Genomic DNA, 144,179 nt, shown 5'->3' with positions numbered 1-144,179 from the left:
AGCAGAATGGAGCGCTCCACGGAACTCATGGACTTCGAACGTTGTCAGGTGATTGGGTGTCACTTGTGTCATACGTCTGTACGCGAATTTTTCACACTCCTAAACATCCCTAGGTCCACTGTTTCCGATGTGATAGTGAAATGGGAACGTGAAGTGACACGTACAGCACAAAAGCGTACAGGCCGACGTCGTCTGTTGGCTGACAGATCGCCGACAGTTGAAGAGGGTCGTAATATGTAGTAGGCAGACTTCTGTCCAGACTGTCACATAAGAATTCCAAACTACATCAGGATCCACTGCAAGTACTATGACGGTTGGGCAGGAGGTGAGAAAACTTGGATTTCACGGTCGAGCGGCGGCTCATAAACCACACATGTTGTTGTTGTGGTCTTCAGTCCTGAGACTGGTTTGATGCAGCTCTCCATGCTACTCTATCCAGTGCAAGCTCCTTCATCTCCCAGTACCTACTGCAACCTACATCCTTCTGAATCTGATTGGTGTATTCATCTCTTGGTCTCCCTCTACGATTTTTACCCTCCACGCTGCCCTCCAAAGCTAAATTTGTGATCCCTTGATGCCTCAAAACATGTCCTACCAACCGATCCCTTCTTCTAGTCAAGTTGTGCCACAAACTTCTCTTCTCCCCAATCCTATTCAATACCTCCTCATTAGTTACGTGATCTACCCACCTTATCTTCAGCATTCTTCTGTAGCACCACATTTCGAAAGTTTCTATTCTCTTCTTGTCCAAACTAGTTATTGTCCATGTTTCACTTCCATACATGGCTACACTCCATACAAATACTTTCAGAAACGACTTCCTGACACTTAAATCTATACTCGATGTTAACAAATTTCTCTTCTTCAGAAACGCTTTCCTTGCCATTGCCAGTCTACATTTTATATCCTCTCTACTTCGACCATCATCAGTTATTTTACTCCCTAAATAGCAAAACTCCTTTACTACTTTAAGTGTCTCATTTCCTAATCTAATTCCCTGAGCATCACCCGATTTAATTTGACTACATTCCATTATCCTCGTTTTGCTTTTGTTGATGTTCATCTTATATCCTCCTTTCAAGACACTGTCCATTCCGTTCAACTGCTCTTCCAAGACCTTTGCTGTCTCTGACAGAATTACAGTGTCATCGGCGGACCTCAAAGTTTTTATCTCTTCTCCATGGATTTTAATACGTACTCCGAATTTTTCTTTTGTTTCCTTTACTGCTTGCTCAATACACAGATTGAATAACATCGGGGAGAGGCTACAACCCTGTCTCACTCCTTTCCCAACCACTGCTTCCCTTTCATGCCCCTCGACTCTTATAACTGCCATCTGGTTTCTGTACAAATTGTAAATAGCCTTTCGCTCCCTGTATTTTACCCCTGCCACCTTCAGAATTTGAAAGAGAGTATTCCAGTTAACATTGTCAAAAGCTTTCTCTAAGTCTACAAATGCTAGAAACGTAGGTTTGCCTTTTCTTAATCTTTCTTCTAAGATAAGTCGTAAGGTTAGTATTGCCTCACGTGTTCCAACATTTCTACGGATTCCAAACTGATCTTCCCCGAGGTCCGCTTCTACCAGTTTTTCCATTCGTCTGTAAAGAATTCGCGTTAGTATTTTGCAGCTGTGACTTATTAAACTGATAGTTCGGTAATTTTTACATCTGTCAACACCTGCTTTCTTTGGGATTGGAATTATTATATTCTTCTTGAAGTCTGAGGGTAGTTCGCCTGTCTCATACATCTTGCTTACCAGATGGTAGAGTTTTGTCATGACTGGCTCTCCCAAGGCCATCAGTAGTTCTAATGGAATGTTGTCTACTCCCGGGGCCTTGTTTTGACTCAGGTCTTTCAGTGCTCTGTCAAACTCTTCACGCAGTATCTTATCTCCCATTTCGTCTTCATCTACATCCTCTTCCATTTCCACAATATTGTCCTCAAGTACATCGCCCTTGTACAAACCCTCTATATACTCCTTCCACCTTTCGGCCTTCCCTTCTTTGCTTAGAACTGGGTTGCCATCTGAGCTCTTGATATTCATACAAGTGGTTCTCTTCTCTCCAAAGGTCTCTTTAATTTTCCTGTAGGCAGTATCTATCTCACCCCTAGTGAGACAAGCCTCTACATCCTTACATTTGTCCTCTAGCCATGCCTGCTTAGCCATTTTGCACTTCCTGTCGATCTCATTTTTGAGACGTATGTATTCCTTTTTGCCTGCTTCATTTACTGCATTTTTATATTTTCTCCTTTCATCAATTAAATTCAATATTTCTTCTGTTACCCAAGGATTTCTATTAGCCCTCGTCTTTTTACCTACTTGATCGTCTGCTGCCTTCACTACTTCATTCCTCAGAGCTACCCATTCTTCTTCTACTGTATTTATTTCCCCCATTTCTGTCAATTGTTCCCTTATGCTCTCTCTGAAACTCTCTACAACCTCTGGTTCTTTCAGTTTATCCAGGTCCCATCTCCTTAAATTCCCACCTTTTTGCAGTTTCTTCAGTTTCAATCTGCAGTTCATAACCAATAGATTGTGGTCAGAATCCACATCTGCCCCTGGAAATGTCTTACAATTTAAAACCTGGTTCCTAAATCTCTGTCTTACCATTATATATGTATCTGATACCTTTTAGTATCTCCAGGATTTTTCCAGGTATATAACCTTCTTTTATGATTCTTGAACCAAGTGTTAGCTATGATTAAGTTATGCTCTGTGCAAAATTCTACCAGACGGCTTCCTCTTTCATTTCTTAGCCCCAATCCATATTCACCTACTATGGTTCCTTCTCTCCCTTTTCCTACTGACGAATTCCAGTCACCCATGACTATTAAATTTTCGTCTCCCTTCACTACCTGAATAATTTCTTTTATCTCGTCATACATTTCATCAATTTCTTCATCATCTGCAGAGCTAGTTGGCATATAAACTTGTACTACTGTAGTAGGCATGGGCTTTGTGTCTATCTTGGCCACAATAATGCGTTCACTATGCTGTTGGTAGTAGCTAACCTGCACTCCTATTTTTTTATTCATTATTAAACCTACTCCTGCATTACCCCTTTTTGATTTTGTATTTATAACCCTGTATTCACCTGACCAAAAGTCTTGTTCCTCCTGCCACCGAACTTCACTAATTCCCACTATATCTAACTTTAACCTATCCATTTCCCTTTTTAAATTTTCTAACCTACCTGCCCGATTAAGGGATCTGACATTCCACGCTCCGATCCGTAGAACGCCAGTTTTCTTTCTCCTGATAACGACGTCCTCTTGAGTTGTCCCCGCCCGGAGATCCGAATGGGGGACTATTTTACCTCCGGAATATTTTACCCAAGAGGACGCCATCATCAATTAATCATACAGTAAAGCTGCATGTCCTCGGGAAAAATTACGGCTGTAGTTTCCCCTTGCTTTCAGCCGTTCGCAGTACCAGCACAGCAAGGCCGTTTTGGTTAATGTTACAAGGCCAGATCAGTCAATCATCCAGACTGTTGCCCCTGCAACTACTGAAAAGGCTGCTGCCTCTCTTCAGGAACCACATGTTTGTCTGGCCTCTCAACAGATACCCCTCCGTTGTGATTGCACCTACGGTACGGCCATCTGTATCGCTGAGGCACGCAAGCCTCCCCACCAACGGCAAGGCCCATGGTTCATGGGGGGAAACCACACATCACGCCGGTAAATGCCAAACGACGCCTCGTTTGGTGTAAGAAGCATAAACATTCGACGATTGAACAGTTGAAAAACGTTATGTGGAGTGACGAATCACGGTACACAATGCGGCGATCCGATGGAAGGGTGTGGGTATGGCGGCTGTAGTGCCGACAGTAACATTCGGAGGCGGTAGTGCTATGGTGTGGTATTGTTTTTCATGGAGGGAGCTTCATCCCTTGTTGTTTTGCGTGCCACTATCACAGCACAGGCCTACATTGTTGTTTTAAGCACCTTCTTGCTTCTCACAGTTGAAGAACAATTCGGGGATGGTGATTGCATCTTTCAACACGATCGAGCACCTGTTCATAATGCCCGGCCTGTGACGGAGTGGTTACACGACAATAACATTCCTGTAATGCACTGGGCCACACAGATTCCTGACCTGAATCCTATAGAACACGTTCGGAATGTTTTGGATCGCCGAATTCGTGCCAGGCATCGCCGACCGACATCGATACCTCTCCTCAGTGCAGCACTCCATGCAGAATGGGCTGGCATTCCCCAAGAAACTTTCCAGTACCTGACTGAACGTATGGCTGTGAGAGTGGAAGCTGTCATCAAGGCTAAGGGTGGGCCAATACCATACTGAATTCTAGAATTGAGGGCGCCTCGAACTTGTAAGTCATTTTCAGCCATGCGTCTGGATACTTTTGATCACATAGTGTAGGGGTGGTCTGCTTCGGAGCTCAATGTTCAACAGTGTACGATGAACAGTGTGTTCCAAAATACTTGTACATGCACCAGCATTGCGCTCTTTTGGCAGAGATGCCACAGATTACTATCTATCCTATTTTACAGAGCAGACAAACTTCCAAGCCCCACGTTCTGTGGACGTCCAACCATTTAGCGCCTGGTGGTTGTTTCACTGTCCTTCTGCATCTCTCTGTAGATGCTCACGAACGTAGCGCGTGAGCATTTGAACAGCTTCACCATTTTCAAGATACTCGTTCACAGGCTCTGCTTAATAATAATCAACATGAATGTGTGCGTCTGATACATCCCGTCTGATTAAATCATGTAAGACGAAATCACTGGAACTGATTACACAAGAATCCTCATACTTACAATGTCTTGCTACCCCCTGAGTTCGGTAATCCACTGTTGCTGCTTGGGACGAAAAAATTTAAACTTTGCAAGTATGACATGAATCTGATTATCGAAATGTTTACCACTCAATTTGCCAAGGTCATCGTACTTGACTGGTTCGGGACTAGTGACTGAACATAGTTTTACACACAGGCGGTTGACATCGGCGCTGACTGTCAATAAAAAGAAATCATTGCACTCCATACCTGTTATGCTGTAGGCAGAAAAATGGGTCTCTAAAAACTGCACCAGATACTTCGACCACTCTGCATCCTGACTATGGTATTTGCGAAATTTAGGTCAACAATACATGGCGGTGCCGCTTGATGAGAAAGTGAGACCTCAGCTGCTGAACACTGAGCAGAAATCGTTCAACCTGCGGCGCCTGAAACTGAGCAAGTTCGCCTAGGGACATTTACTTTGTTGGCTCAGGCTTGATAAAACACTTGGTATGTGACACAAAATTCAAAAACAGAAAGCTAATAGCAACAGGCAGTGAAAGACTGTGCACGTTCGCACATTGTAACCAGTGCCGTAGCGTGAGGGGAGACTTTGAGACTTAGTCTCCCCTGTATTCGTGCGTAAAAAAGATGCAATAGTAGTTCATAACAAAAATATAAACAACTTTCTACTGAGAGCACCAAACGTGCGAAGACACCATCTTTGTACCCCGCGCCCTCGCACCTTGAGCATTGGTGTATCTGCCTGCTTAAGACTACTGCTCTCAGTCTCTGCCTCTCTTCCCTTACCTGGCTGTGTGCGCCTGAGCGTTCTCGGCTCCCCTCCACTTCCCCTCTTCCACGAAGACCGGTGCGCTGCACTTGCTAGCAGGTATCGAGACTAGTCTCTGCCGCTTCTATGCTGGCTTTTAACGCGGAAGTGAAGTCGCGCGGTTTGTGTTCATAATTATTATTGTGTGATTTTAGTGCATATTTTCGTTGTGTCGCCAACATGAGTGAGCCAGCAACTGAACACCTTATATAATTTTTATTAAAAACGCCTTTTTCTACATTAACATACGAAAAAAAGTGAGAATTGAAGGACAAACGACCTACTTCTATACTCAGTGTAGTTTCGAGTGAAGCCAAACAAAAACGCACTTTTCAGACAGCCTTGTACGAAAAGTATGCTTGGCTGTCTGCGAATGCAGTCAATAACATATTATATTGTTATATATGTCTTCTGTTTGGTGGTGAAAAGGAATGATGCAATGAAGGCATTTGCACAATAAAGAACTTTGACAGGAAAGCACAAATTCATCAGATATCAAAACGTCACATGCAGAACAAAGAATCATTTCAGTTATTGGGCAAAGTAGAATTGAGCACGCCCTTTCTGAAGCCACTCGTCTAACAGCAATCAAATACAACAAACAAGTTGCATCCAGCAGGAAAGCATTGGCTCGTCTTATTCAGGCAATTGTATTTCTTCGTAAAGAAGAACTAGCCTTTCGCGGCCATCGAGAAGACGAATCCTCCAGCAACAAAGGTAACTATCCGGAATTGTTGGATTTACTAGCTCAAGGAGAGCAGTTAATCCGAGACCATCTGTCATCATCTTCAACCTTTAAAGGAACTTCTCCAGAAATACAGAATGATGTAATAGAAATGATAACTCTGGCAGTTAATGAGACAATAAAATCTCAAATTCAGAACTGCAATTTCATTTCAATTCAGGCTGATGAAACATTAGACGTTTCATGCAAGAGTCAAATGAGTATAATATTCAGGTACTGTATTGCAGACAAAATTGAGGAAAGATTCGTTGGATTTTACGATGTTTGTAAAGGTTTGTCAGACATTATTCATGCAGTATTGAAAGAATGGAATGTGGAAGGAAAAGTGGTTAGTCAAACATATGATGGCGCTTCAGTAACGGCGGGCAGAGAAAGAGGACTACAACAATTGGTGAAGCAGTTCTGTCCCTATGCGCTGTTTATTCATTGTTACGCACACCAACTGAATTTGGTACTGCTACATTCCTCCAACATCATACGACAAGTACGCATGTTTGTAAGTGATCTTACTGCATTCTATTCGGTTTTCAGCAAATCATCAAAACGAACTGTATTGATAACTGACAAGGGAACCTCCCCATCGCAACCCCCTCAGATTTAGTTATAAGTTGCCACAGTGGATAGGCCTTGATAAACTGAACACAGATCAATTGAGAAAACAGGAAGAAGTTGTGTGGAACTGTGAAAAAATAAGCAAAATATACAAAGTGAGTAGTCCATGCGTCACATAGCCAACATCATGGACAATGAGTACGCCGGAGCGCCGTGGTCTCGTGGTAACGTGAGCAGATGCGGAAAGAAAGGTCCTTGGTTCAGATCTTCCCACGAGTGAAAATTTTACTTTCTTTATTTTTGCATAGTTATTATCTGTCCGTTCGTTCATTGACGTCTCTGTTCACTGTAATAAGTTTAGTGTCTGTGTTTTGCGACCGCATCGCAAAACCGTGCGATTAGTAGACGAAAGGACGTGCCTCTCCAATGGGAACCGAAAACATTTGATCGCAAGGTCATAGGTCAACCGATTCCTCCATAGGAAAACACATCTGATATATTCTATACGACACTGGTGACGGCATGTGCGTCACATGACAGGAATATGTTGTCGACCCACCTAACTTGTACACTTGGCGAATGGGTAAAAAGATTCTTCTACCTTGCCCGATTTAGGTTTTCTTGTGGATGTGATAATCACTCCCAAAAAAGTGATGAAAACATAAGAGTTTGTCACATAAACTGAAAACAAAAATTAACTTTTCACTCGATGGAAGACTTGAACCAAGGACCTTTCGTTCCGGAGCTGCTCACGTTACCACGAGACCACTGCGCTCCTGCGTTCCCAGTGTCCTAGATATTGCATATCTTCCCATGAACTACTCAGTTTGTATATTTTGCTTATTTTTTCACAGTTCCACACAACTTCTTCCTGTTTTCTCAATTGATCTGTGTTCAGTTTTTCAAGGCCTATCCACTGTGCCAACTTATAACTAAATCTGAGGGGGGTGCGATGGGGAGGTTCCCTTGTGAGAAAGGATTTAAATTGTCACATGCGAGCAACACTCGCTGGAACTTTCGTTCCAGGGCAGTTTCAACAACAACTAGTCATTTCTCAGGGCTATATAGTGTTTTTAATTATATATTTGATGATACAGACTCTCAGTGGGACCCAAAATCTTTGAGCTGTGCTCTGGGAATGAAACGACGGATGGATGATCCTACGTTTGTCTACTTACTTTGCTTCTACCGAGGGTGCTTTGTTTATGTTGATCATCTCTTTAATGTTCTTCAGTCAAAATCTCTCAGTATAACTGCTTACCAAGACGAAATAAGAATTGTTTTGAGAAACTTACGACAATTAAGAACAGAAACATTCGTTGATGAATGCATTAAATGCAGCTTGTGTTTGAATGGCAACTTATCATTCTGTGACAGTCAAAAGACATCTCTCAGGACACTAACTTAGGAGATACTGGATTTGCAAATTGTTCAGATGGAAAGAAGGTTTCAAGACTTTCCCCAAATTTAGTTTGTTGAACTTCTGAAAGAAAAGTGTTTCCCGAACTATCAAAAAGAATTCCGAAAGTTGAAACTGCTTCAATTATTAGAACAGTACCCTTTTATCAAACAAGAACAACTTGAAAATGAACTGTGGAACATATACGCTGATGAGAAATAACGCTATCTCCAGGAATCCTCTTAAAGTACATTGTCATCAATGATTTAGACTCCGTTTATGAAGTAACAACGAAGTTCCTGAGTTTGGTTTTGACCCTACCCGCAACTACAGCAAGCAGTGAACGAAGCATGAGTACTCTTAAACGAGTGAAGAATTATTTAAGGACTTCAATGTCCAACATCCGGCTGTCGTGTTTGAGCATGTTAGTAATAGAAAAGACGCTATTTGGAGAGCTATCCATCGATCAGATCTTTGTAGACCGAGTTATAGACTTAGTCGTGGAAAGAAAAGACAGGCGCATTGCACTTGTGTACAAGAAAATGTAAGTGCTTCTTCTCTTGCTGCTGGAGCTCTACAAATTTGTCATCGTTTCTTGAACAAGTTATTATTATTATTAGTGGCGGTGGTAGTGGTAGTAGTAGTAGTTGTTGTTTTATTTGATGCATTTTGTTTAATTTGTTTAAATTATTGTTTATTGCACCATTTTGTCTCCCTATAATCACTGCAGAGTCTCCCCAACCTTTTCAACCACGCTACACCACTGATTGTAACCATGCAGCGGGAGATGCAAGGCTAGTTTACAACCAGCGCCGTCGTCGCCAAGTGTTTCGCCATACGAAAATACATTCGCTTGCATTTCTTTGGTTTGCTTCAGGAGATGTAGTGAAACTATAAAACATAATGTATTAATTAACTTTATGACAAGATAGATATGAAGATTTAGTTAACTTTGTGCAATCCATTTCCACAGGAATGTTCTGAGTATTTGCAACTGTCTCTGAATACTAAAGCATAACAGGATGCAGACAAATTTACAAGACTCTTCACTTGAAGACTAACTGACATAATGTTAACACTAAGGTCTGCCAAAAACATTTAATACGCTGGTGACCTATCTAAGATGAGTAACATAGAAGTAAATAACCTCGGAGTAGTGAAGCAACTTAAATCATTTAATACAAGCAAGTCTTCTGGTCCAGACTGTATACCAATTAGGTTCCTTTCGGAGTAAGCTGGTGCATTAGCTCCATGCTTAACAATCATATAAAACCGCTCGCTCGATGAAACAACCGTACCCAAAGACTGGAAAGTTACACATGTCACACAAATATTCAAGAAAGGTAGTAGGAGTAATCCACTAAATCACAGGCCCATATCGTTAACGTCGATATACAGCAGGATTTCGGAAGATATATTGTGATCAAACAATATGAATTACCTCGAAGAAAACTGTCTATTGACACACAGTCAACATGGGTTTAGAAAACACCCTTCCTGTGAAACACAACTAGCTCTTTATTCACATGAAGTGTTGAGTGCTATTGACAAGGGATTTCAGATCGATTCCGGAAGGCTTTTGACACTGTACCACACAAGTGGCATGTAGTGAAATTGTGTGCTTATGCAATATCGTCTCAGTTATGTGACTGGATTTGTGATTTCCTGTCAGAGAGGTCACAGTTCGTAGTAGTTGACGGAAAGTTCCCCAAGGTAGTTTTATAGGCCCTTTGCTGTTCCTTATCTATATAAACGATTTGGGAGACAATCTGAGAAACCGTCTTTGGTTGTTTGCAGATGACGCTGTCGTTTATCGACTAATAAAGTCATCAGAAGATCAAAACAAATTGCAAAACGATTTAAAAAAGATATCTGAATGGTGCGAAAATTGGCAGTTGTCCCTAAATAACGAAAAGTGTGAGGTCATCCACATGAGTGCTAAAAGGAATTCGTTAAACTTCGGTTACACAATAAATCAGTCTAATCTAAAAGTCGTAAATTCAACTAAATACCTAGGTATTACAATTACGAACAACTTAAATTGGAAGGAACGCATAGAAAATGTTGTGTGGAAGGCTAACCAAAGGCTGCGTTTTATTGGCAGGACATTTAGAAAATGTAACAGATCTACTAAGGAGACTGCCTACACTACGCTTGTCCATCCTCTTTTAGAATACTGCTGCGCGGTATGGGATCCTTACCAGTGAAAGGGTACAGTACCACCCGACGTTGAAAATAGGTACAACATACTTCATTATTTTTGTCAGAACAACACATTTTTTCCTAATAATAACTCAATTTCAATTAATACAGTGAAGCCGGATACCAGTGTGGGAAAGAATGACAATTTATTTATTTAATTGATCACATGTGCACTCCCACAAAATAAATCCCTACATACAGTTTGGTGAGATCTGTGAAATGAATGAATGTATGGTCGTCTGCTAACCGCAGATAGTGAATGTGAATATATGATCATCTTTGAGACGATCCTTTGGCCACCTTTGGTGGAACCAAAGAGATGAAACTTACCGGAGCCTTGAGCGCCTGAAATGTGGCTGACCAATACGGTAGCATGGTCTTCCCCCACCTCGACAGAGGTGCGAGATGACCTGAAGAACGGCCATGTTTCAGCACTCTGCCGCTGGATCTTGTGCTGTTAAGACCTGTCTTAGTTGTGCTCCGTAAAGACAAAAGAGTGGAGACATGGTATGCATGTGGAATATTTAAGAGTAGTTTGAAATAATAATTTCTCTATTTCAGGAACTTTTGTGGGGAGAATTAAATGTCAGGCAGGTAATATTAATGGGATCGTAGTAATCTTCGGAAGTGACCAACGGTCACAATGAAACCACGTGTAGCAATAAGGTGAAATACTTCCGTGTGCTTAAGTTAAGCTGAATTACTAGTGTGTGTACTATAAGTTGAAATATTTAAGAAATAGCGTGTGCAAGACTTGAAATTAGTGGCGAGTACTTCCACGAGGTGAGTACTGTGTGAGTCTCAATCTGTGTATGAGACAAAGGATAAAGAGAAGTACTCGTCCGTGGTATCAGTTGAGGACTCGTGTGTGTGATGAATATGTTCTTAATATTACTTTGCGAGATATGTTTCCGTGTGACGCTTGATTCAAACTATAATACTCTGAGAGAGATACAAGGTGAGTCAGCCGTCTATCCAGCAACGCCACTTGGCTTGCATTGCACAGGAAGATGTGCATATATCTCCAGAGTTCATAGTAGGAAAGTAGAATTACGAAGTGGGGCAGTGTCGTGTGAAACTGGGATAAATATTAATTGAAGTGGGAAAGCTGAAAGTGATAATGTTGTGACTATTGCCTGTGTTGTATTTCATGTTGTAGTGTGGTGTATGTCATGTAATTTAAGTATGTGTGGTTTGCATGGGAGAGTAGCAAGGTAGTTTCAGAGGTAGTGGGTTATGCGTGTTCCTTTTGTACTGCTCGGTCTGGAGGAAAGTTTCGTGATGATGATTGTGAGAGTCGAAGTGTTAGAAATAATAAAAGATCCACCATCCTATCCAGAAAGTGCACTGTAGCGTTAAATAATTACGATTATTAATAATAATAATTAATTCACCAATGTAAAGCCATGCCCACTGGACGGAAGTTCTCATGTGTTATTGTTGTAGGTTATAGAATTTGTGTGTTTAGATTATAGAATTTATCGGAATAAATAAGATAGTGAAAAGAAAAAGATTGGTGGCCTTTTCCTTCGAATTGTATGTTGTCATAAGTTATAATGTGTGCGCCACTCATATTCAGTGCGATGGCCACGTGTTGATAAAAGCCGTTAAAAAAAAAAAAGAAAATGTGGTATTGCCAGTGCGTAGTGAACAGTCAGAGTTCTGTAAATTACTGATAGTCAGATGTGCGTTTCTGTTGCGTATTATTCACACAGGAGGATAATTTGTAACTTAATTGTGAGTACAAGGTTGGTTGGTTGGTTGGTTTGGGGAAGGAGACCAGACAGCGAGGTCATCGGTCTCATCGGATTAGGGAAGGATGGGGAAGGAAGTCGGCCGTGCCGTTTGAAAGGAACCATCCCGGCATTTGCCTGGAGCGATTTAGGGAAATCACGGAAAACCTAAATCAGGATGGCCGGACGCGGGATTGAACCGTCGTCCTCCCGAATGCGAGTCCAGTGTCTAACCACTGCGCCACCTCGCTCGGTGTTGAGTACAAGAGTTCATGTTACTCGATAAATAGGAATGAATCCACTCGCTTGGCAGACCACTCATCTTGCAGGCCTGACTGCTTGATGCCACAGTATGAGCAAGGCATGTGGGTGCCTCTCACCAGATAGGACTGACGAAGTACATCGAAGAAGTTCAAAGAAGGGCAGCAAGTTTTGTATTATCGCGAAATATGGGAGAGAGTGTCACAGAAATGATACAGGATTTGGGTTGGAATTATTAAAATAAAGGTGTTTTTTTGTTGTGACAGAATCTTCTCACGAAATTCCAATCACCAACTTTCTCCCCCGAATGCGAAAATAATTCGTTGACACCGACCTACATAGGAAGAAACGATCACCACGATAAAATAAGAGAAATTAGAGCTCGTACAGAAAGATACAGGTGTTCGTTCTTTCCGCGAGCTGTACGAAATCGGAATAATAGAGAATTGTTAAGGTGGTTCGATGAACCCTCTGCCAGGCACTTATTTGCAGAGTATCCATGTAGATGTAGATGTAGATGATGCTGTCGCCTTAATCGTTGACTGCGAACTAAGAGACGTTCCTCTGCTCAGCCATAAGTAGATGAGCTGTTTCGGTGCCGTAGCAAAGCTCTATGAGGCGTTGCTTTATGAGGCGTAGCAAAGCTCTATGAGCTCTATAGCGGCGTTTCTCGTTTGTTAGTGTGGCGACTGTATGGTTCTGTGGCTTTGTTACAAGGTGCCAATCTCGCTTTGGCACCTTACTCTTTGCACGGCACAACAGATATTATGTGTATAAAGGATTCTGTGGCACCACATAAGCATGCAGTACAGTGTTTCTTTGGTGCTACTTTGATGTGTGAAGTCCATGGGTTATCTGAGGGTCTAACTGTCCCTGTTTTTAGTAGTTCATCGCCAGCTGCTTTCGCCATGCAGAAGTTATTGGATGGAAATTGGCGTACTCTGCCAGAACTGGGAGCACTGGCGTAGTGTACAGTGCCGTTTGTGATGGCACACTGAGCAAAAGGTCTGTGGGTAGCAGTAGGGGGATGCGATGGGTGTGAGATGTGTTTGACCCTGTTGGTATATGCAGGTTGTGTAGACGACGGCGCTTTTCACGAGGCAGGTAGAGGCGTGCCATGGCTGTGCTGTGTCTGCTTGGTTCAGTTGTCATCGAAAGCTGGAGTTGGCTGCAGATTCTGGATATGGTGTCATGCTGTGGCGAGTCTGTCGGACATTTTCAGTATCATCAGACATAGTGCTTCATTATCATGTTGTGGTGGTGAACTGATGACACTTGAAACAAGACGACTTGCATGGTAATCATGGCTCAGTGTGTCTATCACGAACTGCATTAAATATTTTGGGTGGTTGCAAGGCGAATGTCAATTACATGTGGTGTCACCAAACTGTACGTGAGTACGTGATACCAGCAGTAGCACAGGGTGCTGACCATTGGAGCGCGGTTTCCAGTAGTTCGTCTTGTTGTCCCAGTTGCATGCAGGTCATTGTCTGTGCAGAGATTTTGATGTTGCAGTTGGAAGTAGTCGGGTGTAGTCAGACTTGTTTGGCAGGTACAGGGAGAACTACAAAACTGTTTGTGATCTTGTTTCCAAGTTACTGCTATATTAGTGACAATTTGCAACGGTGTCAAGAGAGCCACGGAAATGGAAACACCGCAACATATCACATCGTGACCACCATGCCAGAAGAACAAAGATGACCACAGCATTTACGAAAAGACTATTTAACATTTGTATGACCTTATTGTAAAGTTGTTCTTGTAATGCCATTTAGCCTCGAAACATGTCGCTAAATAAATAAGTAATACAATAGTTGACAAAGTTTGTGATTGGTAGCTGTAATTTAAGAAACCCTTACATATTTCCATATTCAAGGTTATAGTGTAATGTGATACACTGCCCACGCTACAGGGAATTTTTTTTTGGTACATTCTAGGTATGAATGCAACATAAGACCCTGCCCACGCCTCTCAGGCAACTGAGTGACATAAAAATGGCGGGAAAATGGTCACCCATCCACTGTGCCAGTTCTGGCTACAAAATCAAAGCGACCCTCCCATTCCCCAGCTCTCTCTAGGACGACAGGATGACTTACATCAAGTCCTCTCTCTCCCCCTTTTTAGTACTATTCCAGTAATGTGAGTTTTGTCATTTGAGATTACTACACAGTAGTGACAGGATCAGCTGAAATGTTTTTAGTAAATAATAATGAGGATTAATACGATAACAAATTAATTCCCTTTTTATTAAGATTATTTTTTCTTGCTAACAAAGTTCTGCAACAAATTTTATTTTCGTTAACACCCTTTAAATTTTTGGTTTATTAACAATATCTTTCTTTGCTAACAAATTCTAGTTCATCAGTAATTTATTGTTTACTAACAAAGATTTTTACAATAGATTTTATTTTAATTAACTTATTTTGTAGTTCGATGATGACTATATGCTACATTTCCCATAACAATCTTTACAAAAATTTTAATTATTCTTTTCTGTGGAGAAATTATCTAAGCGAACTTGTCAGGTAATCCAGTTTTTTATATTTGTAGTTTTGTGGTTTCCTATTGTTAGAACATTGTGTATGATTGAAGTTTGGTGTAGAAGTTTTATAATGCAGCATATGGTTTTGTCTTATGTTTGAAACAAGCATTGAGGAAAGTGATTGTACACGGGCAAGTTATTAAGAAATATTTTGTTAATTTGTCTAGTTGTGAAAACTCTATGAAAGGGTGTATTGTTGTTATGGCTTAGTGAACAATTCTGGTACAGTTATTGTTTGCAAGAGTAAGATAAAGATCAATAATCTTCAGGTCCAGCATTTTAATTGGAATCATTTTGTTTTACAGCTAGGTAGTATATGTAAATACCATTGAAAATGGATTGCTTTCTCGCAGGCGAATTATTTGATGTATTGACTAGTCTGGATTTGGCATCATGTAGCATGAGCTTCACATACTTCTGTTCAAAATTTAATTTTGACATATTTCTGTATCCCTGCACTGAGACTTACGTATTTTCAGATCAAAATAAGTTTCATACATTTTTTTAGGATACCAACCTGTGGATTACAAAAACGAGTTTAGAAATTTTTTACAATAACGTTTCAAAGTGAACTAATATTTTACGTGTTACTGTTTCCCTCAATCTCATTCTGGAACAAACTGAAGTGTCTACTGTTATCCAGCGAGTGTATTTTCTTGCAGTGCAACAGTATCATTGATAATGACCCAATATCCAATATACAAGACTTTACTCACTGTCTTCTGGGTGTATCTGTATTCAGTGCTCTGGAAAGCAAACAAGCGTATCATGAAATACTGATGTACTGGGAATATATTCAAAACACAGCAGTCATTACCCCAGTCAGCCTGTGGTAGCGTTTTTTGGACAGTATCATATTCAACCTGCCCTTTTGCTACACGTGCAGCTACCATACAGGCCCAAATAACAGAGGCACTAAAAAGGCAAAAGCAGCAATGGCAGACAGGAACTGCAGTGGACCAATGACATGCACAGTGCCTCTGAACATCTAAAACACTGCCTCACCCAGGCAACAACCCTGGCCCATCTGCTCCCTCACGTACAGATTTCAGTAATGCCAGATGTAAGCGATGTTGGAGTCAGCACAGTCCCCCAGCAAAAGATGGCAGGCATCCAACAACCAATCAGATTCGTCTCTGGAAATTCACTGTCTCAAAGCAAATGGTCAGCTTATGAGTGTGAACGCTTGGCTGTCTATGAATCAATTTGCCAGTTTAAGGATGATGTCGAAAGTAGACCACCGATCACCTCGATTCCCAACTGGCCGCCGGCCGCGGTGGTCTTGGGGTTCTAGGCGCCGCAGTCCAGAACCGCGTGACTGCTACGGTCGCAGGTTCGAATCCTGCCTCGGGCATGGATGTGTGTGATGTCCTTAGGTTAGTTGGATTTAAGTAGTTCTAAGTTCAAGGGGACTGATGACCTAAGATGTTAAGTCCCATAGTGCTCAGAGCCAACCCAACTGGCCACTAGCCGATTCAATCTGTAGCCCAAAAAATACTTGTCCAAGACGTTTCTGACACGTGGACTACATTGCATAATTCTTGACTGAGGTATGTCAAATGAAGGTCATGGATAACATCATCACCAATTACTTATCATGCATCGATCTACCTATACAAAAATCAATTACACTGAGTTTGCAGAAGCATAACAGAAACTTAATTTCAAGACCTAATCAATGACACAACTACAAACCTCAAGTTTGAAAATCATCTTCTGCCTGGCACAACAAAACAGATCTTGTGCGACGTCTCAGAAAATCGTACTTACACCTAATACTGTGGCAATTTCGGAAGCTCATTTTCGACCAGTTGCACAGCTTAGCACAACCCAGCATCCAGCCAATGAAAAAACTTTTTACAGCCTGTTTTGAATGGCCACATGTAAAGAAGGACTGCAGAGATTGGACATGCACATGTATACCTTGTCAGAGAAACAAAATGGGATGACATACACAACCACTACTTGAATAATTTGCCATACTAAAATAGTGGTTTCAACGTGTTCACAGTGACTTGGTGGGACTCCTTCCCAAGTCCGAGGTTTACTGGTACATATTGTCAATCATTTATCACGTCAATTGCGCATAAGCTACTACTCTACGTGACATGTTGACAAAATTAATGTCCAGAGCTTTCATCTAAACCTGGACTACTCGCTACAGAATGACCTCTGTTTATTACCAGTGACCAGGGCCAACAGATTGAGTTCGCTCTTTTTTTCTGCATTATGTGCTCTCTTTGGCAGGCACCATTACCCAACTATTGTGTACCACCTACAAAGCAATGGTCTGGTGGATCAGTGGTACAACACGCTCAAGGCTGCTCTAATGTGCCATGGAGATAACTGGACAGAAGTATTGCCGTGGGTGTTTCTAGGCATAACTTCCACACACAAGAAAGAACTCAACACATCCACCACTAAACTCATACATGGAAAACCACTCGCCCTTCCCTCCAATTTGGTGCTTCAGGTGCCACTGACAGACACCATTGAACTTCCCACACTTGTCATGATAATGAAAGAACATACTCTTTACCTGAAAATTCCTTCTCTAGAACTTCAAGGCACCCCTACAATTTTCATCCATAAAGCGCTCTCAGATTCCACCCACATCAAGCTCTGTGGTGATACAATCTGGTCCACTTTGCAGCCTCTGTATATGGGCCCCGTATGATGTGCTGAAACACAACACACACACTTTCAACATAATTCGCAATTGTAAACCCACTACATTGCTGGTAAACCACTTGAACCCGGCATTGACACTTCAGAAAGGTCCATCCACCTTCAATGTATCGACTCCTGCCAATCTCTATGACAATGTGACCGCACTCACCATGCCCCTTGGTGATTTGTTGATAAATATTCACACCAACGACTTCCAACCTGGCGAGCTGAACATTAAACTAACAGAAATTTCCTTGTCGTCAAAGGCAAACACCCTGAATGCAACAGCGAGAATAGGTTCATCAACTGCTGCTTCATCCAGTTTTGTGTACTATCTAATGATGTCGATGTAGCAGCCACCTCATCGCAGCTATCTCCTAACGGTTTTTGTCACCATTATCATCCCTTTAACATTACTACCCACTACAGTAACAATGAAGGAAGATGATGACGACATATTGCAATCCAATCTTGATGCAATGCCTCAGCTGCCAGACGCCCCACAACAATCCTATTATGGTTGTGCACTGCACCCGCCTGCATACCTACAAGATTATGATCTCCACGCATTGCGATGATCACCTCATTACCTTCACTCCAGTATTCTGCACGATTGGGGGTAGTGGGGAGGAGGGCTTCGTGGAAACTTCATGTGATGTACCATTGCTGACAAGTGATTTTAGTTTACAGCGGATGATCTTTGTCTCAGCTGTGTGTTCAAACAAGTGAGCTCAATACTAAACTGGAGAGACTACTAAAAGGCGTCTTTGCCCAGAAAACCATGACGCTTTTTGGTGGAGTCGCCATATTGTAAAGGGGCTGTAGTACTTCTTGTCGTTTTTTTCTTCTTGTGACTTTAAAGCGATTATGTTTGCTTTTTTAACAAATATGGTCAAGAGTTGTATTGTATACAGATGCAGTAATCGATTTACAACGTGAAGTGGTATTCAATTCTACCATTTTACAAAAGACAGCTACATGTTTCGACCAGGAGCTGATAGACAGCTGCTGAAGGAGGACGCTGTACAAAGTTTATTCGGTTTTCCAGGCCATTGCCAAGTGATAATCAATCAGAGAAGGCAACTTGTTCAGAACAAACCATCAGTTTCTGAGGTAAATCCTTGTATTTAATTGTCAACAAAGATACTCACTGCTATTAATGGATCTTTCTGAATTTCTAGTAGCTCATAATTGTTATTAATGGAGTCTTTGAATTTTGTTTCAGGAAATGAATGAGATCCAAACGACTAGTACGTTATGTGAACCCAATGGCAAACATGAGAAGTGTGACACAAGTGTTCAGGCTGATGTTTCTCACAGAATTGTGGCCCTTAGGAAAAAAAGTGTAATGATTGCTGATGAAAGTGAAACGGAGTGAAAAACATGTGGAAACAATGGCAGAATTGATTAGTGTTGAAAAAAATAAAATGTATAAATGACAACCTAGAAAGTGCTCTTCAGGAACATTTTAGTGGCTTTCCTTTAGACTTTATTGTTATCCAATTCAAAAACAGTGGTACAAAGAAGCAGTCCAGTAGATACAGTGTACTAACAAAAGAATTTACACCCACTCTGCATTTCTATTCCCCTTGGGTGTATAGGTTTATATGCTCTATGTTCCTTTTGCCCCACCCTAGTATTCTTCGTGGTTGGGTGTCATCAGTAAATTGTGAACTTGGCTATCTAAAAGAGGTTTTCAAGTGCCTAAAAAACATAATACCAATGGCAAACGATATCTTACAGAATGTGCAGCTATTTTTTATAGTATGTCAATTAGGAAGCAGCTTGTGTGGAACAACAACAAAAAAGTGTATGCAGGCTATTTTGATTTGGGCAACATTGTGAATATACCAATAGATACAGAAGAGCTGCCTACTGAGGCTTTAGTTTTTCAGATACTGTCATATGCTCAAAAGTTAAGTGTCCAATTGCGTACTTCTTTGTGAATTAACTGTTATCAGATGTAATGACTGAAACTGTGAGAGTTTCTATACTGAAACTGTTTCCTGTAGGTCGTCTTGTGAAATCAGTGACATGTGATGCTGTCAACATTCAAACATTCAGACACTGAAGAATTTTGGGTCCTCTCTGAATCTGGAAAATGTTGCCCCTTACTTCAAGCATCCTGCCAATGACCGTAATTTTGTGCAATTCTTGATCCATGCCATATGCTGAAATTAGTTTTTAATACTTAATCTGAAAAGAAAATTATTAACTGCAGAACTGGAGAGGTGAAGTGGGACTTTATTTTGAAATTATATTGTCTGCAAGAATGTGAATCTTTAAAATTTGCCAGTTCACTCTCTGGTTCACTTGTGAATTTCTGTAACAAGAAGATAAATGTCTCTTTAGCACCCCTGACAATGAACTCCAGTGTTGCTGATGACATTGAATTTCTAGTGTTCCCAGCACCCAGATTTTCAAGACATCTCTGCCACTGTAGAATTTATCAAAATTATTGGTAAACTGTTTGATGTGTGCAATTCTAGGAATGATAATGCTAAAAGCTTTAAACAGCTATTGAGAACTGAAAATGTAAATTACTGGGCTGAATTTATTTGTCAAGCAGAAAACTTCCTTGAAAAATTAAGGATTGATGGTGTGTGTGCATCAATACATCCACGAAAAACATTTGTGCTGAGAGTTGTGATGTGCCTACATGGTGTTAGAAGCCTCTCCCGGGAGTGTAGATGACACTGACAAAATGAGCTCTTTCACTGTTCATGAATTCATGTGCCATGGGAAGCAAAGTGATAAGTTCACTGATGATAGTGAAGATACTAGTTACTTTGAGGCTCTTGATTAAAGTTCTCAGTGAATGCAAGGAGAATATTATTTATTACATATAAGGATGTGTTATGAGAAAGATTACACAAATGTTAAGATGTGCTCAGTGCAAAGAACTTATTACTGTTCCCAACATCTGCCCAAATGATCAGCAGTTACTGTAAGATCCCTGTGGCAAATCTTGCTGCTGTTACTATGAAGGTTGACTGAGGTGGTTTGCTTCACCCATCTGTATCAGAGTTTGAAATAGTGCAATATACAGAAAAATGCTTTCATTCTGCTCTAGTCAGACTTACTTTAAACTCAAACCATTTTTATGACAGTCTTATTAATTCTGTTTGTCATGTCTTTGGTGAACAAACCAATTGATTTCTCAAAGCATGTATGCTAGTCTCTGCCATTGACTGTGAAGACATGTATGAATCACAGTTAGTACGATGTATTGCTACTGTGTACCTTCAGATTAGATTAAAGGCACACACAAAAAAGAGCAACAAGTGCTACACAGGGTAGCTATTCTGGCATGAGGCAGAGGTTGAGGAAGCTAATTTCATTTGCCAATGTGTGACATGTGAATATATTTTGAATGACGTAAAACAATAAATAATAACTAAAATTTGATGTTTACCTGTTAATAATTTCACCACCTCCCTCCTTTTCTAAAATTCTTTCCTGTAAATTGTTAACATAACAACATGTAAAGTGATTCATATTAACATGGAATATTTTTTTCTCCTGGTAGGAGCTGAAATTAGCAACAAAGCAATCGTTTAGCACTTTTGTTGCCTATTGATGTGTGCAGAACATTTCACATTAGGTTTAGACAGAAATGCAGTTCACATCAAATGTGTTATTATGTGGAAGTTCGCCACATACCTGATGGGGTAACTACAACAAGAAATTTTTCATGTCATGGTTTTGGTCATTTTGTATCACTATATAGTTTCGTCATTCAGAAAAAATAATGTGAAAAGTGGAAGCAAAAAATATATTTCACAGAGGTAAGATTTTGGAGAAGGATAGTTTGTCATAAGCCTTAGCGGCAGTACGAAAATTATGTATGTAAACACAGCAGAATAATTGCGAAGTTGATGTTGCAGGGAACACCTAGAAGGTAAAAGGCGATAGCTAACAGCGTCATGTAGTGCAGAGAATCAGAATCATAATTTTATTGTCTCATAACATACACGTCAAACCATTGATTTATTGCACAGGAGACTCGTCAAGCTTATAGCTATTATAGGATGTACATGTAATACAACATGTACCCTATATATATTTTTATCCTACTCAAATGATCAGCTCATCATTAAAAAATTCATCTATAGAGGAATAGCACTTTGTACCAGATTGCTATATAATTTTCGTTTTACTGAATTGGTTTCAGTCTTTTGAAAATTTGTCTTTTTGTAACTTATTGTATATTTTCATCTCAATATATTACGGGGTCTGCGCGAAAAGACTGAGTCTATGTGTAGGAATCATGAAACTTTCTTTGTTTCTAGTTTGGTAATTGTATTTTCTCTATGTAGCAGAACAATTTGACACCTTGCCTCAGTTTAACATGGCGACTGTGACGCCACGCTCACGGCTTTGTTTCCTGTAGCTGTCTCTCCAGTTGAGTATTGAGCTCACTGGTACCTTCGACCATAGATACTACATAGATATCTATGGTCGAAGTGACCTGCGTCTAGGGGACGCCAGGGAATCGGGTCTGCTGATTGGTTGAGGCTCATGACGTCATCAGGGAGACAGAACGTGTGACGTGTGTAGCAGTGACACCTGGTGACGAGAACACACAACAGCGAAGTAGTATATCGAGTTCGCCACACAACGTATCGACAGACAAATCGCCTCCTTTAAAGAACAGCGCGTTTCAGAAAGTAGCAACGATCTGGATTGGCTGGTATGGGAGAAGACGTCATCGCACGACGTAGCCAATCAGCAAACCCGATTCCCTGGCGTCCCCTAGACGCAGGTGTCGAAGTGGACGTGCGTCTCGCGGGCCCCGAGGAATCGCTTCATGACGTCATCAAAAAGGCTGAAAGCGTGACAGCGCTGCCTGGTGACTAGACCTGTAAACAACTCTGTTGACGTATGTGACGTCACATGTTGGCTACAGTGTTTATACAGACTTGCCTTCAGCTGTTGTTTTGGAATGTCAAATCAAGCCAGATTGTTTGAATGAAGCTTCCGTTAACAGAATAAAATGTAGAAAGAAGGTTTAAATGCGAATAATCTGTATTAGGGTGACATGATAAATCCGCAGCGTAGTCAAGGTTACATATTAGAGCCGTACGTGATTGATTGAAACCAACTCATTACAAATTATTGGTCGAAAGGCAGAGTGATTTATAGCGTAACACATATTACGCATTGCGGACAATGTGTCTAAATGTTTTTAACGCATTAACTGCTGCTTACTAATGTAGGCTAACTACCACTGAGATGTTTGCAGCACGAATTTGTCTTTGAACCCATACCAGCAGTAGCAAATGCGGAAAAACGAATCAAATATGGTAAAGGATGCGTAGTGGAACGCCCATTGCATTTTTCCAGTTTGTGTACGATATCTGTACGTAATATGCATCAAAACACGTCGGATGCTTGTTCATTTTCTAATATATGTTTTTTGGGGATGACCTAGTAGTTTTATTTTTTTTATTATGAGAAATGCGTTAAATGTGGGAAAGTGCATTTAAATATGCCACAAACAAATATTAGGCAAAGGCACACGTCTGTCTGTTACCACAACCTTTATTTCTCATTCGCTGTGTTCCACAACTGTCAACGAAATTATCGCTTTTCAACCTAATGTAGACATCAGACTATGCTACAAATAAAGTTATTACTCCAGTCAAGGTTTCTGGGGAAAAGGGGGCGAAATCCAGTATAGTGCTCTTGCCCTGTATGTGTTACCGATATGCTTAAATTTTGATCGTTGATTTTCTGTAAACAAACAGCTATATGCCAATCACATCTTCCTGTATGTAGTTTCTCAAAAATCCAGTTTATGTGATCTTAAAATAAAAAGAGCTCAATGAGGGAATATTAATAGATCGAAGCAATACTGACATCTCCAAATTGTAAGACTGCTATAGATGGAAGTCACTGATTGTCAGAGTGTGTCAGTGGGACAAAACATTTGAAGTAAATCACGAAGCTTTAGGTTAGTTCAACTATTACTTCTTAATGTAGTAGGCAGTCACAATTTTCTTCCGTATTTTTATGTATATACATACTACACAAGCAACCAAATGGTACCGTTCCACTGGCAAATAGAGAGAGGGAAGAAAGGCTGTCTATCACCCGAGCCCTGATTTCTCATGCCATCAAAATTTTTTCAATAGTGTTATACAAAATAATACTCGCACATAGTTTGAAACTACTGGTAACCTATATAGCATCCAGCCTCTGAGTTGCTTCAATGTGTTACTTAAATCTGACATGGATCTCAAACTTTGGAGCAGTACTCATGAATGTATCACATAAGTGTTCTATACGGGTGGTCTAAGTGATCTTCCCCTCATTTCCAGTCACAAAACATATTCATCTTCCCAGAGGAAGGAAGTAATGACCCTGAAAGCTAGAAATGGTTTTTTTATTCAAGTGCTGTTTCTCTCATACTTTGTACAAAGCATTTCAGAATTTTACAATGAGTACTGGCAGCCCTACATATAATGGTGACATTAAAACCCTGTTAATTTGAACCTTAGTGTTAACTATCATATGCATCCTTGAGTAGGAACATTACGTTTAATTATAATTATAGAAGGAGAGGCTAATAAAATAATTTTTTTACTTTGTATTTTATTAATAGCTTAAGATTTTCAGTTTTCTGCCTTATGTCTTGCAGCAACCTCTTAAAGACTTTCAATCAGAATGTGAAATTCCATTTCCTTCCAGTATTTTGCAAGTTCATTTCACTGAACAGAGTAAAATTACCCCTATTATGGACAACAAATACTATTAGGGAGTAAATATGTTGACATGTAAGTGAAAGACTCCGAAGGCCCTGAAGAGACTTCTGTAAGAAGTTGCACTATCGATTTTACACAATAATTTTACTCACATGGATCAAAAGTTCTGTTAACTTGCCATATCAGATTTGAATAATATCGCAAGCTTTTCATAACAGCCTCCATCACCGTCACCAGTAATGGTACTGGTAAGTAATAGTATGGTGTACTGTAGCAGCACATTAAAAGTGTTTCAATTGAATTGATTCTGCATTATCTCTCTTCCCCATGTCCTTGACATTAATGCTACCAAGTTATGTTCTTGTACGGTAATTAGTTTCCATGTTATTTTATTTATTTATCGTGTCAGAAGCAAACTAAAAAAAAACAATATTAGATACATTACTACATACATACATACGTTATGGTTTATAAATTAAACTAGTTAAGAATGAAATAAATGATTAGAAACAGATTGTGTTGTCAAACATAAGGTAATTTTAATCTATACAGTGGATGCCCAAAAATTTGCAACGTCCAGTGCACTTTGTGTAGTGTTTACGAGGTCCTGCATGGTGCACACAGTTGGAGGTAATGTGCATTGTAGTAGATGTGTTTATGTCTGCACGGCAGCTCCACAGTCACGCTGGAGAGAGTCCACCTGGAAGCCCCACCCCTCCAGATTACTCTTGGATCTTGTGACAGAAGAATGCAGGCGGTTGAGTGATTTCCAAGTGGACCATTTCTATGTGTGGCCTGGGGGAAATACTTCTTGCGGGATCAGCCACTCCTCCAGATGCTGGCATCTGACCTGCCATCTCTTCTCCCGGTGTTGATGTGGAGTGTCAGCGAGTGGTTCTGTACTGTGAAGGAAGCTCTTTCTAGACACAAGTCTTTGCTGTGCCAGTTGGTGGCCATGTAGTGGGTGGGCTTCGGATGTTAATGCCTTCTTCATTTCACTCCGTGCTGCTGTATCTCTTCGGATGTCCGGGGGGTCTATGCCGGATAAGCAGTACAGTTTTTCCACAGGTGTGGCTCTTAGACAACCCATAGTGATACAACATGTCTCATTCAGAGCAACATCAATTTTCTTTGTATGTGTAGATCTGCACCATACTGGGCAAGCGTACTCAGCTGCAGAGTAGCAGAGGGCTAATGCGGATGTGCGCACTGTGTCTGGCTGTGCTCCCTATGTTGTTCCAGTCAGCTTCCTAACCACATTGTTCCTGGCAGCCACTTTTTGCTTTGTTTTTAAGCAGTGTTCCTTTTATGTAAGAGCACGGTCCAGAGTGACTCCGAGGTATTTTGGAGTCTTGCAGTGTTCTAAAGAGGTTCCTTCCCAATCTATCTGCAAGGTTCTACTAGCCTGTCTGTTTCGGAGGTGGAAAGCACAGGTCTGGGTCTTAGAAGGATTTGGTTTCAATTGATTGTCCCTGTAATAGGCAGTTAATTCTTTCAGAGCATCAGTTAGCTTCCGCTCCACCCTCTCAAAGCTGTGATCTTGTCCTGTGATTGCTCGGTCATTTGCATATATGAAGCTTTGTGTTCCTTCTGGTAACGGCTAGTCATTAGTGTATATATATTGAAGAGGGTGGGTGCCAGTACACTGCCCCGTGGCAACCCATTTTTCTGCTTCTTTGTCCTTGATATTCCACAAAATATCTTCGGTTCTGCAGAAGATTTCTAATTAGACAGGTTAGTTTGTAGTCCTTGGTGAGGTTGTATAGCTTCAACAACAAGAGTCTGTGGTTGACAGTGTCGTAGGCGGCTGAAAGATCTATAAACACCACTCCTGTTATCAGCCACCTTTGGAAGCCGTCCTCTATATGCTGTGTCAAATTCAACACCTGTGCTGTACAGCTCTTCCCTTGTCTGAATCCTGCCTGTTGAGGGATCAGTAATGGTTCTATCATATCTGTAATTCTTTGGAGGATCAACCTTTCCAATACCTTATACAGGTGGCATAGGAGGGAGATTGGCCTATAGCTTTTGGGGTCATCCCGGTCTTTCCCTGGTTTATGTATAGCTATAATTTTTGCTTTCCGCAAAGATTTTGGTATCTTGCCGCTCTTGATACAATTATTCATTAGCTCGAGTAGCCAGCACTTTGCGCCTGGACCAAAGTTCTTGATCTGTTCACTTCTTATGTCATCTACCCCTGCTGCTGTTTTGACTTTGCACTTATTTAGAGCTGAGTCGAGCTCATTCAAACTGAATGGTCGAGACAGAGTGTTTCCCTCTTATTTGGGCTCCTTTTCCAGGGTTCGTTTCCCGATTTTACTGGTATGATCAGGTTTACCATTTTTCAAAAGCTGGTATGCGATCTGGTCTGCCTTCACATTTGTATGCGTATTGGGTTGGGAGGGATCATTGTTAAGGTGTCGTAACAATCTCCAGGCCTTTTGACTACTTCTACTCATCTCACATTCTGTCATCAGTTTAATCCACTGCTCTCTCTTCGCCTCAGAGATATTGTATTTTGTGCAGCCAGATAAGTCTCCTCGCTATAAGGGTTTTCTTCATATAGTCGATAGTATCCGTCCAGCAGAGCAGCTGTGTCAGGTGTCACACCCTGCAGATACATTGTCCTACACCCTCTTGGAATTGATGCCCAGGAGCAATGTTTGACAGTTTGAACAAAGCTGTCATACTCTTCAGGAATAGGTCGCACAGACTTAATCTCCTTGTCCAGCATCTTAGCAAATTTTTTCCAATCAGCTTTCTTGAAATTGTATCTCCGTTTGAAATTCACCTCCTGTGGCCTTATTGCTGTAAGAACTTGACATAGTAGTGGCCTGTGTTGCGTCTTTGGTATGGGCGAGCACACTGATTTGGAGCAAAGCTGTGTGATGTCTTCACTCACAAAGAGGAGGTCAGGGTTAAATCCACGTTGCCACCTGCCACTGTTGAAGGAAGGGGGGTAGCTTGCTGTCCTGTATAAGAGACAACTGGCAGGATTCAGCCCAGGAGAGGACTGCCTCCCCATTTTCGTCATCTTCAGAGTATCCCCACAAATGACTATGGCTGTTAAAGTCACCGATTACTACAGACGTCTTGCTGTTATGGAAGTTCCTGGGTGGTGTGAAGGAAAATGCAGCCAAAGGGGGCTTATACACACAGGTAGCCAAGCAGTTACTCAGCTCCACTGAAATGACTTCGATGTTATTTTCTACGGTGCAGTAAGCACTGATTATCTGAAGTCCTGGTCTTACAAATATAGCACTTCCATACTGAGAGTGCGGTGTTTCTGCAGCTAGTTTCATGCCCGGTAGTTTTGGTCGTCTCTGTTGCTCATCTCTATGCGTCTCTTGTATACATAGGACGTTGCATTTTTTGTCACGGCATAGGTTGGATAACAGATGTTCTTTGGCTGATGATATGCCTTCAATATTTATAGATATGATAGTTAAAGTTGGCTCTGATAAGGACCGTTTATTTCCATGTTATAACATGTTAAATATAGAAAGTTTAACTGTAACCAAGCAGTAGTTTTCTTTGGTGACAATATCAGTTCCAGTGCACAACTGAATTTAAAAATCTGTATTGTGGGGTGAAAATCCGTTACTGCTGCTATCTTGTGCTGACAATGAGATGACTTTCATAGAAATACTGAGTTATTTCATTTGTAATACAGTTTCATAGTTTTTGTAGTTGCTCACGATCCTTACACTTGCATGCAATGGGTGTAGCATCAGCATACAGAACTATCCTTGAATTTGAGGAGCAGTATTTTATCATTTACACAAATCAACAAAAGAAAGTATCCCAGTACAAAGTCCTGGGTACCCTGTATTATCTATCAGTAATGTTAGATCTGTGTGTGCCACTCGCCATCCTTATGAGTGAAAACTGATTTGTGTTAGATAAGGCTTTATTAAACTGTGAACAATTATCAGCATAATTACCAGCCGTTTTCCCTTAGTATTTACTATCTCTCTCTACAAGCAACTGATAGAGATTAGCTAAAACAAATCTGTAATTTCAGATGGAGGTTTGTCTATATCTAAAATTATGTTTCCTTTCCCATCTATAGCTTATCGCAGAAAGTTGAGTAACACCTTCAACACGTAGGAATTACATCTTTGAGATCCAATTATTGCCACTTTTTGCAACATCACCATAAGGTTTGATATCCCTACTGAAAGATGAGCAGAACTTCTTTGTTAATGGGTGCATAATAAGATTCTTTTCTGGTATACCAATGCTCAGTAATAACTGAAACATCTGGTTTATTAAAACATGCTACTATGTCCAAATCATTGTGCTTATTTCCTAGGCTCGTAAAGTTTTGGAGGGTGATCTTGGTTTGCAGGTTGCATTGTATCCACATATTTATTTATTGTAACCATAAATATCCCCATTAAGCAAATCAGATGTGCTTGTCAAACAGGGAAGAGGAAACAAAAAGCCAACACATGAACAAAATAATAATAAAAGGAAAGATTCCAAAAGAGTTCCTGACAGCAAAATGTAAAACTTAAGTGTTTTTGGACATATTACTTCTTATATCCCTCATTCAAAAACTTAAGAAGGCTGTTAGTTTAGTGTCTTCAAGGCATAATGCTGTTTCATTGAGCATCGCAACAATCAAGTCTGAGATAGTAGTGTACTATGATACTACCTATGAAGAAATTGATGCACTGGATGTGAAGTGCACAGTTTAGTCTACCCAGCAGAAGATGGCCCTGCACTGTTCTATACCATCATGAATACACTTATACATTAGTGATATATTCATCACTGACAGAAAATTGAATAATCACATTTTTGCTTCAAGTTTCTGAAATGGCAGTTGATGAGATCAAATCTGAAGAGACAGCTATCAACCCACACTTCCAGCATGAGGTAGGGCTAGCAATTACCAGAATTCTGAAATGTGGATCTTGTAAACCTAGAGTTGCTCTAGGAAAACAAGTAAGATGTGACACGTGTTCCTGATCAAAGATGAGAAAATAAAAGGTTGCTGTATTACTTATAGCACACAAATATGCAGTGAATAAGAAGTGTGAAATGACTGTGTTCGCCGGCTGTGGTGGCCGAGCGGTTCTAGGCGCTACAGCCTGGAACCGCGCTACCACTACGGTCACAGGTTCGAATCCCGACTTGGGCATGGATGTGTGTGATGTCCTTAGGTTAGTTAGGTTTACATAGTTCTAAGTTCTAGGGGACTGATGACCTCAGAAGTTAAATCCCATAGTGCTCAGAGCCATTTGAATCAAACATTTTTGGGCTGTGTTCAAAGCTATGTAGACTTGTTTAATTCCTGGTTTAAGTAATTCACATTATTTCATTGCTGTTTCCTGCTGTCATCCATTAATATCTCAATGTCAACAACTACTTTGTTACTTTAAAACCTTCAACATGTTCACTGTGGCTGACACAAAGGTCAATAAGAGCTACTAACACCATGCTTTTAAGTGTCATCCACAGTGAATCTGCAAAACAAGAACATTTTTGCAATTTAATTGAAAGTCCTAATTCAGCTTCCTTTTTCAGGCATGTTTATTTTTAAATATTAAAACTGATGAGAGTTTCATTACTAGACCACTAATTTTGAAATCTGGATGACATCATCCCAGCACTGTAACAAAATGTGCACCATACACAACAGGTTAAATGCAATCTCTCCTCTCCACAAATTTGCACCTCAGATGTGTTGTATGTCATATAACACTACAGTTAATTTTCCATATATCTGAGCAAAACCAGTTCTTGCGTGTTGAAGTTTATCTCATCTAGGCATTGCACCTTTCCCTTAACTTTAGTGTGCTTTACAATAAAATTTGTATGAAAAGTTTTCTGTATAAATTACCTATTCTACACCTACACCTACAGCTAATGCTTGTGTAACCCAGTGTGCCATTCAGGTGGTTTACTTGTGTGTCAATATAATTGTCAGGTTTGGTATGAAAGGGTTTCTTGAAATATATTCCCACATAAATTTTTTAGTATCTATTCTCAGTTGCAAAATATATTACGCATTGTCAGTGCCATTTCAATGCAAAAATTTTAAATCATGCTGGGGAATATACCAATAAAACAGTTCCATCACACCTCAGAAATTTGATTTTAGTTGCTTCAACCAATGAGAATTACGGACCAAGTCTTGCACTGCCCTGTTTTGTGTATTAACCCGTTGGCTGGCATGAATGTGCCGGTGGTCACAGCAGACTGCTCTGCTGGGGCCATCAGTGATGTGGTAACAACCAGGTAACAGCAATTTTACACTTTTATCTTACTGAGGAAAAATATTTACTTATATTTGATATTCCTTGCCATTTCCAGACTGTTTTTGGGTGTGCAGTATTTTTATTTAAATGCCTTACAAAACCAAACGATTAAATGACTACAAAGTTATTCATGAATTCCTTTTTAAATACATATTTAACTGAGTAAAGGATAATTCCTGAAACAGTAATTAGCATTCTAGCTGTTCTTTTAGCCACAACTGTACAAATGCATATACTTCACATTCAAAGTTCCTAAATGCCTGCTTAACACATTGACTACCATGCTGCTCACAGCAGAGCAGGACACTTAATGCTGTATGCCTAACCTGGTGGTGAAACATCCATTACTAGTCATGTCAGGGTAAAGAAATGCAGAAGATAATCTCTCAGGGAGTACTATAATCTAAAAACGTAAAATTATAACTAAAAAGGTCATTTCCAATTATATCTACCAAGCAAATTATGCTTTCAGTCAGTGATTTCTTTTGCCATAAATGACTAGTGAACGCACATGCCAGAGGATGGTAAATATTCATACTTTGCCTCTGACAAGCAGCAAAGCCATTAGAAACAGCTATGCACATAGTCCAATTTATGTTGAAATTATCGCCTGGGTATTTTAATTAAATTTGGTCTACTATAAGCAACATGATAAAGGAATCAAAAGAAACACACACACACACACACACACACACACACTGAATTAATTTCTTTATTAACAACGCTCGGATCTCCACATCACCATAGAGGTACCAAGCTTGATGCGTTACTCGTTTTTTTACATGGCGAGTTTCCCCAGTAGGCCTATAAACCATGAAACAGACAAAAAGCTACTTCTCGCTGTCTTCTCTTCTTTGGATTTTCACTTCAGAAACTGAAACATCCATTAAAAAAACAGATTACATCACTCACAAATCTGGATTCAGTCATTGCAATTCATACCTATTCTACTGTAAAAAAAATACTGACTATGATGAATGATGTAATTTTGAACATACAAAAGTTTTCAAATGTGCAGGTTACTGACGTTAGAATACAGTTACTACACACTTTTTGATCAAGAAAATGTTACGATGATTGCAACTTAAATACCGAAGCCATTTGTTATGAGAATACGCCATTACCACAAATAATCCACATAGATGCATTGAAAGAAACTTTACTGGGTAACGTAATGCATCAGAATACTATAGGCACAAAGAATGAAATTTCTGTAGATTTACCATACACTTTACTTTACTTGAGCATTATAAGATTACTAACGGAAGTTACTTACCGTCCATTATCTGGAATATAAACTATCCTTTCTCCTCTGCAAACATCTGCTTTTGCAGCAAGTATTATCAATTTTTTTCCGTGATTGAAAAGCTTTAACGCACACAAATCACAAAACCCGCCATTATATACACACACACACAGCACACACCCACAATGCATTAGCATGTCATGTTCAAAGAATATCCGCGTTTCGAAAGCTACCAGCGATATTGGCTAGCGTGAGAGACGACGTCATGTCATGATGTGACGTCATGATTCCTCGGGGCCCGCGAGACGCTTCTGTCGAAGTGGTGCCACGAAATTTACGTCATGACCAGTCTACCAATATCTATGGTCGAAGACTGGTACATGATTTTAGTGGCAGAAATATAACAACCGGAAGTGCCATTGGTTGTAACATGTGAGGTATCTGTCTCTTTATGATCTTTGCATGCACTAGGAAATAAGTAATCAGCGTATTGATTATATATATCTCTTTGTAAGCAGCCAAATATTGGCATTCCGGTCTCCTCTTCAAGCTCCAAACCTTCGCCCTTCCCATTAACTACGTCCGTCTGATCGGCTCCTTTCTCTCCCGCCGTCCTTCCTATGTCACCATCCATAACGCAGATTCCTACACCTTTTTCCCCTCTGCCGGTGTGCCCCAAGGCTCCGTCCTCTCCCCCCTTCTGTACCTCTTGTACACGGCGGACATGCCGCCGCCGCCAGCCCCCGTCCACCTTCTCCAGTTTGCCGATGACACCGCCTTCCTTGCCCTTGCCCCCACCCTGCAGCGCTCCCAACACCTGCTCCAATCCCATCTTGACCGGTTCACTGCTTGGTGCAACCAGTGGTTGCTCAAGGTCAATCCCTCCAAAACCCAGGCGATCATTGTAGGCAACACCACCCCTTCCTTCCGCCTCCTTGATTTCTACATCACCATCTATGGCCGTCCTATCGCCCTCACTCCCACCCTTAAGTACCTTGGCGTCACCCTCGACCGTCGCCTCTCCTGGACTCCCCACCTCCGGACAATCCAAGCCAAGGCACGCTCCCGACTCAGTCTCCTCAAGCTCCTCTCCGGCCGTACGTGGGGTCTGGACCCCTCCACCATCCTCCACACCTATAAATCCCTCATCCGCCCTATCCTTTGTTATGCCCATCCGGCTTGGATCTCCGCCCCCCCTCCCTTTTATAAATCCCTCCAAATCCTTGAACGCCATGCTCTCCGCCTCGCCTATCGCATCCGTCTCCCCTCCCCCACGCGGATCCTGTATGATCTCATCCCCTTCCCCCACCTCCTCCTTTTCCTTGAAAGGATACGTATCCTGTACACCTCCCGTAAACTCGACCCTCCTCACCCGCTCGTCTCCCCGATCCTCTCCCACCCCCGCCCGCTGCCGCGCCTGTATTCCCACGTCCCGCCCGGTCTCCATCTGTCCACCCTCCTTACCCTCTCCCAAGGTGGCTTCCGCCAGCTCCCCCTCCCTGATGATGCCCTCCTCCCCTCCATCTACCCCTCCTACCAACTTTGATTCTCCCGCCCTCCTCCTGTGCCTGCTCCTCTGGGCACCCTCCCTCCCTTCTCTCCCTTTTTCCCCTCCCTCCTCCTTTTCTCTCCTCTCCTCCCCTGGGCCTCCCCTCCCCTGCCCCTCTCCTCCTGCCCCAGTCTCCTCCGCCATTGGCATCCTTTTTCTCCCCTCTCCCCCACCTCACCCCTGTTCCCCTCTTGGCAGGTCCCCGGACTCGCACACGCTAAGTGGACATTCGCGCGCCGGAGATCGCCGCCATCAGTGTTTCGTGTGTGCCGTCATGTTTAGTGTTCCGTGTTCACCGTCGCACTCCCTCGTTCACCAGTGCCATCGTCATCTTCAGTGTTTGTGCGTCGTCTCATCTGTTAGCAGTGTGGATTCTCGACGAGTGTGAACGGCTCCATGTGTGTCTCTGTGTCTCCGTTTTTATTGCCCACCTTTGGTAACTTTTATGTTTTCTCCTGTTTCTACTGCTTGTCTATTCTATGGCTGAAGAGCAGCATAGTGTGCTGCTGACAGCCTGCCTGTTGTACAGGCTTTAAAATAACAATAAAGTAAAAAAAAAAAACAGCCAAATATTTGTATAATGTAAGCTGTCCTCTGAAGTTTCTGCCTATCCACACATTCGGAAATCGCCACAAATTCGGAAACAAACAGCCAAATATTTATTTTACCTTTTGTTTTGTAATCAGATGGAAATATAAATAACATCGAATATTGCATACTTGTATTACATTTGCAACGAATTCTCAGAATGTGTCTACAACACTATGATAAAAAAACCCGCATTGTTCAGCATGCGAACCTACATACTCTTAACTCTGGAATCCACGTCCTTATCCATTACACGAAGCTAATGTTGTGATATTTGCGGCAATGGTCTCGATTATTTGACTTTCTCTCGAATGCTTATATCATTGATGCGTTATTAACTAACTTTTAATGATAAGAATGACGTGTTGGTCATAAATATTCAGTGGTCTGTTCTTTTGAAACGACATATCACACGTTGCGACACAAAACAGCTATATATCCCAATATCAGTGGTGTCTGCTACACCGCGTCAAAAATAGTACACCTGCACGGTGTAATTCTCCCTGGCCCTAAACGGAAGTGATAGCGCCGATAATTCTGCCGTTAACGTATACTCTCAAACTGTGCATTCTGTGCTTCCCTGTAGAACGGTCGTGTTTATCTCACTGAATAATAATCGTCGTACTGTGTCGTATCTTGTGTATACTGTACCGGAGTACATATTTAAAAACTGTATGTTGTTGATGCTTTAATTTTTTATTGCAGCCTCCTACATTTTAATCTCTTTTGGCTAAAGAGTAGTGTATTGTTTCGCTGCTAGGCCCCTCTCGTTTCTCTCGGACGAGGGAATGAAATAACACTAGAGGAAAAAAGTGCCTCATATTTGCGCACTAGGTGATCATCTTTGCTTCGCGTTAGTCGTAGTAAAGTATATCTATGACTCATCTGGTAGTAGCACGTGTTGTGGTGTAAACAGTGACAGAAGCCGAAGATGGGAAATCAGGAAATGGACTTGGATGAACAGGACTCCACAAAAACAACAGAAGATGGAAGCCAAAAGAAAAAGGTTTATTTGCCTGGCAAACCACTTAAAGACGGCCAAGAATTGGTGTGTGACGAGTCAGCCTATATTATGTTGCATCAGGCACAAACAGGTGAATTTATATTTATTTCCCAAAACATTCACAGTGGTTTTTGAATTTGAGTATTAAATAAAATGACAGAGCTCGAGTAATGTGACAGAGGATGTTAAAGTGGAGTAAAAACAGACAGTGGGCTTCACTGTACGCTCTCGAATTGCAAGTTCGCAGTAGCCATTTGAATTGTGGGCATAATGTACATTTAACGAAATTCAAAGATTCATTTGCTCCAAAAAGACTCATATGTAATAATTTGAGGACGGTAAAATTATTTTTATGGTTAGGCCTAATAACTGAAGTATCCTCTGTATATACGTTATTCTTAAGTATGTGGTCATGTTTAGTCCTTACTTTTCGAGGACCTGATAGAGTAGGTCAGTCTTTTCATTCTTTAACAGTGACACAACCGAAGTAAGGGAACTAGGCCTATGTACATGTCATCAAGCAACTTTTGGAGAACCTGATAGGGTAGGTCAGTCTTTGCATTCTTTAACAGTGATACAACCAAACTAAGGGAACTATGTACGGGTCATCAAGGGCAGCTCTGTACTGTTGTGCTCCAGCTATTATCATTGCTATTAGTGTAGTCAGGACTATTCCAAACCACACAAAACGACGATAAAAACTGACAACACAAAACTCCGCGAATTCCACTAAACACAATATCCTCTGGAATCGGACACTTCCCTTGACCTATATAGCTCAACAGCAACTCCCGATGCCGGAACACCCACAACCACAATTGGAATCGAATACTTCCCTTTACCTATGTAGCTCAACAGCAACTCCCGATACCGGAACACCCGCAGCCACAACTACACATTGCAATCGAACACTTCCCTTCACCCACATAAGTCAACAGCGACTCCCAGTACCGAAAAACCCACAGATATGACCACAAATTGGAATCGAAAACTTCCCTTCAACTACATACCTACAAACCAACACACGATACCAAATCACCAATACAACAAACCACACAACTCAGAACCACCCCACCAGCCACAACAACACACAACAAATACACTAAAAAAAAGAAAAACTTACCACGACAAAGTTCTGGCGCTGCAACCTAAGTCAGCCAAAACAAACACACACACACACACACACACACACACACACACACACACACACACACACCAACAGAAAAATACACAACCAAAAGAAAGACCCAAGCTCCCCACTCACCCCAAAATAAAATACCCATAAGCAAAAAAAGACAAACAAAAAATAAACAGATCTCAATCCCACACTACAACTCAACAAAAACTGCAACAAAATAGATCCTCCACAACGAAATCACGAACCAACACACTCCCCCCACCCCTCACAAACACAAAAAAAAAGAAGAAGAAGAAGAAAAAGCCACTGAAGGTTAGAAAAGTGGAAAGTGCTTCTACCCCTCCCAAGAACTGACTTAACGGCCCCCCACATCCCCTCTATGGTATTCGTACAAGCCCACGTCACATAATTTTTAAACTCTAAATTATGGTTCACTACTAAATGATTGTACCACTCTCACCCAACCAACAAGAAAAAGCATCAAAAACTAGAGTAGAACCCGGTTCTATAGACTCAATTAACCCCACTAATTCCATCTTAGACCACCCCTCCACAACCCTAAAAACACATTCCGAACACCCACCCCTCAGTACAACAGCCCCCCCCACACCCAGAGACCAACCACAGAGTTACCCCTCCAATACTTCCTTGTCCTGAACTGCAACTCGTCCACCTCCACCACAACCTCAGGCCCATCTAACTTACCCCTGTACTTAATAAACTCAGAACATACTTCACGACAAAACGAAAACCAGTCAAGCACACTCCTCTCACTCACACAAGTCTCATGCGCGCAAAAACTGTGAGCGGATTTATAACGAAAGTAGTACGTCGACAACACAATCTCACGCATGCCCGACCTAGACTTCTAGAACCAGGAACCGTGACATATGGAGTGCCATAGGTTATCCCTACGGCACCGCCACATATAATCATCCCTGGTCCAAGACACCGGAACTTTTGCCCATTTCATGTCATGCCCACCAACAGCACACTTCACAACCTCCGCCAACAAGCCAAACAGCTGCAGAAATTTAATCAACTCCAACGGACTCACCTGTTAATTTTATCCATCAATCCGTACCTAACAAGAGCAGCAACAAATTAATTTACTCAAATTAACACACAACCTACAGCAAGCAGCACTACAATAACTTTCACACAAAAACACTAAGTCGTTAACTCACTGAAAATAATTCCTCTCCACACACAGCCAAAACAAGAACCACTCAGAACTAGCAGTAACACCGAACTGAACCCAATACACCACACAACACAAAACCCCTGAACACGCCACCAGAGGACACCACGAACAGCAACACGATGACACCTACAAACATGCCACACTCACAAACCAAATTCCGCGTCGTCATGACGTCAAACACCACAACAGCCTTACGTCACGGGTCAAAGCTGATGGGTGGGATTGGACGCTTCTGTCAACCCCAGAGCTGTGAGTAGAATAGGAACAATTTACACTTGAGGACACTGAGTGCATATCTCTATTTGCTGTTTTGGAAGAGAGATCTGTTTCATGCACCAGTCTAAAGTAAATATCGTAAACATCTCAAGATAGTGCTGACAAGTTTTTCCAAGCAGGTGAATTTGAGAGAGTTCTAATGTGATCCTTCAAAACAGATGCACTGCAAGTTATAACTCAAATAAAATAACTTTGACACATGTGGCTGGGATGGTGTTGCTGGCTAGTACCCACGATGTAGTACATTTGTGCAATTGATATAAATCACTGTGCAGTTTGGCTCTTCCCCCTATAACCTGTATAATTTGCTTCTCCTGCATGCACCTGCAGAACAGGTAATACAACAAGCACATTGAGCATGAGAAAAAACTGCAGTTGGCTTACAGTGTACCTCAGCACTCGATTTGCTGTGTTTGCAAAGTTATCATCACAGTACTGATGTGATGTAGGGGAGGGAGCTCTGGCTATACCTTATATCAACGTACCACAACAACAAACATTCCAGAAATAATATAGATGCAAAATAAATGTCATAATAGTTTTGTTCTATCAAATTTGCACATGTGACACCACATCATTATGTAGTGGGTCAAAGATGATGTCTGCTATTGGTAGGTTCAAAGTACCTATCGGATATTGTTTTGTGGCAGCTGTAGTCGTAGCTGGTGAACTTTATAAAGGCACAGGAGGGAGCAATCAGCATCCCAGGAAGAGACGCTGTTATGGCACAAACAATACAGTATTAAATTTGGTCTGTAATTTCTGTTGAAGCCAACATATGAGGCAGCTATGTTAGGTTAGAATTGAAAGAGTTCTAGAAAACTGTATTTTTGGTGAATCATTATGTAAATCAAAATTCGAGTGTGGATGCTATGTTCTCTCTCCATTCTCATCACTGTGTAGTGAAATATGCAGTTGTAAATGTGAAAGATGAAGCATTGTGTTAAACAATGAGAGCAGAGTCTGCGCTGCCATCAGTGAAGTGAAGAAGTGTGGTGTAGACTAAAAGTGCAAAAGCTATGGGTTAATTGAAGCCTTAGGTATTTCTTTGTCAACTCATAACCAAAGTGTCACTATTCAACTTAAGCCAACCTTTGCCTTGGGCTGGGTGCACATCAGTTTGTCACCACAAGTAAGATTTCATATTCATTGGCTTTGCTGACTCACAACAAAACTGTCACTATCAGCTTAGTCTAGATTTCATTGTATGATACCGATCATTCCAGAACCTATATTCCAAAAAATAATATAGACACACAACAAATATTGTATGTTCTGTTTGTGCAGTTGTGATGTCTCCTATCTCAACATTACATAAAAAATGGCTACTTGTACAATTTGTTTTAAAACTTGTCATTAAATTGGAATTTTTAAGTTTGTGTGTGTGTATGTTTTCAAGGGGGATGGGGGGGTATCTGGCATTACATGCCAAGGAATTGCAGTTTGATGTAACTTTTTAAGTCATTGTATGTTTGGACTGGCTGTAAAAGTATGACTAAACATGGCCAAGTATCAATAGGCTCAGTCGATGTAAAGTAGACCATAAGATATCAGTCAAGGACAGGATCAATTTGTGCCATTGACTGCAATGACCATGAACTGGTTTTTGTTGAGGAAACAATGATCTGTTGAAAATAAATCTGGACTATCATCTAGCTCAGTCTGTTTCTGTAATACAGGCACTCTGTCTTCAGGCCACATGTGGCCCATTGGGACCAACCGACTGCCGTGTCATCCTCAGCTGAGAATGCGGATAGGAGGGGCGTGTGGTCAGAACACCAATCTCCCAGTTTTCTGTAATATACGGAAGGTGTTTTCTTCTATCAGTGCAATGCAAAACCATCATTTTAATCAGCAAGGTCTTTGAGATGTTCACCAATTTCTCTTAACAGCACATTCTCCAGATCTCTTCCTCACTGAGTATGTAGGATGGCATGTAGTCATGTCTGCTACTGGTAATGTCCCTTCACCAGTTATGACAGCAGGCAAAAGTTGTAAGGGTGACTACTGTCTCCCAAGATTGTGTGCATGCTTGCAAGGTGACACTGTAGCTAGAGAGGCTACACAAGATTTTGAAATTGTTAGAGAAAATTTACCCATTGTGACAAATTATCACCGCTTAAGATTGTCGTTCCCCCCCCCCCCCCCCCCCATTTCTACCATCTTGCTGAACTTATGAACGCAACAATATGCAGTGTAGCAAGTGGTATAGCTATACAGAATACCCAGTTTCAATCAGACTGTTCTCTTTCCCTCAGACATTACAAAGCTTATTAAAAAATTTTAACTGACTTTGGGTGGCCATCAGATGAGGTTCACTTGAAGTAGTAGCCATGTGTATGTAAATACACGAGTTTCATGCTTTGCAATATTTATCTTTCGAAAGATGGAGTGCCATATAGTTGATGATAATTGATTTGTTCTTTCAGCTACCTACAGCCATCCCCATCTTAGGCTGTTTTAATGCACACAACTCTTTGTCGAGCATTTCCAAAATTTCTCAGTGTGTGAATCAACTGGACCAAGTGTTATTTTATTTTAATATTTGTTTCAATATGCAGGTTTCCCACTCTTTTTAGCTGAGCACAAGGCATCTTATTTGCTATCTGTATATGGCTCCCAGCTTCCTTTTTTTTATGTATTGGAAGATGCATGATTATTTATGTGGCAGTGAGCACTTTGTAATTGTTCTTTCACTGTCAAACTGTAAATTGAATTATTTTTTTTTTTTTTTTTTTTTTTTTTTTTTTTTTTTTTTTTGCAAGCCTTCTGGCATGCACATATACTCATTGTCTCCACCCAGGATTACAGAAGTGTCTTGATTCCACACGACTGCTTTGACCCATGATGTCATCAGGATGGCGGAAACGGCTATTCTAAGCATCTCCAATATGGCGCCTATGATGTCACTACATACACACGGCAACAAACACGAAAATACATACAAATAAGACAAGATCATCTCCCTCCAAAAATACAATCAAACAAATGGGACAACTGGGGGAAATGGGGGCTTTTAGGATGAGGACAAGCTAAATATAATAGGAAAAAAACACCATGATACCAGAACACAAAATTACTAACATTGTTCTACACCAACAAAAATCTGCAGGCATCGGACACGTCCCTTGACCTATATAGGTCAACCACAGGTGATGATACCAAAACACCAATACTTACAACTAAAACACTGCTGCTAAATTATAAACACTGTTGCCAATGACTTCACACATCGAACAGCAAAGCTGAAATAAACCAAATACAACACATTATACTCAGCGAGCATGCGAGCGCGTCCACACACACACACACACACACACACACACACACACACACACACACACACACACACACACACACACACACCAGAGGGCACCATGAAACCACAGGCCGGAGCAGACGGGTGGAATTCGACGCTTCCATTGACCCCTCCTCCCTAGCCCCTTTTCTCTCATCTTTGTCTCTAGTAGCTCTTAATCCCTTTGGAACATGTAATCATTTTATTTGAGTCTTCACTTGTGGAAACAAAGCAATGTTACGGAGTAATATCAGGGATCTATAGACACACAAAGGGTGTCTTTTTTTAGGAGCCATCAGGTGATTTTTCTGTGGTGTTTCAGCAGATATTTGCAATTTTGTTTCTTTCAGTGCATAGTTGAAGTCAGCCCAAACAGATACTGCTCATCACGTCCTTCATACACTGTTCATTGTGGACGCAAAGTGTCAGTTAATTTCCATTGTGAACAAAATGATATTTATGGTGAAACTGTACAGTGCGCCTGCGAAGTCTCTCTACAGTGGTGAGCTCCGCGTGTGTCACTTTGCAGGGCGCATAAGGTTGGCAGCACTTTCATGTCATTGTATAAACTAGAGGCCGAGATTTACTGCTTGGGAATGCAGTTATGCTGGGAGATGGGATTCAACATTATTACAATTGTAAGAATGAAATTAATTAATTGTATTAATTATAGTTGAATGCACTGTACTCCCAATAACACAGTAGGTGCTGGAAATGGTTTCCTATTTCTTGAAGGTGTAGTTCAACAAGTTTACACATAGTTGTGAACACTTTTACCAATGTTTTGTGGGTATTTGAATGCAGATAATGTTATCACTGTCTTCAGTGCATCTATTGTCTTTGGGTTATTTTGATACACAAATGTTTCAGCCACACCCCAGCGGGGTGTTGGGTGGATACAGATCTCGTGAGTGCAGGGACCAGAGCCCTTTTATAACTACTCCATCTCCAAAGATTTCATCTAAAAGTCATAGTACTGTGTGCTGGATGAGCAGTAGCATTTTCTTGTTGGAAGATTGAATGAATGATCTCATTTTCATTCATCAGGGCAATAAATGGATAAATTATCTTGCTACAATAGACAGCAGAAGTGATGTAGTATTGAACAGATCGACCCTATAATTCACACTCGCTTTATGACAACCTACATTCCTGCAATAGCATTTCTCTTAAGGCATGTGGGTTTTCTGATGACCAAAGTTTGGGCATTAATGTAGCCAGATAGGCGAAACTAAACCTTGTAAGTGAAAAAGGTTCGGTCTAAAAGACCAACTCCATGTCTCTTAACAAAATGCTGAAATGCTCACAATACATTATTTGTTTTGCATGGTCCTAAACATGCACAGAAAAAAATCTGACTTATTTATTTGTAGTCCAACATTGCAAAACTTTGCTAGTACTCGCTGCACAAGATTTATCATAATATTTAGCATTTTAATAGAGCCTGTGACAATATACATGCAAGCCTGATGATCACATTCTTAATGTACTGAATTATTTACAGGTTCCCCTTGTTTAAGCTTTGATATAATAAAAGATACATTAGGAGACAACAGAGAGAATTTCCCACTGACTGCTTATGCTGTAGCAGGAACACAGTCACCCAAAGTACATACCAATAGCTTAATAGTGATGAAGGTAAGTTAGAAACCACTTAACAACTTTTCTTGAAATTTGTGCTTTTAACTGCCTACTGCATTGCGTTGCCTTTTTCCCTGTTGCTCTGTGATTCATTTTCCTCCAGTAACCAGTTTCTCTCATCTCTCTATCAGTATTATTAGTTGGCAAGCTGTTTCTTTAATCTCTGTTCTCTCTGCCTTTTCACACCCACTTACATAAATAATAGGAAACATACCGGTATTGTACTCTGGATCTTCAAATGAAATATTTTCAAAAATACTTGTGACATAAGCCAGTGATTTTTTGTTGTAAAGTATTCTATTGTAAATTGTGTACTGTCATTCATTTTCAGCTGTCTAATATGCATCAGATAAAACAAGATGAAGAAGATGATGAGAGCAGCGATAGTGATAGTGATGACGATGATGATAACAGTAAAAAACCTCAGATGAAGTGGTCATTCATACATCACAAAGGTTGTGTAAACAGAGTGCGAGTAAGTAAAACTAGAAGTATGTTAATTGCTGTACTGGTACCAGAGAGAAATTTGAGGTCACAGTTGGAATCACTCAACTTGTACAAATATCTGTGTGTAACAATTTGGGGTGATAAGAAATGACGAGATAAGCTTGGTCATAAATAAAGCAGCTGGCAGACTTTGATTTATTAGTTGGATACTGGGAATATCTGTCAACCCATAAAGGAGATTAATTACAAAACACTAGTGTGTCACATCGTAGAACATTGCTCAATTGTGAGGTACCCATGCTAAGGAGGACTAACAGGGAATATTGAACCTGTACAAAGAAGGCCATTGTTTGGTGCGGCCCTGAGAGTGATATATCATTGCCAGCAGTGTTCTACTAAGGGCGGTGCCACCTCCCTTTCTTGGAGGCTATAAAATAAATAAATAAAAAATAAAATAAAATATTAATGATTAATTATGTATGATAGTGATTGGTTGTAATTAATATTTGCTTATCTGGAACGTGGACGTTTAATTATTTGGTATCAGACGCTTGACAATGGCTTTTTCGTAAATGCAATGTTATTCGTAGTAGACCATGAAATAAGACTCAAATAATCGGACTTCGTATTTAAATCATTTCCAAAGACTGCTGCGGTAGGTGCGGACTCAAAATCTAAATCTCAATATTAGAATAATTTGCCAGCCATGTCAATACGTCATACAGAGGTGACTGTCTACTAAACATAAAAAGTTTACACAGTTAGTTAAATCAGATATATTCAACGAATAAGCCTACAGTTAAATAATTCTAGTAAGATTGCAACTCGCAGTGTTCTTGTATAACATCAAATATGGCAGTGTACCAGTTAATAAAATATACGTGCTTCCCGCACCAGGTATTCTACTCGACCTATTTCTTGTTAATGAAACATAAGAGTGTCATAATTGTATTTTGTTTTATCAGCGGCATAGCGCTGCAGTTCTGCGCCATAGGCTTTATTTATTTGTCAGAGATTAATTATTTAATTAAGATTTCGCGTTTCCAAGGAAACTCGTGCATGGCATGCAAATGTGCTTTTATAAGGCCAGCAACCCATGCGCCGTGTACTGAATGGTGACCTATATAGGACGTCGATTTGCAGCCTGGCGTCAGTTCTCAGCGGGACTCATCAGCAGAAGCAGCATTCTCCTGAAGATGGCGACCAGTTGGAGCGCCAAAATATCGAGTCAAGTTGATTTTGTGATATACCCTTTCAGATGACATCTGGCAAGCGAGAGCAATTTCATGTACTTTCAATCGGCAATCCTCCATGACAATTTTGTGCACTTGATTTCTACAGTAGTTACACAACTTGGCTGACCACTGTACAGATCATCATCTAAGCTCTCCTAATCAAGTTTACATTCATGTGTCCACTTGGCAAGAGTTGAATATGAAGGAGCACAGTACCTCAATGTATTCTGGAAATCGGCATGAATCCCTTTGCTTCCATATCTTTCTTTATGAAGTACTTAATCACTGCTCAAATCTAGATTTTTTTTCCATCTTCTCAAATCACTACATGGGAACAACAACAGAGCCACATCACCACCACCACAGCTCTCTTCCAAGAGCACTGATGTGGCATGTGTTTACAGGCAACAGTCCAATGAATATCATGTGAACAACTTGTTGCACTAGCGCTGACATGTTGTGGTGATTCCGAGAACTTTTCAAATTAGCCTTGTATTTAGTTCATGGCATTTATTGCCATTGTATCTCATCTTCCTGTGCTCAGTCATTACTTAGAGAATGTTTAATAGTCACCACAGCAAATCCAAATGCTGAACAATGTTTTCAATAGACTAGATTCTTCACCCAAGTGCTCTCACACACGGCATTGCCTTGGACGAAGTAAAAGTCATGTCCATAGTGCGAGAGGAGAAGGTGATAGAAGACAGCAGGGAGTACAGTCTTTGCAACTGTTGGAGAACAGTATAGGTCTCAAGTGTATACAATCTAGTCACATTAAGATGACCACAGCCTGTGTTTGACATCAGCATGCAATAACCACTTACAGACAGCAGGCAGCAGCACTAGCAGTGAAGGGTGTAGAAAACATGTCGAGGGGATGCGAAAAACAGTGGAGTCATTGTAATGTGGAAACAGAGTGATTTATCTGAAGTACAAAAGAGTTTGATCATTAGTTTGTGGGCCAGGTGTGGAAGCATTTCCAAAGGATCTAAGTTTGTAAACTGTTTGCATGCCATTGTAATTGTGGTATACTGAGCATGGTAAAATGGCACTATCCCAAATTGTCACCGAGTTTACAGTACTCCCCTGGCTAACAAACTACCAGGATTTTAGCCCAGTTGAGAATTTGTGGAACCACCTTGTTTGGATCCTCTGTAAAGAAAACTAGCACAGCTACCAACAGGGCCACATCTCTATCTATACCTTCCAGAACCTCATTGACTCTTCCTCCGTGTCTCACAGCAGTTCACATACTGAAGTATGTTATTAAAGTGTTCGACAGGTGGGTGTTAATGTGACAGGACAGTGTGTAATTCTAGTAATTTGATGAATGTCTACACTGGAGAGAATAGAGAGAATCTGGTAGAATTGAGTACCATCACAAATGCATACACACAGATGACAGGATAGAGTTTACTTAAATTATTACATAGATTGAATGGTTAATGCATGGCTAAACCAGATAGACTAGAGAGAATCAATGGTGGAGTGTACTTCATGGAAGATGATGGGTAGGTTTAAGGCCAGGCAATGACACTTTGTCAATGGCACTCTCAGTGCTTGAAATGGGATTAGCCAAAATTCAGCACATCAGAAAGCTGCTAGGCTGTTTCTCGGTAGATTTTTTTATGAGTTGAAAAATTTTATAATGCTACCTACTCAGCCCTACGAGGCTAAATGGGGAACTAATTGAGTAATAAATGGTTGCAATGACAAGAAAACTGTTGAAGTGGTGTCAAATCCTAAAGCTGTGCACCAAAGGGAAACCACACTTTTGTTTTTGTACTGCTGTGTTTGTTCCTTTGTTATTGTGATTGAGAAAGTGTATCATTTACTGAAATTATTGTCTGCTAGATGGTAATAGTAATTTGTAATATTTGCGGAATAAATTTGCACTCTGCAGGCGAGTGAAATATGCTGGCAGATTATATGGTGTGCTGGCTGGGACTGAAACCTGGGCCCTTTGCATTTTGCAGACAAGTGCTGTACCAAGTGAGATATGCAAGCACAACTCTTCACTCACCCTCGCAGCTTTACTTCTGCCACTATCTTTGAGTTGTTCTTCGATAGCATAGTCAGTAGAGCCCTTGCACAAGAAAGGCAAATGTCCCATATTTGAGTCTTGGCCTAGCATACAGTTTTAATCTGCCAGGAACTTTCAATGTGTGATGTAATTATGATTTTACCTAGCACTAATATATAATTATTATACAAGAGTGAGATGTTCTGTGATATGCCTGATATTATGATGCATGCAGGTTTTTCATATCACTGTAGATGTGACATAGTTAAGTTGTTTTTACACTTTGTACAAGAAGGAAGGTATTTATTATCTTTTATTTGCAGGTTTCTACATATGAAGACCTTGTGCTGACTGCAGCATGGTCAGAACTAGGAAATGTCAGTGTTTGGAACATAACACCACAGTTACGAGAAGTGGATCAGCCACAAAATGACAGTGGTACACTTCCTGGCCAACCGCTGTATACATTTACAGGACACCAGTCTGAGGGCTTTGGTTTAGATTGGTCTTCTGTGATGCCAGGTTTGCTATATTAATTTATATTTGTCACTATATCAACTATGAGGGTCACTGCAAAAGTCAAGGCAGGTATTTTTTGTCTCACAAATGCTAATGAATTAAAAAGTTCTGAAATATGCATAACGAGTGTTAATCCATATGTAAACATGACATGTAGGGAGATGGATGAACATGCACACCGCCATAAAGATATAGCATGAGAAAAAAGATGGAACAAATTTTGTTCTTTAAAATGTGTGTTACCCTCAATTTCAACAGCACACAATAGCATGGGGCAGGAACACAGACCTGTGACATCTTAGAGACCCTCGAAATGGTGTCCCGAGGTATCTGTCGCACACTGCCAGTGCTGTGGAAGACACCGAATACCCATGGCCTCACCATGAGTGAAATATCAGATCACATGAATCACTTCTGTGGCTATGTCTTCATGTGTTCAAAAGCATGTACTGTGCAACAGCACCTTCAGTTTTGGTATGAGGCCATAATCGCGAGGTGATAAGTCTGGCAAATATGGTGGTAGCTCCAGTCTTTCCCATCCTCATCGCGCAAGCAGATTCTGCACACAGCTGCTGTATGAGCTCTCACATTGTTCTGAAGAATTAATGCATCGTGTAGATGTTCAGGATGTTTCTCCCAAATAGCCCATCATAGGTGTCATTGCAGGAAAGTGCAACATTAGTACAGTGCATGAACAGTTTGCCCCTGTGGGATGAAATGGCACAAAATCACTCCTCTAATGTCATAGGTTATGATGACCATTAACTTGACAGGGGAGGGATTGTGACAAAATTTCTGCCTGTGGGGTGAACCTGGATGACCCCATTCTGTGGACTGGCATTTGAGTTCTGTCTCATAGGCTCTGGCCCAATATTAATCTAATTCGACAATTCTCGCTATCATGTTGTCCCCCTCCTCATCATAACACATTAGATGCACACAAAAGTTTCATAACATGTCCACTTCTCCAATTCACTTAGTGCACGAGACACTCACTTTGCAGCAACTTTATGCATGCGTGCTTGTCGCTTAAAATCCTTTAGGTTGTTGTCTTCTCAATACCAGTATGGTGCTGTAATTCCTGCATCTTCTGTCATTCCCTGCTTTGTGTGATCTTTTTATGAACACAGTCCATACTCACATTAACAGGCCACCCGAATCGGTGCATGTCGGCCATTGCAGCTCTACCACGTCTGAATGCAACTACCCACCGAGCAGCCATTTGGTATGGTGGAGCAGCATTTCCTACTACTTCCATATCCTCCTCATGGTATTGTCATGCATTCCATCCATGGTGAACTACAATCTTTATGTAAGAGTGCTGTCCAAGTCGGGTAACATCCATCCTGAATGGCTGCTCAGCTCACACTGTGATTCCTCTTCACACTTCGTTCTCCTGGAAAGGAGTGCCACCTTGCATCACATCATGTTTGAATTCTTGGGGAGATTGCTGATACCATGGAATGCATTTAGTTTGTAATGTACTGTTACAATTGACAGTAATACACGTTCGCAACAAGAAACATTTTTTGCCTTTTTTCTCATACTGTATCTTCCTGGCGATGTGTGTGTGTGTGTGTGTGTGTGTGTGTGTGTGTGTGTGTGTGTGTGTGTGTGTTCATCCATCTCCCAACATGTAAGGTTTACGTATGAACTAACCTTCCATTTGCATATTTCAGAATTTTGTAATTCATTACACAAAAGTAGTTGCTATGAAGTTTGCAATGATTCTCGTATAAATAAACTTAAATTTTGTGCAGGGGTTGATATATTCCTGGACATAAGTTTCTGATCCTTATGTTGTAAATAAGTCCTACAACTGATGATAATGTGTGTGTGTGTGTGTGTGTGTGTGTGTGTGTGTGTTTTATATGAATTGTGTGTGTCAGGGAGGATAGTGTGGCCAGAATATTTTACTATAAGTTATGATGACTAGGTTCTCTCCAGTCACAGATTAATTGTCCATAGAACTATCAGTAAAACTGTGATGTAACTGTTCACAGTGGCTCCTGAGGAATAATGCTTATGGCATCCATTGAAATTAGTAATGTATGTGGGGCACCTGGGGCATGTAAGTCAGAGGTAAGTTAGCTAGTTTCGACTGGGCTGGACAGTGCTGCAAGCACTGACAATAGCTGTAAGTTCTGGGAATGTTGTATATTACAGTGCACTGTTGGGGATGCTGGTAGTACACTGTGTGTCATAGCAAAAGAGAATTTTTACTGAATACCAAAATCATGAGGATGGTATAAACATTGTGATGGGGAATGGGCTATGAACTTTCTTTTTCAAGATATGATTCACACCAATGGGACGGATGGCTGTCAGCTGAAACAGCCATTGGAGGACATCCTCTAGTACACTTGCTGCACCTCAGTTGTATTACCGTATTTATGTGAACATATGCTGCACTTTTTTTCCAAAATTTTGGCTTGAAAAGTCATGGTGTGGCCTATAATTGAGATCTTTACCCTCGGATCATAACTCCTCAATTTCAAAATGACATGTATATGTATCTTGTGGCTTAAAAACTTAATATAGCAGTTGTCTTAAATAAAGAAAAGTGACTTTGTTTTCCAGAACTGGATCGACTTGTTTGTTCAAACTCTTCACTTTCTAAAGAGCCTCGGTGCAGCAACTGATGTGAGATGGTATTTCAGTATGAATCAAATGGCCTCAGTTGGTTCTGACAGCTGTTTCAGTGCAGCCAACGTAGCCAACTGTGGTTAGCAGATGATAGTGTGTTCTATGTATGTACATGCTCATAAATAGAAGCAGATGTACATAAAACACAGAGTTCCAAATCACAAAATGTTACATGTATTTGAATTTGATATGGTTTAAAATTGATGACGTGTTCAGTGAAGCTAGTCTTTGCTACAAAATACATAGCAGTTACTGCATAAATCAGATTTATTATTAAAGGTATTTTAAAGCTGTTTTACTGCTTCTAAAGATGCATACTGTATTTACCCAAATATAAGAGGCTTTTGAGAAAAATTTACTTTTAACATTATTGTGCCTAATCTAAATTACATACTGACATATAGTATCTGCCTAAAAGATTAACATTATACCTATTCTAAATTTATGCCATTTATTGATCTTCTATATTCTGATAATATAGGGAGAAATAAACTAAACAAAAATAAATGGTTTACATTAATTTGCATACTGTTTTCCACATTTTCAACTTGCTTGCTGTGGTATCACTACTTTTAATCATTATCCCAATAGCACAGCTGTGAAATTTATATCTTCATTGACACAAACTGATTCTTCCAAATATGTTGTGATTTTTGAGGTTGTGGTTACTGGGGGGACTGAGAAAACAGCCGTTTCTATCCAAATACATAACAGATTTCGCTTCTATACTGATGTGAGACTGTTACAATGTCTCTTGCTGCCAAACATATCATGTGCCCACTGCTCTTTCATTGACAGTGTAGAACCAGCAGCTGACATATGTCACAGTGAGTGTCGACTACATTACTGCACGAAACTCCATTGGTGACAATCTAGACTTTTACTGTCTCCTGCAGAAATGAATACTATTGTTGGGTATTTATCCAATTTTAAAGTCAATTCAGTTCCAACTACAGATAGATTCAGGCAAAGTGCAGTTTAAATGTGGTAGATGCTCCTAAAAATGAAAGTATGCGGTATAGATTCCCAAGGTTGGTAGTATGATGTAATTTGCTGCCTGCTCACTACAGTACTCCTCTTCCCACACTTGGTGAGTTCTCAGCCAAGCCAACATCACTGTTCCCCCCCCATCCCTTCCATAGTGCTGTGCTTAAGCAACTGTGAAACATGGACAGCAATGTCTTCTAGGATGCAAGTCATATGTAACAACAGAAACTAATACATAAGTAAAAGATGGTAGTCATGATTTTTTCCAGTCCTTAAACTTGTGCTCATGCCATAATCTACTGATGTCTGTTTGGTACTATCTCCAAGATGGGTCTTGCCACTGCAATCTATTCTTAGGAGGATAATTAGATTAATACGATTCATTTTGTTTGTTAGACATTTCATTATGGATTAATTTTGCTTCTTATTTCTTCTGAAAGCCACCATTTTGTTCTAAAGCTGATTAGAAGATGGTAACATTATTACCCAGCATTCCAATGTGTGAACAGTGACCAAATTTCTCATTTGGAACCTATTTAGTAGGTCATTACAGTTTCTAATTATCAAATAAAATACTGATCTGGAAACCTGTTCTAATGCAACAGGAATTTGTAAGATGATAGAATTCAGTGCTATTTCTTCCTGTTTTTCACAAGACTGTTAAATTGTAAGCAAATTGTAATAGATTGTTATAGTGGCTAGTTCATAGTTTCTCACGTATCGCTTGCACTAGCACCATGAGAGTCCAGTGTCATGTGATTACTCGAGCAATGCCGATACTGCATCGAACGCTTTGTCACATCAGGAAATCTTGCGCCTGTTGAGATGCGAGTATCATTTGCCCGTTCCTGCTCTCCAAAATTCTTCAAACTAAATCTGCACATGCTGTCAGTAGCCAAAGATTCATTTGTAAATGTAAGACGACCACCTATATATCCTCTAATAACAATGTAAAAATGTTAACCTCAGCAAGAATAGTTTAATCTGTGAATATAAGACAACTTTGTATTTTTCGCATGACAAATTTGGAATAACACCTAGCCTTACGATAAGGTAAATACGGAATATTTTACCTTACATATTCTGTTTTAGTTATTGAAAAAATTGTCAGTTGTGGCATTTTAGTCTGGTTTCTGTTTATATGTGGAAATGTTGTTTGCTTCCACATTTTTAATAGTTTCCAAATGTGGATTTTAAATATGTTCAGCAAGTGTAAAGTATTTATGAATGCTGTGGCCACAAAAATGAAGAATTGTAATCAAATCTAGATTAGACTGATGGAGGTAAGAGTTACACAACATGGAATAGATTAACAATAAATTTTTACTGCTTTTGCCAAAAATATATAACTATGAGTATATTAAATCTAAATACACTGGAACATTACACAGTGGAAAGATTTACCCCAGACTATAAGTTTCACCCAAATCGAGCACAATCACTTTCCAGCATCTCCAGCATCTGATTTTCTTCACCCACACTAAATGATCCATAATGCTGCTCAGAGGCACTAACACAGTCATCTTCAGTCTCATCCAGATTATTGGAAATTACTTTTTTTCCTCTTCATGATAAGTTCTTCTGATATTGACTGCCAAGTAGCCTTCTGACAAAAAAGCACATATGCAAATGGCCTCCTGCCATCAGAGTTGCTTTGTTCATTATATAATCTCAATAGAATTGTCTTACACTAGCTTTGGATGGATGACTGATACACACATCCAAAGGCTGCAACACACTTGTCATGCTGCCAGGAATAATCACTAGGACAATGTTTCCTTATTTCAGATTTTCAAACAATGGAAAATCCAGGATGGAATGTAACAATACGAGAGAAGGAAAGTTGCTACTCACCATATAGCGGAGATTCTGAGCCGTGATAGGCACAGTAAAAAGATTCACACAAATATAGCTTTCGGTGATAAAGGCCTTTGTCAGCAGTAGACACACATACACACACGCACACACACACTCTCAGGCAAGCGCAACTTGCGCACACATCTGCAGTCTCAGAGAGCTGAAACTACACTCAGCCCTCTGAGACTGCAGATGTGTGCCCAAGTTGCGCTTGACTCTGTGTGTGTGTGTGTGTGTGTGTGTGTGTGTGTGTGTGTGTGTGTGTGTGTGTGCGCGCGCGCGCGCGCGCCCGCGTGTGCGCGCGCGCGCGCGCGCGCGCGCCCGCGTGTGCGCGCGCGCGCGCGCGCGCGCGCCCGCGTGTGCGCGCGCGCGCGCGCGCCCGCGTGTGCGCGCGCGCGCGCGCGCCCGCGTGTGCGCGCGCCCGCGCGCCCGCGTGTGCGCGCGCCCGCGTGTGCGCGCGCCCGCGCGCCCGCGTGTGTACTGCTGACAAAGGCCTTAATCACCGAAAGCTATGTTTGTGTGAATCTTTTTATTGTGCCGATCACGGCTCAGCATCTCCGCTATATGGTGAGTAGCAACTTTCCTTCTCTTTTATTGTTATTTCAGATTTTGTTTCATTCGATCACTAGTGTGCCTGCAAAAACTATCACACACAAGTGCTGATTTGAAGTCAAGAAGAGCACCTGGCCACTTATTCCACATTGCCAGAATCCATTTAAGACCAGTTCTTCTGTCATCCACTCAATGCCCCAAGCTCTTACAATGATACCAGCCTGGAAGCTTTCTCCCTCAGGGACAGTTTTCTGATTAAAAACCACATATAGTGGCAATTTTTGTCCATCAACCATAATGCTCAGTGTTGCTGTGTCTCACTGCATTTCACCATCATATGTACATAATTGTGCACTATGCTCCCCTATGTTATTTACTGTCTTTAGTACTGCTTGACATATCAGAATAAACTGGCATTTGATCTGCATACCCTATCTGGAAAAGTAAATAACCATTTCTTTCTCACAGTTGGATTACATGAGATATCAAACTGTTTTTCTAATGTGAGGCAGTTTTTGCACAATTGTAGTTTTGCAATGAATAGATAGATTATTTTGCTGCATATATCGCCAAATCCATTCATATTAAACTTTAAATTCTATTGGTAAAGTGTTTCTTTTATGTGCTATTTTGCAGCCTTCAGTTTGAATTATTTCCACCAAAATGACGCATTCATGATTCTTATTTTGAATTACAAAATCAAGCAAGTCTTTTCCCTCATCTCAATATTTGCACTTTTGCCCTCAAAATGCACACCAACTTTTCGAACTATTTAAGAATCTCTCTTCACTTGCTCACCACTGATGAACATTTTTTTTTCAGTATCAACTCTGTGGCCAGCTTCTCACTTTCTGTGTTTCGTTGCATGGGTGATAACTTGAAGTTTAAATTCCACTGTGTAACTAATATGCTCCTTTCCCATCGTCACTCACAAACCAAAAGATCAACTTTTCTATTACCGTCAACTTACACTGCCCCTGAAATTAGACACGCCATTAGACCTCCCAATAAATCTGGTATTTCCACGACACATGTGTACAAGTCATGTGTAGACAGCCTGCCACCTAGTGGCAGAGTGTGTAAAGCTACGATTGTAGCAGAGCCATTCTGTTCTGTCTACGTAACAGCTGCACTGTGGTTATGTGGGAGTTGAAGGGGATGAGGAGGGAGGGGGAGAGCGCGCGCGAGAGAGAGAGAGGGGGGGGGGGGGGTACAACACTAAGTACTGTCTAATTGAACTTCATCATAAATTTAGTATTGCAGCTGATATTTGAGATTTACTTTTTACAGTAATCTTGACATTTGTGTAAATATGGTATGTACTAGTTTAGATACATGGGGCTCTACCTAAGTCAACATATTTTCCCAATTGCTTGTGGTACAAAATAGCCCTGAACATACACACACTGTATGTTCCCAATGGGATAGATGTGCCATCAAGTATCATTTGAGGTGTAGACATTTTATATAAATAAAGGCATGTAATTTATGTAGCAGAATGACATTTTTAGTCTTCTTTCCTTGGTATATCGTCATGGTGCAGTCTCTGGGGTCAGTCTGGTGAGGATGGTGGTGGAGTGTATTTCAGCATTTGGATTCTTTACTACCCTACCAGGGATTGCACAACAGATTTTTTCATTTTACCAGCTAATAAAGTTTCCTTGTTTTTGAGCTTCTTGGCAATTTAAAGAGGTGTGAAGAAGTGGTTTGTCATTACATTTTTTCCTTGATTTGGAGATGGCCACATAAGATGCAGAACAGTGAAATCTCCAGATGCTTGCTTCTGTCTAAGCTTGACCTCTTTTTCCAGAGTGTGGGAAAGCATTACATATACACTTTGTCCTATGTCAGCAGCAATACAGAATTTGAGAACATATTTTTTGGGCTTGGATTGAGTGAATCTGCATCTTGTTTTGCTTTGAAATAGTAGCTTGTCTATGGTTATATTTTCTCCGGGGCAGTAAGAACGGAAATTGTTTTCATGAACTTTGGATGCGAGAGATGTGATGTTGGCTGGCAGGCATTTTCTATCAAAACAGAGAAATCTGTCCCTTGGCATAATGTCCTTGATGAGAGTGGGCGCTCAAGTGTGTCACCAAATATCAGCTGCAGACATTCCTCAAGTGACAAGGTCCAATCATTGTTTTTTAGTACTTTTTGAGCATATGATTTATATATTTCTGTGATATGTAGCATTGCTTCGTCAAAAATAGGGCAGGAAGCGCTGATGAGAGTTATCTACTTGTTGGCAACTGTAAATAATGGACCCTCCTCTCTCCTTTAGAATGGAGCTCTATCCCCAGCGACCATCTTTGCAGCAGGCATTCAGCTGGGTGTGCTGTTATAGATGAGGTGATGATGTGTCAACATATGAATCCTCTGCCACTAATCCCTGCTTGTTGACATCATCTTCACTTGTTTCTGGTAAAAAATCCTCGTCTTTGTCAGTGAAGTCAATTTCTGACAGAATTCTGTAAGAGATGTAACATTTCTTCAACAGGAAGTCCACACTGTTGACACATTTTTCGAAAATATATTTCATTACAAAGAGTTGTACCTGAATGACACGATATAAATTGTGACAGATTGAAATGTGCACACACTAAGATGCAACAGTGAGCAGCATTAACTGTGAGTGATCACTGAGTGGTGCCACTCCATTGTAAGATTGTGTTGTAATTAGAAGATAAATTATAGTAGTGTCAAATTGACCCATTGTGCCTAATAAATCATCATAAAGAGGAGAAAAAATTAGGAGAAATCCTATGATTTCAGGAAAAAAGCAAAAAAAAAAAAAAATTGGGCCTGACATGGAAAAGTATGACGGGATCATTTTGACCCCTTCCACCATGGTAGTGTTAATGGGTGCCGAACATAAAAAGCCCTGAAAGGGGGAAGGAATAACAGATTTGAAAAATATTATGAAGAGACTAGAGGACAAGCTTGAGGAGGGCAACCATTTCCACTGTTTAGGATGTTCATTATACAAAGAATGAAGATGTAACCAAGTGTTCAGCACCACTATTCTCTGTGAACTATTTGGGAAACACAGTGTGGATGTTCCTCTGATGGAAAGGAAAATTAAAGTGGTCAAGATTATGTGACAAATGTATTCTGCTGCGAAACAGAATTCCAGGATCAAATAACAATATGGAAAGTGTAGAGGAGATGTTGAGTCACAGACAGGCCCAGTGATGAAGGTTGGTTGGTTGGTTGGTTGGTGGGTTGGTTTGTGGGAGAGGGACCAGACACCGAGGTCATCAGTCCCATTGGATTAGGGAAGGATGTCGGCCATGCCCTTTCAAAGGAGCCATCCCGGCATATCCCTGAAGCTATTTAGGGAAGTCATTGAAGACCTAAATCAGGATGGCCAGAAGTGGGGTTTGAACCATTGTCCTCCCGAATGCGAGTCCAGTGTGCTAACAACTGCACCATCTCACTCGGTCAGTGATGGAGAATGCTGTAATACTTAAGCTGGAAAAAGTCCTCCTTCCATTGTAGAACACACAACACGCTTGCACATGGCACTACTGTCTCCAGGCACTACGGTCCAACTGCGACTGCTTCTGACGTGAGCAGCAACCTAGCTGTGGTGGGTATTAGGGGTAAGAAAGAGATGTGAGGTGGGGAGACTGGGAGTTACCAGGGTAGGTGTACGGAAAGATGCTTGTTCTACCTATGGGATGGTGCAGAGATATGGTGAGGACACGATAGGGTTGCTAGGTGGAGGATCAAGAGACTGTGTTGGGAGGGGAGGGGGGGGGGGAGAAGAAAGGAGAGAAGAGGAAAGGACTATGTAGGTGCATTGGTTGGCAGGTAGGGGGTGTATGCAATACTGGAGTGTAAGCAGGGACTAGATACGCACATGGATGAAAGGGACTTAACGAAGTCTGAGGCCATGGTAGTTGCGGGAATAAAGGATATGTTGTAGGGAGAGTTCCCATTGCATTGATGGGAGGAATCCAGATAGCACAAGCTATAGCTAAAGTGAAGCACATAGCCTTGGGCAGCATGTTCTCCCTGCTCTCTGCCTCCTCCCCAACACAGCCTCTCAATGCAGCTCCTAGCAGCCTGATCCTATTCCTGCACATGTCTGCACACTCTCAAAGACAGTACTGGCATGTCCCCCACCTGCACTCTGCTCTTCCTACCCCTCCCTACCCTACACTTCTTTCTTATGCCCACCCACTACCCAACCCCGCTACATGACTGCTCCTGCTAGGCACAGGCAAAGTCACAGTCAGGCTGTAGTAGCACCCAGCGACAGTGGCCATCTGTGTGTGAGTTATGCTTGTGGAAGAGAGAGAGAGAGAGAGAGAGAGAGAGAGAGAGAGAGTGTGTTTCTTTTTTCTGAAGAAGGAGTCCGAAAGCTTCAGTATTACTGCATTACACTGGCATAACAAAAGTCATTGTATACCCCTAATATCATGTTGGACCTGCTTTTGCCTGGTGTACTGCAGCAACTTGGTGTGTCATGAACTCAACAAATCACTGGAAGTCCCCTGCAGAGATACTGAGCCATGCTACCCTTATAGTCCATAACTCTGAATATGTTGCCACTGCAGGATTATGTGCATGAACTGACCTCTCAATTATGTCCCATAAAATGTTTGATGGGATTCGTGTTGGGCAGTGTGGGTGGCAACATCATTCATTAGAACTGTTCTTCAAACTGCTGACATGACACATTGTCATCCATCAAAACATGATTGTTCTTTGGATACATGAAGTCCATGAATGGCTGCAAGTGGCCTCCAAGTAGCTGAACATAACCATTTCCAGTCAGTGATTGGTTCAGTTGGACCAGAGGATCCAGTCCATTCTATGCAAACACAGCTAATACCGTTATGCAGCCACCACCAGCTTGCACAGTGCCTTGCTGATAACTTGGCTCCATGGATACAACGCACCACCCTTGAACCCTACCATCAGCTCTTACCAACTGTATTTGGGATTCATTGACCAGGCTATTGATTTCCAGCTGTTTAGAGTCTAACAGGTATGGTAATGTGCCCAGGAGAAGCACTGCAGGCGATGTCGTACTGTTAGGAGAGGCATTCACATCGATCATCAGCTGCCGTAGCCCATTAACACCACATTTTGCCGCACTGCCATAACAGATATGTTTATTGTACATACCACATTGATTTTTGTGGTTATTTCAAACAGTGTTGCTTTTCTGTCAGCACCAACCACTCTACGCAAATGCTGCTGCTCTCGGTTGTTAAGTGAGGGCCATTGGCCCCTGCATTGCCTGTGGTGAGATGTAATGTCTGAAATTTGGTATTCTTGGCACACTATTGACACTGTGGATCTCAGAACATTGAAGTCCCTAATGATTTCCAAAATGTAATGTTCCTTCTGTCTATCTTCAGCTACCAATCCGTGTTCATAGTCTGTTAATTCCTGTCATGTGGCCATAATCACATCGGAAACCTTTTCACATGAATCACCTGAGTACAAATGGCAGCTCTGCCAATGAACTGCAGTTTTATACCTCGGGTACACAATATTACTGCTGTCTGTGCATGTGCATATCGCTAACCTGTGACTTTTATCACCTCAGTGTATTTTTCATTGTGCCTGTCTGCAAGTCAGTACTACTTCTATATGGTGAGTAGCAGCCTATCCTGTGCATGTTGAGATGTGAAGAAGTGGTATTTTGTTCAGAAACATTTATTGTTTATCAGTGGCAAGAAAAAGCAGTAGTGCCTGCAAGTGAGCATACAGTACTGAATTTATAGCCATATAAGTAGTCTTCTTCTCACCATCAACATAGGTTGCAGTTAAGTGTGCACCAGAGATCACAGATTCATCGCTTCAGACAGCCCAAGAACAACCAGTATCTCCAATAACAAAACCAGTCTCCATTGATTGAAGGAGAGGCACTAAAATATAAAACAGAGAAGAAATCATTTGAAGGCACCAGGCCATGTGGCAGAGCTAAATAGTGAATGAGTGATGATCCAAGCACGGATGATATGGCTGTTGAAATTTACTTGATGTTACCACCAGTAAACCACTTTTAACAGCCCCCCCACTCCCCCACCCCCCACCCCGCCCACACATCCACCTACCACCCTCCTACCACCAAATCAGTAGCAGATTTATGTGTGTTGCAGTGTGTTTGGTACATACATTTTAGTTTAGTGACCAGCTGGGCACATCTACCTGTGTAGCATTTTGTTATGTTAGTGACTGTTGTCATTTGTATTAAATTTTTATCAAGAACTTAAAGGACTGATTTAGTTTGTTTTTGTGTGTTTTTATGGAATATTTTGTATTTTCTTTAGAGACCACATTTAACTTTTTATGGTTCTTTATTGTCAATTTTACTCGTTCCTAATAAGGCCCAAATCCAGACTAAATGGGCAAAACTGACTGAAAATGCTGTACCTGTTGGAATAGCTATCAGTGCCTTTCATCTCTAAAATTGCATGTGCAGCTGCTAGCACCACCTGAAGGCCAGTGTGTTTACCACACTATGTTGTAGCTGCACGCACAATGGGAGCTAGTCTGTTGCTTTGTTTGATAAATGAAGTGCAGCTACTAATGGCAGAGAAGGTGGAAGCCAGTTTTCATTGGTGTTGAGCTGTTATTTGGAAAGTTGCTTAAGTAATGAAGAAATAATTGGAGTGCAAGATGGGCCATTTGCATGTTACACAATATCATGATGCAAAAATACTAAGGGCACTCAACAAAAATACATCCTAACACATTGGAGGAAAAGTGACTGAGAGTGATAATGGAGAAGGAACTGTACATTGTTCTGAGATTCCCAAAAGTTCTGAAAAGTCATATCCGGCAACTGAAGGAACTAGAAGTCAAAGTCAGTATGTGGCTTCACCCCCAATAAGTGTTGTGCAGAATATTGATGACTGAACGTTGGATCATATTTATGAGGACATGGTTACAATTCGTATAATTCATTTTAAATTCAGTGATTATTCCTGAAACTGAGAAATACTTAACAGGGATTCTTAGTTGATATGTGAAGGTTAATTGGTGTCAATAAATCATTTGTATTTTCTTTTATAAAAAGTTGACTAAGCATCTTTAATTGTATAGATCAAAATCTTGGACATGATAAATCTGGATTTTCACAGACTCCAGAATTCACTGAAATGGAGTTTGCACTTTACAGTTTTGTATTTTTTCATCATCATTGCCCTTCATTTCAGTTTTCGGTAGTTTGCTGAGGAGCTACGTATAACCCATGTTTTCTTTTGTACAGATCTCAGACTTCTCAATTATGCTAAGTCGTCCCAGTAATATTTGTTCAGTTTTTAGACACCCTTTTCATAAAATTGTAGGCTGCTTCTTTGTTTTCCAACTTCAGGACATATCTTATTCTTTACAGTAATTGGAGACTTCCTATCTAATACATGATGGTCAGGGCACCAAATCTCAAATTTTTATTCAAATAATCTTTAGAAGTGGCATTCCATATTTCTCATCTGTAAATTTCAGTTTGCTTTCTTTGAGGTCAACAGAAACTATTGCAAATAAATCACCATAAAGCATAACCTCAACATATTACACATCAAAATACAAGCAATTCCCAGTTGTCTGTCCTCTGCTAAACAGTACAAGAGATTCCTGTCTAACCTGGGAAGCGTACTTGTGCACAAATGTGCACACATAGTTGCGCTGTTGGAAATATAAGTGTATGGCCGGAGTTGAAAAGAAAAAAGGCATTGTGTAGATACATCTTAGTGTTGCATGTGTTAGTATATGTTTCAAGCAAATGTTTAGCTTTTGGCCAAATAATACATGACACTTGTGCATCTTGTGGTCACAACTGTCTGTCAGGTAGCATTGTTTTTTTCAGTGACTTGTGTTTCTCTGGTCTCTAGGTTAGTTAAACCTACAGACATATATTGTACACAAATGAAGAGTTTTAGATATAAGTGACTTGATGGAAAGTAGAATAGACACACATCCTTCTTTAAAAGTTGTTTTTATTCATATTTAACTGTTTGAGCTGGTTACTTCCCATATAAGTAATTTAGTGTGTGTGATTGTGAAGCAGAAGTCAAGTACTCTAAAATCTTATCATCATCATTCATCGTCATCATCATCATCAGTTTGATTTCTGTTTATTCCAGGAGTGCTAGCATCTGGGGACTGCAAACATGGAATTCATGTATGGAGGCCTCAAGAAAGCTGGACAGGTTGGCATGTTGATCAGAGACCTCTAAGTGGTCACACATCATCAGTGGAAGATCTTCAGTGGTCACCTAATGAACCTAACGTGTTGGCTTCATGTTCTGTGGATAAAAGGTGAGTGAAAAAGAGATGGATAGATGGATGGAGGTAGTGAGAGGGGGAGCTAGGAGATATGGATATATTTATAGGAGGAGACGTGCTTTGTTAGATCTTTAGGTCGCTAACTTCACAACATTAGAAAGTGCAGTACTCGTGGTTTTCATGAGGTATGTTAAATATTTCAAGAGGTGGCAGCATGGAAACTTTAGAATTAAAAGTTCATATAAACAAAAATTTTTTACAGTGAATGTATTTATAACAGTTTCAGTGTTGCACATGAAACAAACCTCATGGTATTGATGATGGCCATGCAAAAAACTCATTGAGCAGATTACTTATGCAGAATAACCAGACTAATCTAAACCAGCTTAAACTAAATTTGAAAAATTTTTGCTACATTACCAGAAGGTCTTCAGAGGATATCTTGGCATTCTCTAGTGGGGGTAACACAGTTCATACTTTTATCAACAGACATGTTCCTTGTATTACTTGCTCTACAGTATTTCAATACCATCCTGTTGGGTAAGTCTTCCTTGACTTCAACTGTATATTTTTAGTTCAGTTATTTGTTTCATAGATATAATTTAAAAATTTTTCTTACCATAGGCAGTCACTTTAAACTACATTCTTGATGGATACAAACATCTGTCATGAACTTCAGGAATCTATTGGAAGACATTATCCTTCAATACATACATGAAAGGGTGATTGAGTACCTAGACTTCATGTGGATACTGTTCTTGGTGCATCAACTAACCACAGGATATGTAGATACTCCTGAGAGTCTTCACATCTTTTGGACTGTTTACGTGCCAGGTACAGAACTCAATGATCATCTAGCTGATTGTCATGTTACAGAGCATCAGGCTTACATCTGCACATCAGAACTGTATGTCTCAAGTTCAGACTTTGCATGTGATGTCACAAGACTGATCTTTGGAGGGCTCACATGTAACTTTACAAGATTTGAACCCCTACTTGATTTCTCTTTATTCAACACATAATTAGCCACTGACACAATGAGCACTACTCTGATGAGATGATCTGACCAATAAACATGCAAGTGGAATGTGCCAAACCAGTGTGGGCTCCATTCATATTGCAAAACTGAAGTACATGAGCAAGTAAAATAACTATGCACTAAGTAAATGACTTGACTGTACGTCCAAACAAATAACAAGGCATTTCTAAAGAGACTAACTTAAAAGTTTTTCCTCCCTTATGCAATCTATTGTGTATGGAGTAACTTGTGTAAGCAGGAGATCCCAGGTTTGAGTCCCATCGGGGCACACGTTTTCAACTGTCCCCATTGATACTTATCAACGGCTGTAAGTGGTTACAAAGATCTGGATTTCACTGTAATTTCATTCTTTGAAAGCTGCAAGATCACCAATGGTGTCTATTCTTTTGGACACCATATTCATATAGATGAGGCTTACCGGTCAATGATCACCTGCAGTTCGGACGCACTCAAATTGCTCAAACTCTTATGGGATTTGGTAGATTGACTGCCGTGAGTAATGAGTACAGTGGGGAGGGGCACTACAAATCTAGTATGTGGACAATAAGTTGGAAATGTGGGTCTCATGGGGAGCTTGCCAGAGATAAGTCCCTGCAGTCACACTACCCTCTGTGTCCTCGATGGCTCAGTTGGATAGAACGTCTGCCACGTAAGCAGGAGATCCCGGGTTCGAGTCCTGGTCAGGGCACACATTTTCAACTGCCCCCATTGATATTTATCAAAGCCTGTAAGCAGCTACAAAGGTTTGGATTTCACTGTGATTTCATTCTTTGAGAGCTGCCAGATCACCAATGGTGTCTGTTCTTTTGGATGCCATATTCATATAACTTGTGTTAGTCTCTTGTAAGACTACAAAAAGACTAAAATATTTCACTATACATTGTCCATTATTGAATATGGTAAAGACTAGTTTTTTTTAGTATCGATGTATTACTGACAGAAATGGCAAGTTCCCAAAAGAGCAAAGATTTGTAGGCAGATGTGGTAGTCAATAGAGAGCTGTCAGTGATTAAGACAGTGTGTTCAATCTTCTGATGTTTCCACAGAATCTACCTGTAACAAGAGCTTTCAGAGACCATGAAAATAATTTCATGTGATCTGTCAGTTTGTCAGATTTGGATGTTCAGATGATGGATGGCCATACTGAAACACAGACTGGCTGGAAGCAAATGGGAAATATTAAATTGAATTCTGTTTTAGTTGGTTTTCAGCATGGAAGTCATGAGAAACGTTAATATTGTTTGTGAAATTATGACATGTCACAAACGTTGAGTAGAACTTCTCCAAATACTAGAATCACACATTTCACTGTTAGTAAGCCAATCATCATAAAGTTACTCATCAGTGTGACAGGATCATTCTCCAGTGGAATTTGTGAAACTAGCTTCTTGTGATAACTATGTAGGAAACTTGTAGTGGAACGTAAATAACTTAGGAGTAAAGCAGACCACTCAGTGAATAAGTATTAAGTTGTCAACTGGTACACACAAAACAGAAAGCGAACTTGCTAGCTCTCGGGATGAATCCTTCAACTTCCTGAGATCTGCATGCAATTGTCATGAGAATTTCTTTTAACCATATTCTATGTATGTATTAAGCAGAAGATAGTGAAAGGGAATTCATAAAAATTTTAAATTTAAAAAAAAAATCATGATTTTTCTGTATTGTCCATTACAATCGACACTGGGCCGTGGTGGTGTATAAGTAAGCATTAGAAAGAAAGAAAGAAAAAAAAAGTTAGAGAAATTACTTTATTAGTAGTTTGATATTAACTAATAAATACACTCTTATTAGGCAGATACCACTCATTTATCAACACTAATTATTAATTTTAAAAAGATATAAACTGTGACACTTTCATTTCTGATGATATTCAGAGAAACAGTTATTCTTTGATGTTAGAGGAAAGCTGAACAACGTGGGCAACATATTTTGATTTTATTTGTGCAGCTAGTGTTCTTATTCTTCGTGCTGTTTTTCAACTCAGTCATTTCCAGAAAATGGGGTACAGTAGGTGGGCATGATTGTGAGGGTGATAGTTTTTGCCCTTTTTGGAGTTGAGTCCTCGTCCTCCCCTTCAGGATATTGTTCCTTTTCACCACTTAATAAATCAAAATGCTGCAGGACACTCTTCTTTGGCTCATCATTCTTAATTCCGTCAATACTGTATTGAATTCAGTTGTTGGCAGTACGAAGTGGAAAATAGTTTTACAGTCCACTTTCTGGTTCTGGTGCTGATCATTATCCTTTCAGTCATGTATGTGCCACCCTTATCTTTATTGTGGCACTGGATTACTGCTGGATGGGGAACCTGATTGTATCTCTCATCTTTCTTCAAACATCTTTTACATTGATCTACGGACTGATTCCCAAAATTGGTAGATGAAGTTATCACTGCCATTTTACAATAGAAATAAATTGGTCTTTCCTCACTGTTCGGTCAGCAGACCTACAGCCTTGATTTGTAAGAACCTTTTTTGCTGTCAGATGGACTTTCCTGGGTATTCTTGACTTCATTATTGTTCCAGTGGCGGGCTAGTTTTTTTCAGCCAGTGATTCTAGTAAGGGCACAGAGGTAAATTATCTATCAAAAAACATGTGTTCCTTTTGGAAGATTCTGGCAAAGTGTGAGGATTGCTGAGGCTCCTATTTGTTATTTTAATTGTTGACCAGTCACCTCAGGAAAGTTCCTTATCTTGATAAATCTCAAAGTGAATGACTTGTCCTGAAGGAGAACCCAACACAAAATTTTTAAGCCCTTCAGGATTTAGCTTTCCTGAAACACTTTTTTTTCTGTACTGTTGAAGTTCTAGGCAAAATCAGACATGCTCTCTTTACACATTCCAAAAGTGGCCTTAGTTTCCACAATTTATCCTGTCTATGTCTATGTCCTTTAAATGACTTCGAATGGTGAAGTATCAGTGTAGAGTCATATTTTAATAAATGCTAATAACTTGAGTTGTTTCATGCCAGTACATCCTGACTCTAGTATATCCCAAACAAGAGATTAGTATTGTTGCCATGGATAAAAATACTAGCAGTTCCTTGGAAGACAGCTTTAAAGGCCTTCCAGTCTGCTGTACGTATATTATTGGTAAACTCAGCCATTTCCTTAAAAAAGGCTGAGATTTGATATGTCTCCATTCAAAAGCAGACTAAAATTTCTTCCAAAATGAGCTTTGATCATATCCTTTAAGAAAATTATTGTGTTAATATAGTGCCCACTTTCCTGACAGATAATAATGATAATAATAATTAATAATAATAATGCATCAGATAACATCATTTAGCGACAGTTACAACAAGAAATGAATTGGAAATAAGCAAAGATACCTGATGTCGAAGAACCAGTGCTCAAATATGTGACACCAAAGTCCACGTATCCATTCCAGTGGACATTAATGTTTTGTAACCATAATTAAAGAAACATGCAGTACTACCAAAGCTTATTACATAGCAAAACCTTGTAAACAACACTTACAAATTTTGTCTACAAAAGGTACATATTTTCATGAAATAGATTTTGAACAATACATAGTAATGAAGGATTACTCACTTCCCATGGTAACAGGTCATAAAAGCTACTACTTGGTTCCAGGTGATTGTAGTGACTGTTTCTCCCACCAGAGGACCGCACCATACTGTCCATTCATATGGATGATAGGTATTGTGATGGAAAATGCGGAATCTCTTCTCAGTTCTTTCCTGTAACATATGTTGATCATTTTAGCAATGGGAAAGGATATGGGCAGTTTTCACCTACATTATGCCTTGTGGAGTAGTGGGCAAGCTACACTCAAATGTATACTGATGGCTCAAAAATGGATACAGAAATGTAGATGTGATGCACCTTTTTCTGCCCTTGAGCTGCTGAAGAAAGGAAGTCTCAACTCCCAGGCAATGCTTCCATATTTCTCACTGAATCATTTGTTGTTCTGCAGGTGGTACAATATGTAAGCTCTCTCCAAATCTGTAAAAATCACTGACTCGCAAAGTGTGCGAAAATCTATCAGCTACTGGAATTGGAACAAAGTAACTTGTAAATATACCTGAGACCTAGTATCATTACTATCAAGCAAAAAAGGCTTTTCACATTATAGAATCCTTTTCCATCAAATCAAATTCTGGCATTTAATGTAATGACAAAGCAGGCCAACTAGCAAGAGATGTGATTAGCGGCGGAAGACTTATGAACATCAGACTTCCATACACAGACTGCCTTTTGAAAATCAAATGAGAAGTAATTGTTTCATGCCAGGAGAAATGAACTGATAGTCAAAAAAAGAGGGGTACCAAGATAACCATAGTTTAAATTCTAAACACCCAAGGAAAATATCATCTATTGTGCGGACACATCTCAATCATGGATCCATCCGTGGCCGCTTAAATCAGATTGGCATATCAGGGACATCTTACTATCAATGTGATGACATCACAATTTGAGAAGCAAATCACATTCTACCTCAGTGCAAGTGTTATGAGACCAGCAGAGTTAACTTTTGACAGGAGCCATTGAGACTTGGTTGCTGCCAGCCACTCTGTACTATTCCAGTTCTTGGAGATACATTCAGGTGTACCTCTGATGCCTTAGCCAAGTTTACAGCTGAAGAGGATGTAAAAATCTGAAAGCAATGATGGCTATCAATCTTACTGCAGGAACTGAATTATCAGGTTTCATACAAACAAGTAGTTTACTTTCACTTGCATCTAGTACTCTCTTCAAATACATGTCACCATTATATTCTAAAATTGTATTTAAGAATGTCTCCTCCGCCCAGTGTATCTGATCAAGTTTAAATGTTACACATGACTCTAATCGACATTTTAATTAAATTATGGTGGCTAAATAGTGCATGCTAAAAAAATTTTAAAAATATGCAGAGTCTTTGATAGCAGGACAGAAAACTCTGACAGGCACACTCAGGAGAGAAAGAAATCGTGCTAGATTTTGGAATAAATCCTTTGACAAGCTAGAGCACACACACACACACACACACACACACACACACACACACACACACACACACACACAGAGGAATGTGGGAGGGAAGAGTGGCAGGTGCATGGGCTAGGCCTGCAATGCATTGTACCAGAGATGGTACAGTGCAATGTACGATGAAGGTGATGCAGGGATGTGGATTGGGAGAGGGATACAGGACAGAGGAAGGGTGAAATATTATGTGGAGGGAGTAAGGACAGTGAGTAAATGGAGATTGAGGCCAGAAGGGTTATAGAAGTAAAGGAGGTGTTTAACTCCCATCTGCGTAATTCAGGAAAGCTGGTGGTGGGGGGAGGGATCCAAATGGTCCAGATTGTGAAGCAACCATTGTAATTGAGGTTAGGGTGTCCTCAGTCGCATGTTGTGCCCCTGTGTTGTCAACTTTGTTCTTGGCCACAGTTTGATGGTCGTCATTCATGCTGATGAACAGCTGGTTGGTTGTCATACTAACATAGAAAAGTGTGCATTGATTGTGGTGGAATTGGCATGTTTCAAGGCTGCTTTTACAGATGGCCCTGCCTATGAAGGTCATGATAAACCTGTGACAAAACTGTAGTAAGAAGTGCTGAATGGGTGAACTGGACATGTCATGCCCCTTGGTCATTCTGTGGGTGTGATCTCTGTGGCAAGGGGTTGAGAGTGGGAGTTGCACAGGGATGGACCAGCATGTTGTGTAGGTTGGGTGCATAATGGAATATCAATTTGGGAGGGGTGGTGATGATCTTGGGTAGGGTGATACTTATTTCTTCTGGGTATGTTGAGAGATGATCAAAGCCCCGGTGAAGGATATGGTTCAGTTGTTTCAATTGAGGATGATATTGGGTGATGATGGGGATGCTCCTATGTAGCTGTTTCTATGAGGTGGTGGAAGGATTTAGGGATGTGTGAGGATATAGCACAGGCACCTTTTTTGCAGGTTAGGTTTGGCCAGTAGTGTCTTTTTGTGAAGACCCTCATGATACTGGGCACGGGAGTACTTGTCACTGCAGATATGCTCTCCATGGATGGCCAGTTTGTAGGGAAGTGCTTTCTTGGTGTGGAAATGACAGCTATCAAAATGAAGGTTCTGTTGGTATTAATTGGGTTTAATATGGACAGAGGTGTAAATGGAGTAATCAGAGAGGTGGAGGTTAACATCCAGGCAGGTGGCACATTGTATTGAGGAAGACTAGGTAAAGTGGGTGGCAGAGTTGTTGGGGTGATGGAAGAATAGAGGATGGGTGTTTTGTCCCTGTGCCCAGGTCATGAAGATATCATCAGTGAACCTGAACCAGAAAAAGGGTTTGGGGTTTTGGGAGGCTAGCAAAGCTTCCTCTAGATAGCCAATAAAAAGGTTGGCATAGGACAGTGCCATATGGGTATCAGTGTCTGTACCATGGATTTGTTTATAAAGCTTCCCCTCAAAGGAGTAGTAGTTGAGTGTCAGGGTGCAGTCGGTAAGGTGTGTAAGGAACGAGGTAATGGGTTTGGAGTCTGACGGATGTTGGGCAATGTTGGGCAAGTTACTGTTTGGCAGTGGCAAGACCTTGGGCATGAGGGACATTGGTGTCTTGGGAGGTGGCATCAGCAGAGATGATTAGGGATCCAGATGGGTGGGGACAGTGGAAAGTCAATGATGGGAGTGGTTTGTATCTTTGATGTGTGAGGCTAGGTTTCAGCCAATTGGTTGAAGGTTTTGGTCAACAAAAGCAGAAATTCTTTCAGTAGGAAGACAATAAGTAGTTGCAATGCGGTGTCCAGGATTGTTCAGTTTGCAGATTTTGGGGAGCATATTGAATGCTTGTGTGCAGAGTGTTGTTGGGTTGAGAAGGGTGGTGGACTTATGGGAGAGGTTCTGAAGCTTAATGGTACAGATTATACAGTTCTTGATTTTTGAAATGGGATTTGTAGACTCTCAATCTGCCATATGATTGAAGTTGTATTTAATAATAATAATAATAGTGGTATAGTGTATCTGTTCATACAGCCCATTAAGTACTGGGATGGTTTAGTCCCACATTTGAAGGCAGATGTTTGTTGTCAACACAGTGTGGTGTTACCATTGTGTGCCTCCATCTGTTAGATGGCATAGGAACAAAGAAACACTAACTAATAGCTAGTTTGGCTTTGACAGTCATTTCTGTAAGTTTTGCTATGTGGTATTTCCTCTACACAGTTTGCCTGATGTAGGTTAAATGTTACACATCGACTTGATCCTTACTTTTGTATGAGAAAATTAGTGCTGAGATAAAGGTGAAACAGGGTGCTGTTTGTAATGGTCAGACATCTGTTTTGATGATTGATCAGGATACCCAGCAAATGTGGTTACTGAAGGGGTCATTGATAGAGTCCATGATGTGATTCTTGCTGACAACCGAATAAAAGTGCCCAAATTACAATGGGCTTAAGTGTTTATATGGGATTGGCAATTAATATTTTACATGATATGTTGATGATGGGGGGGGGGGGGGGGGAACAAAAAAAAAAAAAAAAAAAAATTGGCTTCTGCCACAATTGCTATGCTGGACAGCAGTTGGGTTCTACTTTCAACTCTGAATCTGTTTTCCACACTTGGTGCTCTTTATCTCACACAAAATTTAGGAATTTAATTTTTGATAACTAAAATTCAATGTTGTCTGGACAGGATATATTTTTAAACTTTACTATTCTAAACTGGTATTGAGCTTGCATCCTCATCTTCACTGGTAGTTACAGTGTACCACTGAAGTTGCACATGTGGCCCCATATTGGTCCAGTATAATAGAATTTCAAAATAAATCATATATAGCCAATGACAACTTTATAATTAAAAATAAACTTCCTGAGTATGTTGTTATATTTTGAGAGATTTAAGCAACAGTTTTTGCATAAAATTATCACTGTCTATAAGACCTAGATTCATCATGATGTCCCAGAAACAAAGGAACAATAAAAAAAAAAAATGGGCTGAGACTGATGAATCTGCACCACAGAAGGGCATGGGCTGGCAAAGTTGTGGCACCAATATTTTGTGGCAAAGTTGTGGCACCAATATTTTGGGATTCAAAGGTTGTAGAATTCTTTAGAAAAAGGGAAAACAATTGCTACACTGTGATGCAATGTGATGCTATAAGAAAGTACTTCAGTATGAAACTGAAGGAAATACGCCTTCATTTGCTGAAGAAGAAAATGCTGTTTCATGATGACAACCGTTCTTTCAATAATGAATATCTGTCTCGTGATGTATCCACTGCACGGATGTTCATCTTTGGAGTGAAATCAAAACACATGCCCACTTTAGCTTATCAAAGTTTTATTATATAGCAATTTATTTGCTGGTATTATTGTCTCCTCTCAGAGGTACGGTGATCTTGAGTTCTTGTTGTACAAAGAAATCTGTAATTCTGTAATTTTTCAGGATTTTAAATGGAAAATGTTCACACTTTTAACATCTGCATTCTGAAACATTCACTTGACTAGTTGACAACAATTAACATCAATTCACTCACTTGAGCTATGATCTCTAATTAAATAAAAACATGTTTACTCTTTACAATAACTAAAACCCAACTGCTTTTTACAACAACTAAAACAAGACTGCTTCTTACAGTCTTATTGCCAGTCGCAAGAGAGAGTTCAAGGATTGCATTTGTAGGGTGAAGTGTTACACTAGCTAGATCACTGGCAAAGATATTATATGAATGTTTAACAAAACTCAGTGGAAAACAGAGGTACATATTTTTATGTAGAAGCTTCAAAATTATCTTAATCACACAAAATGTAAACAGCAATGGATGAAGTGTGAAATCTTGGTATAAATAGTTTTGTGTGAGCTGCTTTTCTTACAAATGAAAATATTGATACTCATTAGTATCAGAGTTCATAATGAGTATTAAGGGTGAATTGTACTAGGAATTGCTGCCACAATCCTTGTACTCGCATGACCTGTCTCCTGCTATTTCTTCTTCTTTCTGAAACAAGAAGAAATAGGTATCGGGTAAAAAATTCCACTCAAATTCAGTCATCATGAAGGTAGGGGCATGGTTTAGAGAGCTTGAAAATTCCTCCATTTTGGATGGTTTATAAAACAGGGCAAGACCTTGGGGAAAAGGTATATCCTTGAAAGGCAATTACATTGAAAAGTAAATAATTTATTTTTGGAAAAAAGTAGACTTCTTCATTCCTAACATTTTTTCGTATTGAAGTACCCTTGTACGTCGTGAGATAGTAAATGGCACTGTAGACAGAAATGCAGCTAACTTAAATCAACATATGAACATGTTCTATGCTATGACTGTGTTATGTATATATTTTACTCTTGAATGGTATATAAATTTTCAGTATAAGTTTGATAATAAATGTTCTTTCTCTGTCGCATTTTTAGTTTGAGAATATGGGACACCCGTTCATCACCTCAGGATGCAAATAAATTAACTGTCGAGAATGCTCATGAAAGTGATGTGAATGTCATCAGTTGGAATAAGCATGAACCACTCATTGTTTCAGGAGGAGATGATGGCATTCTCCATATATGGGATTTAAGAATGTTCAAGGTACTGTTCGTAAATCTGCTTTACACAATTTATAGCAAACAAATTACTGAGTGTTTGACATAAACTTGTGACAATAATAATGGTAGTAGAAAGTAAGTTACTTATGAAGGTTTAATGGAAGAATTTTACTCATATTTGGTTCAGTTCTCTGGGTCACATAGACATAATGAGCTAGAAAAATGACTGTCTACTTCAGCAAAAAAAGAAACAAAGAAAAACAAATAGTTTAAACTAGTTAAGAATAATTAGGAATAACCCAAACACTGATAGCTGCATATAACAGCTGGTGGTAGCAGTTTTACTTTGTGCATTCATATTGCCGAGTGGTTAGAGGCATCATGTCATGAATTGTGCGGCCCCTCCCGCCGGAGGTTCGAGTCGTCCCTCATGTGTGTGTGTGTGTGTGTGTGTGTGTGTGTGTGTGTGTGTGTGTGTTCTGAGCATAAGTTAGTTTAAGTAGTGTGTAAGTCTAGGGACCGATGATGTCAGCAGTTTGGTCCCTTAGGCATTCACACATATTTGAACATTTTTGCATTCATATTATGTGATTTACAGTGCACTTTGGTTTGATCATGAGATTACTTCCTTCTACCACTGCCAATCAGTAAAATCAAAGTTTCTTGTGAATAATATCTCTTGTTTGGTCAGCAGCAGCACAGCTCTACATTACAAACTGCCGTGAAAGAAAAAAGGATGTGCTTTTTGACAGGCACCCCCATGAATGGGTTGCACTAAGCATTCTTCCTTTTTTCTGTCACTTTGATAGTTTGGTGAAAATAACAAATGTATTGCTTTTCCTGAAAGCTTCCTTTCATAGCCCTTTCCTTCAGAATTTTGTGGTTTGTGGGTTGGATAACCAAAAGAAGGACCTAAGTCTCTGTTAAGGACCCATTCATCATAATTTCCCCCCACTCACCTCCACAGGATAGAGTTACTTTCAACTCAACACCCGAAATGGATTTAAATCGCGTACCTTTTCATGTGAGAGATAGTCATAAAGTTGCTATGTGCAAAGGTTTAAGTGTGCTGAAATATTAATTTCCCACTAGTATCACTGTTACTATCGTGTCAGAAATCATAACATAGAGAATCGTGATGTACTTTTAAAAAGATTATAACATGCACATATAATTGAATTGTTTCCTTGGGGAGCTGCTCTGCAAAGTGCTGAGCATTTCCTTGCACAATTTTACTCACTGAATGTACCTCTCATATAATATAATGCTATCTGAATGATATGTAGACCAAATACAATTAAAAAAAGAAAGAAAAATGAGAACACTTGTTCAGCTTGTGTGCACAGGTGTATCTCCTCAAACAATTCAGTGAATGTGGCATAGTCTGCACTCTTGTACTGTTCTTGAGGAACATTTAATAGCAAGTACATTATTCTGGGGACTGAGCACAGATTGTTTCTTTTGCGCTTGGGAAGATCAAGAAATCAGGCAGATCAGCTCTGGTCTTTTAGTGTACTCTGGAGAAGAGATGTGTCATGTTAGAACAAGAATTTAACAAATGTCTGCTTCAATTGTTCTCCTGCATTATTTTTCTCCCCTTTTTTAAAAATAAATCCTGTTGCAATGAATGGTGTGTGCACTACTCTTTTGCCACAGTCTTCAATCCTTATCTTACAAGAGTGCTTTGTTCTTTGGGTCTGATTGGTATACCCATATTTTGTGATCTATTAACATGTTGAATATCACTTTTTCTATGTATTATAATTGGAACTATCAAGTATCTGTTGACAAAACTCTAAATTTATAAAAGGTTATTCTCCCTCCTTATCACAGAGGTTGTGATTCAGACAGAAGAAATTGTTATAAATTATAAAGATCACAGATAGAAAGACAATATGTGACAGCTTAAAATGACCTTTGTGATCCAAGCAGTAACCAAAACTTCAAAATTATAAGGATTACAGATCCCAGGATACCTTGTCACAGCTTAAAGAACAATTGCTAAGCCTTCTGTTCCTGGGTTAGTCAATGTAATACCCACCAACTGCAGGTCATCTTCGCATGAAGACTGCCACATGTATCTCAAAAATAACATTTGATCAGGTCTCAAGAGTAAAAAAATATTCTTGTTAGTGCAGCCGATATTTCCTGCAATTACAAATGAATTTTTTTCAGACGGGGTATTTTATGAGTGCCCATACCAGGTTTTATCTTTCACAGAATGTATTTTGTTTGCCTTAATTTTCTCAACAACTGACAGATTGTGACTATGGGACCAGAAGTGAACTCCTGGCATGCATTTCCTAAGTGTATATATTCAGACTCCACCACTGTAAATATTGAACGTTGTTAAAATTTGCAAAAATAAGTAAGAAAGAATGAATAACATTATAATTTGCTGCTGCTGTAAGTGCAACTAAAGAACAGAAAGTAATGATTCCCAAATCTTTTTATATGTGCTTGATATGATTGAATTACATTGAAATTGTTTGTATTGGTATCAATTACATACCACTGTTTCCTTGGAGTGATGACTTCTTGATTAGTCTACGTGCTTGGTCTTAATTTTTCTTTGTGTTGAATAGTCTGAACTGATTATGTTTGTGCCACTGTTTTTTTGTGTGATGTTACTTGCAAGAGATACTACTTTTTTGTGTACTCTGGCTTACTTTTAAAATGAATTATTTCATTAATGATGTTGAGAATAAATGATGGGAAAGTGTGATCAGCTGAAGGCCATGAGAAATGGTGAAAAGCATTTGTAGATCTTTTTGAAAATGCAAGGAATTTTGAAAGAAGACTTTCGATAACAAAGAAAACAAAGGGAAGCAAACAGAACAGATATGTTAGCCAGAAACCGTGATGCTTATAAAATTATGACTATTCCCACATATCAGATTATTAGTTTATTTGTACTTGAATGTAGTTTCATTTCTTCTATTACTGGTAATATTAATTTCCTTTCATTTACCTTTCTATTTACCAATTCTTTTTTGCTGTTCTGTCTTTGTTGTCCCCAGATTTTTATTTTTGACTTGTGTTTGATTTAGCTGACTATGCTGCATGTTTCTTGATGGTTCATGTACCTCATTTTTCGTGCCTTTTTGAGCGTATTTTTCATTGCACTCATTGCTTTTTAATCATGTGTAACATTTCTTTGTTATTGCATTCTTAATTTGTTGGGAATCTGTCTTTCACTTTAACTCGTCAATTTGGTGTGAAACAGAATTCACCATAATTATTAATCATATGTTTTCCCGTCAACATCTGTTTGGTACTGAAAGTCAGTTCAGTTTACAACTGAAAGTAGGTTTGTATTTGATGTATTTTTATGTACTGTGCAAAATTTCAAGTCAGTCGATAAATTCAGCCTTCATAAATAGTGTTTTCAATTCTCTTGCTCCAATTTACAAAGCCTCAGCTACGAATTTTCGTTCAATGTTTCAAGGAGTACCTCCACACTCTTCACCAAGAGTAAAACTGACCTACTACTGCTGTAAAACACACCTTTGCTTCCATCGTGCATACCAGCTGAAATATACCTTACTTGTCTTGCAGCATAAACATGTTGTCATGGGGAGAGCATGATTGTTATATATACAATATGACATTGTTCTTGGTCTGGAGGGAGGAAACTTCTTCATTGCTGCATTTTGAGTGTGACAGTCCTGGACTTCCAAAGACAGAATGTTGCGGAAGATAGAATATTGTAGACTGGTCTATGACACTAGCTACTGTGTGTGATGGTGGGATTGAGAAGGCTGATAAAAAACATAATCATGTTTGCATAAAACAAACAGTTATTCCTCAACATAGACTCCATACAGCTCAGTGCATTTATTAAAACAATATTCCAATATTTTTATCCCCCCCCCCCCCCCCCCCCCATAGAAGTAATCTCCTTACTTGATGACAGTTTGTCCTGTCGATTCACTCTCTTTCCAAGCCATTTTTTTTAATTCTGTGAAAGGAATAGTGTAGTGTGTTTGGGGAACTATTTTGAAGCCTAGTTCATATGCTTTTGCTGTCACAATAGTTGCTATGTGAGCAAATGATAATGTGGGATGCCAGAAGCCCCAAATACTAGCTTGTAATCCTTGGCAGTTTCTCTGTTGAGTCAGCAAACGAGACACCCATCTTGGACTCTGCTTCTTGACATACCAAATTCAGTCTGAGTACTGTGTACCCAATCATTTGAAGCACTTACTATCTCTACACTCTCATGAATCTTAATGTAACAGGTTTCTATCAGGAAATAATGAATTTTTTTGACCATCTGTACAGAAAAATCTCAATCATCCAGATTTCACCAGATGTGTAGCACTTGTATAACCACATTTAAATTAATTTCTACAGTAATAAGCTCCTGAAGAGTTTCTGTGAGAGATGTTTTATGTTTTATGTGTAGCCATATCTACGAAACACAGGACACTGATCACCGAAGACTGATGCATTGAACAGCTGTGCATTATGTCTGTTATGAAGTGTAAACAAAACAATTACAAAAATCGTACTTACCAGTAGCTGTGCATAAGAAAATTGTCCACTATATCATAAAATGTATGACTTACTGATCTGCACTCATTCTTAAGGAGTAATGTACATCAGTGACACTAGGTAAGCTTTAATTTGACATTTCTGAAGTCCTATTGGGAGAAGGAGATTTTGCCCAAGTTTGCTGTGGTTAAACATCACACAAGGTCAGCAGGAGTAAATAATATTTTACAGAGCACCAGTCTGGCCATCGTCAAAGAAAGGATATGACATACAAGGTATGAACTGGATATGAATGCATGCAGGTTATATAATTGCTGTGTCTATTTATCTGCTTACCTCTCATCTGCAAGTGTGTTGATATGTTGACAGCAGATCATCAAAGAGCTCACTGTAGCAATACAACAAGTAAAGAAACAAAGAAATTTGAGCGACTTGTAACCACCCAAAACTTGGCGTCACCTCGTGGAACAGCAAGCACTGTCATCAACCTGTAAGACAAGATCCTGGATGAAGGGGCCATCTCCACCCTTAATGGAGGACTGAATTTTGCTCCTACACCACACACTGTACCTATCATGGAGTTCATTATTAGAGTGGAACGGGTAGTGCAGCATCTCTCACAAGACAATGCCAACGGCGTACAATTTATCATCAGTTTCATTATATCCTCATCCAAGCTGCCCAAATCTAACATCAGCAGAGCAGAGAGAGGGGCAGGGGAGACTCCATGCATTGTGGAAAGATCAAGATGTTGTGGTACTTCCAGCTGACAAGGGAAATGCTATGGGCTCTTTTTTAGTAGCACTAAATATTGTAGCAAAGGGGCATCGTTTTTGGAAAATGGCACATAGAAATGCTTAATCTTAGAGCACGAGTTCCTAGACCTCCTAGGCTGTATGGATTACTTGAAACCCACAAGGAAGGTATTCCATTGAGGCCAATTGTTAGCACTATTGGTTCTCCTAGCTACAGGCTGGCCAAATTAGCCCGAAAAAAGGCCATGCTGGCAAAAAAAAAGCACAAGCTGAAAATAATTTTAATCAACGTTAAGCATTCCATATAAGGGTTGTATGAGTTTGCAATGGCTTCTGATTTCTTCTAAACTTATGAGGGCTAAAACATGGAAAGTTTTTAACTTTTTAGTTTCTCATTTATAACTTGAAAATAATGCATGCTACAGAAAATTTTGCCAATGCCAAAGTGAAGGAGCATAAAATTTTGTGTAGAATGATCTCCATACAAGCTAAAATTGGTTCAGCCGTGTTGCTGCAATCACTCATAAAAAATCAGCATTTTTTACCAACTTCATGGAGAAGTGATTATTGGTCATGTTACAACACCTGTAACTCCAAAATAACTATTCCAAATGAAAAATACCATGCATCAGATTTATGGAGCATTAAATTCTACGTAAAAAGAGCTTCTAAATTGAGACTAAATTTGCTCACTCCTATGCATAGATACCAATAAAATCATGAAAGTATTTGTAGCGCTAAAATATTGCTAAGACATTTTTCTGGAGTACAGTTACTATTAAACCCAAGTCTTCCACATTGTCCAAATATTCAAATTTTAGGGCAATTTAGTTAGGTACCTACATACCTGGGTAGTTAACTCTATTTATGAATTTGATTATTCAAGTAGGTAATTCATAGTTTTTCATGTTAATTACTTGTGTTAATGTTCAGAGATGTCCGCAAGGGAAGTGGAAGAGACAAGAGATGGTACTTGCGTGTTCTTGGACTTAAGTAGGCTAAACCCAGAAACGATTATTGATATTTTTAGAGAAAACAACTTGTCACAAGTCACCAGCTGACCCAGTTTCTCAGTAATGACTTGGGGGGGGGGGAGGGGGGGGGAGAGAGAGAGAGAGAGAGAGAGAGAGAGAGAGAGAGAATAAAGTATACATTGTGGCGTCTCTCGCTCATCGGCACTCTATAAACCACCCTAGTTCCACTTTGCACTTTGGCATTAGGAACATGTTTACATCCCCTCCATACCGCCGTGCCCCTAAGCTCACGGCCGGCTGGTGCCCAGTGCTCCTTTGCGCAGACACTTCCATCTTCCGATGTGGACCATCCCACTCCTCTAACATAGATTCATTTCCAAAAGTTGCTTAGGGAGGACTTTGCATTGCTAAGTCTGCTATAAGGTAGAGCATCAAATCGTGGGATCCGCTTCACCATCATTTGAGGTAAGTGGGCTTTGTATTGCCTGTAGCAATCACCATGATAAGGCACTCAAACTCCTGAAACAGGAGCTTTCCCCTTGATTTAAATGTCAATTGCGATACTGATCAGGTTCACTCTGTAAGTTTCTACATGTATCTTTCATAAATGGATATTCACAGAATGTTTATGGTAATCATACAAAAAATATCAACCAATACTTTTTTATTAGTCTCCCTTTGTTGCTTTCAGAAATCTCATTCTGGAGAAGGGGAATCAAGCAATTGGTGATCTGGCGTATCCCAATTAATGAAATTGTTGTTGTTAACTTAATTTGTTTTGCCATTTGCGGGGTTGCACAACTTCTTCCCATTGTGGAAGAAGTGAGTGGGAATTCCAAGCACAGTTACAAAACTTGGAGGGGAAAAAAGCTCAACAACTAAACTATGGGTGCAATAGTTTCATTTGGTTTCAATACTTGAATAATTCAGTGAAGCTGAGAGAAATGGGGATTGGGAGTTGTACCTATCAAGCGTGAAGAACGGGATACCTTACTTCCACACAAGTGGCCACTTCCACTACACCAAAACTAGCCAAATATACTTGGAGGACATGCAGGAGCCTGATAAAAACTCATTCCTATTGAATATGAGCAATTTGTAAATAAATGTTGTTTTACCGTCAGATGAACCTAAAAACAATGGTCAGACATGACCTTTGAGCAAGTTCTCATGAGGGCTATATCCTCCTCTGGGGGCATGTCACGAAGGCGTGATGTTACTGATGGAACTCTGGCTAGGTGGTTTGCTGGAATGCCAACAGTAGTAGATGCTACACATCAAATTGACTAATTCTGTGGTGTATTACTTACCTCATCAGATCAGCATGTTTATACCACAAATCTTGGATGAAAATAGACAACACTGATGTGGATAAATTCAGTAAATAGTTTGATTCTCATGACCCATTCCTTCAAGGAACGTCCTTCATGTGCATTAGTACTGGAGTGTTGGAAGGTGATAAAATCAGCTGCTGAGAAGCTTATGAAAAGGGGGAAAAAAGTACAGAAAACACTCAATGGGAAAACTTTCAAGGAAGTGCAGTTCCTGAGGAAGATCAGAGTAGTGCCCCTACGAGCTGTGGTGTACAGTCAAGATGAAAGGCGAACCAGTCCCTCTCAGTCCTGATACAATTTTCTGTCAAATTCCTTTCCATAGGAAGTAATCACAACAGCTTGAGTCATATTTCATCTTTAAGTAAGCCCCATATCCATTATCTCTTTTTCGATGACGATGGAATAATGCACAAGACAAGAAAATTGGACGTCTTTAAGCTGTTCAATCCAGTTGATATTAAAATCACAGGCAACACGATCTTCGTCCTTGATGGTGGGTTCCTCTTACACCGTGTTGTATGCGATACTGATGAAGTGTTTTCCTCCATTATTTAAAAGTACCTGAAGTATGTCAAAAAATACTTTGGGTTCCAATGCTCCATAGTGTTTGATGGCTACCCAGAGGAGGAGCCGAGAAAAGCATAAAATCTGCTGAATGTGCTCAAAGTGCACACGCTGTCATCTGCTTCTGTTTTATTTGATGAAATGACATCACCAACTTTGTCAAAATAACAATTAAATGAACTTGAACTTGAGAAGAAACATCTTATCTCAGTGTTGACAGAAAAATTATGTGGTGAAGGATATCAGGTCAAGCAGGCCATTGAGGATACAGACTCCTTGATTGTTGGCAAAGACATAGAAAAGTCGAGACAGGGAGGCAATGTCTTCATTGTCGGGGAAGGTACTGACTTTGTGGTCCTTCTGACTGATGACATAGCAGGTAGTAGTGAGGACCTGTCAGAAATATCTTTCTTATGAAACCTGGAAAATGCAAGCAAAGCACATCCATTACACCCCGAAAATTCTAAGCTCTCTGTAGAAGTCAGGAAACGTGTTATTTCTTCATGCCTTCAGTGGCTGTGACACCAACTCTACATTTTTTCGACATGGCAAACCAGCATTTATAAACACATTTCAAAAGAACATGAACCTCTAACACGTTGCCTCAGACTTCATGGATCTCAACGCAACTCCTGATAAGGTAGCTGAGGCAGGAGCGAAGTTCATTGTTTGTTTGTACATGGGTGGCAGCTCCAGACCTTTGAGTGAAATTCATCTGCAACTGTTCCAGAGAGCTATAACAAAAAATAATATCTTCGATTACACATTTTGCCTCCCACTGAAGCTGCCACTCGCCAGCACTCCCTCAGGGTCAGATCTGGAGGAACAATCAGCTGGATCCACTGAAATGAGGATGGGAGAACACAAAAAATGTTCTGATTCCCATTGCAACCACCCAAACACCAGTGCCTCAGGAACTGCTCAACACAATATCCTACATGTGCAAAGTATGTCAAGCAACTTGTTCCTGCAGGAAAGCATTCATAAAATGCTTGGCTGTATGCAGCAGTTGCAAGGGGCTTTCATCCCTTGATTGTGTAACCGAAGAGGACATCTTCCTTTATTCAATGCATAACAAGAATGAGATTGACACTGTCGATGAAGAATTGGTGTACATCCAATGCCAGAAGAAAAGGAATGGGAAAACATCTCCTCCCTGGGACCATGTTCCCCGAAATGCAGAAAAGCATAAAAAAGAAATAAATTGTAAGTAAAAGTAAATACAGAACAATAATTCAGTAATATAAAGAATATTTGTAAAAAAATTATCTCTCATCAATTTTATATTGTAATTGAAGTATATTACCACTAATAAGACCTTTCATTTGATATGTTTTTTTTTCCATTTTTAAATCTGTTTATTGCCATTTTGGACTGGCATGGTAATAAATTCATATTAATACATAGAGCTATCTATCTAGGTAGATATGTTCTTAATTAAACTACCTTTAAATTTGAATATTTGGACGAATGTGGATGATTTAGGGTGCAAAAGTAATTGGACTTGGCAGGATTTTAACGTTACAAATACGTTCATGATTTTATTGGCATCTTTGTGTAGGTGTGTGCAAATTTAAAATTTAGGAACTCTTTTTAAACAGAATTTAATGTTCTATAACTCTGATACACTGTATTTTTCATTTGGATTAGTCATTTTTGAGTTACAGGCATTGGAGCAAAGGCGTAACCCACTTTTCCACAAAGTTAGTAAAAAATGCCAATTTTTGACAAGTGATTGTGGCTAAATGGCTGAACCGATTTTAACGTGTAAGTAGGTACTCTATGCGAAATTTTATGTGCTGCCATTTTGATAGTGGCAAAATTTTCTGTAGAATGCATGTATTTGAGTTATAGGTGAAAAACTGAAAAGGTTGAAAAATTTCGTTGTTTCCAGCCCTCTAAAGTTTAGCACAAGCCAGAAACCAGCGCAAGCTCATACAACTCTTATTTGGGATGTCTAACAGTGATTAAAATTATTTCAGCTTGAGCATATTTTTTAGTCAGCAAAAGTCTAATTTGCCTGGGCTAAATATTTAACCAAGTTGATGACTCCGATAGTTGGCAGCTGCAAACATTACATCAAAAACTCTCATATGCTTGTTGAGAAAGCAAACAGATTAAAATTGGTCCTAACGATGTCTCAATCAGCCTGAATGTGGTCTCACTTTTTACAAAAGTGCCTGTGGAGGACACATTGAAATTGTTGACAGAGCATTTTCTCCTGAAATGATAAAGTTGTTCCGACATGTTATGATGACCGCCTACTTCTTATATGGCAATAAGTTCTATGAAATGATGTAGAGAATTGCTATGGGTTCTCCATTGTCTCCGTCAGTGGCCAACTTTTTATGGAACATTTTAAGGAATGTGCATTAATTTTGGTTCCCCTTCATCCGTCTTCATTCTATCGTTACGATGATTATACGTTTACGGTATGGCCACACGGCATAGGAGCTCTTGGGCACTTCCAAAAACATATGAACAATATGTGCCCAAGCACTCAGTTCACTGTCGAGACAGTAAAACAAGGAAGGCTGCCATTTTTAGATGTTTTGTTACTATGAAAGGCGGATGAACGTCTCAGCCACTCGGTGAACCGCAAACAAATGCGCACTGATTTATATCTTAGTGTTCAGAGTTTTTGCCATCCAGTTCAGAAGAGAGCTGTTTTAAATGCACAGAGGAAAAGCTGTTTCTATTGAGAACCTCTTGGATTTTGAAATTAACCAGCTGAAATACGTGTTTCAAAAGAACAGCTGTGGATCTTGTGATGTGAAGTCAGTGTCTCCAAGAAAAAGAAATATGGAAGTGTTGAACATTCACATGATGAGCCCCCAATTATATTGCTTCATTTCTGCAATTCTACATCCATCAAAATAGGCAGAGTCCTGGGAAGACAAGGTATAAGATCTATTTTCTGACCTCCTAAGAAGATAAAGGAGATGCTACGCCCTGTTAAAGACTGTCTCAGCCTCAGGATCCCTGGGATTTATAATGTCCCTTGTGAATCCCAGTTACATTTCTCAGTCCATCCATTCCATTCTGACCACTGTGCAGGACATCAACACCATATTAGAAATTGAGAACTGGAGAAATAGGCAGTAGCTGAGCACAGCCTCACAAACACACAAAATATTGTTTGATGAAACAGAAGTTTTGTCCCAGGCTCCTACATACTGGAATTATGTAATTAAAGAGGCTGTAGAAATTGGAATGTGCGAGAACAACTTCAACTGTGACAATGAATATAATCTTAGTGGTGAATGTAAGCATGCTCTCGATGTAGAGAAGAGGCAGAGATATTTATCACAATGTTTACACTGTGATGGGGATGGTGGTGCCTCTAGTGCAGATGTTGACACCATCTATGACAGCACTGCATAATTACTGACCAATCAGAAGCCATCTTTGGGCTGTATGAGGCCATCACAACAGCAATTTTGACAGTCAGTCGCTCCTGATAAAGCCAATAGACATTATCTTCGAAAGCTCAACGTTGTACCTTGAATTGACACTGCAAGAAGTCCGACAATGTTTTATACTGCATACTTTATTCCTACCAAAAATATGTAGCTCTAGTAACAATAAGTGAAAATTTGCATTAAACATTACTAGGTGATCATCTTTTGTACATTGTTTTCCTTTGAATTTTCTCTGGTACTTAAAAGAATAAATAGCCAGTTATAAGAGACATGAATATAATTATCAAATTGATGTTCTGTCTTCCTATCAAATATTTTTCAGGAAGGGTCAGCTTTGGCTACCTTCAAGCATCACACAGAGCCCGTGACTACAGTTGAATGGAATCCTGTGGATTCAACAGTTTTTGCATCTGGTGGTGCTGATAATCAAATAGCCCTTTGGGATTTAGCTCTGGAAAGAGATGATACTGCAGAGGAGGAAGATCTGAAGGTAATGTTTTTTTCTATGTATAATCTTCATTAAATATCACATTGCTAAATATATGCAAGTACTATAGTCCAAAACAATAGAAAAAATGCTTCAAACTACAGTTCTGATGTGCTACTTTTACTGTTAGCAATTGTGACTCTTTTACTGTTAGTCATTGTGACTAACTTTTTGAGTGTTTTGTAACATGGGCGGTATCTGGCCTGTCTGCTCTCTATTCTTAGTAAGATAGTCAGTTTTCATGATGATGTACTCATTGATGACTTAACTGAATGGGAACTTGTAAGCTGGAAGTAATGTGTGCACTTAGCTATTCAAATAACTGTGAGGGTTGTACCAAAAGTAAGGTTCCCAATGACCTACAGCCTCGAGGGAAGGTACTAGGCTCTTTACAATGAGCGTGACCACTACTTCTAGTTCTTACGGCCCTTTTCTGCTGTTTAAAAACTGTGTCCATGTTTTGGCCTTTGATCCCCAGAAAAGAATCCCATAGCTAAGAATTGAATGTATGTAAGCATTGTGTGTCACCACAAGGCATTGGCTGTTACAAACTGATGCTAACACCCTAGGAGCTGATGACATTGTTTTTGCCAGTATCTTTGTATGTTCACTCCATATTAGCTAAAAATTAATGTTCATTGTTAAAAGCTTCGTTTCCTACACAATCTATAGACTTTCCATGTGTGCTTAAAGTGACAGAGTTGCTTCCTCTCTTTACCCTGAAATGCTTACAGTTCATTTTCTTTATGTTCGGTGTATTTATTACATACTGCCCAACTGTAAACATCCTTGAGGATCTTATTTGCTTTTTCTAATAGCAGTTCTGATGTTTTATCAATGGCTATGATGTTGTTGTCATAGGCAGAGAGAACTTTTTCACCATGTATTACTCTGCCTGAAAGTCATTGATACATATTAAGAAAAGAACTGGACTCAGTACACTACCCTGAGGAACACCAATGTTTATAAATTTCTTCTCTGATAGTTGTTTTAATAAAAATTTATCATCAGCTTACATGTGAACAATCTCTACCTTTTGCGGCCTGTTTTCCAAGTAAGACTGAAACTATTTATTCACTGTTCCTTTGATACATAGTGCTTCTAGCTTGCTCAGTAGTATTTTATGGTCAATAATGTCAAATGCCTTGGAAAAGTCTAAGAAAATGCCTGTTCAAAAACTTCAAGTACAACTTTTGTGAACTCAGCAATGACTGATATTGTACTTCTTCCACTTCTGAATCTGAACAGTGCTTCTTCAAAGACGCTGTATTTACTCATATAACTTATCAGTCACTCTTTCATGATTGCTTTAGTTATTTTCTAGAATGAAGACAGCATTGAAACTGGCCTGTGGTTTTTCATTACTTTCTGCATAACTTTTCTTTAGCAAGGGCACCACTCAGACGTGCTTAGTGTATTATGAGAAAACACATGAACTAAAAGATTCATTTATTACGGTTGTTAATGGGGTTTGTATGCTGTCAATGCACACCTTCACAACAGGAACTGTATCTGTGCCTGCTGCTGACTTTGTATTTTTTTAATTGTTGTCCTGTCTTCCTAACTTCAAGCTCTGTTGTGGAAAACATCATCATTGTGCTTGCTGTGTATGGGTGGGTGCTTGTGTGTTTTATGAAGATTTTGCTGCAGGTTCTCCAAATACCAGAGAAATAATTATTTAGAAAATTTGGTAATTTCTGGGGACTTATTATTTTTCTATTCCCCCTTTAATTTGTATGTTGTCATGCCTTTTCCAGTCTTGTTTTATAACTTCCCCCACCACACACCACTCTGCTTTTATTTTTGCATTATATATTAATTTGTCATTGAATTATTTTTTGTCACAAGCAGTACACTTCTGTATATTTTTTTTTGTGTCTGTGATAGAACTCAAGGAAATATGGATTAGTGCAGTGTTTTTCCAAGGAACTGAGAAATTTGTGTCTGTGAGGACTTTCTAATATCTGTAGTTACCCATATATTTTCCTTATCTGCAGCAGTAAAAATGGCTACTTTTGGAAACATCAGCTCAAAAATTAATTTAAACAATGTGCAAAATGTAGAGAACTTAGCATCTACGTTGCTTTCCATGTACACTTCATCCCAGGTTAAATTTGCCATTGGTCAAGAAAAAGTATGTATTTTATTACCCCAGAAAATCATTTTGTAGGTCTGCAGTTTTGTAGGTTTCACTGAGTTTGTCTTTAGCTATAGTATTTGACAGTAATGATCCGAAATCTCTTATAAATACATCACAATTTTTCTTGTTAATCTCCATAAGTGCATGATCTGAAACTAAACTTTTTGAGATCCTCATAGCAGTGTTTACCATTTGTGCCGCACTGAAAGCACACAAAACGCCATGGAAGTTATTACTCATTTCACCCTCAACATCTCTGTTAATATTCATGCCTCCACATATTATGTGTGTTTTTTGGGGCTGAGACCCTTTCCAAGACTTCAGTTAATTTGCTCAAGAAAGTGTTCATATTACTGCTAGATGAGCAGTAAACAACAGAATTATTAGCTTCTTGTCGGTGTCTAGTTTGGTTACTTTAGTGGCTGATAGTTCAAAATGTCTTGCTTACACTAGTTGTGGTCATATCTCTAGCTGTAAAACGTGTGCCACCCCTGAAATATATAAACGATCCCCCCCCCCCCCCTTAAGGTAGACCTACAGTAGCGTATTGCACATTCAAATGATGATAGCACTATATGCTGCGATACACCATCTCTATGCCAGTGCTTTGTAATGCAGACTACCATGCTGTCATTCAACTTCAGGCTGATGTACTTTAGTGTTAATGGACTACAAATTTTGATGAATAATAGATAATTCTGTACGAATTTCCAATGTGCTTGCCCACTTCAATGTGGCACATTCTTTTTCCTGTGTGTATGGTGCAGAAATCTCTAAGTTGTTGGAGATCCTCTTAAGATAGGGGAGCCTGTCGTCATGGTTTATCCTAAAAAAGCCGTAGTTCTCCTACCCATAACAATAGATGTTTGACTGTGCATGAATCCACAGTTACTCACTATACTCTCATTAATCAACTCTACCAACCTCCCTTCACTAAACCCGCTGAGGTGCAGACCATGCATAGTGTAACCCCACCTTCCGATAGTCCTCACTTGCACCACCACAAAGTTTTTCTGGCCAACAGTCATCAACACCATCTCCAGCTCCATGTTGACATGCCTTACAGCACTGCCAAGATGAGACTGATCATGCTGCTAGAACAGCTCTACTGTGCTCACAATGATGCCACCAGTTAGGGAAGCTATCTTATTCAGGTCACCACCTACAAAGTATGCCCTGCCCATGTCCCTGTCCCTGTCCCTGTCCAGGTTGTTCCCTGCCCCACCCACTATCACTACCTGATCTTCTTTTGTGAAGCCTTTACACAAAGGCCTTAAAACTTCAATCACCTGATTCAGCCCAGCACATGACTTGAAAATGCTGGTGACCGGATACTCCTCCCCAATTTCTCCTGTAATCGAGGGCCTACACCTCGGACATGGCTGCTACCTAGCAGTAGCACTCCCTTCTTCCTAACATTATTGTTATTCCTAAGCTTCCTAATCACAGGCAGAGTCTGCTGCACATATCCTACTCCTGTGCCATCCTCTCCCTTCAAGTCTGGCACTTGGAAACATGTTGCTGGGAGCCACAGCAAAACTATCAGACTGTGTTCTCCTCCTGTTAGCTGTACTACCAGCTGCCAGTTCCCAGCCACCACCCTGACCCTTACCTTCCCTTAACTCATCAGCTCTCTCTCTAGCCTGAGCCAACAGTGATTAATAATTTATGTTTTAGTTGTTAGTTTTTTTGTTATGAAACATTTTCAGCCTCTGATGATTGTTGTTAGTTCATATTGTTATCATTAGTGCTCAGCGAGTGATGATCTTCTTTTTCTGAATTGTCTTTGTACTTAATTTACAGGATGTACCACCTCAGCTGCTGTTCATTCACCAGGGTCAGAAAGATATCAAAGAACTCCACTGGCATCCACAGATGAAAGGTGTCATCCTCAGCACAGCTCTCAGTGGCTTCAATATTTTTCGTACAATTAGTGTGTGATAGTCTTCCAACAGAGACTGCAAGCAAAGGAAGACTAATGTGGACTGTAATAATTCCAGAGGGAGTGATTGGATAAGTTGTGAAGTGAAAGGACAGTCTTTGTCCCATGGGTACCACAAAGGCGGGGGGGGGGGGGGGTGTAGGAAAAGACAGATTGCCACTTACTGTAAACAAGACACATGTTAAGTTGCAGATCGGTACAGTTAAGACACTTACATAAAGCTTTCAGCCACAACCTTCATCAGCAAAAGAGAAACACACACTATTCACACACACAAGCAAACGCACCTCATGCACACATGTCCGCCAACTCCAGCATCTCGGGCCAGAATGCATTCTAGCTCAAGTGACTTTTAATTGTGCCTGTCTGCAACTTAACATGCCTTCTTTGCAGTTAGTAGCAATCTGTCTTTTGCAGCATTGTTGGTATTTCTACCTGGAGTTTCCATTGTTTAAATAAAGTATTTTATGCAGTAATTCAATGCTCCAAAGGGCAATGAATTGTGCTTTGTTGACTATCTGTTTGTATAATTTTACAAAAATGCATTAGACTCAGACTAGTGCTTACTTGCCTAAGTTTTTCGCTCTATATATTGAACTGACTAAAAAATTTTAGAGAAGTTTTTTCAGGAAATTGTGCAAAAGTTTGATGACTCAGACATTTAGTGAACTTATTGTTGTATATTATTGTATTGTGCTTGTGGATATTGAGATGTATTGAGTAAAATCACTGCTGAAGGTTGATTTTCTAGTTATCTTTAAACTTCAGAGTGTGAAGAGATCAGATGAAGTGAACTTCTGTCATCAAATTTTCATTGTCTTTTATATGAAGTTATGTTCCTTGAGATTACAATTTACAAGAAACAGATCACTATATAATGCACACACCTTTTATGTATTTATACATTTCCCGGTGTCCCAGTGGTTTCATTGCTGCTTGTACTTATGTGCGTAGTATGTGGAAGTGCATACACCGCCTAGTCTGCTGTCCTAAATATGCCTTAAATTATTCAGTCGCCGTTAGCGCTCATGGATTGGACCCGCTATTTGGTTCAGGTCTGTCGTGCTAATCATTTTTCATCACTCGGCAGCTATGTGCAGAGTTGTAAGATAGGTTGTTCTTCAGCTAACATCATCAAATCAACAAATACTCAGATGTCAGTTTAAAGTATGTATTCTTCAACTTCATAAACAACATTCCACATCTTGCAGAACAAATTAATATCCTGATTATCAGAGCTGAGAGTGTTTTCTATGTGATAGATTGTTACAGACGATCCAAATCAACTCTATTTCAGATCTCTGCACAGAGGAGAACCCAATCACGAATTGTCAAGCAGAGCAGTGTTCTGTGGGCAGACCTCACCTCTCGTATGGCACCAGTGTCCCCACAAAACAGCAGGTGGCAATACTGCTCATACTACTCCCCAGACATACAGCATCCATGTATTACTCCATGTCTGCACAGAATTTCCCACAAAGAGGGCTGTCTGGTCTTTTTGCCTAACTTGCACATTAAGAAATCTTCCAACATATCTCAGCAGTTAAGCCAAGCCTTGAATGTGACATGCTAGTTAATGCAAAATAGCCTGTGCCACAACAATTTATTATGTCTGCATTTGTGTTCCATTTGACAAAGTTTAGAAGTAGTGAACATGCCAACGCCACCTGTCTGTGTTTATCCACTGGAGATCAGGCTATTAAAAATATTTTTTTAGTGGGTAATATGTGTATCTTTTGTTGTAATTGAATATAATAGAGGGAAACATTCCACGTGGGAAAAATATTCCACGTGGGAAAAATCCGCCAGGCCTCAATCTCCGCTAATTTCAATTTGCCGCCGCTCATACCTCACCTGTCTTTCAACAACATCTTTGCCTCTGTACTTCCGCCTCGACTGACATCTCTGCCCAAACTCTTTGCCTTTACAAATGTCTGCTTGTGTCTGTGTATGTGCGGATGGATATGTGTGTGTGTGCGAGTGTATACCTGTCGTTTTTTCCCCCTAAGGTAAGTCTTTCCGCTCCCGGGATTGGAATGACTCCTTACCCTCTCCCTTAAAACCCACATCCTTTCGTCTTTCCCTCTCCTTCCCTCTTTCCTGATGAGGCAACAGTTTGTTGCGAAAGCTTGAATTTTGTGTGTATGTTTGTGTTTGTTTGTGTGTCTATCGACCTGCCAGCACTTTCGTTCGGTAAGATCTATTTTGTTGTAATTGGAATGAAATGAATGTAAATGATGGATTTCACTGTGGATCAGTCAATAGATGTAACTGTATGAATGTATGACATTTATTATGACATACATAATGTCGCTAGTAACTGTACATGGTGACAGCCAGTCAAGGAATATTTTAGGGAATTGGTTTAAAAAATTTATTTCAAAGGCCCGGTCAAATCTTTAAAAGTGTTCTCCCCAAGTAACTTACGCCATGCCTATGTGACACAAGTTGCTTGTCTTTAAAAACCAAGGCAGTCCTCTTGAGTTAAAGCTGCTGACAAGACACACCTTGACCCCTTTGCTGAAACTGTTAGTGAATTCACACAATTGGTTTTAGCCAATAGCATGCGCAGGATACCGATCACGTGTGTGGACACTGGAATGGTCTGCAGTGCAGAATACACTTGCTTCTCTCTCTTGTAATTCAGACCTCGAGCAGAACAGACATCTTTTTGGATATCAGAGCCTCTGGCTCTGCTTTTCATGCCCGACCAGTAACGTAAGTTAACATGAACCACTTCCCCTTCCGTTGCCCATTTCAATTAATTGTTCAACCTCCTAGACTGGTCTAAACCTGGTAACTTCCGACCGTAGGCACACCCCTTGTACGCCGTACATTGAAATACATCCTCTTTATTGAAACTAATTTCCTGTTTTGTTATTTAATGGCAGTCCTGGATGCCCACCATCAAATCCTGACTGCTCGACCTCCTGCACACTGTCGCCACGAGGCATATGCAACGACTGCCTCCCCCCTTTTCCAAACCCTGTATACATTTATATAATTGTGGATATAAATGTAATTACTTTGAATGCAGGTGTCAAAACCAGCATGACTAATAGCGAGTGTTTGACTTTAAGCTTGGTCCAGTTGGTAAATACTGCAATGATTCAGCTGAAGTTTTGCTGGAAAGTGGATTCTTAATTACTAGCTACTTCCATACGATCACGGACAACTAAAATTTCGTATCATAGTAGACGGTGTCAAAGATAACATTCACAGGAAATACAGCTATGTTCTTTTATAAAAGTACAATTTTGCATAAATGTTATAAGTGTGTAATAGTCTGTTCTTGCTTTACTTTGACCTTTCAGAGTTAATAGACACAGTAACACAGAAACTGGATTACTATCTAATTGAGGAATAGACAGTCAGAACTGAGTTTATTATAAAAAGTGTGATAGATCTTATGTTGGTTTACCCATAATGTATACCGTATTATTTGCAATTAATAAAATTCTCAATGGTGATCCACAACCTTCTGAATTTATACCAGCTTCGGTAATTGTGACTAAATCAATATACCCACTATGTGAATGAGGAATATTTCTCTTATTCTGAGAATGAGGTTTCTTATATACTTAAAGGGCTTTCCCACAAATCCTCCTGGTTTTTATATTTTTAACATTTTTTCAGAACCAACTTACAGAAAAACTACCAAGTCATTGACGACATTACGTATCAGGATAAAAAAAAACAAAAGAACATTACAGACTGATTGCTGCATTTACATTTTATTTCATCTTTTAAATTATGTGAATTTTGCTGATGAATATACATGAATGTACATGATGAATGTACATATAAAGTGATGGAAGCATGTGATGTTCAAAATGTCACAACCTTGGTCTGCACTACACATTGCCCAGCCACCACAAGCTACAGAAAAAAAGAATAGTCAGTGTTCTATTATATTGCTGTTTGTGTACATCTGACACCATATCCCACATCATTACAAGGATCAAAACAAACATCTGGTGTTAGTAGATTCAAGCCATCCCAAAGTTCAGACAGAAAGAAATATAAGAGGGAATATGTAAAGCTGTATAGTTACAAGTAGAGCAACAAAGCAACAAATAGTTCAAATAATGCAAAATAATTAACCTGAAAAAGTGAGTCAGATATGTAATTCTGAAAATAAAAATGCATGAAAATATGTTTGACTTAAGTATGTAGTTTAATGTTAGATGTAAACATTTGGACGTTGTTGGGACTTAGTGTTAAGCTCTGAAGTAGTGAAGATGATTTCCTCTAAGTTTGAAGGTTGGCATTTGGATCCCCATACTTATGCATCTGTATCTAGCATGCTGGTGAAAAGCAGGATAATGATAACATTACTAGCCATCCACGTTTCCTTTGCTATTCTTTCAGTAGATGAGTAATGATTAGGAATTATGAAAGTTGGTGAGAAAATAGTACCTAATAATTAATTTCCCTTTTAATTCACGAGAAAATGGAAGTTCAATTGACACAGCCTATAGTAAGAATCTCAACCCTCTGGGTGTGATCAGTAGCATAACTGTTTTCTGCTGATGGCTTATTATTCCTATTGCCGTATCCAGAGTGTTTACCACGTCAGTAGGATCGTATCTCACTGTCATATGAAGAATTTAATTTTGTCTAAGCAATTCTTCATCACTGTTTTGATTAAACTATGGGTGAAATCCCTAAACACAGGACAGGATAGGACAAGGAAAGAATGGAAGGATGAACACAGAATAGTAGTGTCATTTGTCATTTGAATGGTTACATTTAGGTAACCACCACATAATAGCATTAATAAATAAAAACAATAATCAAAAATAATTGAGTGATAGAGTAAGGATATTTAGTTGTTTACAGCAATAATCAGCTTGAACAAAAGAGTTTACCGCAACAACCCACAAAACATAGTTGCCAGAATAAAAATAAAACACTAACTTTTTAAGAACAACAGCAAAGATAACTTTAGGACAATAAGTAGTGGAAAGAAATAGAAGGCACCGTATAAAGACTCATCTGAGAGTGATTTATTGTTTCCAACTACAATGCTCCCGTACTTCTCGATCTGCATCACTGGGTCCCGCAATGCTGAGGACACTACTTCGCTGTCTGCGAAACGGCTTGGCGCGGAATGGCTGCCTCAGCGGCCCGTGCACGCTCTGCTGTGTGTCGCCTTGTACGGCAGCGGAGTTGCATCGTCGCCAGGATGCTGGCAGTTGACTCAGCGGTTTGCAACCCTGCCGACTCAGTGCCGCTCGGTTTGAGTCGCAGGTGGCCAGCTGCGTGCTTCTCGCCGGTGTGGCTAAGGTCTCGGCGACAACAAGCACCCACGATCCGGAGTCTGAATCTGCGGCCCTCGTCTCGGGATGCCTCTGGCGTGTGTTGGAAGCCAGGACGACTGCCCGCAGTAGCGAGTCGTGGAGTGGCATGCCACTGGCTGGCTATGACCCCGCACATCGGCCTCAGGGGGTCGAACCAGCGACCCGCCGTGAACTGGAACGCTGGGGCCCCATCTGCTGCTACGTGTAGCTGGTGGTTTGACACGCCTTGCCGTCCAGGAGAGCTGCCACACGTGAATGAATCTCATTAGAAACCCGCACCTATTTATATGTGACTGTGCACCTCTGTTTTGCCATACTTACCGCTTTGCATCACGTACTCATAACACGCTAGGTTGGCCGGTGGGGCACCTTTTGCCTGTGATTTGCAACATCCAAAACCGCTGTGTATACTCTTTCAGCAATTTGATGGCCCTGTGGCCTCTATTCTACTTCGCAACTGTTGGTATGCATAACTCACTGCAATTCGGCCCACACCTGGATGATGGTTTTGATGAGTGAGTTTGCATATATCGAAATATGTGGCATAAATGGCCGTTTCTTCTGACTGCACTGGCTTAGAAACTACTATTTTTTTCACCGCCACCAAGGGACCGTAGTTCTTAGTATGTGAGATAAATTTCAACTTGACATGTCTACCCGTTCTGGAGAAAAACGGTTTTTATCAGTCGGTCAGACAGACACACGGACAACAAAGTCCGTTTTTTTTCGGCTGAGGTACGGAACCTTAATAAATGAATGAAAACAAGGAGTTTGATGTGGTAGTCCGAGAACACTCTCTCCACCTCCTATCATAGCAGCCAATCAGATAATAAGAATATTCATTTGGTATAATGCCTCACGATAGGTGCACTTGTAGTCTGCCCTATATTTAGGTAATGAATAACTTTGTTGCTCCCACTCCCCCAACTACGATCTTAGATAATTATGAATACAATAAGCTGCAAAAACTTTAAATAGGTTGTTAAAAATAAGTATAAAAAAATCTTCGAAAAGGAAACTACTTTACGTAATTATGGTAACTAACCTTAAGTTCTGGGTACAAAGATTGGTTGCAACGTGTCCAAAATTTAGGATGGAGACCCGAAACATACACTACTGGCCATTAAAATTGCTACAACACGAAGATGACGTGCTACAGACGCGAAATTTAACCGACAGGAAGAAGATGCTGTGATATGCAAATGATTAGCTTTTCAGAGCATTCAGACAAGAATGGCGTAAGGAGGAGAAATGTGTACCATCACATTTCCAACTTTGATAAAGGTTGGATTGTAGCCTATCGCGATTGCGGTTTATCATATCGCGACACTGCTGCTCGCGTTGCTCGAGATCCAATGACTGTTGGCAGAATATGGAATCGGTGGGTTAAGGAGGGTAATACGGAATGCCGTGCTGGATCCCAACGGCCTCGTATCACTAGCAGTCGAGATGACAGACATCTTATCCGCATGGCTGTAACGGATCGTGCAGCCACGTCTCGATCCCTGAGTCAACAAATGGGGACATTTTCAAGACATCAACCATCTCCACGAACAGTTCGACGACGTTTGCAGCAGCATGGACTATCAGCTTGGAGACCATGGCTGCGGTTACCCTTGACGCTGCATCACAGATAGGAGTGCCTGCGATGGTGTACTCAACGACGAACCCGGATGCACAAATGGCAAAACGTCATTTTTTCGGATGAATCCAAGTTCTGTTTACAGCATAATGATGGTCGCATCCATGTTTGGCGACATCGCGGTGAACACACATTGGAAGCGTGTATTCATCACCATACTGGCATATCACCCGGCATGATGGTATGAGGTGCCATTGGTTACACGTCTCGGTCACCTCTTGTTCACATTGATGGCACTTTGAACAGTGGACGTTACATTTAAGATGTGTTACGATCCGTAGCGCTACCCTTCATTCGATCCCTGCGAAACCCTTCACTTCAGCAGGATACTGCATGACCGCATGTTGCAGGTCCTGTACGGACCTTTCTGGATACAGAAAATGTTCGACTGATGTCCTGGCCAGCACATTCTCCAGATCTCTCACCAATTGATTACGTCAGGTCATTTATGGCTGAGCAACTGGCTCGTCACAATACGCCAGTCACTACTCTTGGTGAACTGTGCTATCGTGTTGAAGCTGCATGGGCAGCTGTACCTGTACACGCCATCCAAGCTCTGTTTGACTCAATGCCCAGGCGTATCAAGGCCGTTATTACTGCCAGAGGTGGTGGTTCAGGGTACTGATTTCTCAGGATCTATGCACCCAAATTGCGTGAGAATGTAATCACATGTCAGTTCTTGTATATATATTTGTCCAATTTTATCATCTGCATTTCTTCTTGGTGTAGCAATTTTAATGGCCAGTAGTGTATACTATTATTACGCCCACGCAAGTGCACACACAAGATAATTCAGTACAAACGAAAAAGGATTGATATACACTGTGAAACCAAAAAATTATGACCATTGCCCACCGCGACGTTAGTTGCCTCCTGGTCGCGTCGCGGGCACGTGATGCATTAACAGAAAAAATGTAAGCGGAGCAGTCACGGATGGGGGATCACCATAGAGAAGGTATGGGCTGCAAATGGAGAAATCCATTGAGACAGGCGACTTTGACAAAGGTCAGATTATTATTACGCAGAGTCTGTGAACGAGTATCTCGAAACCGGCGAAGCTGGTCGAATTTCTTAATTACATTCATTTATAAGCTTCTGTTTTAGACATCGCCAAGAGACCGTAGACCTAAATATGACATTAATTTGTGCTTGATACGTCAACCCTTTCCTACGAAAAATTGTTTTTAACAGTCGGACAGACGGACAACAACGTGATCCTATAATGGCTCCGTTTTTACAGACTCAGGTACAAAACTCTAAATAATAGCAGGATTCGAAATATGAACCTATTAAGGAATTAAAAATTAAAATAGTCTAGTATTTAAAACGTATTAAGAATAAGACACAAAGGAATTACAAGCGTTGGCTGCGGGTGGGCATTCACAATGGCTGCTGGATCAAAAATGGTCTACGGCCTTTCCGACATGTCCAAAGGAATAGGTACCATATATATACTGATGAGCCAAAACATTATTACTACCTGCCTTATAATTTGTTTGTCCGTCATTGGAATAAAATACATCGCTGATTCCGTGTATCAGGGATTCTACATTTTGTTGGTAGGTTTATGGAGGTGTGTGGCGTTGGAAGCCTACTCACATGTCATGTACTTCTCATAAATAACGGGCCGTTGATTTGCGTACGCGACGATGGAGGCCAGTAGCGACTCGGATAGGTTCCATAGGATTTACATCAGGCGAATTTGGTTGCCGAGTCGTCAACGTGAGTTCACTATAATGCTCCTCAAACCGCTTTAGCACGGTTCTGGCTCCGAGAAACGGAAAGATGACATTGCTGAAAGACGACATTGCCTTCGGGGAAGACATCAAGCATGAAGGGATGGAGATTTTTCGCAGCTGTCAGTGTGTCTTCGATTACCACCACTGGTCCCATGCCAGTGCAGGAGAATGTCTCCCATAGCATAATACTGCTCCCAACAGCCTGCATTCATGGCGCACTGCACCTTTTGAGACGCCGTTCACCTCGATGACGGCGTTTGTAGAGACGACCGTCAACCCAATATAGCAAAAATATGATTCATCTGAAGAGCCGACATTTTTCCATTGATCGACGGTCGAATCCTGATGGTCCCGTGCCCACTTCAGTTGTAATTGACGATGTCGTTGGGTCAACATACGAACATGTAGGGGTGGTCTGCTGTGGAGCTACATTTTTAACAATGTACCGTGAACGGTGTGCTCAGAAACAGTTGTACGTGCTCTGGTATTGTGCTCTTTTGGAAGAGAATTCACAGATAACCATTTATTCAACTTTACAGAGCAGACAAGCCTCCGAATCCCATTTTGTGTGAAGAGTCATGGACGTCCAACCATTTAGCGCTTGTCAGTAGTTTCACTGTCCTCTGCTCACGACAGTAGCGCGCAAGCATTCGACCAGATACGTCGTTTGCGAGATACTCGTTTACAGGCTTTGCATAATAATGATCTGCCCTTCGTCAAAGTCGCTTGTCTCAATAAATTTCCCTATCTGCAGCCCATATCTTCGCTAGGGGGATCCCCCGACCGTGTCTGCTCCGCTTACATACTTTTGTTACCGCGTCACGTGCCCGCAACTCCACCACGCGGCATCCAACGTCGCAGGAGGCAGTGGTCATAATATTTTAGCTAATAAGTGTGTGTATACACATGGTTGTGAATAAATGGTGAGAAATGAAGAGTGATGAAAACCCTTAAAAGAAGTTGGGAGTGTTTATAATATATACTATGGACTCAGATCTGTGAACATTCTTTACTCTACATACTACCATAATTATTGAAGACGAAAGATGCAAGTAGAATGTGGACACAAGAGAATACGTTATATCTTAGAAGGAGGTGATGGACTGCATCAGCTGGCTTCTCAAAGGGTGGGAAGTATATCGTCCACACATTGTTCAATTCCATTTAGAAAGGTCACCCGAGCTATTTTCCAGGTATGTTGCTGTTTCAGCCTTCGCCCTTAATGAGAATTGAACGTATCTGTCGCCCTGAAGCGCCCCCTGTCGGCCGAACGTAACAACGCGTGCGGCGACCACGCCCTGACAGCAACACCGCCACGGCGAAGGCCGACAGCCACGCCCACAGCTTACCAGAAGAGTGGCGGCTGCGTGGACACGTTGGATTCCTCAAGCCTCGTTTACGCGGGAGCGGACTGTAGCATTTATGGCTCTTTAAGCCATATTTTTATTCCCACGCACACACGTTTTAGTTGAGCGAAGATGCAATATCTGACACATGATGTTCTACAGTCTCCACTTCATGCCGTCGTGCGTCAGCTATCACTTATTCGCTCCGCTGAAATGTTAAGCATGCGAAGGTACGAACAATAAATGGTATTACGAGCAGCCCCGTATTTACGCATGGGCAACACTGGCCAAGGGCCAGTTCGGAAAATTACACTCCTGGAAATGGAAAAAAGAACACATTGACACCGGTGTGTCAGACCCACCATACTTGCTCCGGACACTGCGAGAGGGCTGTACAAGCAATGATCACACGCACGGCACAGCGGACACACCAGGACCCGCGGTGTTGGCCGTCGAATGGCGCTAGGTGCGCAGCATTTGTGCACCGCCGCCGTCAGTGTCAGCCAGTTTGCCGTGGCATACGGAGCTCCATCGCAGTCTTTAACACTGGTAGCATACCGCGACAGCGTGGACGTGAACCGTATGTGCAGTTGACGGACTTTGAGCGAGGGCGTATAGTGGGCATGCGGGAGGCCGGGTGGACGTACCGCCGAATTGCTCAACACGTGGGGCGTGAGGTCTCCACAGTACATCGATGTTGTCGCCAGTGGTCGGCGGAAGGTGCACGTGCCCGTCGAACTGGGACCGGACCGCAGCGACGCACGGATGCACGCCAAGACCGTAGGATCCTACGCAGTGCCGTAGGGGACCGCACCGCCACTTCCCAGCAAATTAGGGACACTGTTGCTCCTGGGGTATCGGCGAGGACCATTCGCAACCGTCTCCATGAAGCTGGGCTACGGTCCCGCACACCGTTAGGCCGTCTTCCGCTCACGCCCCAACATCGTGCAGCCCGCCTCCAGTGGTGTCGCGACAGGCGTGAATGGAGGGACGAATGGAGACGTGTCGTCTTCAGCGATGAGAGTCGCTTCTGCCTTGGTGCCAATGATGGTCGTATGCGTGTTTGGCGCCGTGCAGGTGAGCGCCACAATCAGGACTGCATACGACCGAGGCACACAGGGCCAACACCCGGCATCATGGTGTGGGGAGCGATCTCCTACACTGGCCGTACACCACTGGTGATCGTCGAGGGGACACTGAATAGTGCACGGTACATCCAAACCGTCATCGAACCCATCGTTCTACCATTCCTAGACCGGCAAGGGAACTTGCTGTTCCGACAGGACAATGCACGTCCGCATGTATCCCGTGCCACCCAACGTGCTCTAGAAGGTGTAAGTCAACTACCCTGGCCAGCAAGATCTCCGGATCTGTCCCCCATTGAGCATGTTTGGGACTGGATGAAGCGTCGTCTCACGCGGTCTGCACGTCCAGCACGAACGCTGGTCCAACTGAGGCGCCAGGTGGAAATGGCATGGCAAGCCGTCCCACAGGACTACATCCAGCATCTCTACGATCGTCTCCATGGGAGAATAGCAGCCTGCATTGCTGCGAAAGGTGGATATACACTGTACTAGTGCCGACATTGTGCATGCTCTGTTGCCTGTGTCTATGTGCCTGTGGTTCTGTCAGTGTGATCATGTGATGTATCTGACCCCAGGAATGTGTCAATAAAGCTTCCCCTTCCTGGGACAATGAATTCACGGTGTTCTTATTTCAATTTCCAGGAGTGTATTAGGGGCGGCAAATTACTAGGGGCGGCAAATTTTTGAGTAAAAAAAATTACGTGCGCCAAAAAAAGAATAAAGAAATATCTAATTAAAAAACACAGCAGCGATGGTTGCGGGAAGGCTTAATTAGTGAGACGGAAATTGTAGTAGACGGATGGAGATGGGTGCATCGTGGAACTGGTAACACTGTCTGTGATTTTTTTTTTTTGTGTGGCTAGGCACGGACGCATAAGATGTAAAAACAAAAGCTTTGGTGTTGCTTGGTATGAGCTACATCTATATCTACAACCATACTCCGCAAGCCACGTGACGGTATGTGGCGGAGGGTACCTTGAGTACCTCTATCGGTTCTCCCTTCTATTCCAGTCTCGTATTGTTGGTGGAAAGAAAGATTGTCGGTATGCCTCTGTGTGGGCTCTAATCTCTGTGTTTTTATCCTCATGATTTATTTGCGAGATATGCGTATGAGGGAGCAATATACTGCTTGACTCCTCGGTGAAGGTATGTTCTCGAAACTTCAACAAAAGCCCGTAACGAGATACTGAGCGTCTCTCTTGCTGAGTCCTCCACTGGAGTTTATCATCTCCGTAACGCTCTCGTGACCACTAAATGATCCTGTAACGAAGCGCGTTGCTCTCCTTTGGATCTTCTCTCTCTCTTCTATCAACCCTGTCTGCTACGGATCCCACACCGGTGAGCAGTATTCGAGCAGTGGGTGAACAAGTGTACTGTAACCTACTTCCTTTGTTTTCGGATTGCATTTTCTTAGGATTCTTCCAATGAATCTGTCTGGCATCTACTTTACCTTCGTGTAATTTTATATGGTCATTCCATTTTAAATCGTTCCTAATGCCTACTCCCAGATAATTTATGGAATTAACTGCTTCCAGTTGCTGACCTGCTATATTGTAGCTAATGATAAAGGATCTTTCTTTCTATGTATTCGCAGCACGTTACACTTGTCTACACTGAGATTCAGTTGCCATTCCCCGCACCAAGCGTCAACTCGCAGATCCTCCTGCATTTCAGTACGATTTTTCATTGTTACAACCCCTCGATATATTACAGCATCATCCGCAAAAAGCCTCAGTGAACTTCCGATGTTATCCACCAGGTCATTTATGTATATTGTGAACAGCAACGGTCCCATGACACTCCCCTGTGGCACACCTGAAATCACTCTTACTTCGGAAGACTTCTCTCCATTGAGAATGATATGCTGCGTTCTGTTATCTAGGAAATCTTCAATCCAATCACACAATTGGTCTGATAGTCCATATGCTCTTATTTTGTTCACTAAACGACTGTGGGGAAATGTATCAAACGCGTGGCGGAAGTCAAGAAACACGGCATCTACCTGGGAACCCGTGTCTATGGCCCTCTGAGTCTCGTGGACGAATAGCGCGAGCTGGGTTTCACACGATCGTCTTTTTCGAAACCCGTGTTGATTCCTACAGAGTAGATTTCTAGTCTCCAGAAATGTCATTATTCTCGAACATAATACGTGTTCCAAAACTCCACAACTGATCGACGTTAGAGATATAGGTCTATAGTTCTGCACATCTGTTCGACGTCCCTTCTTGAAAACGGGGATGACCTGTGCCCTTTTCCAATCTTTTGGAACGCTACGCTCTTCTAGAGACCGCTGCAAGAAAGGGGGAAAGGGCAGGGGGGGGGGGGGGGGGCGGCGGCAAGTTCCTTCGCGTACTCTGTGTAAAATCGAACCGTATCCCATCAGGTCCAGCGGCCTTTCCTCTTTTGAGCGATTTTAATTGTTTTTATATCCCTCTGTCATCTATTTCGATATCTACCATTTTGTCATCTGTGCGACAATCTAGAGAAGGAACTACAGTGCAGTCTTCCTCTGTGAAACAGCTTTGGAAAAGATATTTAGTATTTCGGCCTTTAGTCTGTCATCCTTTGTTTAAGTACCATTTTGGTCACAGAGTGTCTGGACATTTTGTTTTGATCCACCTACCGCTTTGACATAAGACCAAAATTTCTTAGGATTTTCTGCCAAGTCAGTACACAGAACTTTACTTTCGAATTCGTTGAACGCCTCTCACATAGCCCTCCCCACGCTACATTTCTCTTCGTGTAATTTTTGTTTGTATGCAAGGGTTTGGCTGTGTTTATGTTTGCTCTGAAGTTCCCTTTCCTTCCGTCGCAGTTTTCTAACTCGTTTGTTGTACCACGGTGGCTCTTTTCCATCTCTTACGACCTTGCTTGGCACATACTCATCTAATGCATATTGTACGATGGTTTTGAACTTTGTCCACTGATCCTCAACACTGTCTGTACTTGAGATAAAACTTTTGTGTTGAGCCGTCAAGTATTCTGAAATCTGCTTTTTGTCACTTTTGCTAAACAGAAAAATCTTCCTACCTTTTTTAATATTTGTATTTACGGCTGAAATCACCGATGTTGTAACCGCTTTATGATCGCTGATTCCCTGTTCTGAGTTAACTCTTTCAAATAGTTCGGGTCTCTTTGTGCTTTTATTATTGTTTGTATTATTTCCCCCTATTTTGTTAATGTTGTGAAGATCTAATATAAAGTAAACGTCTCAGTGGCTCCTGCTACAGAAAATCAGTTGAAAAAAAGAGGAGGAGGCAAAAGGAAGCGTTAGATCAAACGCCAAAGTTACGCACTTTTTTTCGTTAAGAAAGCACTAGATTCTACATCTACATCTACATCCATACTCCGCAAGCCACCTGACGGTGTGTGGCGGAGGGTACCCTGAGTACCTCTATCGGTTCTCCCTTCTATTCCAGTCCCGTATTGTTCGTGGAAAGAAGGATTGTCTGTATGCTTCTGTGTGGGCTCTAATCTCTCTGATTTTATCCTCATGGTCTCTTCGTGAGATATACGTAGGAGGGAGCAATATACTGCTGGACTCGTCGATGAAGGTATGTTCTCGAAACTTTAACAAAAGCCCGTACGAGCTACTGAGCGTCTCTCCTGCAGAGTCTTCCACTGGAGTTTATCTATCATCTCCGTAACGCTTTCGCGATTACTAAATGATCCTGTAACGAAGCGCGCTGCTCTCCGTTGGATCTTCTCTATCTCTTCTATCAATCCTATCTGGTACGGATCCCACACTGTTGAGCAGTATTCAAGCAGTGGGCGAACAAGCGTACTGTAACCTACTTCCTTTGTTTTCGGATTGCATTTCCTTAGGATTCTTCCAATGAATCTCAGTCTGGCATCTGCTTTACCGACAATCAACTTTATATGATCATTCCATTTTAAATCACTCCGGCCGGCCGCGGTGGTCTCGCGGTTCTAGGCGCGCAGTCCGGAACCGTGCGACTGCTACGGTCGCAGGTTCGAATCCTGCCTCGGGCATGGATGTGTGTCATGTCCTTAGGTTAGTTAGGTTTAAGTAGTTCTAAGTTCTAGGGGACTTATGACCACAGCAGTTGAGTCCCATAGTGCTCAGAGCCATTTTTTTAAATCACTCCTAATGCGCACTCCCAGATAATTTATGGAATTAACTGCTTCCAGTTGCTGACCTGCTGTTTTGTAGCTAAATGATAAGGGATCTATCTTTCTATGTATTCGCAGCACATTACACTTGTCTACATTGAGATTCAATTGCCATTCCCTGCACCATGCGTCAATTCGCTGCAGATCCTCCTGCATTTCAGTACGATTTTCCATTGTTACAACCTCTCGATACACCACAGCATCATCTGCAAAAAGCCTCGGTGAACTTCCGATGTCATCCACCAGGTCATTTATGTATATTGTGAACAGCAACGGTCCCATGACACTCCCCTGTGGCACACCTGAAATCACTCTTACTTCGGAAGACTTCTCTCTATTGAGAATGACATGCTGCGTTCTGTTATCTAGGAACTCCTCAATCCAATCACACAATTGGTCTGATAGTCCATATGCTCTTACTTTGTTCATTAAACGACTGTGGGGAACTGTACCGAACGCCTTGCGGAAGTCAAGAAACACGGCGTCTACCTGTGAACCCGTGTCTATGGCCCTCCGTAGCTGCAAGTTCTTACTCTCTTAAGGACTTGAAACCAACAAATGATTCACAGTGCGGTGGTTACTGGCGATGGTAAATCTGCAATTGATAGCCAACGTTCGAACAACTCTCCGGAAAGTGAACCAGTGTTAAGCCTCGCGAAGTTTCCGCGGACTTCACAGTTGATGAAATCTCTTCCTTTGGGAGATACGTGAAAAAACACAAGATTATATAGCGCGAAACGGAATTAATCAGAATAGACCCTGTGATTTTGTAAAGTCAGAGAGAGCATGCCCTGATAAACGAAAATTATATCCAAGGATTTGTTCGAAAGGAAATTTTTGAATGGAGACATCGTGCAACGGGTTATTCGATTTACTCTCCCAGTCAGTAGTCACTTTACTGTCCATCTTGCAAGCCGTTTGGTGTTTCATCGCAGTTCGGTCAAGTAGTTTTAATGATTGGAAACACGCTAATCAAAGGGTAACTGAACATGAAGATTCCAGTGCACGTAGTGACTGTGTTGTAAGTTTCTTTAAAAGGGGAGATGCTCTATGTGGAGTTGAAAAAACTTTTACTACTCTGTTACGAGTAGAAGTTAAGTATTGGAAAAATTATAAATATTATGCCGAATACTGTCACAGAAGAGATCATAAAGGAAATAGTCAATTCAAAGTATTTGTCCTTGATTGTGGATTCTACGCCTGCTGTTTCACATTGTGATCAGTTAAGTTTCATTATGCAATATGTGGATAAAGATGGTATACCACAAGAGCGGCTTGTAGGGTTTGCGATAAATACTGGGCATGCCGTAAAAGAATTGACAAATGCAGAATATAAGTTCCTCAACTTTCGTGGATCAGATATAAGCAATTGCCATCGCCAAGGGGATGATAATCCAGCAAATATGGCGGGAATGTACTGCGGCTTACAATTCCGAATCAAGTCCTTCAATCCCTTTGCGTTTTTCATCCCTTGCTTCCTTCATTCCCTGAATCTGATACGGACAACGTGCCACCACATGTTGTAAAATGGTTATATCATTTTCTTGACCTGCTACAAACAATTTAGAATTTTTCAGCGTATACAGAACGCTGGAAATTTCTAGAGTCAATTTTTTGAAGACGGAAACGAGTTCAGTCTCTCTGCACTACAAGCCGGTCAACTTGAGAAGATGCCTGCTTTGCATAAATGCTAATTGGAATGCAATCAATAAAGCTCTTAAGCGCATTTCTGAAGAAAAGGGCGAGAAAACCGTGATTCCCCAGAAGCAACAAGGATATTGCAAAATCTAAGCTCTAAAGGTATTACGTTCGTGGCTACAATGTGGGGGACTATTTTGAAAAGTTTCAATGTAGTGACTACAACACTACAATCAGAAGAAGTTGACATATCTGCAATAGTGAAACATTATACTTCGGTTCTAACTTTCACAGATGAGACGACAGTTTTTAAGTGTACAAAAAGTTGGGGAAAAGAAAACTGGAGGCTACACAACAACTTGTGCAAATCAACGAAACTAAAGAAAAACGTGCGAAGAAACGAAAGAAATTCTTTGATGACTCTCACTCTGCGTGAGAAAATGAATCTGTCATGAGCAAATCTAATGGTGACATATTGAAGACCAATTATTTAATAACACACATAAAAAAAGTTTTGCATTATCCCAGTTCCCAGAACTCCTGAAGATAGACGTTGACTGTGGGTATTATACCACAGACACAGTCCCTTTGATTGTTCAGAGATGTCACTAAACCCGCCAAAAGATGTAAAAAACCATGCATGAGCAGCGCCCATTTAGACGGAGGGGGTCCGACAGCCGATCACTTCCTGTCATTCCACCAGGAAGGAGGTACACTGCTCGTGTTGTCCGTAGTTCAACCATGCCTAGACGGTCAATAGCGCGTTTCGATCGCGTCCGCATTATTACTTTGTGCCAGGAAGGGCTCTCAACAAGGAAAGTGTCCAGGCGTCTCGGAGCGAACCAAAGCGATGTTGTTCGGACATGGTGGAGATACAGAGAGACAGGAACTGTCGATGACATGCCTCGCTTAGGCTGCCCAAGGGCTGCAGTGGATGACCGCTATCTACGGATTATGGCTCGGAGGAACCCTGACAGCAACGCCGCAACTTCACTCCTGACGTCCATGACGAGGTCCATCTTTGCAACCACGACACCATACAGCTCGGTACAGATGGGCGGGCCCAACAACATGCCGAATGGACCGCTCAGGATTGTCATCAGTTCTCTTCACCGAGGAGTGTCGCATGTGCCTTCAACCAGACAACGGTGTTTGGAGGCAACTCGGTCAGGCTGATCGCTTTAGACACAGTGTCCAGCGAGTGACGCAAGGTTGAGGTTCCTTGCTGTTTTGGGATGGCATTATGTGGGGCCGACGTACGCCGCTGGAGGTCAGGGAAGGCGCCGTAACGGCTGGACGATACGTGAATGCCATCCTCCGGCCGATAGTACAACCATATCGGCAGCATATTGGCGAGGAATTCGTCTTCAAGGACGACAATTTGCGCCCCCATCTGCACATCTTGGGAATAACTTCCTTCAGGATAAAAACATCGCTTGACTAGAGTGGCCAGCATGTTCTCCAGCCATGAACCCTATCGAACACGCCTGGGACAGATTGAAAAGGGCTGTTTATGGACGACGTGACCCACCAACCATTCTGAGGGATCTGTGCCGAATCGCCGTTGAGGAGTGGGACAATCTGGACCAACAGTGTCTTGATGAACTTGTGGATAGTATGCCACGACGAATACAGGCATGCATCAGTGCAAGAGGATGTGCTACTGGGTATTAGAGGTACCGATGTGTACAGCAATCTGGACCACCACCTCTGAAGGTCTCACAGTATGGTGGTACAACATGCAATGTGTGGTTTTCATGAGCAATAAAAAGGACGGAAATGATGTTTATGTCGATCTCTATTCCAATTTTCTGTAGAGATTCCGGAACTCTCGGAACCGAGGTGATGCAAAACTCTTTTGTTGTGTGTATATTAGACAGTCTATTCACAGAGCTCAATAAGCGTCTTGATTCCTACAAGGGGGTTTTCTGAAAAGTTGTCGCTCTTATCCAGTTGACTAAAATAGACTGACGAAGTGTATAACTGTGCAAAACAGCTGAAGCACTTATATTCAGAGGATGTAGAGGAGTCTTTCGGAACATAATGTGTCCATCTGGGTATGAGAACGGTCCTCCTTTGTCTGTCTTAAATAAAATGCTAAGAGAGAAATGTCTCTTTGATATTTATCCAAACATCAGAATCTCTCTTCAAATTTGAGCACACCAGCAACGAAATGTTCTGATCAACGATCCCTCTCAGTTCTTGGAAGTGGTAAGAACAGAAAATGATCTGACTGTGAAACTGGACTTTGACAATGTGATAAATCTGTTTGCTGATAACAAGGCATGGAGAAAGCTATTGAACTACTGACATTCTTTGTTGGTATACTATTTCTTTTAGGTTTCTACTGAGTTATCCTCTACGTGCTTGTGAATGTGCTTAATAATAGCATATGTTTGGCTTCTCCGTCGTGTATTTTGGACACGTTGCAGCCAATCTTTCTACTCTGAACTCAAGGTTAGATACCACAAATGGTTCAAATGGCTCTGAGCACAATGGGACTTAACATCTGAGGTCACCAGTCCCCTAGAACTTAAAACTACTTAAACCTAACTAACCTAAGGACATCACACACATCCACGCCCGAGGCAGGATTCGAACCTGCGACCGTAGCAGCAGCGCGGTTCCGGGCCGAAGTGCTTAGAACCGCTCGGTCACATTGGCCGGCGCTTCTAAGTCAATGTAGTCAGATGATACGGCCGTTTGTCTCATATTTCGATATATGCAAACTCACTCGTCAAAACCTGTAGAGTACTTTCCGTTGACCTAGAATCATGAAAAAAATATTTCCTATGTCCTTTGGTATCCGGCTTTATGCTTGAAATTAAAATGTTGTCGAAAGTCTTGTGGAGTCTCTGGGACCAATACCTTGCCAATATTAATGTCGATAACAGGCAAAAATCGTCAAGAACTTGATTCCTGCAAAGCATGAACTGTCAATATACGTAAACAGGTTTGTAAGCAACCCTCAGTGCGCCAGTCCTACACGCACTTTGTGAATATTTCTTCTTCGACTCTCTCAGGATTAAGTTCTTTATACAGATCTTTCTGGTAGAATTGTAGAAGATGGTAGAATGGATAAATTTGGGTAAAAATATATTTTTTTAAAGAGAAAGACATACAAATGTATTAGAAATTCTTGGATAAACTTTCTGAATAGGCAACTCATAACAAACCCGGGCAGTTTACTTCTGCTCTCCCTTCTTGTTCGTGAATTTAACAACAGTTTTCGCCCATCACACTTGGCAACAGCATAGAGTCGTTCCTTCCATTTAGAGCGCTTTGAAATGGGGAACTGGGAAGGAGCAAGTAAGAGAGAGCAATGGCAGCCGTTTTTGCTCTAGAGAGGTAATTTGTGGGATCGCGTCCTAGCAGCCATCTGGCGCTGTTCGGTATGACTTGCTCTTCTTTGAGGAGACACAAGTTCTCTATTTGCGGTAGAACCATCCATATTCTGAGCAGCTTGCTTACTTGCCAATAAATCAGAGACTGATGATGGGATTCCTGAAGGCACATCGAGGTCGACTTCTTCCATCCAAAAGCGTGGGTTTTTAAGTGACCAGTAATATACAGGGCTATTACAAATGATTGAAGCGATTTCATAAATTCACTGTAGCTCCATTCATTGACATATGGTCACGACACACTACAGATACGAAGAAAAACTCATAAAGTTTTGTTCAGCTGAAGCCGCACTTCAGGTTTCTGCCGCCAGAGCGCTCGAGAGCGCAGTGAGACAAAATGGCGACAGGAGCCGAGAAAGCGTATGTCGTGCTTGAAATGCACTCACATCAGTCAGTCATAACAGTGCAACGACACTTCAGGACGAAGTTCAACAAAGATCCACCAACTGCTAACTCCATTCGGCGATGGTATGCGCAGTTTAAAGCTTCTGGATGCCTCTGTAAGGGGAAATCAACGGGTCGGCCTGCAGTGAGCGAAGAAACGGTTGAACGCGTGCGGGCAAGTTTCACGCGTAGCCCGCGGAAGTCGACGAATAAAGCAAGCAGGGAGCTAAACGTACCACAGCCGACGGTTTGGAAAATCTTACGGAAAAGGCTAAAGCAGAAGCCTTATCGTTTACAATTGCTACAAGCTCTGACACCCGATGACAAAGTCAAACGCTTTGAATTTTCGGCGTGGTTGCAACAGCTCATGGAAGAGGATGCGTTCAGTGCGAAACTTGTTTTCAGTGATGAAGCAACATTTTTTCTTAATGGTGAAGTGAACAGACACAATGTGCGAATCTGGGCGTAGAGAATCCTCACGTATTCGTGCAGAAAATTCGCAATTCACCAAAAGTTAACGTGTTTTGTGCAATCTCACGGTTTAAAGTTTACGGCCCCTTTTTCTTCTGCGAAAAAAACATTACAGGACACGTGTATCTGGACATGATGGAAAATTGGCTCATGCCACAACTGGAGACCGACAGCGGCGACTTCATCTTTCAACAGGATGGTGCTCCACCGCACTTCCATCATGATGTTCGGCATTTCTTAAACAGGAGATTGGAAAACCGATAGATCGGTCGTGGTGGAGATCATGATCAGCAATTCATGTCATGGCCTCCATGCTCTCCTGACTTAACCCCACGCGATTTCTTTCTGTGGGGTTATGTGAAAGATTCAGTGTTTAAACCTCCTCTACCAAGAAACGTGCCAGAACTGCGAGCTCGCATCAACGATGCTTTCGATCTCATTGATGGGGACATGCTGCGCCGAGTGTGGAAGGAACTTGATTATCGGCTTGATGTCTGCCGAATCACTAAAGGGGCACATATCGAACATTTGTGAATGCCTAAAAAAACTTTTTGAGTTTTTGTAATGTGTGTGCAAAGGATTGTGAAAATATCTCAAATAATAAAGTTATTGTAGAGCTGTGAAATCACTTCAATCATTTGTAATAACCCTGTATGTTGCGAAAGCTGAATTGCCCTTGCTTTGTAAACGATGTTTATGTGTAAAGTAAAGCTTGCACAGAAACGTCGCATCACTTCATAGTATAATTTTTCTTACTGCTCAAAAGAAGAGATTAATGTTTTTTTCAGCTGGTAATCTCGTTGTTAATGAACTAGTGTGTCTAGTGTCTCTGTTTGTATGTCTGTGATGTACAATATTCCGTGCGACGTCGACGACCCACACAACGTACGTAATTTCGTACACGTGGACAAGTTAATCTCGTGGTGGAGAAGCAGCTGCCGACTCCGACAGTTGCCTGTAAAATTCTTGAAATGTAAGAGGAAGAGATCTTCTCGGATTGGAACACTGCCATTCGCATTTGGTCATTCGATGATTGGCTGCGAGTGAAATGAGTTCCTTTTAGGACAGAAAACTTTCTCTATTCTTTTGAGCCTGTTATTGAACCAGATTCTACAGCAAACATCTACCACAAAATGTTTGAAGTCCTATACAAGCTTGTAGTACATAATAGTTCATCATATAATCCTTTGATCAAAATTAAATATGGGCAATTACCTTTGAAATGCAACAGACTGTATTATGGCCGTTACTAAACTCCACATTAACATCACATATAGCTTGCGAATCTCCAAAAACACAAATTATATAAAATGGCGCTGACCACTATGGGACTTAACAGCTGAGGTCATCAGTCCCCTAGAACTTAGAACTACTTAAACCTAACTATCCTAAGGACATCACACACATTCATGCCCGTGGCAGGATTCGAACCTGCAACCGTAGCGGTCACGCGGTTCCAGACTGTAGCACCTAGAACCGCACGGCCACTTCGGCCGGCCCACAAATTATACAACATGGCGGCTAACAATGACTGTTTCACTGCATACACTTCCTCTCGTTATCCTCTCTCGTAACAAAGGTTCTCTTACATTCTGATTTTCTTACTTTTCTTCGCTCGCAACGCTAAGTCAATGAATACACATTATGCACGCGCAGGCGAAACGCGCCACCTCGCGATATATGTTCACTTTAAACCAAATACGATAGAATGGTCGTTGAACAGATGTATATGCGCTAGAACGCGCCAAGGTAATTATAGTAGTTATTGTACATTCCATTCGGAGAAATTTGCCGTTTCCGAAAGTCACTACTATGAAGCTCTTGAAGGAATGCAGTGTGGAGAGGATGAAACAAGGTGCAATGTAATATTCGCAGAACACTCCTTTATGCTATCTACATCATGACATTTTATTGTTGCATTCCAGGAAAAGACGAAAGCTGGCAATGCCTTTATATAAAAGTAGAACTGCAGAAAGTAGTTACACAGAACTGATAAAAAGACATTTGTTAGATGAGGAAAATATCTTCAGGAGCTAATGTCGTTTAAATAAAAGACAGTTTAATTTCGTGCTCAGTTTTATTAAATATGACATATTGCCACAGTGCGTAAGAAACGCAATAAGTACAGAAGAAAAATTATATTTTTTGACGCTGAGGTAAGGCCACAAAATGTTATACATTATTACATTTTGCTGCAGTTCCAAGACTTTGTGAGAGAGTTGTGGAGGTTGAAGGGCTGCTGTTATCACTTGACTGATGTGTGTTGCACTGTGCAGCCATTATTTCATAATCAGAAACGATCATACTAATTTTTCTTTTGGCTTCTGCCTTATAAACTGGAGGTAAACTCCTTACAACTGTGCTGATGTGACGGAAAAATAAGTCAATATCATCATCTTTGTGTTCCATAAACGTTTTTAGCAAATTTTGCCTAATTTCGTCCCTTTCTTTCCACATTTTTAATATTATATCATCATTACTACGAACTTTACTGCGTTTTCTTTTCCGTGCTGGCACATAACGTTCATCGTTTGTTACCACAGATGTTTCACCACTCTTTCCTATTGTATGTGTTTCTACCGTATCTTCTTCCTGTGATGCCGAAAGGTCCAGTTGACGAGTTCGATCTCCACTGTCTTCTTGGCTTTCTTGTATTATTGTCTGTGATGATGTCAATGTAATATTTGCTCCTCCACATCTGTGTTGTGCAACACTGTCAAGGAACGATAGCTGTTCGTGACTTTTTGTTTTTGAATTTTTTGAGGCAGCAGAGCCCGTTCCTAATTTGCTTTTCTTCTTGAACCTCTGGTAACCGTCCCCTAAAAATTTCCACTTCTTCTTACAGTCGTCACCTGTAAATGGAAATTATATTAGCTGTATGTTTTCGTTTGTTTCAGATTCTTGGCCACAGGCGAAAGTTTCCGGTCTTCATCATTTGCCTATCGTATATCACCATCTTACATATCAAGAGTTGTTAAAAATACACTCCTGGAAATGGAAAAAAGAACACATTGACACCGGTGTGTCAGACCCACCATACTTGCTCCGGACACTGCGAGAGGGCTGTACAAGCAATGATCACACGCACGGCACAGCGGACACACCAGGAACCGCGGTGTTGGCCATCGAATGGCGCTAGCTGCGCAGCATTTGTGCACCGCCGCCGTCAGTGTCAGCCAGTTTGCCGTGGCATACGGAGCTCCATCGCAGTCTTTAACACTGGTAGCATGCCGCGACAGCGTGGACGTGAACCGTATGTGCAGTTGACGGACTTTGAGCGAGGGCGTATAGTGGGCATGCGGGAGGCCGGGTGGACGTACCGCCGAATTGCTCAACACGTGGGGCGTGAGGTCTCCACAGTACATCGATGTTGTCGCCAGTGGTCGGCGGAAGGTGCACGTGCCCGTCGACCTGGGACCGGACCGCAGCGACGCACGGATGCACGCCAAGACCGTAGGATCCTACGCAGTGCCGTAGGGGACCGCACCGCCACTTCCCAGCAAATTAGGGACACTGTTGCTCCTGGGGTATCGGCGAGGACCATTCGCAACCGTCTCCATGAAGCTGGGCTACGGTCCCGCACACCGTTAGGCCGTCTTCCGCTCACGCCCCAACATCGTGCAGCCCGCCTCCAGTGGTGTCGCGACGGGCGTGAATGGAGGGACGAATGGAGACGTGTCGTCTTCAGCGATGAGAGTCGCTTCTGCCTTGGTGCCAATGATGGTCGTATGCGTGTTTGGCGCCGTGCAGGTGAGCGCCACAATCAGGACTGCATACGACCGAGGCACACAGGGCCAACACCCGGCATCATGGTGTGGGGAGCGATCTCCTACACTGGCCGTACACCACTGGTGATCGTCGAGGGGACACTGAATAGTGCACGGTACATCCAAACCGTCATCGAACCCATCGTTCTACCATTCCTAGACCGGCAAGGGAACTTGCTGTTCCAACAGGACAATGCACGTCCGCATGTATCCTGTGCCACCCAGCGTGCTCTAGAAGGTGTAAGTCAACTACCCTGGCCAGCAAGATCTCCGGATCTGTCCCCCATTGAGCATGTTTGGGACTGGATGAAGCATCGTCTCACGCGGTCTGCACGTCCAGCACGAACGCTGGTCCAACTGAAGCGCCAGGTGGAAATGGCATGGCAAGCCGTTCCACAGGACTACATCCAGCATCTCTACGATCGTCTCCATGGGAGAATAGCAGCCTGCATTGCTGCGAAAGGTGGATATACACTGTACTAGTGCCGACATTGTGTATGCTCTGTTGCCTGTGTCTATGTGCCTGTGGTTCTGTCAGTGTGATCATGTGATGTATCTGACCCCAGGAATGTGTCAATAAAGTTTCCCCTTCCTGGGACAATGAATTCACGGTGTTCTTATTTCAATTTCCAGGAGTGTATTTTGAAGATATTAAGAATATGGCTGCTGCCCATGTTGATGCCACCTTCTCTTGAATCAGATTTCAGACGTATTGAAGAAGAATTTTGGCTTAAATGCAATATACCTAATTGTGTAGGCGCTATAGATGGAAAACATGTTCGCATAAGGGCACCAGAGAAAAGTGGATCTCTGTTTTTTAATTACAAAGATTTTTTTTGGATTGTTCTGCTGGCTATTATGGACGCAAATTGTAAATTCATTAGCGTTGATGTCGGCGCTTACGGAAAAGAGTCTGATAACTATATATTTCAGAAATCGGCTATTGGCAAGAAAATAACCGCAAAGGGGTTTTCCAGGCACAAATGTGATATTACCACATTTCCTGATAGGTGACGAAGCGTTTACTCTCAGTGATTGTATGATGAAACATTATTCCAGAAGAGTTGCTGCATCACATCGAGACAGACAGATCTATAATTATAGATTATGCCGTGCTCGTCGAGTGTCAGAAAACGCCTTTGGGCTATTAAGCCAAGTATTTAGGGTATTTTATAGTCCTATTGCGCCTGAAGTGGCTGACGACCTCGTTTTGTCGGCATGTTGTTTACACAATTTGCTACGAGACGGTTATCTTGAAGAAAAGTGGTATTCCGTTTTATAGCTATAGTTTTAACGAAGCAACCAGCCAAAACAACATGCATAGCTTTTCTCGTTTTGGAGGATTTCTAAACAGCAGTGGTTTTGAAATTAGAGACAAACTTAAAAGATTTTTTCTCCAGTGAATACGGTTCTGTGGCATGGCAAGAGTGCATCGCGGTGTAGCTTGCTCGCCAGGTTTCGAGAGGGTGCGTTTCTGGATGAGGTATCGAGTATATTGCTTCCCCCTACTTATACCTCCCGAGGAGATCACGAATGTAAAATTAGAGAGATTAGAGCGCGCACGGAGGCTTTCAGACAGTCGTTCTTCCCGCGAACCATACGCGACTGGAACAGGAAAGGGAGGTAATGACAGTGGCACGTAAAGTGCCCTCCGCCACACACCGTTGGGTGGCTTGCGGAGTATGAATGTAGATGTAGATGTAGGTGTAGCAGTTAACAATGGGTTATGAATAACAATGGATTGCAAATAATCATTTATGTAAGACGAAACATATATACTGTTGCCTCTTTAACATCTTCATATAATAATTGTTAGTGCACACACGGATCTATTTGTTAGTAAATAATTGGTTGAATATACGTACTTGTTTTATTTAACTCTTGTGCTATAGCTTTACAGACATTATCTTTCACTAAAATATTTCTGTATTCTTCAAGCCCTGCGTCATAAATTACAGAATATTTCGCCACACTGTTAATTAACTTTTCTTCATCGGAGTCCGAGAAACTGATTTTCACTGAATGGGGTATGTTCGGCCAGTAAAAGCAGTCTCCGGTCGCTATGTGGTTCGGCGGCAGCGGCACTACTGGTCCCTGACCGGATGTGCGGTCTGCCGCCAAAGCAGGTATACGGCGGCAGACGACGCTGCCGCCGCGTTCAGCACGCCTCACATTGCAAACAATGGCAACCGCCGCCTGAAGCCGGTCGGTGCAGTCTGCGATCGTGTTCAGAATCACACCTTAATCCCGCGCGGCGGCGTGGGAAGAATGACAGTTAAAAGATTCTGTGCCGGCTGAAATTAATCTACTCACATCCTCGGATCCATGCAGCAGCGGTGCCTACGGTGTTGGGATATATTCCTAGATTTGTTATTTAAACCCGATTCTTGAAAATTTTGTAAGCACTCTTTCTCGGAACGGTCTGCGTGCATCATCAACCGCCTTTCAGTTCAGATTCTTTAGCATCTGTATGACACTCTCCTATTTGAAAAAAAAAAAAAAAAATCCTGTAACCGTTGTTCGTGCTCTTCTGTTTAAACTTCCAATACGCCAATAAGCCCTTTTAGTCCTATTTGGTACATGTCTCACAACTTAAGCTATAATCTAGGGTGAATCGCACTAGTGATTTGGAAGCAGTTTTCTTCGCAGACTGATTGCATTTCTCTAACACTCTAAAAACGAACACAACTATGCCACCTACTGTATCTACGACTGCGTGAATGTAATCGTTCCATTTCGTATTATAATGTAGTAGCTGAATATTACGTTTTTTCGTTCTGTTGAACACACAACGTCAGATTCCTGAACATTTAGAGCAAGCTGCCGATCTTTTCACGATCCGACAGAATAGACTCTACGACAAAAAAATAAAAATAATAAAAAAAAAACACGGTGCACCACTAAGGAATTATCTGAATGGGAAACCGGTAGATGTGATGTACATGTACAGACAAAGAGTGTATTCAGTCTTCCACCTCTCACCTTCCCGTCTTTGCTCACTACTGACTTATCATCTGGGCTCTCGGTATTGTTACAGGTGTTTCTCTTTTCTCCAATGGTCTCCTCTATTTTCAACATATAGTAATTATGAAGAGACGTATCAACATTCCAGAGTATCTTGAAATTTATACAGCGAAAAGAAATACTACCGATAAGTTCTACAGTGGAGAAAATGAAATTTCGTCGTCCATTTAATATACATGTTGTAAGACTACAATGCCGGCCCGGTTAGCTGTGAGGTCTAACGCCGGACTTGTGTCGAGGTCCGGTGAGCCGGCCAGTCTGTGGATGGTTTTTAGGCGGTTTTCCATCTGCCTCGGCGAATGCGGGCTGGTTCCCCTTATTCCGCATCAGCTACCGCATGTCGGCGATTGCTGCGCAAACAAGTTCTCCACGTACACGTGCACGACCATTACTCTACCACGCAAACATAGGGGCTACACTCGTCTGGTGTGAGACGTTCCCTCGGGGAGTCCACCGGGGGCCGAACCGCACAATAACCCTGAAAGAGTGGTTCGGTGTGGGGCGGCGGAGGGTTGAAGTGGACTGCGGCAGTAGTCGTGGGGTTGTGGACGGCTGCGGCGATTACGGAACCACTCCATCGTTTCTAGGCCCCCAGTTAACATACAATACAATACAATACAATACAAGACTACCATAGCTTGCCGTAGACTATCATAAGAAAGCTACCCTCTGGTAGTTTTCCTAGTAGCTTTGGATAGTTGTCATACCCACCTTCCTCTATGTTAGATCTGTTTCATACCAATGGGGTGTTACTCCATAACGACCGCTTTCGTTATGCATGCGATGTGTCGTACTAGACTCCATTTCAATCCGGAAGCTGTGAACCGCTTAGCAACTGAGACGATATACAAAGGGCTGTATAACCTATGGAATAATTTTGGTTTGGCAAAGTTATCCTTTTGTCCGTTGAAAAATGAACAGTATTTATAGCAAAATTGAAACTGTCAGTGTTTAACTTTGATTTTATTCGGAAACTTTTGATTTCTAACTTGAAATAGAGGGATGATGTAGTAAAAATAAACAAAACGGATTTACCACATAGCGGTAGAAAAAGCAATTTTCTCAACAAAAAGGCAAAAATAAATAAAAACCGCAAAACAAAAGTATATCAAACATCGCTACAATACTTCGTCGGACATGTATAAAACATATTCGCATTTATCAATAATAACACGAAATTCTTGTGTTCATCATGATGGAGAACGTTCTACTGAGTACAAAATAACAACAGTAATTATATATATAATTTTTTATCTGTGCATGTAAACTGTACTTGCATCAAAAGTAATTTCTTAGGCTACACGAAAACAAATAAGTTGCACCATCGACTAATTTTTATTACTTATAAAATGCAATTTATATTCTGTAAGGGTACAAAATACGCAATGGACTAACACTGAATAATGTGCAGTTCTAAGTATGTGCAAAACAAAACAAAAAAAAAACAACAACAAAGCAAACAAGTCGTCGGCTCTCAGTTTCTCTACTACATATTCATTTATGTTTTTTACCCTACCAGCGCTACAAATACTACCGGTAACTCTACCATTTACTACTTCATTTACAAAGTGTGCCAAAACCACCGAATTTAGTTTTTGTGGAGCGCAACTCTACATGTCAATCTCCTGAGGAGAGATGTTTACATACACGCTACCTGCTACAGCCCTGTTTCACTGTTGGCAGTCTATCCATCTACGACCTGTGTGCGAGTCTAGTTACCTGCCACGCCATGCGGCCTAAAATGTTTACAAGGATTTTACTAGTTGGCCTAAAAACATTCATTCATCTAGTGCACAACACAACAGGTCTTATATGTAAATAATACCGCATTTTAGTAGGTATAGTTCTTGATTACGACTCCAAAACTCTGGGTTTAATTTTCAGTGATTCATTTTTCTATCGTCCAGTTCTTCCCTCACCTCTGGTAGCGATTTGTTAATGCGAACAGTTTGTTTTGCTTCTTGCGAGGTATTTCTGTTGTATTACGTCTAGTTTACAGTTCGCACATTTTCTGTTCACTGACTGATATTTTTAATTACAGTTTATTAACATTTACAGATCAAATTTTGGTTCTGGGAATTGAAGGGCAAGGAATATAAATATGGGAATGGATATTTCGCTGGCGTGTGTGACGTGGATAATCAATTATTTGTTATGAATTACTACTACTGTTTCAGTGTATTGAACTACATGGGAAAAAAACGTAAATCAATTACAAACTACGGTGTTCATACACTTTTTCAACGTCACTACAGATATTCGGATTAAGGTTATGACATCTTCGATATGCCTGGCATCATTAACGATGATGTGGCGCAGACGAATAGCGAAATTCTGCATGACCCACTGAAGTTTTGGAACATCGATGTTGTCGATGACCCTTTGAATGGCTATTTTCAGCTCAGCAATGGTTTTTGGGTTATTGCTGTACACCTTGTCTTTAATATAACCCCACTGAAACGAGAATATGGCGGCCAATCGAGGCCAATGCCAGTGGCCCGTAGGTACCACAGAGTCAGCATGCGGTCCCCAAAGTGCTCCTCCAGGACATCGAATACTCTGCTGCTTCGATGGGGTCGAACTTCGTCTTGCATGATGCATATTTTGTCGAAATCACGATCACTTTGGATAACGGGGATGAGATCATGATCAAAAACCTGCAGGTACCATCGGGTAGTCACCGTGCCATCAAAGAATATCTCACCGATTATTCCGTGACTGGACATTGCACACCACACAGTCACCTGTTGAGGGTGAAGAGACTTCTCCATAGCGAAATGCGGATTCTCAGTCCCCCAAATGCATCAATTTTGCTTGTTGAGGAACCCATCCAAATGAGTGTGGACTTCGCCGCTAAACCAAATCATACTAATTCGCATCATGCCCCGCGACCAACCGTGCAGTTTGAACGTCCTAACGCAAACCTTTCGAAGTTATGACGATTTAATTTCATATGGTTCAATAATTGTCATCCTGTAAGTTCCGAAAGGCCACGAAATGGAAACCACAGTGAAAATCCGGTGAAGCTTTGCAGAGAGGTGTTGGGCAGTGTCTGTAGTATGCCGTCGACCGCTCTTTCGAATTCTGACCATACAATGTGCGCGTAAAGACGCCTGGAACAATAGTGTCTCCTGCCAAGTACGGGTGCCCGCTGCGAGGTTCAGCCTTATTTCATGCAATCCCACATAACGTACCTCTCATGCATTTTCTCTTTCATGGCAGTTCTCGGGCGCACACTTGTGATATTCGCTATTTTTGACTTCATTAAAACAGCAAATACGAGTAGTTAATACTTTCAGCCAGAAGGCAAATACTTGTTTATAAATAATGATTAATGTATAATGATGCGTCGCATGGCGACGGTGGAATTTTCTAAATAATGTAATTCGTCGTCTTTGGGCGGAAATATAAACAGAAAAATACGGATAGATATGCGATCCTTCACTATTTTGTTCGCTGGAGAACAAATGAAGCCTTGAGCGCTTAAGACTTCTACTGTTTTTCTCAAGTAAGACGGACGCAGATTTGTGGCAGTCTGATCTAATTTTTACTAAATGTATAAAAACGTGTTATGTCTAAGTTTGAGTGAAGTGTAAAGAACTGTTATAACTTACCGTGACGACGCACGAGCGACTCAAAGAGGACAATGGCCATATAAAAGAGCGCTCAATGGACATGATACGGACATAAAAATCTACCGTCATAGTAGTACTAAGCTTAAGGTACGATATATGTTTTGGTTATAATAAATATTTGTTCTGGGAATACTGAATCATTTAGCAGTGCTCATTCCTATTATCTCCTCAGTATTATTTTCATTTTAATTGTGCATTTTGCTAATATTACAGACACCAAGATCAGCAGTCCAATGTGCGTGTTACATTGATAAAAAGAAAACTGTTTTATCGTCTTCTTGCATCAGCTTTAATATTGAATTTCCCTTTTGTGTGATGTTACAGTTGTTTTTGCGCCCTTAAGAACTTTCTGGTCCCTTATGAAATTGTTCCGTCATAACAATAACTTCACAACCGGGTATGATCGTATCTACGATCATGAAGTAATTAGAAAGACGATAACGCAATTTCTTAATCAATAGCACGCTAGTTGTGACTGTCTCAAGCCACGCGAAACTGCAAGTAAAAACTATTCACATCTCATAATGCAATATTTTATGACAATGGTCAATCCATGATTCTTATGCCAATTGTGATTGATAAAACAGTAAGCTAAATCTCGATTTCCAACTTTCCATTGAATAACAACATCAGTTTTATTTTGTAACATCACACACTGTAGCGGCAATGAGGACGCCCGAGCAGCATTTTGGATGAGAAGTGTTTGATCATCCGTCACACTGCCCAGACTGATGCTCATCTCTGCTCACATGAACCGCTGGCTATGAAGACAACATTTCGGCACAGACAACGAGCTGCAGACCGGCGTACAGAAGTGCCGTAAAGCGTATAGAAACGACGAGGGTACTGCGAACCTGGTACAACAGTACGACAAATATCTACCAAGGGGAGGCCACGAGGTTGGGATCAGGGATTTACTTCAAACTTTGTGCACCTTTGGTAGATCATTAAAACAACATAATGTGCAAGTAATAAGGTGCACTGCTCTGGAAATTCCGAGAAAACCGCAAAGACGTTTTACGCATCTATTGTGTAACAGATTTATGTGTGCGAAGGTGCCGGCCGTAAGAAGTCATTGTGGTCAAGCGGTTAGCGTCCGCGCTGGCAGGAAGGTCGTGGACGTGGCGACATTTTTTTTTTTTTTCATCACTGGTCACATTATTCAGTTTATTTGGCATTTGAGAGGTAATATAATGAAAAAAATCCCCACGTGCATTTTCGTGAAGTTGTTGCGAATTTAATGTTATTTGACTGTTTACTATTTTTAATTTAATTTTCAAGGACAAGGGACAGGCTTGGAAAGCCCAAGTCAAACCTCGATAAATAATGATGCGAATGACGTTATTTAGTAATATAGTATGTCACACCGTGCCAGATCACAAGAGTAATGTACAGGTACTCGTCGGATGTGATGAAAAAACATAGATTACAAATTAAGATTTGTCCTCTCATAGACGTTCGTCTTATGCAGCTCCGACACTAACCACTTCACCAGCATGAACTCTAACGTCCGGCACGTACGCACAGATACGTGTAAAAGTTCTATCGCGAATTTCTCGGACGTGCCAGAGTAGTTCACCTAATTACTTGCTCATTATATTTTTTTAACTGCCTACTAAAGCTGTAGAAAGTGTGAAGTAAATCTGTGATCCCAACGTTGTTACCGCCCCTTGTAAGTCTGAGCGCGACTACGTAGAGAAGTAACTGGAAGGTATATCAAACCACTGCAAATAAAACATTTTTGATTGTAACTGTGGTTTCCATTTCGCGAACGGTCGGGCTTCACTTTCCGAATAGACCTAGTATATTTTTCATTTTCGAAAATCAGCTACTGTGAAACTGTTTTTCCGATTCTGTGTGTCATCCATTTTCTAAGTGTCAGTGCAGAAATACGTATTCTGCTTTTCCCCAACGTAAAAGGAAGTTTTCAGGTCCAGAATGACGCACTAAAGACATATTATGCAGTGGCGGAAAGAAGATATATAAAGCTTGGAGGTAACGGGCTTTAGTGATTAAAATCCCAGCAGGAATACCTGGAATGCCTTCAGAACATCCAAAATAAAACGTTAAACTTTGCCACTCCATGCCCATTGTTTCCAGAACGTCAAGGAAATTGTTTTAAATGGCCAATCTTTCACAAGTATTCTTTGGTGTTCGTCCGACGTTTAGTGTTCACTATCCTCCACATTACATGTATAGACACGTAGGAATGATATGCGTTTTTGTGACGTAAGAAATAGTAAAGTAGAAGTGCTGCTTTGATGTTACTGTGAATGTTGTCTTCTTATAGGCGACGACATTTCGTCGCGCGCAGTCTGAGCGTTGGCCACTCTCTCTGTATACAGGGGCCGGCCGTTTTGTCCGAGCGGTTCTAGGCGCTTCAGTCCGGAACCGCGGAACTGCTACGGTCGCGGGTTCGAATCCTGCCTCGGGCATGGATGTGTGTGATGTCCTTAGGTTAGTTAGGTTTAAGTAGTTCTAAGTTATAGGGGACTAATGACCTCAGATATTGTCCCATACTGCTCAGAGCCATTTGAACTATTTTTGTATACAGGGTGTTTCACAACTTACTACAAGTCTCGAAGGTCGTAGAGAGCACTTACTACATAAATTTTTGATATGAAACACATGTCCAGAAATATACCGTGTGGATATAAAATAAATTTGACAATCGGTTCACCTTCAAATCGCTCACTTCACGGTACACTACATAATGGAAGAGCTGCATAACGCATGTATACATCTACGTCTACATCATACTCCGCATGGCACCTAATGGTGTGTGGCGGCCAATCCTGTTTCATTCGCTAAAAGCACGTGGGAAGAATGATTGTCGGTAAGCTTCTGTATTGGCTCTAATTTCTCCAATTTTCTCCTCGTGGTCATTGCGCGAGATGTACGTGGGGGGAAGTAATATGTTGTCCGATTCTTCCCGGAAAGTGCTCTCTCGAAATTTCAGTGGTAAATCTCTCCGTCATGCACAACGCCTCTCTTGTAACGTTTGCCCATGGAGTTTGTTGATCATCCCCGTAACGCTCCAGCGCCGGCTAAACGAACCCGTGACGAAACATGGCGCTCTTCGTTGGATCTTCTCTATCTCTTCTCTCAGTCCTACCAGATAGGGATCACAGATAGATGAACAGTACTCAAGAATTTTCGAACAACCGGCTTATAAACCACTTCATTCATGGCTGAGTTACATATCCTTAACATTCTTCCTATAAATCTGAGTATGGCATCTGCTTTTCCCACTTTTTTGTTTTATGTGGTCATTCCGCTTAAGACCGCTCTGGCTTTCTTACATTATATAATGTTTCCAGCAGTTTGATATCAGTAGTGTAGCTGTACAGTAGTAGATTTCTTTTCCTGTGTATGTGCAGTATGTTACATTTACTTACGTTCAGGTTTAAATGCCATGCCAGAGCCTGCACTATTCATAAATTCTCTGGAGGTCAAATTGTCACTATCTTCTGGCGCTGCTACTTTGTTACAGACAAACGCATCATTAGCAGCCTTAAAGAGCGCCCGACGCTTTCTATTAGATCATTTATATATTTAAACAGTAACGGTCCTATCACACTTGCTTGGCGTCCTCCGGAAATTACCCTTACATCTGTAGATTTTGTCCCGTTAAGAGCCACGTGTTGAGTTCAATCTGCAAGGAAGTCTTGGATCTAGTCACAACTCTGCTCCAGTAGTCGATAAGCTCGTTTTCTTCCCCACTAAAAGACAGTGCGCGACGATGTCAAACGCCTTTCTGAAGTCGAGAAACACGGCATCAACCTGAGTGTCGTTGTCTACGGCACTGCGGATCTTATGGAGGAACAGAGCGAGCTGAGTTTCGCAGAATCTCTGTCTGCGCAATCCATGTTGATATTTATGGAGGTTTTCGTTCTCTTGAGCATAGAACATGTTCCATAATGCTACAACACACTGATGTCGACGACATAGGTCTATAAGCGTATGTATCTGTCCTATGGCCCTTCTTCAAAACGGGAATGACCTACGCTTTCTTACAGTCGCCAGGTACCCGCCGTTGCTCTAGCGATTTACGACGAATTGCTGTTAGAAATGGAGCAAGTTCTTTCGCGTAGTCTTTGCAGACTCGAGTAAGTATCTCATGTGGTCCTGAAGCCTTTCCACTTACGAGGTGTATTCGAGTTCTAAGGCCTCCGATTTTTTTTCTAATTAACTACTCACCCGAAATCGATGAAACTGGCGTTACTTCTCGACGTAATCGCCCTGCAGACGTACACATTTTTCACAACGCTGACGCCATGATTCCATGGCAGCGGCGAAGGCTTCTTTAGGAGTCTGTTTTGACCACTGGAAAATCGCTGAGGCAATAGCAGCACGGCTGGTGAATGTGCGGCCACAGAGAGTGTCTTTCACTGTTGGAAAAAGCCAAAAGTCACTAGGAGCCAGGTCAGGTGAGTAGGGAGCATGAGGGATCACTTATCACGAAGAAACTGTTGCGTAACGTTAGCTCGATGTGCGGGTGCGTTGTCTTGGTGAAACAGCACACGTGCAGCCCTTCCCGGACGTTTTTGTTGCAGTGCAGGAAGGAATTTGTTCTTCAAAACATTTTCGTAGGATGCACCTGTTACCGTAGTGCCCTTTGGAACGCAATGGGTAAGGATTACGCCCTCGCTGTCCCAGAACATGGACACCTTCATTTTTTCAGCACTGGCGGTTACCCGAAATTTTTTTGGTGGTGGTGAATCTGTGTGTTTCCATTGAGCTGACTGGCGCTTTGTTTATGGATTGAAAAATGGCATCCACGTCTCATCCATGGTCACAACCGACGAAAAGAAAGTCCCATTCATGCTGTCGTTGCGCGTCAACATTGCTTGGCAACATGCCACACGGGCAGCCATGTGGTCGTCCGTCAGCATTCGTGGCACCCACCTGGATGACACTTTTCGCATTTTCAGGTCGTCATGCAGGATTGTGTGCACAGAACCCACAGAAATGCCAACTCTGGAGGCGATCTGTTCTACAGTAATTCGGCGATCCCCCAAAACAATTCTCTCCACTTTCTCGATCATGTTGTCAGACCGGCTTGTGCGAGCCCAAGGTTGTTTCGGTTTGTTGTCACACGATTTTCTGCCTTACTTAAACTGTTGCACCCACGAACGCACTTTCGACACATCCATAACTCCATCACCACATGTCTCCTTCAACTGTCGATGAATTTCAATTGGTTTCACACCACGCAAATTCAGAAAACGAATGATTGCACGCTGTTCAAGTAAGGAAAACGTCGCCATTTTAAGTATTTAAAACAGTTCTCATTCTCGCCGCTGGTGGTAAAATTCCATCTGCCGTATGGTGCTGCCATCTCTGGGACGTATTGACAATGAACGCGGCCTCATTTTAAAACAATGCGCATGTTTCTACCCTTTCCAGTCCGGAGAAAAAAAATCGGAGGCCTTAGAACTTTAATGCACCTCGTATAAGTAATTATAGTTATTATTCTATTCCACTATCGGTTATCACAGTACCTTCCATTTCAACGCTCGTACGACGGTTGAGAGGAGGAACTGTGTTATGATCTCCTGCGGTGAAACAATTTCGGAAGAACGAATTCAGTATTTCAACCTTCTCTGTGTCATCTTCCAATTCGATGCCAGTATGGTCACTGAGTGAACGAATAGATGATTTTGACTCACTTACTGACTTTACATACGACCAAAACCTCTTAGGGCCTTTACTGGGATCGGTTGACAAAGTTTTAGTTTCAGATCAAACGTTGTTCGGGTCATGTTACTTATAATCCGTCTTGATTCCATTGTCTTCTCTGTGTGCGAATCGTGAAGCGTGAGATTTGCAAGTGGTCCAGTCTTAAAACTTGTTTTAAAGGGTGACTCACAAAGGACACCAGATTTGAAAAGGCCGTTATTTGTATATATCGTTGATGATAACTGTTCTTGCGGGTTTTGTTATCAGTGGTAATTAACATTAGGTTTCGACACTGTGATTTTGTTTTCCATGTCAGTATTTGTTGACTGTGGAGTATTGGTTTGGAAATATACGCTACGGAACAGCGGGTGTTGATTCTGAAAACTCACTACAGCAATGATGAGAGATTCATGGTAACTATTAGGAGACTCTGTACTGTTCTTGTACACAACAGTGCACCAAATAAATCCACTATTCGTAGGCTGATCAAGAAATATGGGAAAATCGGTTCAACATTAGACATCAAAAGTCCTGGACTCCCTCGAAGTGGTAGGAGTGAGGCAAATGTTACTGCTGGGCTTGATTCTGTTACTGTGAGTACAGGAAAAATCATGTAGCCCTCGCGCTCAAGACATGCGCATGTGTCCAGCAACAACGCACAGAATATTAACAAAAGATTGAACTTATACCCGCACAGAATTTCGTTAAAACAGGAACTTAAACCAGCGGATCATGAGAAACGACAGCTATTTGCCCTGTGGATGCTGGAAAAGGAACGAGAGAGCTATGGTTTTACAAAGCGCATTTTCTCAGATAAGCTCATGTCCATTTAAACGGCTTTGTGAACAAGTTCAATTGCGGAATATGGGGTCCAGAGAACCTAGGAGTAAATCATGAAAGAGATTTGCATCTACAGAGAGTTGCGGGTTGGTGTATGATTTGATGTGGGGTCTTAATCTGTTCTTACGTCTCTGAAGATGAACAAGGAAGAGCTGTCACGGTGAATGGAGTTCACTGCTGTATGATATTCACTGCTTTCCTTTGGCCTCATTTGGATCAAATTTACAGCCATTATTTATGGTTCCAACTCGCCACACTTCAGGAGACACAGTCGCTCCGTTGTGTGAAAATCTTTCAGGCAGACTAATCTTGTTACGAAAAGACCAAACCTACATACGCCGATCTTGTGAACTAACATCTCATGGCTTTTCCCTAAGAGGCGTACGCTGTCACGGGTTTAGCAGACCAAACCCCGTAATCTGTTGGAACTCAAACCAGAAATTGGAGGTGTCCTCGTCTAACTTGATGGGAAAATGTGTGAACGATTGATGATTAATTTAACGGGCCAAGCGATAGCGTGTAGAGGTAGTGGGGAAGGGGGGCGGTCATATGCTCGATCTTGTGTTTCAAGTTTAAATCTTACCATCTCCTGAAGAGAATGATGTGTTTTGTTTGCATCTTTCAAATGAATAAATTCGATTTATAGTAGCTTCAAATCCGGTACTCATTTTGAGAGACCCTTTACATTTCGGGAAGTTAGTTCCTTATCAGAACTCTATCTACATACATCAAAAAAAGTTTTGATTCATCTCGGTTCCTTGAGATCCGGAACCTGTCCAGAAAATTGGAATAGAGATCAACATAAACATCATTTCTGTCCTTTTTATTGCTCATGAAAACCACACATTGCATGTTGTACCACCATACAGCGAGACCTTCAGAGGTGGTGGTCTAGATTGCTATATACACCAGTACCTCTAATTCTCAGTAGCACGTCCTCTTGCATTGATGCGTGCCTGTATCCGTCGTGGCATACTGCCCACAAGTTCATCAAGGCACTGTTGGTCCAGATTGTCCCACTCCTCAACGGCGATTCGGCATAGATCCCTCAGAGTGATTGGTGGGTCACGTCGTCCATAAACAGCCCTTTTTAATCTATCCCAGGTTTGTGCGATAGGGTTCATGTTTGGAGAACATGCTGGCCACTCTAGTCGAACGATGTCGTTATCCTGAAGGAAGTCATTCATAAGATGTGCACGATGGGGACGCGAATTGTCGTCCATGAAGACGAATGCCTCACAAATATGCTGCCAATATGGTTGTACTGTCAGTCGGAGGATGGCATTCATGTATCTTACAGCCGTTACAGCGCCTTCCAAGACCACCAGTGGCGTACGTCGGCTCCACATAATGCCACCCCAAAACGGCAGGGAACCACCACATTGCTGCACTCGCTGGACAGTGTGTCTAAGGTGTTCAGCCTGACTGGGTTGCCTCCAAACACGTCTCCGACGATTGTCTGATTGGAGGCATATGCGACACTCAGGTGAAGAGAACGTGATGCCAATCTTGTGCGACCCATTCGGCATGCTGCGTGCCCATCTGTACCGCGCTGCATGGTGTCGTGGTTGCAAAGATGGACCTCGCCATGGACGTCGGGAGTGAAGTTGCGCATCATGCAGCCTATTGTGCACAGTTTGAGTCGTAACACGTCCTGTGGCTGCACGAAAAGCATTACTCAACATGGTGGCGTTTGCTGTCTGGGTTCCTCCGAGTCATAATCCATAGTTAGTGGTCATCCACTGCAGTAGCAGCCCTTGGACGGCCTGAGCGAGGCGTGTCATCGACAGTTCCTGTCTCTCTATATCTCCTCCATGTACGAACAACATTGCTTTGCTTGACTCTGAGACCCCTGGACACTTCCCTTGTTGAGAGCCCTTCCTTGCACAAAGTAAAAATGCGATCGAACCGCGGTATTGACCGTCTAGGCATGGTTGGACTACAATAACCCAAGCCGTGTACCACCTTGCTGGTGGAATGACTGGAACCGATCTGCTGTCGGACCCCCTCCGTCTAATAGGCGCTGCTCATGCATGGTTGCATCATTGGGCGAGTTTAGTGACATCTCTGAACAGTTAAAGGGACGGTGTCTGTGATACAATATTCACAGTCAATTTCTATCTTCAGGAGTACTACGCCCTGCTGTGTAGGCTTTCTAGTGTGGCCTGTGAGAGAGCACCACGAATGTCAACGCATCCTACTCCTTCTTCGTTATGGAATTAATGGCGTGGTCGGAGATTTCCTCTGCTCGGGGTTGTGTGTTGCGTTGTCCTTACGTTCGTCTCGTCATAAACGACATTACGCTCTATAGATAGCTGAATGGGTTCGGTCTGAAAGCGAATAAACTGAAAAAAAGTGCGATTAATTTCATTTTCATCTCAGATATCACAACATGTATCATGAACCTTTAGAAAGCTTGCTCTTAGTATTGCTGGGAATCTTTCCTTTTTGTTAAAGTTTCATAAAAGGTTGTATCACAAACTTGTATCCATATTTTAGCACTCTTTTTTGATAGCTACTAATAATTTTTTTTAGGAAGACGTCCTTTGCTAACCAACTTCATATAAAGATTTTTAGATTAAAATATAATTTTTAATTCAGTAATGTAAACTGAGCAAATTCTGTGTCCAGATGCGCATGCTTGAGCGTAAGGAGTAGCGTTAGATTTCTCACGTATTATAACATTTGCACCCTGTGCTTAATCCAGTCTGCCAAAACAGACTCTGGTGAAGAATTGACGCAGCTTTCAGTCAGCATGAAAAGTAATTTTCGTTTTCCTTTACACACTGTCATATATTGGTGGAGTCTATAAGGAAAATTAAAAAAAAAATTAAGGAAAACGTTCGGAAGTTACGTGAAATAATTTGAGTGCAAAGTAAGAAATGAAATAGATAAGAGAAACACTCTTCAAGCCTTTTAATTATGCTGTAAATCATGTGCAGCAGCCAAGATGCTCATACATTAGTGACGTAAGACCACTGAGTGGCCGCGCGGGATTAGCCGAGCGGTCTAAGGCGCTGCAGTCATGGACTATACGGCTGGTCCCAGCGGAGGTTCGAGTCCTCCCTCGGGCATGGGTGTGTGTGTTTGTTCTTAGGATAATTTAGGTTAAGTAGTGTGTAAGCTTAGGGGCTGATGACCTTAACAGGTAAGTCCCATAAGATTTCACACACACACACACACACACACACACACACACACACCACTGAGTGATATTCCGCCAGATGAACATCCTAAGCACATGAAATGTATTCGCAGTTGCGAATATAGACAACTATCAGCCGTACAAAGGAATGACGGCAACGAAAATTTATACCGGACTGGGGCTCGAACGCGGATTTCCTGCTTATCGCGAGCCAAGGCCTTACCATTATGCATGCATGTTCGAAGCATTGCATCGTATTTCTGAACAACACAAGCATTACAATATCATACTGATCCGCCAACAATGGGCAAGCGACTTTGAACCAAAATGTCTGCCCCTACATACGAGTATACGGCAAGTAGTTGACGACGTATGAAAGTTTGGCGTTGGTCGTGAGTTGTGCTCGGATAGCCTAATGGTAAGATATGCGGAAAATCCGGTTTCGAGTCTCGTTGCCGTCATTCCATTATACGGCTGATTGTTGTCAATATTCGCGACTGCAAATACATTTCATGCATTTCATAACGGCTGTAGTCGGCGCAGTGCCTGTTCCTTTGGACATGCATGGATATCCAAAGGAACACTGCATCGTTGCATCGTATTTCTGAATGACGTAGGAACATCAGTATCGTAAATACCCCAAGATCCTACGTTAAACATTGAACTTTAAATTCTCAAACGGCGCTTCATTTTGTGTACATGATTTCTAACCTCACTGAAATGTGCATCAAATGCTTATCTAATCTATTTTATTCCTTACTTTCACAAAACATTTGACCGTATTTTCTTTTCGCTTTTTTTTATTATCAAGTTTTGTTCACAAAGTATGAAATATATCCATACATCAGTCCATATTCTGTTATTATTTTTGTTACTATTGATGGTGTTATGATGCGAGACGGTAATCATTATGGCCTCTGTCAGAGGTTAGAGTCCTCCCTCGGGTATGGGTGTTATGTTGAGAGGTGGCATGAGCCCTCTCTCATATTTCTATCTTACGATTTTCCTCTCTAATTGCATGCAGTGAAAAGTTGCTATTCCTTCACACGCGGACTTCCCAAGCAGCGTCTCTCGTCACCCAGGTGGTCCGGTGACAGGTGGGCTCTGCTGATCTTGAAAGGGTAAGCCGACGGGTGTGAATGCTTTCCAGACGCCGACATTGTCAAAAGACACGCCCGCAGGGGCCTGAAGTAGCGGCTGGGCTAGAGGTTCCGTTACTTCGCAGAAACTTAGCGAAAACACTTTCTGGCGGGCTACCAGCGAGATGTGGGAATGACTTGTGTACCCAGGCAGTTGTGGCGGGAAAATTCCCGCGCTTTCTGCAAAATCGTAACTGTGATTGGCTTGCTCAGGGCATAGCTCCGTGACGTAGCAAAATCAGCGCAGAAATTGGCGCCAAGAATCTCCATTGGTGGAATGGTAGTGCTCCGGCAATAGAGTGGAATTTTCCGCCGGTTTTCGAGTTGCTGATTGGAACGTTTAACGACGGCCACTGTCGTGGGGGCGGGAATGTTCTGTGTTCGGCCTGTACGGGTGCTCTTGATGAGTCGGCTCTCGCCTTTCGGTCGGGGTAGGTTACAAGACTGAGCTCTCGCTGCTCTGGACAGCCTGCCTTCCGTTGGCTGTCTAATATACTTTTATTTAATTGTAACTGTTTGACGAAGTTGCTGAAGTTTCGACTTCAACGTAACATTCCGAGTACAGTTGGCAATTGAGCGTTCTGCGTACAAGCGGCCTATGTTGTCTGTCTTGAGCAGTTTTGGCTAAAGCTGACTGTATCGGAGTTACAGTGTGACTTCGCTTGTTAAAATCGATCACTGTACCGTCAGTGATTGTGTGGCGAGCCTTCTTCGTCTCCCTCAGAGGCGTATTTGTATTGCTAGGAAGTCTTTAGTCTGGAACAAACAGACCAGGATAATTAGTTTCGGGCTATACTCGCGACATTATCATCACCACGACGGGACGTCGAAGCAACCAGCCATCGCCTCCGGTACGCCAGATCGTGTTCTTTCAGTTAAGAAGACAGTTTGGTAACGTATGTCCGCAGCACCGGCAGATAGGGATTTTCCTAGGTGATAATCAGAGCTAAGCAGAGCGCGCCTGTTCGTCTTTCTCTAACTTTGTTCTGTCTTGGGTGTTCATTGTCTGAATTCTCACTACTGTAGCAGCAATTAATGTTGGGCTGGCTGTGTGTCTCTCTTAAGACTTGAGTTGCAAGGAATTGGCTCCACATACCACTTCGTCATAAATGTCACAATCTAGTTTAGGGACAACTTCACCTTCACAGCATTTATTTGAGTATCCAATTTGAGCGAATGTAATGTATTGTAAATGTTTCATGTGTTTTTGTTTATTATTATTTTGAGTTATAATAAACCATGTTGTTATTTTGGACAGAACTTTCATTCTGTTAATCGGTAGAGCAACCCTATCATTTCTCACTACGTTAATGAAACTTTCCTTTATTTAACTTATTTATCAAATGAAATTATTGCAGGTGCCAAACTCTTTTCTACTCCACTTGCAGGGTCGATTACAGTCAGTTCGCGTTTCTTTTTAATCCATGTGCAACAGCAAAAGTCGGAGTTAGAATAGGGGTGGCTCTATGGCTCTGAGCACTATGGGACTTAAAATAGGGGTGGCTTAGAGCATCATTTACATATGTAGATTCTAGAAGAATTTAGTATTAAATACACTGCTAGCCCCGGCACCTCGCATAAAATGGCGACCCTTAGCCTCGGATTTTTCCTGTGAATCGCTGATAAGCAAGCAGTATTATCAGTAGGAACACTCAAAATTTTTTACTTAATTTTTTATTGATTAATACCCAAGTTTTTCTGTTAGTTCCGCGTTTAGTTTTTAAGTAGCGGCGCATGATTACAGTTTTAGTTTTCAGTGTATATATTTTTTTGTCCATTGTTTTTTGTGTTTCGTTGATGTGGTTCAAAAAAAATGGTTCAAATGGCTCTGAGCACTATGGGACTCAACTGCTGAGGTCATTAGTCCCCTAGAACTTAGAACTAGTTAAACCTAACTAAGCTAAGGACATCACAAACATCCATGCCCGAGGCAGGATTCGAACCTGCGACCGTAACGTTCTTGCGGTCCCAGACTGCAGCGCCTTTAACCGCACGGCCACTTCGGCCGGCCGTTGATGTGGTGTCCGTACCACATCGCACTTTGTCGGATTTGTGTGCGGTTTCTGTACCACATCAAATTGTGCTTGTAATTACAGCGTTGGAACAGCGTTGTTGAAATGTTATGTCTATGTGTAAAAATACAGGGAGGAGATTATTTTTATTGTGTATTTTAGATAAATTTTGTTTCTCATGAATGATCACGAGAAGTAAGGCACGAGTATTTGTGAGCGAAGCTAAAACAAAAGTGGATACTATAATGGATAAGGGGGACGTTACTGACGGGGATAGGTTCGGAGATGAGATGGGCACATTTTTAGCAGGACAGGACGACAGGGTCATTGATGAGGACGGTGATTTGGACGCGATCTTAGAGCAACGTCGCGGCCGTGATTATGATAGTGAGGTAGAGGATGAAACAGAGACAGGCACACAGGTCGAGACGGCAGCAGAAGTTTATAATCAAACGAACGAGAGCAGACAGGGGCCAGCTCGGTCACGTCAGAGCTCTAGCGCCCAGGTGTCCAGAGTTACATCGCCCAAAATCCATGCACACCAGACACGGACTTCATCTAAATTATTCTGGTAAACAATACCTAACAGAGAAAATATATAATTTTGTAAAGCATTACACTAGAAAACTTACCAGTACGTTGGATAATTGGCTCATAACAGGCAATGAAAGCTCAAAAAACAAAGCAGAACATGTTAAAGGGGTCCAAATTGACTCACAAGGAAGGATTAAACCCAAGGAAAGAACGAATAGCACAAAAATGGGCCAAAACACATTAGATAAATGGTTGGGAAGAAACACACTCCAAGGGACAGGTAGAGGTTTTTTAGAGTAGCTGAGGGTGCCACAGGGAAATGTGTTACAGAACAAACTTATACATACACTTTAAAAGTCGTTCACCAAAATGTACAGTCTCTACCAAACAAACTTGATGAAATAAATGTACTTCTTAGGAATGAGTGGAAGGAGGTATCAGTTTTATGTTTTTGTGAGCACTGGCTAGAGAAGGACCATTTACAGTATTCAAACATAACCGGTTTCACTCTGGCAAACTACTTTTGCAGATCAATATCAAAGCTTGGAGGAAGCTGCATTTATGTAAAAGAAAACATAGACTATAAGATAATAGACTGTGTACATCACTTAGGAAGCGAAAAACACTTTGAAGCCTCAGCTATTGAAATAACATCAGGAAAAACTTTAATAATGTGTGTTTACAGATCACCCAACAGCAATGTAAACATTTTCTTTAAAAAACTTGACCTTGCACTAGGGAAACTTAAAAATACTTGCAAAACTATAGTTCTGTGTGGCGATTTTAATATTGACCTCTTAACACACAGCCACCAAAGAGAAAAATTCCTTAATATTATTCAAGAATATAACCTGTGCACTAAAATAAACACCCCTACACACGTAACAAAAACTAGTGCTACACTTATTGATCCGATCTTTGTAAACACTGACATGCACACCTCAGAAAATTTTAATACCGGCTACAGTGACCACAATGCACAGCTACTTGCCGTATGCGGAAGTGTTGATTTGTCTAGGAATGGAAGTGTTATCTACAAGAGAAAATTCAGCATGCAAAATATTGAGCACTTCAAACATATGCTAAGTACCCACTCGTGGAATAAAATCTTCAACAGTTACAACACAGATGAAAAGCTGGATAATTTCATGGAAATTTACAGACATTGTTTCGAAATTGCATTTCCAAAAAAGAAAATAATTTGTAAAGACCCCAGCAAACCCAAAACTTGGATTACATCAGGGATCAAAGTATCATGTAGAAGAAAAAGGGAACTTTTTGCACTATCAAAAACAGATAGCAGCCCTGAATTTGCTCACCACTTCAAAAAATACAAGTTAACTCTGAGTCGTGTAATAAGGGAAGCAAAATTAAGGGAAAATGACAAACTTATTATGGAGTCATCAAACAAAGCTAAGACAATGTGGAATACGGTACAGAGACTTACTGGAAAGGTGGAAACACACAAAAATATTGTATTGTCACAGGCGGGCAGCAAGATCACTGATCCAAAATTAATTGCTAACAACTTCAATTCTTACTACACCAATATTGCTCGTGAGTTAGTGAAGGAACAAATGGGAAAAACATCAAACAAAATATTACAGGAAATTTCTGGAAATAGTGTAACAAATACATCCATGTTCCTCCGTCCAATAAGTAGGGAAGAACTGTTAAACAGTATAAAGTCATTAAAAAATAAATATTCAGCCGGAGTCGACGATGTGCCAGACTATATTATAAAAGTATCAGCTGAACAGATACTCGCACCACTGCTAGATATATGCAATTCTTCACTATCAAGTGGTATTTTCCCACAACAGTTAAAAACTGCAAAAGTTGTACCCCTTTACAAAAAGGGCGATCGGCAGCAGATGGTCAACTATAGGCCTGTGTCACTCCTATCAGGTTTTTCAAAAATCATTGAAAAACTAGTTCTGCTACAACTAACTGATTTCTTTAACAAAAAAATATGATTTCAGGATGTCAGCATGGCTTCAGGCCTCAGTGCAGCACTGAAACAGCCACTTTTAGCCTCATAAATCGTATTTTAAATTCAGTGGATAATCACAAAAATGTTTCGGGGATTTTCCTGGATTTAACAAAAGCATTTGATCTAATAGACCATGAAATTCTCCTAAGAAAGTTAGAGTGGTATGGTGTAAGAGGCCTGCCACAAGAGTGGCTGAAATCCTACCTAGAAAATCGCTCTCAGATAACAGAGGTAAAACACATGGGAAAAAACGAACTCCAAGCTTATCAATCGAAACCTTCCACATTAACCCGCGGTGTACCACAAGGATCAATTTTAGGTCCCTTTCTCTTCCTAATTTTCATAAACGACTTCCCCCTACACGTTCAACACTCCGAACCAGTGCTATTTGCAGATGACACAAGCATATTAATCGAAGGTGAAAATGAAATGGCTCTAAGTTTAAATGCTAAAGTCACAAGTGAAAATGTCTCAGAGTGGTTTATGAGGAATAAATTACTGTTAAACCCTCAAAAAACAGTCGTCATACACTTCCATACACAACAAAATAAAAACCCATTAAAACCAAACATGTCAATGGAAAACCAAAGAATTAACAGTGTCACTGAAGCAAAATTTCTTGGCATCTACTTACAAGACAATCTTAAATGGAATTCCCACATCACTTCATTAAATTCTAAACTATCCAAAATGACTTATGCGATGAGGATTATATGGAACAACACAAGTCCTGAAACAGTTAGAGCAGTGTATTACGCTTGCATACACTCCCTATTAAGATATGGCATCATATTCTGGGGAAATTCTCCTCATTGCATAACCACATTCCGGAAACAAAAAAAGATTGTGAGGGTAATGAAAAATGCCAACAGCCGAAAATCATGCAAACCGTTCTTTAAAGAACTGGGGATTCTACCCCTACCATGTATCTATATACTAGAAGTTGTAATATTCCTAAAAAAAAGCATGCTAAAAATGGAAATGTATTTATTCAAAATAAATCTGTACATGAACACCATACAAGGGCAAATAGTGACATACACAGACATCATTGTTATACCACACTGTGCAAGAAAGGTGTATATCACTCAGGTTCACATTTGTTTAATAAGCTGCCAAGTAACCTAAAGGCCATAAACAAAATCCATAGCTTTAAAAAATCTGTAACATCATATCTCTTGGAAAACTGTTTTTAATCAGTAACACAGTATCTTGAAAAATAAGTTGGTTGTAACAATATAAAAATGTAAATGTAACAATATAGCAATATAAAAATGTAACAATTTATAAATGTAATGTATACACCAATGTAACAGTATATTAATGTAATATCATTTTGTCCAACATCTAAGGTATGGTATATATACCACAAAGATTCAGGACGTAAATAAATAAATAAAAATAAATAAATAAAATAAATGTGTGACGAGGATCAAAAAGATGACATAAACCCAATACTGAGCTTCCTACGATCAATGAAAGAAGAAGCTGAAGAACAACGCAAGAAGGAGAAGGAAGAAGCTGAGAAACAGCGTAAGAAGGAGAAGGAAGAAGCTGACGAACAGTGTAAGAAGGACACTGAGGCAATAATTTCGCATATAGGGGAAATTCGTGGGGAATTACTAACAATAAAGAAAGAATGTGGAGAAGCAAAACAAATGTCAATGGTAGCACAAAAAGTAGCAGGCCTAGCCAAAACGGCAGCAAAAGGGGCAATGAAAATCGCAAAAGCAACTTCTCAACTCGCAGGGCGCTTGCGACGTGCGACACAGGCCCACTCAAAATCCCTAGCGGTCTTAAAAACTCAAGGTAATATTGCGGTTACGAACATCACGAAACGAATGAAAGAAGTAGAGAGTCGAATAGCAAAACTAGAGCGAAACGGGCACACGAGCACTGCGCGTTCGGATTCCAATGATGGAGTACACAGTATTGTTTCTCCGAGGAAAAGCCCGCCGTGCTCTATCCCAGTGACAGAGTGCGGAACTAACAAGTACACGCAGAAACACCTAGTAGTAGCTCCAATAATTGTAGCCCACTTAGGAGAGTGAATTCGGTGTGCCACTTCCACTGTGATACAGAGGTAGCACATCACAGTTGTCAGCAAGATAGATCAGGACACTCAGCAGACCTGCAAGTATCGGAAACGAGTGACAACACCAGTGCGAGGATCGGATAGGATTTTGATCAGAATCACTACCTGTCGATACTAAAATTCCAGAAGTTCAAAGATAATGGACGGTCGATGCATCCGGAGAGCTGGGTGATGCAGTTTACAAATTCATTACCATCGTCATGGCCAACCCAGGCAAAATTAGAATTCATGTGTGGACACATCGAAGGCCAAGCCGCGGAAAAGATGCGGGGTGTGGCAGCGACGTGTCGGACTTATCAGGAATTTGTTGGTGCATTCCTGCGGACCTACTGGTCAAAGGAAACGCAAGACGGGATTAAAGAGGAAATAATATTTTGTCCTGAACTGGAAGTGTCCGGGCATAGGAGCGCAACCAAATTTTTTGATGATTTACTCAAGAAGAATCAGTTTTTAGATAGTCCATATAGCAACGGAGAAATCATTAAATTTTGCTTTTCCAAATTGCCAGTTCGGTATCAACAGACACTTATCGGGAAGTGTGGATCTGACATAGAAGCATTCAAGAGTCTATTGCGCGAACTTGAAGTAGTCTTTGATAAAAGAGACGCAAAGGACAGGAAGAAGGCACAAAATAACAAATACCACGGGCCAGCAAGGGAAGACGACAACAGATCGCATAATCGCACTGGTCAGTTAGGAAACCAGGGTTATGGAAATCAAGGTTACGCTATTCAAGGTTATGGAAACCAGAGGCACGGAAACCAGAACGTCAGGGAACAGGGTCAATCTAGACAAGGAATCTGGGACAGGAGGAATAATGAACGGCAAAGCGACCGTAATTGGAGAGAGCGAAACCAAGGACGACAGGAGAACCAGGAGATTGAAACTAGACCCGCAAATCCTAATGCACGTCAGAGGAGGGGTAGTCTGACAAGGGATTGGCGCTAGTCCATAGGACTCCACCACATCTCTCACACAAAGAAGTTCGTGGAATAATAGTAGTTTAAGTGGTATACATAGTAGAATAGGCAAATATATGAATCTTTCTTCGGGCAACAATAATCGTTGCATTAATAGATTAAGATTGTTAAAGTATTAACATGCGGCGTTGTCTTGTAAAAGAATTTACGGCTGCTAGTCTTTTTTTTGTTTATGTTGGCGACTTCCAATGTCGATGGGATAAGAGGCACTACCTTTCCATGAGCAATGTTTTTGTCCTTTCCTGTCTGGTGTCCATGTTGAGGGATGATGATGAGTGACGAGATGTCGCACAAACTGGCGCATACAAGAACGTGCTCTTAGAAGCGTTCTGAGAAGTCGTGATACGCTCCATAGCGGCCACAACCAGTTCGTGAGACGTTCATACCAATGCTTGCAGGCACGCGTCAGTGCACTGCAAGATTGTGATATATTGCGTGATTTCGAGGATGAATACGGGCAGTATAGTTTTTACAGTGATGCGCCAGCATCGTTGTCTTGCAAGTCAGGGTGAACCTGTGAGCGTTTGACTCCAATGGTGCCCTGGACGGTAGAAATGCGGGCATAAAGCCTACCATGCCAATGTGCTGGTTGGGGATTTAGCGTGCTGCTTGTGACTGTCACAGATGAATAACCAAGGAATTATACTTGGAGATTGGTGACATACTGTGTAGCTGGTGTGTGGTGGGCGACGGAATCCTCAACAGGAACCAGTCCTGGCTTGGTCATATTACATTGCCTCTGGAAAGGGGCGCTTTGATCGCGAAAACCGCATCACATAGAAAAAGAAGTTGCAACTATAAATTTATTGTATAGCTATGGCTAACCCAATCTCTGAAGTTTCAGTGAGGCGTAATGAAAACTCGGAGGTCATGTCGTACGGCGCGCATATCACTGTCGTCAATAGCGGCGAGCAGCGAGACATCTCAACGTAACAGGAATTATGTAACTTTAGGATTAACAATAGCTAGATCCTTAATATTGTGGGGGTTTTCTAACATAAGTGTTTGGCGCGCGTGTGTTGGGGTGCTATTTTTCAGGTCACCAAACCACAGACCCCAAGTGGAGGGACGACGGGCAAGCGAATGTAGAATAGTTGCATGTTCTTTATAACTCAGTAAAACTTCGACCTGCATAACAACATAATTTAATCAAAAGACATAGAATGAAGGTCGTTGGCAAATGGTAGTTAATTCTTGAGCATGTCTACTGTCGATCTATATAATTAATAGTAATATTAGTGCGGGCCCGCACATTTAGTTGTTCATCCAATACATAGCATCAGTTGTCACACACCATACACAATAGTGAGATCGGTCTCTACACAAATATCAAGATAAATTATTAAATTATTTCCATGTCTAAATTAGATACACCAAGATTTTGTTATAATGATAGCCATAGATTAATAACTATAAAAGTAAAATAAGAGTGTCTGAAATGACAGACCATCAATGTGTCGTTATGTAAATTTATTATAACATAGAAGGTCATGGGAAAAAGTTAGGCATAAGATTTTTGTCAGAATTGTGCAGATAACGGGTATCGTGGCAATGCAGAGGCCAGCCGGAGCAAAAACAAGAGGTCTTTGGCTACCTGCAAGAAGGGGAGCCCCAGCGCGCCACCTAAAGGCCGGTTCCCACTAGAGCGTGGCAGCGCGGCGTGCGGCAACGGCAGCGGCAAGCGTTTTCCGCTTTGACGCGGCGGCTTGCGGAATTGGCGTTCCCACCTGGAAGCGGCAGACGCTAGCAGTAGCCAATGACGGACAGCCACTGAGGTACGGGGTGGGACCCACCGAAACGACCGGTGTGTTTGAATAACTATATTTTACACCTACATGAAGGAAAGACGAAGTTGGGTGAAGACATACCAATTTTTTCATTTTCTGTACAATGTACTCTTTCACACATTTCATTATTCATGTTTTCTCATTTCAACATAAACAGATTTCATGACTACCGTTCATGATTGTTCACTATCTCCTAACACATTGAAACGATGTACGATAAAAGAGATTATTCAGATAGCTAAGCGAGACAAAAATTTAAAATGTGATACGGTAGCAGGTACACGAAAACAGTAAGAACACAAAGGCTTGGGGGAAGGGATGAAAGTGGAAGCCACCTGATAGAATTTCACACAGAGCATAATGTAATCATCGCCAGCACCTTGCTTAAGAATCATGAAAGAATAATATATTTTTGGAACAAAGTTTTCGAAACCAGATTTTAAATTATAAGACATTTCCTGGTGCAGACGCAAACCTACAATAATTTATTGGTTACGAGCTGCGGTTTACAACTAAAGAGACAGTAAACGGTAGCAAATTAAGGAAATGGAACTTGAATAAGTCAAGACCCACAGTTTTTCGATAACCTTAAAGTTACCGTAATGCAACGATTGACAGAAACAGAGGAAGGAATCCGCTAGAATACGAATGGATATCTTTGAGAAAAGAAGTGGTGAATGCAGCAGAGTATGTGAACGGGAAGAAGGTACAGTAGAAATCGTTAGATAAAACGTGATATATTAAATTTGACACGAGGGAAAAACATAAAAATGTAGCAAATAAAGTAGGCCATCGGAAATAGAAATGTCTAAACATGACGTTAACAGAAAGTCCAAAATTGCAATGCGATTTTGCTCTTGGAAAACATAGGGGAATGAAAATGAGAAATAACAAAGAAAACTTTGCTCAAAGGAGAAGCAAACCAGAACTAAGCATATGAGAGAAGGCTAGAAAGTGGAAGAAATATGTAGAGAGGAGAGGGGGAGGGGTTGTACAAACTGAAATAAGCACAATGTTAGATTCCTGTGAGATGTCTGAACACGCAAGGCAATACTGATCCTACCACTTAGCTAAGTAGACACACTGAAGAACTGCGAAACTGTGTTTAAAGCTTTTGCATGTTTAGAGAAAGGTTTTTACAATCTTAATTAAAACATTCTTTGAAACTCTGGAGATGTCGTCGATAAAACACAGGGCCACAAGATTATCTACAACTTGTGCAGAAACCAAACTGCATTTCTAAGACTTCAATGACTTGAAAGGGAAGCAGTGATTGAGAAGGCAGAAGTAGAGAGGATATAAAATGAAGACTGTGAATAGCAACAAAAGCGTTCTGAAAAAGAAAATTTGTTCACATCGAATATAAATTCTAATGACTGGGTACTATTTTACAAAGGTATTTGTGTGGAGTGCGGTATTTGTGTGGAGTGCAGCCTTGTATGTAAGTGAAACGTGGGCGATAAACAGTTCTGTCAAGAAGACAATGGACGCTTTCAAAATGTGGTGATCAATAAGAATGCTGAAGATTAGTTATGAGGATCGTGTAACTAAAGAAGAGGAACGGAATTAAATAGAGGAGGAAGAGGAAATTATGGCACAACTTTGACTATAAGAGGGGTAAGTTGACAGGACATATTATGAGGCGTCAAAGAGTGAGAACAAAGGGGTTGGGTGATAGTATTCTGATAATAATCATCTGTTGAAATGCTATTCTACTATTTCATCTATTAATGTAAGCAGTGAATTTACTCTTCCATGCACTCCTCCACAAAACATTTCAACCAAAACTGAAATTAGCTGAACACCAAATCTTTCAACCACTGTCTGACAACTACTGCATTCACTTTCAACTTTCTATAACTGTCACTGGCTAGCCACACACACATACAGATATAAGGAGAACAGAAATAAACAAACATTAGTTTTCAGCATATAATTCTTTAGGTTGGCAACTTGTACATAAACAAATCAAACAGGAAGGGACATGAGGTGAACACACTGTAGTTACGACTTCAAATCAGTGTTTTCGGTAAAATGTCTACAGCTATTGACAGAAGAAAAAAGAGCGAACACGAAAATGTGGTTCAAACGGCTCTGAGCACTTTGCGACTTAACTTCTGAGGTCATCAGTCGCCTAGAACTTCGAACTAATTAAACCTAAGAACATCACACACATCCATGCCCGAAGCAGGATTCGAACCTGCGATCATAGCGGTCGCTCGGTTCCAGACTGTAGCACGTAGAACCGCACGGCCACTCCGGCCGGCACGAAAATGTGCTTACGTTCCACAATATATGTTTCAGTTCAACCTCCAGCATGTGACCAGGTGAGGGGAAACGCAGATGTCCGCCAAAAACTCGATTCACTGTAAGTAATCAGTTATTCACGTAAAAAAAGATGTGAACAGTTTTATAATCTTCACGTATCACATATCAAAACAAAACTGAATCATTTTAGATTCCACCGAAGATGCCTTAAAATAAAAGGCGAAAAGCATCTTGAACCAATAGAGTACACTGGATAAAGAAAAAAAACGTTTGTTACTTACCAAAGGAAATAATCAATAGCTGTAGATACACTCCTGGAAATGGAAAAAAGAACACATTGACACCGGTGTGTCAGACCCACCATACTTGCTCCGGACACTGCGAGAGGGCTGTACAAGCAATGATCACACGCACGGCACAGCGGACACACCAGGAACCGCGGTGTTGGCCGTCGAATAGCGCTAGCTGCGCAGTATTTGTGCACCGCCGCCGTCAGTGTCAGCCAGTTTGCCGTGGCATACGGAGCTCCATCGCAGTCTTTAACACTGGTAGCATGCCGCGACAGCGTGGACGTGAACCGTATGTGCAGTTGACGGACTTTGAGCGAGGGCGTATAGTGGGCATGCGGGAGGCCGGGTGGACGTACCGCCGAATTGCTCAACACGTGGGGCGTGAGGTCTCCACAGTACATCGATGTTGTCGCCAGTGGTCGGCGGAAGGTGCACGTGCCTGTCGACCTGGGACCGGACCGCAGCGACGCACGGATGCACGCCAAGACCGTAGGATCCTACGCAGTGCTGTAGGGGACCGCACCGCCACTTCCCAGCAAATTAGGGACACTGTTGCTCCTGGGGTATCGGCGAGGACCATTCGCAACCGTCTCCATGAAGCTGGGCTACGGTCCCGCACACCGTTAGGCCGTCTTCCGCTCACGCCCCAACATCATGCAGCCCGCCTCCAGTGGTGTCGCGACAGGCGTGAATGGAGGGACGAATGGAGACGTGTCGTCTTCAGCGATGAGAGTCGCTTCTGCCTTGGTGCCAATGATGGTCGTATGCGTGTTTGGCGCCGTGCAGGTGAGCGCCACAATCAGGACTGCATACGACCGAGGCACACAGGGCCCACACCCGGCATCATGGTGTGGGGAGCGATCTCCTACACTGGCCGTACACCACTGGTGATCGTCGAGGGGACACTGAATAGTGCACGGTACATCCAAACCGTCATCGAACCCATCGTTCTACCATTCCTAGACCGGCAAGGGAACTTGCTGTTCCAACAGGACAATGCACGTCCGCATGTATCCCATGCCACCCAACGTGCTCTAGAAGGTGTAAGTCAACTACCCTGGCCAGCAAGATCTCCGGATCTGTCCCCCATTGAGCATGTTTGGGACTGGATGAAGCATCGTCTCACGCAGTCTGCACGTCCAGCACGAACGCTGGTCCAGCTGAGGCGCCAGGTGGAAATGGCATGGCAAGCCGTTCCACAGGACTACATCCAGCATATCTACGATCGTCTCCATGGGAGAATAGCAGCGTGCATTGCTGCGAAAGGTGGATATACACTGTACTAGTGCCGACATTGTGCATGCTCTGTTGCCTGTGTCTATGTGCCTGTGGTTCTGTCAGTGTGATCATGTGATGTATCTGACCCCAGGAATGTGTCAATAAAGTTTCCCCTTCCTGGGACAATGAATTCACGGTGTTCTTATTTCAATTTCCAGGAGTGTACTTAGCAAATTACATCTTATGACATATCAGCAAATTAGTTTCGGTTTAACTTCTCATTCCACATTCTATTAAGTGCCGTTTAAAAAGATTCATCTATCCCTTCTGAAAAACTGTGGTTACTTTCATATCTTGGTAGATAAACAGATTTTGGATATTTATCATGCGACGAAATACATGACTTTTTACAAGTTATCGTTTGCAAAAAAACGCGTTTCGATTTCTTGAACCGTTTACGAAATTTGCGGTTGATACAACCACATGGTTTACGACGAGCAGGACGAAGTATCGGTCGCGTCGCGAGCGACCTGCGCGCGGTCACCGCATAGCCCGTCCGCCGACATATCTTTCAATATCTCGAGAACGGTGATAGCTATCGTTCTGCTCTCAGCTTTAAAAACAATGTCGATATGTTGACTAAATTTCATACGCAATAATGTATTACCTAAAATGAACTGTACGCAAAGTCCACGCAATGCGTTTTTACCTCTGCACACTCATTAAAATTTCGTGTAAAGGTTTACGTAAATGCGATACAGCAAGTAACCACGACGAATAACGAAAAGAAATTCGGTCCTTTATCGAGAGAAGATATCAGGCTGTAACATGCCCAAGAATCAAATTTTTCTACCGAATAGTTTTCTTGGAATCGGATGATAAGTATTTCA

General features: G+C 41.3%; 1 protein-coding gene across 1 annotated transcript; it reads left to right on the top strand.

Annotated features, from left to right (window-relative positions):
- The first annotated feature begins 34,917 nt into the window (after positions 1-34,917).
- LOC126251561 (glutamate-rich WD repeat-containing protein 1) lies at positions 34,918-88,454 on the top strand. The gene is made up of 8 exons (XM_049952078.1): positions 34,918-35,131; positions 42,461-42,594; positions 42,929-43,072; positions 46,626-46,824; positions 60,972-61,146; positions 71,494-71,662; positions 83,488-83,655; positions 87,596-88,454. Exons 1-8 carry the CDS (start codon positions 34,969-34,971, stop codon positions 87,731-87,733), a joined length of 1,290 nt encoding a protein of 429 aa, XP_049808035.1. The 5' UTR covers positions 34,918-34,968; the 3' UTR covers positions 87,734-88,454.
- Positions 88,455-144,179: the final 55,725 nt, after the last annotated feature.

Source organism: Schistocerca nitens, chromosome 4, assembly GCF_023898315.1.
Source record: "Schistocerca nitens isolate TAMUIC-IGC-003100 chromosome 4, iqSchNite1.1, whole genome shotgun sequence".
Taxonomy (NCBI): domain Eukaryota; kingdom Metazoa; phylum Arthropoda; class Insecta; order Orthoptera; family Acrididae; genus Schistocerca; species Schistocerca nitens.
The sequence above is the reverse complement of the archived record's forward strand: the minus strand, read 5'-3'. Positions and strand labels throughout refer to the sequence as shown.

Bases quoted from the DNA above. Each gene is read 5' to 3' on its own strand.
- LOC126251561 (XM_049952078.1), top strand. From the start codon at position 34,969: ATGGGAAATCAGGAAATGGACTTGGATGAACAGGACTCCACAAAAACA. The intron at 35,132-42,460 runs GTGAATTTATAT...AATTATTTACAG, and splicing joins GTTGCATCAGGCACAAACAG to GTTCCCCTTGTTTAAGCTTT. The intron at 43,073-46,625 runs GTAAGTAAAACT...TTTTATTTGCAG, and splicing joins GTTGTGTAAACAGAGTGCGA to GTTTCTACATATGAAGACCT.